At 39.0% G+C, this 112,478-nt stretch overlaps 2 protein-coding genes across 6 annotated transcripts; one reads left to right on the top strand and one right to left on the bottom strand.

The window, feature by feature from the left end:
- The first annotated feature begins 34,865 nt into the window (after positions 1–34,865).
- ZRANB3 (zinc finger RANBP2-type containing 3) lies at positions 34,866–83,346 on the top strand. Of its 2 annotated transcripts, XM_086615337.1 has the most exons (21): positions 34,866–34,892; positions 41,572–41,730; positions 54,228–54,246; positions 56,910–57,088; positions 60,182–60,413; positions 62,510–62,595; positions 65,003–65,174; positions 65,562–65,690; positions 67,118–67,237; positions 67,961–68,080; positions 68,599–68,778; positions 70,288–70,440; positions 71,068–71,536; positions 72,514–72,717; positions 73,379–73,470; positions 74,983–75,084; positions 77,695–77,837; positions 79,263–79,406; positions 80,287–80,680; positions 81,940–82,071; positions 82,689–83,346. In XM_086615337.1, the coding sequence occupies exons 2-21, from the start codon at positions 41,579–41,581 to the stop codon at positions 82,785–82,787; spliced, it is 3,321 nt and encodes a 1,106-aa protein (XP_086471463.1). In that variant the 5' UTR covers positions 34,866–34,892; positions 41,572–41,578; the 3' UTR covers positions 82,788–83,346. The 2 variants fall into 2 exon arrangements, with proteins under 2 accessions (XP_086471463.1, XP_009991049.2); XM_009992747.2 differs by lacking the exon at positions 34,866–34,892 and having other exon boundaries at positions 41,435–41,730.
- Positions 83,347–84,707: 1,361 nt separating this feature from the next.
- Positions 84,708–109,578, bottom strand: RAB3GAP1 (RAB3 GTPase activating protein catalytic subunit 1). Of its 4 annotated transcripts, XM_086615553.1 has the most exons (25): positions 109,550–109,578; positions 109,367–109,422; positions 108,525–108,600; positions 107,097–107,229; positions 106,788–106,866; positions 105,977–106,096; positions 105,209–105,374; positions 104,335–104,434; positions 101,835–101,916; positions 101,021–101,089; positions 100,223–100,296; positions 99,424–99,516; positions 97,415–97,584; positions 96,990–97,088; positions 96,481–96,653; positions 95,167–95,221; positions 94,532–94,888; positions 93,309–93,446; positions 91,322–91,549; positions 90,702–90,798; positions 90,509–90,612; positions 90,287–90,402; positions 88,873–88,975; positions 87,335–87,355; positions 84,708–86,000 (listed from the first exon to the last, which is right to left on the bottom strand). In XM_086615553.1, exons 1-25 carry the CDS (start codon positions 109,565–109,567, stop codon positions 85,758–85,760), a joined length of 2,970 nt encoding a protein of 989 aa, XP_086471679.1. In that variant the 5' UTR covers positions 109,568–109,578; the 3' UTR covers positions 84,708–85,757. The 4 variants fall into 4 exon arrangements, with proteins under 4 accessions (XP_086471679.1, XP_086471678.1, XP_086471680.1 ...); XM_086615552.1 differs by lacking the exon at positions 87,335–87,355; XM_086615554.1 differs by lacking the exons at positions 87,335–87,355; positions 88,873–88,975 and having other exon boundaries at positions 85,931–86,000.
- Between the last annotated feature and the right edge of the window lie 2,900 nt (positions 109,579–112,478).

The raw sequence follows: 112,478 nt of genomic DNA, 5'->3' as shown, positions 1-112,478 counted from the left end.
ACAGTTTTAATGTTTTGCCAATGTAATAATTCAACAAAGAGTTTAATATAAAATTAACAGAAAACTAGCTAACTATAACACTGACTGTACACAAGAGAAAAGGCATATCCTGTTTCAAGAAAAACCTGCAGAACTGAAGATGGGAAGTAGGACTTAAAACGAAACAGAAAACAAATACTTTATATTCTTTACATTCCACAACAGTATCATCAGCTTGTGTTCAAATTGTTTTGTATACACATAAAGATACTGCAATCTCTTGATCATTTCCTGGAAAACAACTACTGTAAAAACAGCAGAAAGCAACACTTCAGAAGATACATGCACATAGAGGATGAAGACTAATGTACCTCCCCCTCTCTCCTAAAGAAACTCTGCAAAAGAGATTTAGGTAAGAATAATTTTAAATTATCATTTAAACAGCATGGAGCATTTAACATGTCCTCCTTAAGTGCTAAGATACCTTCATTCATCATAAATAGCCACAAACCAGAGGAGAACACCTCATCATGCTGAACTACTCTGGGTACAACTGAGAAGATTGCAATGGCGTGAAACAGCGCCACAGTGGCCCACAGACTTCCAGGTGGGATGAAAGTCTGGCTCTAATCACTTTTTTAGAGTTGAAGAAACATACAGTTTGATAAGAGATATGAGACGCTATAGACATTTTCACTTACTAAATCTGACTGCAAAGAAGTACGGAAAAGAAAGATAAAAAGATGGGCTGTGATTCAGGCCTGTAACAGAACCTACTCACTGAAATCCAATGGCGGGGAAAGGATCACAGAGGAAAGAAGAAATCGGAAACAAAAAGGTGCAGAAATGCAGCAAAGGATATGCAGTACTATTTCGTTGTTAAGTTTTTCCCAGACAATCCAGATGGCGATTAGACTCACGAAGCAGCTCAGATTAACAACCTTTACAGTAAACAAGACTTGAAGAAACGCTGTTTGTTTTTGTTGACTGGCATATGATTTGTACTGTATTTAGAGAAATGTTAAAAAATATTACAGGCTGAAGACAGGAAAAATAGCATTTATATCTATTTGCAAATATAATCTTGGAAATTCAGTGTAATTTAATTGCTACTCCCTACAGAAGTCATAAATGTAGTAACTGTAATCAATATCTTGAAGTTTTTTCTTTAATTCCACCAAATTCACTAAGAGCTCCTGACCCTTTGCAACACCATTTTTAAAAAACGGATATCAGCATAATCAGTTAGCAAAACTCATGCTGCAAACATATTTGCTTGCCTATGCCATTTCAGAAAACTGATGAACAAGAAAAAAGTCCTTATACTTTCTAGAACTTAACTGAAAATCAGCTTATAACTTGTCATGAACAGATTTTTCACCTGAAGATAGATTAAAGCCTGAAGATTTTGTGCTACATAACCTACAGTAAAAGGGACAGAATCAAGGAAAAGCTGTGTAGTTCCAATTCACACAAAAAATATCTATTTTTTGGTTTCATAGAACGTAGCTATTTTGAGTCAAGCGGAATCACTACATGCACACCCACAGGTAAATGACAAACCCTGTGCTTCAGATTAACAGCAAAACACACATAATAGAAAGCAAAAATGAATTTTTGCTTACCTAAAAAAAAAATTTTTTTTTAAGTAGTAACAGCCATAGATTCATTGAAATTGGTAACGCAAACTTGTCTTTGTGAGCCACAATAGTGAGTTACTAGTACTTGGATAACATTCCATCCCTTAAGTTTCCTTTAATTCAGACAATTTTTATAGCTGAGATAACTCGGTTCTAGTTTCTAAACTCGCACAGATTGGAAAAAGAGACTTAATTTTATGTGCTGCAGACGGAGGGTGGGGACAGATCAGTCCATCCTTACGCATCCCACCTCCTTCACCTGCCCATATATTTGGATGCTAATTTCTTGTGTCCCATGCAGGACAGGAAAAAGAACAATGAAAGAAGGCAAACCTTAGGAGTCGTTCTACTGTTTAGAGAGAAAACAGGTTCTAGTAAGCAAACTGATTAAGCTGATTTACACCAAATCCCAACAGTGGAGTGGCCACAGACTGGACGGCAACACAGGCCAATAGACATGAACAGATTTTAATAAAAGAGACATGATACCTCTGCCCTAAAATTTTCCTAACAGGTGAAAGGACTGAGTAGTAGGGGTAGAACATCACCTGGTTTTGCACTTAAAAATTCTAACAGCTAGCAACAGGTCTCATGGAAAAACTCTTCCAACTTTAGTTTCTTTTATAGGTGACAACAGTAGGCCCTTACTTTAATAGGCAGGAAGTACAAGGACTTGTATGTAAGAGTGGAGGATAACGTGGCATATTTACCTTCTTTAACCTTCAGGATGTCTGTCCCCATCTAAACAGCTACTGTTGAAACGTATGCTCTTCCCCTTCATCATACTGGTAACACTATACCACCACCATTCATCCTAAATTCTATTAATTTTCTTCCTGAAAAGTGCCACTCACTTTGTCTAGGCAACTATTCTGAATGTCTTGCTTTTTAGAGCGAAAATTGTTACTACCAGCTGCAAGATAGAAGTCTAGTACTACACAGGCATATGCTTTTCAGTCAGATGATCACAAAAACTCCCAATGCTGCACTCTCATGGCTTTCTTTTGCATAACCTAGAGGACAACTGATAAAAAAGGAAGGCATCAAGCAAAGCCATTGCTGAGTGTTATGACAGAAGCCTCCTGAATCGTGATACATGGAAAACCACTGGGTTCTTTGTTTCAGGTTCTGACTTGAAAATCATCATATGCAAACCTGCTGAATTGACTTGTAATGAGTGAGGATATTTCTGGGAACAGGATCTACTCAACTTAATCCAATTTCTCTAATAGGCATCGTCTCCTTCTTGCTAGCAATGTGGATGGAGGTAGGAAGCTTTGCTCTGCCCGTGTCAAAAGAAATTAAATCTTTTGCTTTTATAAAGAAGGTAAAAGAGAGGTGGTGATTTTTTTTTCACTTGTTTGTTAAGGCTACTATTGATATCATTGCTGTTAAAAAGACCCCAGGAATAGCTGTCAAAATAACTAGTGTCAATCAAATTCAGGGCAGGCAATTGGATTAGAAGGTAGACATGTGAAAAATCTACCTTCAACACACAAAGCGGACACACTGCCAGGGGAAAGGAAAACGAAAATTCCTCTCTTGAACAGGCTTCTGTTCACCAGATATTTCAGCAGAGTCCTTGCACAGGTCTAAAGAGTATCCCTTGTTGTGGACAACATCCACCTACCTCATTTTTACTATGATTGTAAGTAGTTTACTCCCTGACGGTCACAATCAGTCAGTGCTAAACTCCCAGAAAGGCTCGTTGCAAGCCATTCAGAAATCTCCACTGTATGCAGCACCATGTCTTAGCTCTCAATATGTGTTCTAGGTACACGTAAAGCTGTACTTCTCTACAGAAAGCCATACTTTCTGTACTGTTTATCTATGGTAGATCTTAAAGAAAAGAAAGCAAAACCAATCGATGTATTAAAATTTTAAGGGGGAAGCAGCAGTAGTTGAGTTGTCCATCCCAGCACCAGAAGGCCAGCAACCACAGGAAAGACAGGTGAGGTACAGGACCAAGAAGCAGTTGGAGCAGGGGGAAATAAATATTAAGGCACAGAGACAAGTAGTAAGAAAGCCTGGTATTTGCTCCAGCTTTTTACATGCATCTAAAAAATTTGTGGGTTTTTTTTTTTTTTTTTGGTTTTTTTTTTTTTGTTTTTTTTTTTTTTTTTTTTTTTTTTTTACACATTTGTTATATAATTTCCATATGCTAAATGCGAGAAGAGATACAGACAGAAACTGATTCTCTCTAGTACCTCTACATGTCCTGGAAGCATTTCCAAAACGCTCTGTACTTCCAAAGTCTTTCATGCGTTTCAGAAAATCAGTCCTAGGGAAGGTGAACACAGAGTGTAATAGAGAAGATTTCTGACCAGCAATCAGGAATCCTCCATTCACATCTATGAGAACCATCTTCATGATCAAATTAAGTGAAGAGGCTGGGAATGTGCTCAAAAAAAAAGAGGTAGATTAATGTAGTCTGTTCTCAACTCTAATAAATATCTACAATTACATATTTTTGCTATTTGTTTGCTGTTGCTACATTTTATTTCTTAATTCTCCTAGCTTGGAGTCACAGAGGTGGTATTCCCCACCTTAAAAGAAAGATCTCTTTATGCATGTACACATGCCCAAAATAATCACAATGGTAGGTTATTTTCTACACTATTTATACTGTATTCCATTAAACTGAGAAGAATCAATATTGAGTTTACTTACTTCTCTTTGAAGCAGGATTATAAGGATAATCTTCCCTAGAGAGGAAGTATCAGGAAGGGGGAAAAAGGCATAAAAGATACTTTGCACTAAATAATTGCCTTTACTACAAAAAGTCTAGACTAGCATTGTCCTCATCAGAAGCTGTACTGTCTACTAAGAGGACTCTACAAATTCACCTGTTTCTCCTTTGGGAGACCTGAGCTTTGTATAGGATCCCTGTTATTTCAAAGCTCTGTCGTAGAAGTAGATGCACGAGATGAAAACCCCCCCAACAAATACTGGCCTCTTACCATAACTTACATAGCACCTTTGTGCATATTGGTGACACAAGGCTCCCTTGGATGTGGAAGCATCTTTTTCTGTTTCGTGGTGGTTGGTTTTTTTTTTTTTTTTTGGGGGGGGGGGGGGGGGGGGGAAGGGGTGTTGTTTGTTTGTTTTGTTGTTGTTTTTTTTTTGTGGGTTTTTTTGTGGGTTTTTTTTTGTTTGGTTTGGGTTTTTTTGAGAAAGGTCAGGACGTTCCCTAGGGAAAAAAAAAAAAAAGAAATTCAAGACTCTTGTATACAAGCCTTGCCACAACGACAGCTTTCCCAGCTATTTTTCACCTCAATTATTTTAGGTAACATTTAAACAGATAAGTGTATTTACATTAGCATCATAACCTCAGGGTTCCTGTGATTAGAACAAACACTGACCCTCCCAACCAACCAAAAACACTCACAAAAAGTTACATACATTTCTTTGTTAGGATGAAAGAGGAAAACGTTTATACCTCAAGAAGAAAAATATCCATCAAAACCATCTCGTTCTTACATTAACAAAAACTATGAGTATAACTAAAAGAGAACTACTGCATCCAGCTACTGCTTAGCTCTTCAAGACCACTATCTATATACACACAGTTGTCAGAAACAATTAATTTTGGCAAGTTTGACCGATGCCTCAGACAGCTAGATCAACAGAGGACTCGCTGCTGTCAAAAAAGGGAGGTCTTGCTGTTGCTTCTCCCTGCAGCCTCTGCCCTATGCTCTTCAAGTGTGGTCCCACCTGCACCTTCTCATCAGCTCTGGCATTTGCTGACCTCTTCCATGGTGTGAATCAAGAAGAAGCGACGGAGCACCACAAAGCTCTTTTGCTAGGGTAGATTTTGCTGGGCTATTGAGGTACGGTGGTGCACAGAAGTTTGTACGAGCGCTAGCCAGCGTGAAGTAAGCAACACGAGGGACAGAAACAGCTGTACCTCCCTCCTTCTACAGTGGTGACTTTCACATCAGCTCTGCCCCTGTAGTTAATTAAGGACACTCTTAACAGCACCAGCCTAATTAAAATAAAGCTAAGTGAAGGTGCAGATTAATACTTTTTTTTTGGGGAAAAAAATAAGTATCTATTAACTGAAAGCCTGTAGATGAATCCTGAGACAAAAGACGGACAAGCCAACAGGCACATATATTTGCAACAGATTAATCCCTTCTGGGAAACTTTCCTTAGAGGAGGTGCGGGAAAAGGACTGGAGAAAACTGCCTCAGGTGATAAAGGAGACGGAAAAGCAAAAACCTCACACAACCTTAAAAATCCTGACTTGAAGAGTGAGAGAGGATTCCAGAGGGAGCAACAATTCTGCCCACAAACGGACCAAGCTACACTCACAGATGCTCTGAGAGCCATAAGCCAGGGTCTGCAACCAAAGCTTCACTCTCCCTCTCTCAATTAGTGCTTTCCTTAGCTCTGTGGCCCAGGGATTCAAAGAATTTTAAAATCTACCACACAGCTTTTATAAAAAAGTAACAACTGATCTTAATATCACCGTTCATTTAAAAGAAAATTCAAAGCAGCATGTACAATTATAAGGCAGAAACTGGAATTATGCAGAGGCAACTGTTGCCTTTTTCCAAAAAAGCCAACACACATGTAACACTGTGCACGTGCTTTCTGCATGTCGTCTTTTGTCTGAAGTTTGAGATCCATTAAACAATTAACAAACAGCAAGGAATCCTGGCCTCCCTACTGAACTATGATATTGTGCAGGTCTGACTTATTAATAACATAGCATCTAAATAAGAAATTTGTCCCTTTTTTGAAGCATGAATCAAAAAATTCCCTAATCTTCTTTACATTTATGTAGTGGAAAATGTTGTACAAATGAATCCATGCTGTATCGACTTAAATACACTTAAAGATTTATGGTTTTCTCAATACCACCATCTACACAGGTTTTAAAATTATACGTTAATCAGTTAACAAGTGAACACTATTTACTGCATTAGCATCAGAAGACACTTTTTGATTCAATTTAGCAAGCTCTTTAGTAATCAGATTTTCAAAGAAAGAGTGTGATGATAAATCTGAATACAAAAACACAATGTGCAGTTGCTCTACCTTTTCTAAAATTAATCAAGGACTGGATGCATCCCACTGTCTACGCAAGTTATGTCTTACTACCTACTGAGTGTAGACATCACTAAAAAAAAAATAATAATCAACTCGACAGAAATAGCTCCAAATTTACCACAAAACATTTTCAGAGTTTCTTGAGAAAACTACCTTCAAAGGAAATTCAGCAGACAAGGAAAATCCCACAACTGTGAACCCAATAAAAGGCCCTCATAGGTATGCTCTAGTTCACCCTGCTGCACTGGCAATAAAAAGTAATCTGTTCTCTTTATTTGTCTGTCCTGTTGCTCTATCAGAGGTACTACTATGACAGCAGAACTTGGCAGAAGGGAACGTGTTTACACCTTAAACACTCCAGCATGGCCTGGTGTCTAAGCTCACAGACCCTCGCTGACTGCATACACCAAAGTATGGGGTCACTTGTGAGACCAAGGCACCACCATACCACCTTCCCATCCACTGACTCGGGTGCAAAGTCAACAGCTTTGAGAGAGGAAGGAAAGACAGAAACAGACACTGCACGGCAGCAAAATTTACCAGAACATATCTGTGAAACATCTACTTCAAATCTATACACACTTTGGAGAGGTACAGGTTACCAGCCCTGTATTATTTGCACGACAATAATGCTGCATATCAGAAACAAAAACTGAAACTTGCCCTCAGTCTTTAGTTCACTATACTTAAAGATCTCTTTTTCTTTACTGATAAGTTTTGCATACTACAATCTCTCAAACAATTTTAAAAAACAATATAGTGCCCCTCTTTGTCACAGTCAGGCTATAAGCTAGGACACTACCATTGTTCATAAGACAGTTGACAGGCTTTTAAAGAGGACACCTCTTACAGTAATAGGCATGTGAGAACCCAAGACATCATTAGTAACTATCCCTTCTCCTTTCTTTGTATTTTAAATTCTGAGGCGTAATCTAAGGCTTTTTAACCCTTCCTCACTTTCTCTTGTGAGTCCACTACTGAATGCAATAGAAACGCTTAGCTGACAGTGACAAAAAATAACAAGATAACTCCTTTGGGAACATAGCTGCATATATGAGAATAAGAAATTTAAGAACCAGCAAGACTAGAGCAATCTTTATTCTACATATTGATAGGAAACTACAGTATTAAAGTACTTCTGGAGATCAGCAGGAGTTTGTTGTTGGCATTTGTTATCTATAAACTCAAAAATTCTGTCCTAGAAAACTTTAAATGTACATTGATAGGCTGAAAAAACACGGGCACTATACACTGCTGCTTCACAGTAATCTGGAGCGCTGGCTCTTCAGGAGGGTTTGCCTTTCCATTCTCCACAGAGCAGTGACACTCTCTTAGTAGTTCCCTTCTTGAACTTGACTTTGGACTTTTAGGTTACAAACAATCAGAGCAAAGTACACCAAAGGAAGCAAACAACTTTGGTTTCCTCATGGCAAATGAAACAGTCCTCAGGATGTAGTCCCTGCTATGATGTAACATAACCAAGCGGTTCTGCTAAGGTGTTTCCAGCTTAGTATTAAATCTAGCAGGCTTCAGGTCCTTTTCCATGGTGCCAAAAAAAATATGAACTTATAATTAAAAAAAAAAAAGCAGAAAATTTAACCATTTTAGGAAACAGAAAGGGTTGGTGTACTAGGATACTGCCTAAGAGAAAAAAAACCACAAAGACTACAATCCATGTTTTGACTAGGGGAACTACACAACATGAACAACAATGGAAGCCCTCTTGACAGACCAGGAACATTCAATTCACGTTTCAACGGATGATGCAGGGTTTCTGATGATAGTTCTAGCATTGAACAGTCTGAGTTGGATGAAAACTGACTTGGCCAGCATATGCATATTGTTAGAAAACACAACTCTGTGGCTAGTCCATTCTCATTAAGGTAACTAAAATAATCTTACATGGTTTATACACTATTTGAAGTTGTAGCTCCATAAGGATGTGTTCTCACCTTTTTTTTTTTTTAGCTGAAGAGGGACAGAAAAGAGAAAGAAAATAATTTCTAAAAGAGACTTCAAGACAGTTAACTAAAACCTATTTTTTATATCGTCTCACTGGCAAGCATCTGTACAGGGTAATGCACATTGGCAGACAAAAGCCATTTTAGCCTGAACACTATCATAGCACTAACCTTTCAAAAATGACACACCTCAGAAATAGCAAAGCATTAGGTTTGTGGAAGATACCCATGTTGAATGGCTAAGCCCCTCCTCCCTCAAAGAACATGCCTGCCTAAAGGCATGAGGAAACAACTATTTAGAAATGCTTACGAAATACAACATGACGTATCTTTAGCTTTTGCTAGCATAGTTCTGTTAGCTTGGGAAGTGAAAAATGAATACCCTTCTCACACAACATTGCTGCACCAGCAAAAGCTCTGTAGAAACAACTATGCTGACAGAAGGTTTTGTTGGCTTAGCTTATATCATTCAGAGAAACCCAACCGACAGCAGAAAAACTCCTCCTGCCTCTTAAGCCGTTTCTACTCTGGGAGCTCTACAGCAGATGCACGTACAGTTCTGTACTCATGTCCCCACGCCAGCACCCTCCCCCAGCTTCACGCCATTTCATTTTCCAAGCAATCCCCAACTCTTCCCTTTCTATCCTTATTTTGTTGACATTGCACGTTCACCCATCATCCTTTTGTCATCTCGCATTATTTTTTTCCATAAAATTTTCACTCTTTTTCAACTACATATTTAGAAAGTCTCCGACAATTCCATGAAACACACTCTGTAATACCACACAGCACAATACGCAGCATCACTGTATAATACTGTTGTGCATCTATTTAATACCTTCAAGTCATAAAGTCACTCAGATCAAGGATCCAAAACTGAAGCATCTACTCTTTTAAACTATCCAATAGAAATATTCGGTTGCCTTGTTAAAAACATCACTTAAAAACTGAAGAAGAATCACCTGTTATTAAATAATTCCCTGAAGTTAGATTTCTTGTGTTAAGACCATAAAATGGAATAGAGTCACAATATGTTTTTCTGTGTCCATGGGAAATAAAACAATTAGTTTGTGAAAAAAATAACTGGTTTTCACTTTATGCTGTTATCAATGCTTACTAAAGGTCATAGAGGTTTTATAGCACAATAGAAGTATAAGTATAGCCTGAGTTGTTTAAAGTTGCTTTAAACAAAAGCAAACAAACAAAACCCTGAAGAACTTGTTTTATATTATCAAATATAAAAGGTAAAGATACCAAGGGTATCTTTGAGAGGCTTTTCAGCTCAGCATTAGTTAGTATATTAGAAACAAGACAGAAGTAAGTACATAAATATTTTCAGGTCAGATGAGGCAAAAAAATCATCTTGCTACTCAAAACACTTAACAGAAAATAAGTAACAAATAAAGCACACGCAGAAAACATGTAATGTCAAATAAAGTGCACAGCCTCAGATGTTGCAGTAACAAACTAAAACCTCAAAATAGTCAGATTGATACCCCCCCCATATTTTAAGTAAATAAACTGAAGCGTTGACTGTGACTATTTTCAGTGGATATCCTTCAAACAGAAGCTTTCTTAAAAGACACAAATCTTCATTTCATCTAGAAAACAGCTGTCCAGAACTGCACATAGCAACTAACAAATTTTTATGCAGAATTCAGGTTTTATTCTTAGAATATGTAAGTTTACATTTTTCCTTCAGTATTTCTATTGAAAAGAACAGGGAAAAAAAGTCTTTAAAACAGGCACACAAATTTCAACAGCAGGTGGTAGGAACAGACTCCTAGAGTTACAAGGCCAGATTAAAGATTCCATTTAGGGGCCTAGATACTAAAGATTATGAAATGGGCTTGGTTATCAAAAAAATACAAACACAATAGGCACTTTCTTCCCCCAAAAAAAGAATAACTAACTTGGCAAATTACCATACCGTTATAGTTTCTCCTTGCATCTAGTAAAATTCAGATAAAAAACATCAAAGCAAACAAGAGAAACACACCGAAACTTTCCATGGGCCATTATCAATACTCTCATCTATGCATTGTTTCCATAGCTTCACGAAATACTACATCACATGAACAAGATACACACATACATATCATCTGGTAGTTTAAAAATCTGGTGATTATAAACATTGTGTAACAACACATCAGAATTTTAAAGCTATCTACCTAGCAAACATTAACCTTATAGCAGTTTCTTTTTGCGCAGTCTATAACAAAGCCATAGCACTTCTGATGTCTGCTTTGATAATGCAGAAACTTGACAAAAATTTAAGTGACCACTGAGTCATTATTTTTAACAGCCACTCAAAACTACTTATTATCTCAACAAAAGGAGATTTGGTTCACAATACGAAAGAGTCATCAACATCCTGCATAGGAAAAAAATATTTTTACGTAGCCTACAGTAAATACTCTTCCTACCTTGATTTGAAATCTATATTTCAGTTCAAAACGTATCTTTATAAAAAAAAAGTTTAATCTTAATTATAGTTCCTCATTAGAATGGAGATAACAGTAACATTTAAAAAAAATTTAAAAATATAGATCTCACCCGTTTTCACCACCGAGGGAAATCGTCTTGTTTTAGCAGAGATATTTATAACAGTTTTCCAATCCTAGCACAAGTAGAATATCCAGCAAATAAAAATTAGCAAGGATGCCATTATTAAATGAGATTATATAAGAAAAAGCCTTTTTGAAGTCAATGTTTAAAGAAAGACGAGATTTAGGGATGCTAATGATCTCTGTTAATTCATTAGGCCTAAAATGGCTTTCGTGGTGAAAAAGGAAAACCAAAATGCAAACTGCAATTTGCCGACAGACATTTTATTCTTCTCCTCTCAGACAGCATTTGAATACCCTGTTTCGGAACTCACGTACCTGCATCATCTCGGCATTTTGCTTCATTACGCAGCTAGCGGAGACGTGCTTTCCACAACATCTCACACGAGGCTCCGTGTGAGCCTGCGGAGAACACACTGCACGGACACGCTTAGCTGATGGCTCGACATTCGCAGGTCCCCGCGGAACAGCCTGCGGAGGCACTTGCCGAAGCCTCGGAGACAATGGAAAAACCAACAGCTGGGCGCCGTGCTGCCAGTGACACCAGCCAGCCCCCAGCACGGCTGCCCAAAGGCGCAGAGCCTCCACTGAGCTCCTTGTCAGCAATCCGCAAGCAACTGATGCAAAAGCCTTCCGAAGCTGTGAACGTGCCATAAAATGGCTGTACAGATTTTAATCACTTTCACCATTAACAGCCAGACTACTCTCAAAATGAAAGTTTCTACTGCAGTAAAAGACATTTTGATGTGACACAAAAGTAGGACGAAATGTTTGTAGTGTAAAGATACTAATTTCCTTTCTAATTTTTATTCATCTAATTTCCTTTAATTTTTATTTCTTCAGTTTAGCATTGTGAACACAACTCAAAAAAACACCAGTAAGCTAGTTCACAGTGCCAGCAGATAAAAGCCGTTGTCATAGACAGTATGAATGTCATGATAATTTTCTGGACTGGCACATAACCGCTATCAGAATCCAAAGAAGGAAGAAAAACATTTTCTAAACAGAGAGGTAGAAAAAAAGCCAGTTATTATGATATGCTAATTATCACATCTCCAAAAATCAGTATCCAGACCAAGGGTCTATAATTTTCTCACTTGTGAGAAACTACTATCCCTACCCCATCTGTAGCATCACCACAGTGCTCAGCAGCACTACGGCAGAATGATAGTCCCCCCTTCTGCACTTCCCAGCAAGTGTTCTGAAGAATCCTGTACACCAAATAGGGCTGGAAGGCAAACGGAGCCGTATTTTTCATTTGGGGGCTCCAGAGAGGGGAGGTGGGATCTTGGGAGGCTATCATTCCTGACCAACAGGAGATCAGGACCTTAAATTTTTAAGTTACAAGGTTATAAATATATCTATATATAAATACATATATATGCAAATGTATATGTACATACACAAACATGCATTTCCATAACAAAACAAGCATAGGAAATAATAAATAACAAACAACAAGCACAGACCTGTTGCAGACTGTAGCAGTCTCAGTACCAACAGATCTTTTTATAACTGTATATAAACAAAAAGTATATAAAAACATCTTTTGGTACTGAGATTGCTACGGTCTGTGACAGGTCTAAACCTAAATCTCATGCTTGTTGTTCCCCTCTTCTACTACCTCTTTGCTCCACCTTTAAAGCTCCACTCTTACTGGCTGCAGATGGCAGTGGTGGATGCACGCTCTACACATCGGCTGTCATCCCTGACCAGCAGGATCATAGGGATAGGAAAAAAAAAGTCTTTTTCCTTTAGCTGAAGATGGCAGCTTCTGGAATACCTGTTTTCTTCTTGTGTATGGCTGGTTCAGCGTAACTGCTGGCTCTTTTTTCTACTCAACAGTTAGTTACCTCTTTACATTAGTACACAAGCCAGCTATTCCTGTCATTCTACCCCAGGCTATGGCTTCACAGTCCTTTTGATCTAGATAACACCGCTGCACCACCTCACACGTGTTGCCCCATCAACACACCCAATTAGCTTCCAAAAGACAAGTCTGTATTAACACTAAGAAAATAAATACAAAAGGCATAATTCTGGGAGGCCCTTGATATTTTCACTGAGGTTTCACCTCTTCTCTTTCACGTGGTCTGCAACCACGTCTGGAGCATTATTCTTCATGGCAAAGACTTCTTTGGCAGGATGTTAGAGAAGAAAATTCCTTTTTTTTTTTTAAATCTTATAATGAATTCCATATAGGCGAACACCTATGTGCACAATACATTCATTGCAGGGTCTGTACTTTAAATGCTACTAGAGAATAGCTTTTAATTTCTGGACTTACGATACAGATCACATTAATGTCAGAATAATCTTTTAAGTAGACTCCTTGCACAACACTAGGAAAACAGGTCTGTGTGCACGTGTGTATCTAACTACTGTCATAGCTGGATTTGGCATTCATGTACATTACTGCAGAGAAGCTAGCCATAATTTTTTTAATCATTAAGATCAGCAACAAGCTGCAGCCAACCCTGAACAGGAAATAAAGCCATACCCAAGGGAAAAATGAGAACTGGGCAATGAACTACTGTTACACTTGCACTGTCCCTTAGAAAATTGTTAGTTTTCCTAAAACTCACATATCCATACATTATAAAGATTCATGAACATGTTAAACACTTCTTTTTGGCTTTTATTAGCTTCGGTAACTCCTATCCTGGAGACTGCCATCGTACAGGAGATGGTAGACTGGTCTGGGTTTACTTTCCCGTAAGCAAAGCAAATCCTTTCTCCCTCCTATATGAATTTATTGGTTTGCTCTAACTGATGGATTAAAAGTGGGAATAGCAGTCATTATGTCTTCCCCCTCATAACTAGAAGCTTACCCTTCAGCAAGAGCCTAAAAAAGAGTCTCCAGTGAATTCCATGAGGCACTTCCACACAATCCCCACCTTCTCGTTGTCCAGATTCTATTAGGTAACACTCCTTTCCAGGAGTTCACTGTTTCTCATTATCTCCAGTAGAAGAGAATCTCTAATACCTTTCCCTCCTCGAAAAGGTTAGACCATGTATCTAACTAGAGAGCAGAAGAGAATGCTAAAAAAAAAAAGGAAAAAAAAAGAAAAAGGGAAGTTATAAGTCGAGAACAAAGCAGGCTGGCATACTCTATATGCACCAGTACTACAGGCTCCTCTCATGACTTCAAATGTGTGTCGAAATTAAGGAATAAACTTCATCTTAACACTTCAGAGTTTCCATTCCTGCAATAGGGCTCTAAAAAGTATAATCTTGTTGAGAACAACTGATAATTAAAAACCAACTCTTAAAAAAAGTCAAACAACCAATCCACAAATAAGATACCTGTGATGTGTACCAACAGCCAATTAAATCTGTTAACTACCATCATTATCAGATGCCCTTTTGAATAAAGCATAGAAAGGCAAGCCATATGGTCAGGTGAATGCTAGGAATCAACACAATAGAATTGTCTGCATCTTTAAAACTGCAGAATTTTAAGCAAAAATGAAAATGTTATCCTAAAGACATACTGCGAAGCTATCAGTAAAATTTGACAATTAGTACAGTAATCAATGAAACTTTCTGCAGTAAGTTTTTATTAACAGCACTCTGTTAAAAAGTGCCTCTTTTGCAGATTATGTTATGAATGCAAACTAATACAAAAAGGAAAGATAACCACATTTTGTTTCTATAACTTTAAAATGGATGGATAGAGGTGTTTACACCTACATTAAGTGCAAAATATAAAGATTCAGGATCTTTTCTCGGTACAGCTGTAGCAAGAGTGGATTTTAATAACTTCTACTGAAGTTTGTACAATCTGTTGTGCTTCACTCTACTTTCCTTCCCATCAGGTTATCTTACTTTCAGTTGCTGCTGTTCCTTATAGACTGTGCAAGAAGGTGTGGATTTTAGTGGTGGATTTCATTAAAGTGGGAAACGGCAAAAGACTGCTGAAGTGAGGGGAAGTAAAAACAAAATAAAGGCAATCTAAGGTGGAAAATCCCAAAACACAGGTCTAGTTATTAGAATTTAAATCCATATGCAGGGAGGCTTCTTTACAACCACTACATTGAAACTAAAAAAAAAAAACCAACCAATGGCTACTACAACCAAAATTTTCCTTAAGAGATGAGAAATAATTTTTAGCTTAATATTAAAATAGTCTTCAGGGCTTCTGTGCTTAACATTAAGAAGTAAAAGAGGATTTTGATTGGAAACAATAGTTACACGAAGTATTCCTGCCTAGGAAATGTACTGTATAAACGCTTGTTTGATATTGTGTCTACAGCTCTGTGAACACCTTTATACAGAGATTATGCCAAATGCAACTATGTGTAAATGAATATAGAAATAGCTCATTAATGTGTGTGAAATAGGAAAATAATCTGAACTGAATATTGTAAAAATAATGCCTTAATGTTCCTCTTCACTGAGACAAGACACAGAATCAATACGCTTAAGATAAATAACAACTTATATCCTGGAAACAGGAGGTGAAGCACTCAGGGCTAGTTTGCAATTGCATTAGCCACCCTGACTTAGTCAATCTTCAACTCAGAACATGCGTAAATTCTCTCTTATCAAAACACACACAATTACATTTGCTGCAATAGTATCTAACAGAATAGCCACTATAAGCTCAGAAACAGATACACCAATATAAAGTTTCAATTCAATTTAAATTTCAAAGCAATACCACATATCAAGCACACAGGACAAACAGTCAAGAGATAAATGAAAAACAGTCTAGAAAGCAATCAGATGCTTCCTAAAGAAGGAAAGATTCTCCAGACTTGCTAGAGAAAAAAAAAGTGAAGATATCCAACACAGCCATAACCACTTCAAAACCATTTTCCTGACAAAACAATACTCTGTATGATAGTTGTGCTGAAACTAAAATACAAGTGATTGTGAAAATTCCTGTCTTCACTTTTTTTTTTTTAAACTCATAACAAAATTACGCAACTCAGTAAACTGCCAAGTGCACCATCAAGCGTCCCCAAACCAGTATCTGACTCAGTAGAGGAGACTTGACTGCCCTGAACGAAATTGTCTTTGAAACTCCAACAGGAGTATCAACGCAGACAGAAACCTGAACTGATTAAAAAAGCAAAGAAATAGCATGCTGTGTTACATAGGATATCCTTGGGAAACAGGTGTTACTGGCTTTGGAATATCCAATCACTTGAGACACAAGGGCCCCATATCATCCCAAACAACTCCCAGTAAAATTTACAGGCCTGTACGTTTTCCAGACACAAAAGGCAGAACATAAACTCCTGGAGGCTCCACTTCAGCTAACAAACTGAAGTGTTCTAACTAACAACAGCCTTTCCTTTCAGAAGAATGAACAAAGGAAGAGCTCAATATGAGCCGGCAATGTGCTCTTGCGGCCCAGAAGGCCAACCGCATCCTGGGCTGCATCAAGAGGAGCGTGGCCAGCAGGTCGAGGGAGGTGATTCTCCCCCTCTACTCTGCCCTCGTGAGACTGCACCTGGAGTACTGCGTCCAGTTCTGGAGCCCCCAACACAAGAAGGACATGGACCAGTTGGAGAGGGTCCAGAGGAGGGCCACGAAGATGATAAGAGGGCTGGAGCACCTTTCCTATGAGGACAGGCTGAAAGAGTTGGGGCTGTTCAGCCTGGAGAAGAGGAGGCTCCGGGGTGACCTTATAGCGGTCTTCCAGTACCTCAAGGGGGCCTACAAGAAAGATGGGGAGAGGCTGTTCAGGAGGGCCTGTTGTGATAGGACAAGGGGTAATGGTTTTAAAATAGAGGGAGGTAGATTCAGATTGGATATTAGGAAAAAATTTTTTACCATGAGAGTTGTAGAACACTGGAACAGGTTGCCCAGAGAGGTGGTGGATGCTCCATCCCTGGAGACATTCAAGGCCAGGTTGGACGAGGCCCTGAGCAACCTGATCTAGCTGGAGATATCCCTGTTCCTTGCAGGGGGGTTGGACTAGATGACCTCTGAAGGTCTCTTCCAGCCCTAATCATTCTATGATTCTATGAAGAGAAAGAAAACTAGTTCTTTGAAGACTCAAACAAGCTAAAAAGCAAGCTTCTGACCAACCAGAAGACATCTAAGAAAAAACTTAAAAAATAAAACGCTTAAAAAGACTATAACGGGATACTTTGCTAAGTAAATTACTTACTACAATTCCACAGTGAAGTTTATCTATAAACCTAAAGGCAATACAGCAGCTTTTCTCAGTTACCTGAGGAAGGGACACACTTAACAGGGTAAGTGACATTTGGCTTATCTACATGAGCTTAACAGTAAGTGCCATATGAAGACATCTTCTGACCACATCGAGTTTCATCTCCCTGACTGACTTTGTCTCTTCTGAACTGCCAATAAGTCTTAAACATTCGACTGAACAGAAATACTTTTATCTCTACCCCTCGAGAAACTACATGACTCCAGACTGGTTATGAATGCCTATTCTATATTTAGTTCATACAGTCTCCCATTAAAAACCTTTCACTTCCAAGAAAGCACAAACTCTCAAGCACTGCAGTTTCATTTCTTCACACCATAAGCACAGTTTAGACAACATAGTGATGAAGCTAAAATACACATCTTTCTCCAGTGGTTTATTTTTGTTCCAAGAAGTGAGACATATCCTCATTCTTACTAGTATAAATGAAACGATTTCATTGCTAGCAAACCAATCTGGTCATCCATCAGGTACGGTTACTAGATACTGGAAAAGCATTGTCCAAGTCTAAATACAGCAGACCTTAAGCTAAAGCCCTAAATTTAAACAATCTCTTTAAAACAGACTGTGCAAAAGTCTTAAAGACTAAACGCAATTATGCTTCAAATGCCTTCTGGACAACGGATACCAAATGAGCTGATGGAAGACTAACTTACTGTTAACTAAAAAGTTTAGAGTAACAGTATAAAAACAAGCTGAAAAAATACTTCTATCATTCACAGAATTCAACATTAAGAATCTCTTTACAAAAACTTCAGTTTAAGCAAACCACTGAGAAATGTCTCATGCTAAACAAAGGAGATACATGTTTAATCACTGTATTCTCTGTCCTTCCACCCCCATTCGTTCCTATTATTGAACATTCTCATTCATTATTACCTCTAAAAACCAGGCAAGATCACCACATTTTCTCCACAAACAACTTATCTAACCCACTTCTCTGTTGCTAAAAATAAAAGAAAAAAATTGAAAGAATGGTAAATTTAGTCTCAAGATGATAGATTCAGGCAATCCTAATAAATACACTACGTCTAGTTTTGCATTCATATCTTGGTATTAGCTTTTTCCTGAACTGCGGTTTAAATTCAGACTGTTCTAGAAATTTTGCTTTTATACAGTCTCACCCAAATGCCAGGCATTAGCTAAACAGAAAACTAAGAAAAGTAACATCTCTCATAAATTTATAGAATCATAAAATGGTTAGGGTTGGAAGGGACCTTAAAGATCATTTAGTTCCAACTCCCCTGCCATGGGCAGGGACACCCTCCACTACACCAGGTTGCCTTGAACACTTCCAGGGATGGGGCATCTACAGCTTCTCTAGGCAACCTGCTCCAGTGCCTCACCACCCTCAGAATGACAAATTTCTTCCTTAGATCTAATCTAAATCTGCCCTCTTTCAGTTTAAAGCCATTGGCCCTTGTCCTATCACTACACACCCTTGTAAAAAGTCTCTCTTCAGCTTTCCTGTAGGCCCCCCCCTTTGAGTACTGGAAGGCTGCTATAAGATCATCCCAGAGCCTTCTCTTCTCCAGGCTGAACGGCCCCAACTGTCTCAGCCTGTCTTCATAGCAGAGGTGCTCCAGCCCTCGGATCATCTTCATGGCCCTCCTCATGGAGCTCCAGCAGCTCCATGTCCTTCTTGTGTTGGCGACTCCAGAGCTGAACGCAGTATTCCAGGCGGGGTCTCACAAGAGCAGAGCAGAGGGGCAGAATCACCTCCCTCGACCTGCTGGCCACGTTGCTTTGGATGCAGCCCAGGATATGGCTGGCTTTCTGGGCTGCAAGTGAACATTGCCGGCTCATGTTGAGCTTCTCATCCACCAGCACTCCCAAGTCCTTTTCCTCAGGGCTGCTCTCAATCCATTCTCCGCCCAGCCTGTACTTGTGCTTGGGGTTGCCCCGACCCATGTGCAGGACCTTGCACTTGGCCTTGTTGAACTTCATTAGGTTCTCAAATTTCCTCTGGGCTTCCCCATAAGTGACTCAGTAAGTGGACTGACATAGTGGGCCAGGCATAGGAAGGTCCCAGATGCTGAACAGAAATTTTTAAAATCACAATATCTGCTTTTAACACCACCAGTCAGAACAAACTTGTGTTGTGTCACTGGATATGTTTTTCCATTTTTTCTCCATTTTTTTTCATAACAAAACCTGGTCTCCATAAGGTACATGATATGCAAATAATCATTCTTTAGAATGCAGTGATTTTGAAGCCATGCTGTCCAAAACCCATGACCAATACACACAGAACTGTCACACTAGGCAAGGGAAGGGAATGCTGAAGAGGTGCAAAATAAACTTTTTTTTGGTAAAGACACTATCAAGCAACCAATATAGCTGTTTTTGTCTATTACAACAAAAAGTCACAGTGATCAGTAGCTTTGTGAACACAGAAATGAGAATAGAGAACTGTAAGAAACTGTTTTATTTTAAACCAGTGTTATTTTCTGTAAAAGGACAGCTGAAATAGAAGCTCCCCAAAAATAACACCTATTGCCCCAAATAATAAACCTTCTCATGTTCGTAAAATTCTACATTTGGATGGCACAACAAATTGTGTTATCATCCCAAAGAATTCTAAACAACTATGAACGTGGGAACAGTGCTTCAGTGCCAGGTGCTTAAAGCAAGAGAAGAGGAAAAGCAGAGCCTTCAGCTAGAATCACGATAAGCAATTCAGTTGGAATCCCACATTTCTCACTTACTTCAGTTGTTCCTTGTCCTTTCCCACAACTTCACATTCATTACGTCACTAGTTATCAGGTGCCTAAATTAAACACCCTTAAGATCATAACAAGCCAAAAATAGACAGTTCTTGAAAATAACAATATTACTCCAGCCTCCTGGAAAGCCTGAAATTTGTCACAAGCCCCTCTTTCCCTCTGTGTTCGCTCTCTGTAGTTCCATATACTCTTAAAACATTGCAAACTGGTAGCAATGACTGCCAGCAGACTTTCACGTCATGAAGCAGGCACGAACAAAATCCCTAAGAAATCACAAAACGCATTGATTCTAATCCTCATGTGTTTCAGAGGCAAAAGACTAAGGAATGCATTAGTTTAAACCAAGGGAGATGTGAAGAGTCATGACAAATTAGTGTTTTTCTAGAGTGAAGTTTGACTACAGCTTGCTAAATTAGCAGAAGTCTTTATTACTCTCCAGAACTCAGAATCTGAAAATCAACAAGTCAGAGAAGAGTGACAAGTTTCCTCAGAGCAGGTAAGTGTAACCTTCCACCCATACTGAAAGGAATGAGAGGAATGGTAGGATTGCATCAAACAAATGACAATACAACATGGAAGGGGGATCTCAAGCACATATATAGGAGGAGCTAGGGAAAGGGTTGCAGCTCTGCTCTTGCTTCGTGACAATGGAGAGGATTTGGGAAGTTGTATTGTTTTTATTGTTTTCAATTTGTTTTTCTCTCTTTGAAAAAATAAAATCCTGAATATCAGCTTTGCTCCTTGATTTTGTTCTAAAAGTAAACGGCGTTGGTATATCTTGTGAGATAAGTATGCTCAACCTAAAAGAGTGAGAGCTGACGTTGTGGGGGACTTCTGTTAGCTGTGGCATTAGCAGTTTCAAGGACTTTGTTAACACCAACCCTCCTCCCACCCTGAATTCGGCTAATGTCAACTTCATCAGCACAAAGAAAGATCTTTTTAAATCCCAGGGTGTTTAAGGTTAAACAAGACCTGACTTCTCATGTAGAAGTCAACAGGGAGAGGGAGAAAGGAGGGAGAAGAGGGATGGGCAGGAGAGACAGAGAGGGACCCTAAGAACACCAGGAGTCAACACGTGATTTTTACTTTCTTGCATATCTGTACAGTCAAGCATCTCTACACAAATGAGAGAATATAATAACATTATCAGACCCTAAAGAGATTTTAAGCTAAATCAGCAGCATATTTAATATCTATGGCCAGTTTAAAAAAAACAAAGCAATTTTCAATTAACATCACATAAAAGGAGATTATTATTTTTTAAACAACTAAGGCTAGGACCTGGAACAGCCACTTGAGATGCCTCCTGCAGTAATACAGATTGGATAGTGGGCTTTGCTAGATAAACAAAAGCTTTTTCATAGATGCGACACTAATTTTCAGAATGTTGCTAGGGCAACAGCAGACTGTAACAAGAATTTCAGAATAATGAGCAGGTGGCAATATACGAAGATTTTAGACTCCTGACTGAATTATTCATATGTACTCTTGAATAGTGAGATTTATAAAAGCAATAGCCTTATTCTAACACCCCAAATGGAAATACTATATACCCTGTCTAGAACATTTATTAGAGTTCGAAACATGCATCTCTCTATTGCTTTAACATGATATGTAAGGCAAGATCACTAGACTGAACAAAAAAAGGCTCATGGGTCTAGTGTAAAGAGACATAAGCGGTTATTTTGCATAAAATACTGCTACACAATCTAAAAGAACGGTTTTCTAAGCCACAGCTCAATCTAATTTTCTGTCTAAGATTGTCGTTGTACTAATTCAACAACAGTTCCAAAGGGACAGGAACAAATCTTGGCAATTACGGAGTAAGGACCAGACTAACTGAGAAGAACTAGACTCCCTTTATCCATCACGCACATCCATAGCAGGAATTTTGCCACAACAAATGCTGTGGGGAAGCATTATGTACAGTCTGAAGATAGTCTATTATTGCACTCAAAAAGCAATGGCAGCAAGACTTGGCAAGATTTTTGTTAACTTAAAACTTTTAACTCTGGTAAGTCAATACACTTCTAAAACTTCAGAACTAATATAAATTCCTCCATTTAGCTTTCCAACAAAGTCTCTGATTAGCTGGTCAGCAACGATTTGAGTATCTGGACAAGGCCAGTTGTAAAATTCTTCTTTTGCTGAATAACTATTTTAATTTATTCTAGGACTGAACTGTTCCTCCCTGTGAGTTCACTGAGAAGCTGTAATGAGATATCCAAAAAACCCACCTGCCTCACATCTTTTTGGGCTTTTTCTCACAGATCTCTCTTTTAAACACTAATAAAAGAGTAAGATTTGTAGTTATTTTAAGCAAAGTTCCCAATTTCTGGAGATTAACATAGTCTATGTACTGAGATATAAATTCATATGCCCCAAGATGACAGTATATTAAATGTTTGCAAATACAAATTACAAAGCTGACGTTACCAAAAAAAGTTGCAAAAACACAGTAAAAGGTGGATAATCTAATTATTTGATATCGTTTTGATAAATACTCTTCAATTCTCCATGAAGTATCTCTATTTACTAAGTACAATTGTTTCAGTTTAGCTGATTTTCAATTAACATGCCTTCATTTCAGGACAAGCCCTGGAACAAGCTACACATTAAATTGTCTTGTCAACATGTGTGACAGCTGTACAGCTCTAAATACCTCACAGAGAGCTAGAACTAGTTTTTAAACTGAACCTCATCCAGTGAAATCTAACAATAAGTTGACACCTGGTCAAGTTTCACTAGCAAAGCCTTCCATGTCAGCAAAGCTTCTTGAATTAGGTCATAGCTAAAGCAGTTTTCCGTGGAATTCACAATTCAAGAAGCGTGTTCAGTGGAGACAATCTAACTCGACGAAGATTAAAGTATCTGATTCTTACAGCTACTCTTCCTGCATTGTTTATCAATGAGCTCCTGTCCCCTGCAGCAGCAGCAGCCTCAAGAGGCTGAAGATCCAGCACTGAGCAGTGCCCTGCATTGCAGGTGAATCTTATAAACTCCTTTGTTCAACTTTCTGGGCAGACCCAGGTCAGAAGACAATTGCCTCACTAATACGATGGCCTCATCCAGCAGCTGTTTAAGCATAATTTTGCATCTCTAAACCGAAAATCCTGGTAACAAAGGAGAGTAAAATCAGCATCTTGCTACTTCCTAATGAACGCTTCTGAAAGCATATCATCAGAGCAGCAGCTTAGTTGTCTAGACTCAAGCAAAAGAGAGATTGAAAGCTGATCCTTCCTTTCCTCAACTGAAAAAAAACATGGAACATCGTTTTCTGCCACCTTGATACTCATACCTTTCAAAGATATTTCATCTTCTTAAGAAACAGAGGGTTCAGTCAAGGAAGCAATACTAACTTTTGCACAAAGTACCAACTTATTTCTGATGGCGTATCCTTCTCTTTCATGATAAAATCATCAAAACAAGAGGCTATGCGTTAAAGAAACTTACCAGGATCAAACACAGTATCTCTCTTTAGAGGGGCGGGAGGACGGAAAAGTAAACTTGATGATTTTATAGCATGACAGATGTTTTTTTTTAATTAAGAAAGTATGAACATAGGACAAATATTGCCACCAGTAAGTCTAAATTCTGAAGGATCTCTAACTGTTACACTTTGAAGTTTAGATAAGAAACTAACACAGTGCATTAGAATTTAGTGAATTTATTTGAAAACTTTTCTGGAAAACTAGTTTAGAGACAAGTATAAAGGCATGAGGGAAAATGAAAAATAAGCACCATTGTTTCCTTCAAAAATACCTCAAAAATTGCATGACCAAGCCATTGCAAATTTGACAGGAGAAAAAAACCCACCTCAAAATGCAATACAAGTGCACCCTTCCCTAGCTGAACACAGGCATACACACCTGAGTTTGGGGGCAGAAAGATTCTGAAAACTTAAAAGAAGAGGAAAGAAAATCTTGCTGGAAATCAGATTTTGCACATTTTAAAGGTGTTTATTTACAACCTGTATTATGCTTTGCCTAAAGTACTCAGGAAAAGTGACCAGTCCAGAAGGTCAATGGTACAGTCATTCTCTGTGATACCAAACATGGGATAAGGAAAGAAGATGTTTTACAGAGACAGCAAACTTTAACATTGCTCTGCCATGGAATAAGTCAATCCTTAAGAATCATATTCATATAGTCAGAATATTCATGCAAAGTATTATTAATAATTAATAGAATAGCTATTAGTAATTATTAGAACCCTGCATTTCTCTGACCAAGAGCTTACTCTATGGGCATTCCAGGACAGGGACTTTGATACAGCCACAGGCTACAACAGTCCAGCGATTGAGGATAATCAGGGTGTCCTTGATGTACCATTCCTTATATAGATATGCATTATACAGTTATAATAGCATATATGAAAAGATATTGATGAATTTTATGTAGTATTTAACAATGTTATGTGTGCAGATACCTATGGAATTTGCTCTCACTACAGGTTCCCTAAGGCAGAGGGAGAAGGGGCTGTGAAGGGATACCCTTTAAAAGGAACAACTGAAAATTTAGCTGGATGAATAAATGCAGAGAAAACAAAAACCACAAACAAACAAGCTACCCACAAAAAAAAACAACACACAAAAACCACCTCAAAACAGACTGACCAAACAAAAGGTAAGCCTTGGAAGTCAGAAACACAAGTTACCAATCTGCCAGAACTTGCTAACAAAAAGTCACTATCCATATAAATAGAAAAAGAACAAGAACACAAGGAAACTACTATAGCACATCTGAAATTGAATTTTAAAGAGTACATTCAAAGGAAAAACAAGATTCACAACATAAATGTTGAAGATAGCATATGTACTAACTACAGAAAATTAGAAGAACTATCTCATCGGATCAGAAGTTCCAAACCAGAGATTATTCTGCAACAGTACGAAATACACGATAGTATCATTTGATGTAAGAATGACAAACACAGAACTAAACATAAGGAAAAAAATAACTGTAGCCCTGGCTTTTGAACAAATTTTAAAGGAAAGAATGAATCAAAGGCACCAAAGTCATGGAAAATGAGTTGACAGAAAAACATGCGTAACAGACATTGTGCCAAACAGCTCTATTTAATAAAGTAACATTGCTTAAAAAAAATAAATAAAGTAAGCCTAATCTATTTGAATTATATGTGGTATTACACAGGAAATTTCTAAAGTAGAGACAATGGAGATAAAAATTATTTTAGTGATTTCAAGGCTTACTAACAAAAGTTATTGTAACATGGAGTAGGTTAAAAGGGACAAATGGGTAAAGCAGTGAGAGGAAAATGAGAAAGGAGTTAGCAATGGAGCTTTGTTTCATTTCAGTCCTACTACATGAGACTCAAACTAACATCTTTGGATAACAAATGTGTAAGTACCACCAGCTGAGACAAAAAGCTGATCTTAAGGATACTGATAACAGTACTCTTACCAATGACACAAATTCTTAACCCAAGTAGTCATCTAATAGAAACAAGATGGAAGATAAATAGTTAACTAGTCCTAAGATAGAGTATTGATTCTGTAACTAAACTCACAATGCAATGCAGCCTCGAAAATGGTGAATGCAATAAGGTGTACCTACCATTCAAGTTACTCTCAGAAAAGCTACAGAAGCACAAACACCATTCTAATAAAGCCCCGGTAAGACCTTACACGGAAGATGGTATTTGCACCGGTGAAAGTCTGTATGGAAAGCATAATTTCATCCTAAAAACAAGGTAGCTGAAGAAGAGACTGAAAAAGACCATCTAGCTTACTCAAAACACAGACTGAACAGGACAGGTCTGTATCAGACAGCCCATGTGGCTGTAGTAGATAACAGGTGGGTAGAAGAGCTACTTAAACTAGAGGAAAACCTTGCCACAAAACTATGTGCTGGTATGTTTGCCACAGTCAGGCAGGCTGGAGGCCAGGAGATACCACAGAACCATGTTTTACAACTGCTATTCAGCAGGAAAGAAGACAACTAGCAATTTAATCACAACTAAGATAAAGTTTGACACAGTTATGAAAGGATTATTTCCTGTAATAAGAAGGGACTGGACTAAATGACCCCATAGTCTCTCTCCTTTCAGCCTTCAGGCACATTCATGCTGCACACAGTGCATTAAGTTGCATACTTGTCCACAAGCATTTCATTATTTTACTGATAATTACTGCTGTTTAATACCAGAGTACCTGCATGGCCTAGATTCAGTGGAAACCAACTGAAAATTTTTTGTTCATCCGACTTTACTTTCAACTAGCCTGGTAAGAAGCCTTCTTAGGATCAGCAAGAATCTTTCCTTAAAATTAAAAGAAACTGGAGAAAGTCCACTTACTTGTACTTTATACCTAAAAATTTCAAAGAACAGTTTAAAATTAATTTTATGTCCTCCAGCATTTTCTATGGAGTCTATCTTATAACATCAAACATGTGAGAGAATCCATCTTCCTTACAGTAGTCATGCCTACATTTAACCTATATATAGTACATAGGCATTATGAATTCAAACATAGTTTCAAAGTTCTACCATGCAACTGCAGCACACACAGACATGAATAAAATACAGATACAGAAAACAATTACTGATACTGCAAACATAAGAGTCCCAAGGTTAGTAAGTTATGAGTAGTATTAAAGCTGAATGCCTGTTAACTTCATTCATGAGTACTTTCTTGCTTGTCACATCGGGAGTTAGTCAGCTGCCCAGATGCAAACATCTAGCACAGACAGGACACAGACCTACAGGAGACTGCTGTCTCTCTAGAGCAGCATGGGGAGACAAGATATTTAGCCAGACAGCTAAGAAACCCATCAGATCACTCCAATCTCAGTCAAGCAACAGGCTTTAGAATTGTCAGCACTGATCTAAAACATGCCTGAATTCACATGTCTGATCAGAGCTGAAAAATCTATTCAAGGTCTCCCACTCCCAACAGTTTTCTGCTTGAATTAGTCTATACTTTGTTGCATATTGGAAGACAGAACAAGAAGAAGAGATACTGAGATCGTACATACACATTTACACTTCTTCATCTTTACGGAACATTATCATGTTAAGCCTTCACACTGCTATGGACCAAGGAAGACAGATAACACAAATCCAGTTTTTGACATCGTCCAATATTTCAATAGAAAAGGCCAGATAAAAAGGTGACTGTATTCTGAGCTGGGACTGCTTTCACTATTTTGATACAGAAGTCTTAATAAGGACTACCGCTCTTTGTGCTTTGCAAATTAAACTTTACAGTGTCAGTAAAGGCAAGATTAAGGAGCAACTAATGGGATGTCACCATGCCTAATGATGAACAGCCAACTGTTGGAATATCATACATTGCGCTAACCAGGTAAGCCCACTACATTATTTATTCTGTTCATATTACTGCGTTAAGAGTTTAGTCTAAAGGTACCACTCACAGCTCAGAAATCTTAGTCAAAACATGGTATTACTTATTACACTGGATGAAGGCTCTCCTGTATTTAAATCATTACTAGCTAAGCTCAGTCTGGACTGAGTTGCTCCTCCCAGTAACAACAATGTCCACATAAATACAGGTGTTCCTCTCCAGAAGCCATTATTTGAAAACAGAGGGGGAAACAGGACCTGGGTAGTGTTGACACACAAAGCGTTAGGATGAAAATCATAACGTTTCTATAAATTAACACAACAGTTCGTGTGAAGATTCATATCCATTTACTAGATCACAAGTCTAACCAGACAGTATCAGTATTCCTACAGCAGCCCCCATAAAGTCACTTAATAGCTTTGCATGTCCTCTTCCCAATCCATACCACAAGGACAACACTGGTACTAGCTTGTGGCACAGCTTTAAACCCTTGGAAGAGTAGTTTATTTTTCCATTACAATAATGCCACATGCAACAAAACACGTGTCTAGAATCCTTTCTAGAGATTATTTGCAATGAAAATACATTAAAGATCACTTTGATGTGCTTAAAACAAAAAAGAAACCACAACACCTGAACTAGGAGACTAATAATTTGTAATCTTCATTGCAAGCAAAAATGAAAGACCTGTTATTTCAATTTTAACAGTAGAACTATCATCAGCAGATACTACAAGTATCCAGTTATCCGTTTTACCACATTTTCTTCCATTGAAGTATATGCAATACAACAAAATTAGTCAGATTCATTTGTTTTTCCCTTGAAAAGCCGTTAGGCATTAGCTCTTGTTCAGGAACTCGAGTGAAAGAAGGATAAGGATGCATCAACGCAAAAAGACAAGCCAAGTTTTATTTTGAGTTAAAGTACTGCCATCCTATGTACTGATGATAACCAATCAAGCTACTTTCACAGGAGGACAGAAATTGGCAAGCGTTCAGCTCTTGCTTTAAGTTATGGAATAGATTCAACAGATGATAAAAGAAAGGGAGAAACAGAATCTAATCCTGTCAGCAAGTTTTACTCTTTAAACAACTACAGAGCACACTGAACCCGAAATGTAGCTCTTCATCCAAGAGAGGAATTTACAATGCTTTGAAGGAAACAGGATTTTTACTGTACCTTCTGTTTAAATGCTCCAAATCATACTGTGATAACATGGACAAGAATTCTCCACAAACTGATGTACTAATTTTGCTACTGCAGCATTTGGGTGTAAAAACTGAACATTTGCTCAAAACCTAAGTTATAAAGGTCAACAATTTTCCAATGCCTCTCAAAACTCCTATTGTATCTCCACAAGAACATATTGAATTCTTCCGAGCTCACTTAGAACATGGAAACAGATGGAAGTGTTGTGGATCCAGCATGCTGGTCAATGATGCAACTGCTCCCAGCCACTAACCACCAACAGGAGGTTTTTATGCCCAAAGCTCTGACATCAAAAAGGACTGTGAGAACACTCCTCAATCTGCTGTTGGCAGAAGCACTCAAATTAGTTCAAACTTCACTCACCAGCTGCACACCAACAGCCTTTTCTAGATTCAGCTGCGCTAAAGTCGTCACTGATCTCACTTCCAGTCACCATTTCCTCCATCTGCCAGTTAAACTGCTCTTGTGAGCCTCCCTGTACATGTTTCAATTCGATAGAATAAGAGATCTACATCTTACACAGCTCAAAGTGAAATGTTCAGAAACTCCTCACAATAACAGCCCATTTAACAGATCAGAGAGGGTGAAAGAGGATATGAACAGAAAGCTAAGGCTACATCAACATGATGGCCTCCTTCACAAAGGCAGATACTTGCAAGGCATACAAGTATTTTTGTCCTGCTTCACCATAACCTAAAGTAAAATGGTTCAGTTGGACACTAACAGAAAGCTATTACACCTCACTTAGCTGCCAACATACTTCTTCAAAACAACAGGCTACCTGCTAGCCAATCATACAAAACATTTTTTAGAAAAAGACAAAAACCAGCACCGGATCTTTGCTAAGAATGGTCAGCTAAACCAAAACCACCTTCTACATTTATGCCTTTTAGCGGTTATTTTTTGACCCTGTAATGCAAGTTATCCGAAAGTATGCTTTCAAAATGAAGGAGCAACCATGCTAGGCTATTTAGCCATAGATTTAGTGATATTTAAGATGTTTGTCCTGACAAGCTCCAGCCTTCAGACCATTCTATACATGCAACTGCACAAAAACCTTGCATAAACGGCAGTACAAACTTGCCAACAAATAAATCTGGAGAGGGGGCAGAGGAGAGAGTTGAAAGTGTTACATAGACAAATTTGTGAGTTATAGATTAAAGAATAACAAGAACTGATGTTCAGAAGGAGATAAAAGAACAGAAAAACTTAGCAGCAGATGGACAAAGCCAGGTGAACAATGCAATATATAAATGTTTATGCAGAAACCAATGGTTGCAGAGATAATGCCCCGTTCCCTTCTAGAGATCCAAGAAAAAAATAGGAAAGAAACTCTTGAATAAGGATCCCACAGCCATGCTCTTCAAATCTACAGTTTGCTTCAGCAGCCTGGATACAAACATACAATAACCAAATACAATATTCTTGGAAACTTAATTCTATATATTGGAGAAGAGTTCATATCATAAAATAACATGTTGACAGGATTCTCATAACACATACATTAAACTGCAGGAGACTAACTTATGCAGAAGAGCAGCAGTGGAGGCTGTTCTGTAATTAAGGTGGCTGAGCTTCCATAAATCTGGTTTCAGACATTATTTCCTCTCAAGCACTCCTTCAAAAAGTTCTGAAATAAAAATAAGATTACAGGCAGACTGAAAGTATTTCCCAACAATATTTAATCATAATCTGTTGCTGAGTTATGACCTCCTAGAAAGAGAGCTTTCCAATACAGCTTTCAAAAATCTCTTAACATTGTTATACAGCACATCATCCACCACCTCAAAGAAAAGCCAGCAAAGAAACACATAAAGCCTGCTTTAATGGGCTTGCATAGATGCTACCTATCATCCAGAGTAAGCACCATATTAAGGCATTCACATGGTTCCTTTTGCCTAAAGAGTACAGTGTGAATGACCTTATTATTCAGGTCTTGCATTGCAAAACGACTCATCTTTCCATTACTAAAAGACTCAATTTGGAATGCAGCCTTTAACAAAAGCTCCCAGGTCATTCCTATCTAGCCATTATCAGGTGGAAAGTACATGGGAAAACTGCCACTAAAAACTTAACTGGGCTCCCAAACCCCAACACTCCTGCAGTCCTTCCCATGTAGAGGTGTCAGGATGACTTAATACCAATTTTATGAAAGCTCCTTAGATGTCACACTCATGAATTACATAATTTTGTATATACTGGCTATTGCTTAACTCTCTTTGTATCTATGAAGTAAGAAGAATTAGAGTGTGCTGGAAAATTTCAGAATCTATCCACTTTTAAAATAAATTTATTAGCTTGGCTATCACTAATAAGGACATCCAAAGTCGTTATTTTTATGCAGGTAGTAAAAGTTATAGCTTAGAGTTGTCTATCTCACCAAAACTGAGCAACGCTGTCAATACACAGTAGAAGGTTTTAAAAAATGGAATGTATGCTACATGGCAGCCAATTCGAAGTTTGTATTGCTCCACTAACGTTATCTGACAACCCACTCTTTATGAACATGAAGTCAAAAGTCCCATTTTTCCCAAAGAGTCCGAAAAATGCAACTGTATCAACTACTTTTAAAAGCTTAGACTACAGCAACTTGAAACTTTGAATATATCGCTGTATTTTAAAAGATCGTGGCACTACGTTTCTTAGTCAGATTAACTCTGGCGAGAAGTAAATGTGTGCAAATAATGATACAAAGATACACAAACAAATTAACCTAGGCTACTGGAGCAAACAAACACCACCTTGCAACTAAATAAAACACAAAATCATGGTATTTGTCTTTCACTCCCAGACCTGTACCTACAGCACTTCACCCAGAACATCCAACCAGTTCGACAGTTTCACAGACAGACTTTAAACAAGTAGTATAAAATAAGTAAGACTACGGTGTAAGGCAAATATACTAAAATATGAGAAGAAATGGAAAACAAGAACCTAATATAAGTTAAAGGAAGACAAAAAAAGCATAGACAGACTTTATGCTTAAGACAAGAAAGAGGAAAGTAGTGGCATCTACCTCCTTAAGTTTTCCTTCTTTATTCCTCCATATACACACACAAAACTAAAATATAATCAGAAGACCACTGCAACAGATTTGATTAATTCATCCTTCTCAAATCTTTAACAAATAGTTTCTGGAAAACTGCTAACAAACCTAACACAGTACTCGGCACACCCCTTAAAACTACTGGTATTTAGTCAAACACATTTTTACCTCCTGAGGAAAGCAGGAGTTGATTGTGATAGCAATTTACAGTTCTGCAAAATAGAAAGTTACCTAGCAATGCAGTTACAAGTACCACATTTTTGACCTTCCAAGATTTAAAAGACATGAGAAGTCTATATATTATCTTTATCATTGAGGCTTTTCCCTTTTTTTAAGGAGTACAAGCTAGAAATCACAGATTTTCTAAAAAATACTCAAACCCTCTACATCACAGTATTTACTGTAAAAAAAAAAAAAACACAGACAAACAAAAAAAACCCTTGACATTAGCTGCCTGCCAATAATATTTGTGACAAATGGAAGACTGTCGAAGAAAACATGTTTCCATGGTCATTTTTTTCTCCTGAATAACAAATTGTTTGAATAAAGTCTTTTGAAAAATAACTTCCTTTTTGTTGCTTCCACTCAAACAATAAGTGAGTATTCCTAATCTAACATTCATGAGAAATACTGCACTGTAAGATTACTGCGATCATGTCTTCTGTTTCATATTCAACCAAAAAGCAAGTCTCAAGCACTATATTCCCTGTAGAAGACATGACATGAGAAAATAAACCCGTTGAAAATCAAAAGTTAACGCCTCAATGCAAAAAGGCTATAGTCTCAGACTCTCTGTAAGAGGAAAAAAAAAAGCCAATACATCCCCTATTCTGCATTAGGCGCCCAAGATCTCCCTAATTTCAGGGCTAATGGAAAAAGGGCATCAATATTAAAAAAGAAAAAAAAAAAAAGAAAAAATCTATTAAAAAGCCACTCCAAAACACCACATACTTGTGTGGATTATAGTATCCGAGAATGCGCTCTGAACAAAGTATCCATCACTCGTTTTGGGTTTTTTCCATCACCTTCCTAATCCAGCTTTCTACAGAGATCACACAAATCCACCAACGTGTATCTTGCACTACAGGCTTAATTATGAAAAATAGAATTTGTGTGAATTATCTGAATTCTTTTTAGACTCGGTGTAAGAAACAGCTATGCCTCACTTATTTTCCTGTCTCATTACGCCTCGCTCATAAAGTGAAACCCTTCTTCAGCGCTGAAAATTCATTTTAAAATGTTATTAAAAGAGACTGTAAAAACCAGGCTGTGACACAGCTCGCTCTCGTTTTTACTCACACTTTGGATTATAGCATGCTAGATATATCCACATCCAGAATTGTCCAACACGTAATAAAACAGCCCTCTTCCAACACCATCACAGGCAGCATGAATATAACATTTTCCCCCCCAGACAACATAAGGGGAGGTCTGACTAGGAACCCGCGACAGCCGATACAAGCGCAGCACACTCTCTGGCAACTACTGCTAAAACCGAAAAACCCACCCTGCAGCACTGGGCACCCCCCGAGCCCACTGCCCGGCGGGCTCGGGGGGCTCTGCGGGCCCCCGACCGGCCCCTGCCCCCGCCTCCCAGCGACCAACATCCTGCAGCAGGTCACCGCGGCCGGGACAGCCCAGAGCCGCGCTAGGCCGAGGGCGCAGCCCCGGGGCCGACCGGAGGCCCCGGGGCGGGGCGGCGCGGCGCAGCCCAGCTCCATGCCGCCGCGCCGTGCCCCGCTCCACCGGCGGCGGCCGGCCCTGCCTATATTAGGCAAGAGAAACAGGGCCGGCCGCTCCCCGCCGGACCGGGACCCCCACGGCCCGCAGGTGCAGCCAGCCCCTGCCGCCAGCCGGTCCCGGCGGCCCAGCATGCGCCCCTCCCCCGGCGCGGGCCCGCCCGCTCCGCCGGCGCGGCCGCCCGCCCTCCCTCCGCCGCTGCCCCCCGCTCTCCGCACTGCGGGCGCGGCCGGCCGCTTCCCCCCTCCCCCCGCTCTCCTCAGCGGAGCACGCGGCCCCGCCGGGGCGCCTTCCCGAGCGGGGCGGCGGGCTCCTTACCGCGGCAGCGCGGCCGGCGGGCCGGGGCCGGCGCGGCGGCAGCGGGCTCACGCACGAGGGGCGCTGAACCCCATCACCAGCCCCGAGAGCCGCCGGGGTTCCTCCTGCTGCTGCCGCCGCGGGGAGAAAGACCCGCCCCGCCGCGCCACCGCCGCCAATAGCCACGCAAAAAGCTAATGATTAACGGCTGCGCGGGCCAATTAGCGGCGCGGCGCCCTCCCTCGGCGCTGCCGGTGAGCGGCGCCTCTCAGCGCTTACGCGCTCGCAAGCCCGCCCAGCAGACAGCGACGAATCGCAGCGCGCCGCTGCGTTGACAGACGGACGTGAGCACCAATGAGAACGCCGCTTTAGCACGGAGACCGGCACCGCAACGCCCGCCCACTGTGGACGGCCGACGGCCACTCGCCGCGCGGCGGCGCGCAGACGGACTGCTGCCGCGGCTAATGACAGCCGCCCCCTGCCATGTCCCCTCTCCCTCGGCCCCCCTCCCCCGGGCCGTACCAACCCTCCCTTGACCGTGGTTCGCCCAAGCATGGCCGCTGCCGCCTGGGAAGTGGTCTAGCCCAAGCAGCGGCTGCCCAGCCCCGCTGGGAGCCCCTCACGGGCCCTCCTGGCAGCCGCACGAAGATCCCGCACCCCAGACCGGGCCGGCGCAGGGCCGGCTGGGAGCTGTAGTCGCGGCTTCGCCGCGCAGCCACTCGCCCCCCAGGCCTCTCGCCCTGGCTCCAGCCCTCAGCCGGTCTTTCCACCAGTCTCCACATCCGGCGGCACCGCTCGGGTCGCCCCGTCCTGCGCGGCCCTCGCTTAGCCCGGCCGTTAACGCCATCCTGCGCCTGCCGCCCTCTCCGCCCGTCCAGCCCATCTCCCGCGGGGCGGCCTGTCGGGAAGTAACCGGGCCGCTTTCCTGCCCCCTTCCCGCCCCGCTCTGGCTCCTTCAGCCCTCCCTCTGTCCCCCGCGCACCATCCGAGCGAAGCAGCGGCCGGTACGAGGCAGCGCCGGGCAGGAACATGCCGTTTAACACACATACACACACACATAAAGAGAAAACGATCGCGGGAAGAAGCGCGGGTGCGCGCGCTCCCTCCGGCGGTGCGTCATTTCCGGGCGGCGGCGGTTTGAGCTCGGGGCCCGCGAAGGTGCGGCGCGGCGGCGGTCGGGGCCGTGAGTGGCGTGGTGGGGCCCGGCGTGGCGGCCCCCGCCCGTGAGCGGCCCCTCAGGGTCGCAGGGAGCTGGAGGGGCCGGTTCCAGCCCGTTCCGTTCCCCGCGGTGCGATGCGCAGTGACATGGCGGCGGCGGCGGCGGGTTGTGAGGGGGCGGCCGAGGCTCTGCCTCGCGGGCGGAGGCCGGGCCGGCAGCGCGGCCCGACCCCGCGGAGCAGCGAGGTGTAACGCCCCGAGAGACCGAGCGCTGAGCAGCGTCGGGGGGTGCCCCGGGTGGGGCCGGCTCGTTGTGAAGGGACGAGCTTCCAGGCGACTCTCGTTCCTTCTCAGCCCGTGTTTGTGCCAGAAGGTATCGCTAGTTCTGTTCGCCCTGGCTGCCGCCACTGGGTTGTCGCAGCGTGTGATCAGGTAGTTCTGCTATTGCAGGGAATTGCGTAAGTAAAAAACAAAAAAGAAAGAAGAAAAAATGGCCCTAGGTAGGTATTAAGGTGTCTGTTTTCTTCAAGCCCAGTACACGGACCTGTGGAAAAACCGTTGTGTGATACAGAGCTTTGCGATGTCCTTTCTTCTGTCTGATTGCTTTTTTGTTGTAACACTTTTTAAAATGCCGTATTCTAAGAATTTAGGTGGTTTTTCAATTCTTTATTGTTGCACCGCTGGAAAAATGGTTGATAAATCAATTAGCTAAAGGCCCATGGTTTTCTTAGAGCCTTAAATTCACTGTTAAGTTTAATTGAACATACAGTCGTGGAGTGGTTGGAGCCATCAATAAGCAATTTATGATGGAAATACTCGTTTGTTTTAGGCATCTACTACTGAGCTGCATTAAAAGACTATACTTAGTGGCCTGTAAAAACAAATAGTGGGTTTATATTGTGATATCAGTTTGTGTTGACAAACAGCTGTTGCAAAACTTAAATAGTCCTTCTTGAAGTTCTTGTCAGTCTTGCACCCAGCCTTCCAATAAAGAAACACATCACTTAGGGCATTGTCCTCAACAAGTTGGGTCTCAGTGCATGCTTCCGGGAGGGTAAGTGCCTACAATGAAATGCAGTGTGGCAGCCACAGTGACAGAAAGAATTCCAGATTATTTTTCTTTTAATTTCTACTTTATTTTACTAGTATTTACACTGACCTTATCCCTTGGTGGTTACTTACTTTTCCAGATGATTTATTAATTCATTGAACATAATAGAAGTTGGAGCAGGTTCCTCTGAAATATTGTTGATGTTGTTTCTCTCATGTATGAACAATCTACTTGCTTGTATTAAAAAAAAAAAAGTTTCACTGCATTTTTTCCATGACAGCTCAATTTTGTTAAAAGTTTGAGAGACTTTCTCAAAAGTTTTCCTGGAAACTATAATCACTGTACAAATATGTTTATACAACTTACTCTGTTTTAATTAATTTTGAAAAATAGTAGAAACTGGACTGCATCAGCCATTTTATATGTACGTTGTTGTAGATCATCTTCAAAAAAACTTCAGTAGACTTGAAAGAAAAGACTCACCTTTACAAAAGGTGCATTGACTCACACTAAATAGATGCATTTATCTTGGTGTTTGCAAGTTTTGGACTTCATAAGTTTCACTGATTTTTATGCCCTACAAATGAATCATGCCATAGTTCCATGACTCTTCCCCATACCTGCTTTTAAAAGTTGGGATTGTGTTTGACTAGCTGATCCTGAGATACTAAAGCAATTTTAAATACAAAGTTGCTGGGTTTAGTAATTCAGCTCTTTAATCCTTGTTTTCCTTAAAAACACTTGAGAAAATACCATGTGATTTTTCTTTTTATTTTTTACTCATAAAACTTCTGTAGCTGAACAAACTCTCTGAGTGAAAAGTTAGGTCTCCACACCAAACCTTTTAGGTCTGTTTTGTCCGAAACACTTCAGAAAGTTGAGGTTCCGGAGCTTGTGTTCTAGAGATGTGGGAAGGTTGATGAGATGTGCATTATAACAAATTAAGGGCACAGAAACAAATGAAGAATTGTAGGTAGAGAAAACATGCACTAATCTTTCTCTCTCTTCTTAGAGCTTCCAAATCTGCAATGGGTAGAACAACAGACACAAACTGGTCTTCTGCTACACTGACTTTTTTTTTTTAAAAAAAAAAGGGCCATTTTTATTTTTTGACATTACTACACTGGTATACGTAATTGATCTGTCTCAAAATAAAATATAAATGACCACCACTGCCAAAGTCATTACACATAAGTAAGGCATCGATTCTCAATATAATTATTACTTTAGCAAATCAATAAAAGGCGATTTGGTGGAATTCATTTCTTTCTCTGTCTTGTTTGATCACTCTTTGTTCTTATTGCAGCCTTCCAGTACTTAAAGGGGGCCTACAGGAAAGCTGGAGAGGGACTTTTTACAAGGGCGTGTAGTGATAGGACAAGGGGCAATGGATTTAAACAGAAAGAGGGGAGATTTAGATTAGATCTAAGGAAGAAATTTTTCACTCAGAGGGTGGTGAGGCATTGGAACAGGTTGCCCAGAGAAGTTGTAGATGCCCCATCCCTGGAAGTGTTCAAGGCCAGGTTGGATGAGACTTTGGGCAACCTGGTGTAGTGGAGGGTTTCCCTGCTGTTTCCCTGCCCATGGCAGGGGAACTGGAACTAGATGATCTTTGATTCTATGATTCATTTTCTGTGCATCCAAAATGAATCCTTCACAGGGTCAATATACCTTGCGTAGTGCCTTCTGTACTTTGGATATCATAAAGTAGTGCTGCAGGTATGAGTACAGCCTGAATATGGATTTTCATTACTGCCATTTGTTCAGAAACCACGACAGAGTTCTTTGAATCTTCAGAGCATGATTCTTTGTATGATCATTATCAGTGCATGTTTACAGTGGTTGAATTCAACTTAAAAGGTTTGGAAAGGAAGGTGCCTTTAAAAAAATGTGCATTTTAGTAATCTGAGTTCTTAAAACATCATTCTGAAGTGCATATTCTCAGGCAATCGTATCTCAAGCATCAAATATTTTGCCTGAGGTATTTTTTACTTGTCATGAACTCCACAGTAAACAACCATGAGAGCGGTAGGTTATATATGCACAGCCGATGGCAAAGTCCATCTTTGGAAGCTTGTAGTTCAAGTTTAAATAATAGTGTAGGTAAGGTGAACGCAAAGGACTGGCGCATAAAGTTGATAACTAGAGGAACATTGGGGTGATGTGATCATGCACACTACTTTGCCTTTCCAAAGAGCAATACAATGGAAGCTTTAGTAATGCACAATTCATATTGCTGTCTTGTCTTGTGCTCACGCTAGTCAGTGTGTATGTTTTTATAATAGTCATTGTTCACAGCATGTGGACTTTAATTATTCATCTCTTCTGTAATTGCTCACTATTCATTTCTTTAATCATTCACCTAGAGAAAAAAAAACCCAGAACTTGTACATCTCTGATAGTTAGTGCTTTCTGTGTTGCTGTTGCTGCTTTTTAAGATGGATCTTCAAAGTCAGCTTTAACCTTGTTAGTGACTGATCCAGAAACATTTTTTGTGGTAGTATTGCTATGTACTGATGAATCATATGTGCCTTCTCTAATTCAGATTCATGCTTCTGAAACTGCGTGGTTTTTATTCAGTGTTTCAGTGAAAGAATCTTGTCATAATCTAGTTCAACAGAAAGTTAGTTATGTTAACATTTCATTGTCGTATTGTCACTCACAACAAGCTATGCAGCAAGCTGATCAGAAGTATATAATTTTCTCTGCTTTTATAGACCAGAAAATAATCACAGAAAATGAGTCAGAAATTCTCTTCAGGGGTGAATCACAGAACTGGATGTTGAACAGGTTCGTTGGGTCCACTGCTCCTGCAGCTTACTTGTTTAAGGTTGGCTCTACAGAAATATTTAGTGTTTGTTTTTGCCAGCTGTCTTGAATTACCTTAATCAACTTTTAAAGAAAAATAAATACTCCGTGGAAAATATTGTGATAGAACTATTGAAGTGACTATGATTGCTTTCCCAACAGTTAGAGCTGAGATGTTTCTGTTTGCCTAACTGAGAGATGAAGTGGATATTTATTTTATTTATGGTTTCTTTTCTGCGAAATGCATCTCTTGGATATACAGGGTAAGCCAGAGGCTTTCCTTTTTCTGTTAAGCAAAGTTCAGTGATGGGCATGCATCAAAGAGCCTTGATATTGACAGTAGTACTTTTATCTGCTGCTGAATGTTCCAGAGGCCCGAGATACAAGATTATTGTTCTTTAAAGATATGAGAGATATTTCACTTAAAAAACGGCCAGGGCAGGGAGAAGCGCAATCACAAATAACACGGAATGTCTGGTTTGCAAAACAAATCCAGATTTCCTTTCTCTGTAACTGGCTGTTTCATTGGCATTCAAAGGTATCCCTCTTTATCCGTGGACAGATTCTGTTCTAGAAGGTCTGTAGTCAGAAGTCTGTTATCAGGAGGAGGTTTAGCAGCACTGGGCTTGTTCCTTTAGCATCTCGAGTGCATGACCTAATAGGAATCTAGGGAGAAAAGATCCTGTCTTTCTGCTGGTACCAGACTTACTTGAGAACTGGTCATGTTGTACCTTGGGCGTGCTATTGGAAGCACAACAGCAGCCTCCCTCCCTCCAGCCATGGAGTTCTTAATGCTGGGTGAACCACTTGCACTCATCCAGTCGGTGACATCAGTTACATGTTTCTGAGACCAGGGTTGAAACGGTGTTTATGCAGAAGTCCTTAAGTGTGTGTTTTACCTCCTCAATCTGTTTTACCTCCTCACCTGTACTCCATGACATTAGAAGGAATGCACACACGTATCTACGATGTCAGTTCGGATTGTTGTTTTCATACGTGTGCAGGATAACTCTTCAAGAATATTCTTCTTAAAATAAGTCCCCTAGCAGCTAAGTAATTTGATACAAACCAGAACAGAATCCATAGCGATGGTAACGACAGCCCTGAGGACCGGGCGGTGTGAGAGGTGCCCAGCAGAGGCTCAGCGAATCCCCGTCCCACAGCTCCACTCCACCCTGTGCGGCACCGCGGCCGGGGGCTCCGTGTGCCGCGACCACCGCTGGGGTGAGCACCATGGAGAGGGGTCTCAGGGCGTGGCACTTGCGACCGCCTTGGAACGCTTCCAGTAGGAACCCCTTCTCCCATCCCAAGGGAAAGGTTCTGCGGTTGTAGTCTAACATAGACCTGTGGAAGATGGAGTGTTAGAAGATGTTTGTATAGTTGTGCTGGAACAAAAGCCTAGGCTCTTTCAACTTGAGATAGACAGAGAGGGAGATAGACAGACAGACAGACACTGCAGTTACAGCTAGATTCTCTTCACTGAAGAGAACATGACTTCAGCTGGAAGACCATACGTCAAGTTTAGTAGCTAGAATTTCATAAGTGGAATTATTTAGGAATACAGATGTGCTGTTCTTTCACTGTGGCATATAATTTCGTCTGAATCAGTCTGTTTTACCTCCTCACCTGTACTCCATGACATTAGGAGGAAACTGTTACAAACTCTGTTTTGCCTGATCATGCTTTATTGTGTTGATTACTTTAACCATTTGCATTGTCTGCAGGTCTGTCTCACGTTATGTCCAGTCAGGTACTTAGTGCTGCAGACGCCTGAAGTGAATGACCGTTTAGCTCAGCACATTTCTTCTTGTGAATGTAATGGTTCGTCTCACCAAATCAGATCTGACTTCTTCTGAGTTGCTTCAGAAATACATGTATCAAAAAGTCTGACTGCCACATGCTCAGAGTTTTGCTGTCAAACCTACTGGTACAATATCTACTGTTAACAATACAGGAAGCATATTTGGCTGATATTCTTTGATCCTATGATCGTTAAGGTAATCCTGCTCCTCACGCAGGCCACAAATCCAAAATATTTAGGTAATGCTTTGACGTAAAGATTTGTTGCTTTCCTCATGTTTAGTTAGCATACTACTGCTGAGCTTTTTACCCATTTGTTTTTTTGTTTAAAGTCTATTGAAGTTATAAGAGACCAGAAGCTAGTATTTCTTCTCTGACTCTGTCCCCTTGGACAAAAATGAATGGAGAATCCACATTTTTAGTCTGAAGCACAGTATGAGAGTTTTCACTGATTAATTCTGTGGTTTAAGATTACTTCTTTCTGAGGAAAGTAAAATTCTGTATTTTTTTTTTCCCCCCTCCCCCTTTCCCCCAAACTGGGCATATTTTACCCTTTATTCCTGATTTGATTCTTAGGATTAAAAATTTTAGCGGACTGTTACTTCCATCATCAGAAGGTTAGATAACCTTTTTTCGGTAACTTTTCTAAAAATATTTACTAAAAGAGTTGTATTTCACTGTCTATAAGTAAGCTCTGTTTGAATGGCCAATAACTTCAATCCATGAATGGGGAACTTTTTTAAAAAACTGTTTCATAGCATTGAGGAAGTGATACAGGCTGACCTCTTCGTACTGGAATAGTTAGAATATTTTGTTGACACTGAGGTGGTGGGCTCTTCTGCCACCATCTGCATTATTTTATGCTTTCTGGGGAGATTTCTCAAGACTTGAGAATAGTTGTGTAGATATTGAATATTTCAAGATGGAGGGATTATTGTTGTTCCATGAAGCTTTATTCTGTAATGCATTGCAGACCTGTCTCTTAAGCAAGACATCTTTTTTTGGTTTTGTGTCCCTTAGGTTCAACATGGCTAGTGCATTCCAGGAAGCACCTACACTTGAATCTTCTTATTCAGAAAATGTTGATGCTAAGCTGTCCTTTCTACCTGAAAGACTGAGAAAGAAACTACTTCCTTTTCAGGAGAAAGGCATCATATTTGCACTTCAGCGAAGTGGCAGGTAAAATCCTTATTGTATCATATGCTAAAAAGAATGATTTTAGATAAACGTAAATTAATTTTTACAAAGGCTATGCAGTATCAGCAGGTATTAGATGAGTTATATTACAGAATTTTTTTGTAAACTATAAGATAACATAGTTTAAAATGAAGGGTTGTTTTGTTTTTTCCCCAGAGGATGAAGAAAAGTTTAATAATGCGAAAAGAGGATTGTAGTATCAAAGATCTCCTCACGTAAGAGGAGGCTAATGTCAGTAGGACCATCCTTTTTGTCATGTTAATAGAGAATTCTTAAAATAAGTTAATTCACATTTGTTTCTTTAGTTCTTAATGGCGTGGTAGAGCTGTTAAGAGAATGACTAACAGATCTTGGTGCATCTGTGTGGTATTCTATTTTAAACTTGGTACAATTCTGGCATGTAGTCAGGGTGTTCTGGAACTCGCTGAGCTGCAACAGCAGAGCAGAAGCCTTGCAGAGTGCTCAGTTAGCAAGTACAGCAACTGATAGAGCCGGCATTAAACAATTAAGTACCTGATAAATCAGAAAAATAGTTTATGCAGTAGAGGCTGGAAATATTTTGCTGAGTAAGAGCCTCTTACTGAATTACAGGGGCAAAAATGAGAGAAGGGAAATGCTATTTTCGCATTTATAAGTTTTAGAAAATGAAGGCAAATGCAACCTAAAGCCATGAAACTACTGTATGTTGTTCTTTCGGAAGGTAATGACATGACAATGGCACAAATGAAATTATTTTAACTTTGGTTTTAAAGAAGGGTGAAGTTAGTTTCGGATCATTTCATCATCTTGCTCAGAACAAGAGGCTTAGGGTCTAAGCAGGTTGCTTGCTAAAGTTTGTGATTTTTTCAGGAGGAAGAAAATTGTGCATCTCTTTCTCTAAAGGTGAAAAATGGGAAAGGAAATGTTTATCATCAGTTCTTGCAATTTTATGGAACTTTTGATCAATTCATATTTCCTCTGAAGTTTTCACTTCAATTCTATTCATTTGGCCAAAAACTTTCAGCAATTAGAAGATTGCTGTCTTCACGGAAAGAAGCAAGCCATCTATTTTATGCTGCCAGAATAGGTAGCAGAGTAGGAAGATGAGCCCAGCCATTAATGTGCAAGGCTGAACTTTAAAAACCTTTATGCTGTGTTGCCATTAACTTCTCTGTGACCACTGGCCATGTTTGGCACTTCGCTGCTGCACAGTGTGACTGTGAGAATGAATGCACACAGTTTTAACGGATCACTAAGACTTTGACAGAGCAGACAGCAGAGTCAACATTAGAGTTGATTTTAATAAATCCAAATACCATCTATCAGTTGATTGGGTTCTAATAAGGGCAGGTGAAGTTTGTGTAGTATGCAACTGAGGTGTGGCTTGATATGTAAATAGTGAAATAGCAGAAGACATTAAATGTGTGTAGTTTCTTTAATGTTACTTAGTGCAGGCTAGTGGATGTATATGAAAGTAGCATAATCTTTTGCAGTCTCTTATATAATATAGAGGTTCTTCGGGAAGCAGCTTAACTGTAGGACTAGATAAATTCTAATCAGATATTTCTTCTTTTTGTTTGAGAAGTAACAATTGCCTGCAACAAGTATGTAAAAAGGTTTGAAATACCTAGGCTAATTCTGTCAAGGAGGAAATCATATTATTTTCATTAAGGTTATGGACTTCATGTTGTTTTCTTTTCTTGAAACCTTTGACTAACAAAAGACTGTTGAATAATATGGCACTGATGGTTTTACTGTGACAGGCATATGAAAGTATTTTCATCATGATTGCAAGAAATCCCGTTCCTTGGTGTAGCAAATTCTAAATGTTAGTTGGGTCAAATTGAGGAATTGTGTGTGCACTCTCAGCCGGCCTCTATATAAAGTAAAATGTATTAAGCTAAACTTTCCTGAGGATTATTTTTTTTTTTAAATCTGCCCCTTTTTCAGGCAGACCTATTTTTCTTTCTGTCCCAAAACAGAGAACAAGGCTCTGCTGCTTGTAGCTGAATTTTCATATTAGTTTGTCAGCCCATGGCTCATCCAAGTCTTTGTTTTGCATACTCCTTAATAATTTAAGCCTTCTTTCAGTACTCCCAGTGGTATACTGTAGTAGGGTCTGTTACTTTTTCGTAAAAGTACCTTTTCTAGTTTCAAAAATATATGAACATAGGACTTGAAGTAAGCAGTATGTTCCTCTCAGTTCTTCTTTCTTCTCTGTCTCAGGATATGCACTCCCTTTGCAGTCATCACTTAATCCATCCTTTCCTGTAGTGGCAGGAAACTGGTGTAGAGAAAGTGTTCTATTGTTAGCTGAAGAGATTTAATTAAAATTATCTTAGGTTAGACAAGCACCCAGCGTGAAAAGGGACTTATTATTAGAACAGACTTTTTCTTGCATGAAAGTGGCTGGGACTAACCTATTAATTCCGTTGTCTTTTCCCTGAGTGTAAAATAAATATGCTGTTGTGATTTGTGCTTTTGATTCATTAGTAAATGAATCAAAGGCTTTTTCAGTAGATGCTCTGCAGGCATCATCTAGACTGCCTGACACTTTTCTAAGAAATAGTAATTCTAGAGCCTATATAATTCAGTGTGTGGTTTGCAAACATCATTATTTAGCATTGCTTGGTGACGATATCTGAAAAAGTTGCCTTCAGACACACAGATATCTTATTTTCTAGGAATGCTGGCAGAACAATTTGTTTAACCTGTCTTGCTTGTGGATGTGAAAGAGGACTTAGAGATATTTACCACTCATGAAATAAGCTTTTCCATTAAAACTGTATGCTCAAACAATTTAATCTAGTTTCTTGTTGTGTTTTCTTCTCGCTTTCTTACGTAAGGTTCAAGTGCATTAACATTGTAACTTCTATTTTCTGGAAAAAAAAGAATATAAAGGTATCTAAATATTGAAATACTTATTGATACATTTACCAGGATCTGTATTTTTTTCCAATGTTGATTTATAGCTAATTTTTACTTTTTAATGGTACGTTTAAGTTTTAGAGGTAATACATTTTGGAACAGGCTGCCTAGGGAAGTGGTGGAGTCCCCATGCCTGGAGGTGTTTAAAAACCATGTGGATTTGGTGTTGAGCAACATGGTTTAGGGACCCTGACAGTGCTGGGTGAATGGTTGGACTCGATGATCTTGAAGGTCTCTTCCAACCAGATGATTCTATGATTAATTTATATGTTCTGGAGAATGTGATTTTTAGTTTCGCATAAATGCTGGCTTAATGTTATTTATTGAGTATAGACACAGTAAAGAAGCAGTAAATGACAAAATCCTGCATCATAAGAGATGAGCAGTTCTTTCCAGTCTTAGAAAACAAAGCTGAAAAGTAATCCTAGGGGAAAAAGGATGGAATGGCTATTTAATGAATATGTAGAGGATCAAACAGTTAATTTAATACGTTTCAGCAATTAAATATGGAGTAGCTCTGTGAGTACTGTGTTCTTAAAGAAAGGTTTCTTTTTTTAAAGACATTGGTTTGTAATGTTCCAGAATACATTTCACATCTGAGAAGTGCCAAAGGAGAGAGAGAGATGATTAAATGAAGATGCTAGCTCACAGAACGAGGTTCAGATGCAGGAAGTATGAATGAGAGATTGAGCCAAGTTCTGCAGAGCTTTCATGGCCAGGGAGGCTTGTTTGGAAGTGGTGCTGGAGGAACTGGGAAGCAATTCAAATGGAACAAAAAATGCATTGTCAGTAAGTGAATGTAGAATGTCATTCAGGAGAGGAACTGTGTGGGGTTAAAAAAAAAAGATTTAAGAACAGAAAAAAGCAATGGTAGTAATCTGAGAAATTACCTAGGCTTAAATGTGGACTTTTAGCAGCAGGAATAGAGAAGAAAATACAGATTTTTTTTTTTTTTTTTAAATGCAGGGCACAATTTCTTAGAATTGAAGAGAAGAACTGAGTGAGATAAAGACTACAAGTGTAGGTAATAGATTGTCAACAGTGATAGAGAGAGGGGAAATGAGTTTAGTGTTAGCTGTGTGCAATGGAAGTTTGCAGCGGGAGAATCCACAATGAAAAATTGATGTGTTTAACTATAGGCACCAGGGAGAGAGCAGAATGAAAGTGATCAGTTTTGAGTATGTAAGACAAGCTGGTTTAATGTGAGCGAGAAAAAGTAAGGTCTTAAAGAACTATGAGTCAAACTCTGACTGACTTAATGGAAGTTGGAAGGAGAGGAAGGACATGGGCAGAAGAGAACACTACCCCAAAGGTAGCTGGGTAAACAATTTAAATCCACATGCCTTGTGATGTCTTTGTATTTGAAGGGGGGGATAAGTAGAGTAGAGGAGATAAAGCAAAGTAGAAAAGATCAGCAGAATTGCTTAGTTCAGTGATATATGTCAGAAAGAAGTGGGATAGTCTGTCAATAGCTGAATGGATGGTTGGTTTTGAAGTGTTTGGATGGTACAAAAAGTATTTTGAAGTATTGATATGGAGACGGAACCAAGTGTAGGGGAAAACTAAACACTAGTTTTGAGACCTTGGGATACTGGAGGGAAAAGACATTGAATCTAGGAACTATTGAAAATGGAGAGACTAGTGGTGAGAGACTTTTCTAGGTGATTCTTTTCCCTGTTGCCTGATTCGTCTACCTTTAAAGGAGGAAGACATGAAGAGGGTAGCTCTTCTGCAGCTCTTGCAGTGCAGCTCACTGCAGGGGAAGAGTCACATGGGAAAGCAGAGTTTATTGGAAAAGTAATAAGAAGTACCTAAATTTCATTGAAAGTCATTAGGCTACATCCTAAGGAAGGGAGACTGTTGATCACAAGTATTTCAGTCATGCCAGCTAATACTGAGTTTAAGGTTTGTAGCCTAGATTGTCAGTAGTTGAAATTAGTTGATGTTATTCCAACTGTTCTGATTAACTGAAGTAAATTTTTCTTGCATTGAATCAGCTGGTGAACCAATTTGTCTCTGAAGCCAGTGACTGACTAGGTAAAGAGGTTTCACTGTCACTGTTAATTGATAAAAATTCTAGTCAAGATGACACTGAACAGTTCAATTAATATATTCTAAAAACCTATTGAAGTGTCTGAGCTTAACCTTTGACTTGACCACTCTGATACATGTTGTTCCACGCGTCTCTGTCAAAGCTAAAATACTAGGTATGTTGTCAAATGTGGTCTCATAGCTTTCAAATCTTAATAAAGCATTTTAGGTGGTATTTTCAGTTACTTGTTGAGTGTTGGAGAAAAGCATAAGACAGCAGAGCTCCTCTACGCTCCTTTAGAGAATCATTGACACAGCAGATGTGGCAATTTAGTAAATCTTACATTAGATTGAGGGTTGTTTTTTTAATTATTTAGATTTTTTTTTAAATACCTAATGTAGTTCAAGAGCAAGAGTATCATATAGTTTAAATCTTCTGGGGCTCTATTTTTGGTGAAACAACCTTGATTATTTTTGCAGGGAAGTCAGCTCTCTTTGTTCTAGTTTTAGGACTGCGTGCTGTGATTACTGACACACAAATGTAATGGCTGCTTGCGCAGTTTTATATAAAAATGTACCAAGTTCAAATTCCTTAAATAACCCTTGGTTAAGATGTTAGTGCTAAAGTGTTGGCTTGTGAGTAGGAGGTAAATTATATGTTGTAGTGTTATATAAAACTGACTCACATGAGTAGGTGAGAATCCCAAGAATATCAAGACACCCACACTAGCGAAAGAAAGATGCGAGCTTCCTCTGTACAACATGTTCCAAAGACTGCATTAACAAAAACAGCTTTAATTTGTTTGAGTAGTAACAAAATTTTTCAGTGTCTTAAGGAATGGAGTGCTACTGCTTCGATTGCCTTGGAAAATGTCTTTAAAAGTGAAGGAGTTTGTGCTGAAAAAGTTACCTGTGGTTCTAATAATTTTTTCTGAATCAATAGCTGTTGAAAATTAATCGAAACATTAAGTTATCCCCACAAGCAAGCAAGCAATAGTTGCATTGGATTGCTATACCCCTTTAGCTTTTCATCCTCCATGTAAGGAAGCAGATCTGTCTGGTTTAGAGGAGATTGTTGCAAAATATTTCTGTAGTTACAGGAAACCTCTAGCACTGACTATATGACTTAGTAGGATTCTCGGTTGTATAGACCTTAGATACATGCCAGTGTGTTGTTAATCGGTGTTCTTTCAAGAGCGAAGTTCATAATTAGATTCTTTGTCTTGCAAAGATACCTTGCTGAAGGAGCCAGAATTAATATAAGAAACTTTATTATTTGCTTGGTTAATATTGCTCACATTTCAGAAAGGGTGACCCGAATGTGACCCAGACACACAGAATCAGAAAAGATTTTAATTTAAACATTTTTTCCTTCCCGGAAACTCACTTTATGAAACTGTGTTAGTATTAACTTCTTTCTGATGCAGACTATTTTTGTGAGGCTATGACATATGCCACATGAGCTTAGCCTCAGTTTCCTTCTGCTTCTCCAATCAACTCATCTGCATAAAATTTTAAAGATCTGCTTCTCCTTCTGCTTTGCGAAGTTGATTCCAATCTTCTTGACATCAACACAACCAGGAGCTCTTTCTGTGCTCTTTGAGTTTTGAAAAATTATGCTTTCTGACTTTGCAGAGGCAGAACTTTCCTGACGAGAGCTTTCGTAGGGCTAGGTTTTGGGTTTCTTCCTTAGTTCCTTCTTCTGTTTTTTGCTAAATTCTGGTTTCTCTCCGAGGTTTGCTCTAGTAAGAATGTGTAAGTGCACCTTTGCTCGGTGCTTGATACCTTTACAAGACTGTTGTGATAGTGCGTGCTAACTCATGAATATCTGTGATTCTTTCCATATAGAGGAAAGCTTCACACACAGTGATGGGTTTTGTGTATAACCTCAGGTGCTTGTACTTGTTCTCTTTTGGGTGGGGATCAACAGTAAGGCTTTGGACCTACGTGCACCTGAGGTGAAACAACACAGTAGACTTCTTGCTCTCTTCTCTGCATGCATATTCACTTACCAGAGTACATTCTCACACAAAGCTTCCTGTTTTGGTCTTTGTGTTTGCGTTTTAATGGAAAATGTAGTTTTATTTTAAAGCTGATACATCTCAAAATGAAAGGGTTGTTAAATCCTAGTGAAGATCAGACTATGCCATTCCCTTCTGTTTTTGAAAGATACTACTGTGTCTGAAGCCCATTGCTACCCCTACAACTACAAAAGGGTAATGAATAGTAGGAAGATTGTAGCAGCATGTGCAATGCATCCGAATGAGATTCTGATGTTTTCTGTCAGGAAAAAATAGCAGATTTCCTTGATAAATGGACAGAGATTCAAATGCTAATCACAGGTTTCACTGTGAAGAAGGGAAACATTTAAAAATTAAGTGAGAAAGAACCTGAAAAAATTTGCCATTGACTCTGGTGCTTTTTGCACAGTTGGACTTGCTGCTGAGAGTAAGTGTAACCAAGGCATCTAAAATGATTTTTTTCCCTGCTCTTCTGAAACTTTTGACCATGTGGGCTGAGCTTATAACAGGATATGAAACTGCGTATCATCGCTCTGATTTATATTCTTGGATAGAGCTATTATTAAGGTGTCATATGAACAGATGGGATATGAATGATGAAGCTCAGATTGGGTAACTACCAGTTGAGAGGAAATGACTAATTGAACTTCAGAGAACAAGAAGTCTGTCTTCTTGCAGTCAAAATACGTGAAACAAAAATACATATTTGTCCCTTCAATGTAGCTGAAGATCTGTTTCTTCTGCTTTGACAGCATGGAACCTTTATGTTCATGTTGGCAGCTTGTCTGACTGCAATAATATAGAACATACTGAAGTTTGTTTTAAATAGAGGCTGCATATTTTTAAGATTATATAAAGCAAAATGTAAAGTATTGCTTTTTAACAGCTTAATGCAACTATTGGATATCTTATGAGTTCCGTGTGATCTGGGCCATAATGATGGGGAAGTTCTTTACATTTCAAATCTAATTGTTGTGATTATAAACTGGGAACACTTGATGATTTTCCTCTCAGTAACATAGGCTATTTTTCATAGCCCTGGAGTCTACTGAAAAAATTTTGGACTTCTCGTATTTTGTAACTGCATTAAACAGGCATCTTTAAGGTTCTTATTCTAAAACTGTGAAAACTACAGAGAAAAAAAACCACACTGCATTTTTAATGCTTTAAAATGCATTAACTCATAAAATAATTTTAATATTCTCAATTTCTACTTCCCTTCATTTTATTAACTTCTACCTCTATCATAAACTGATCTTGTGTGTCATGACAAAACTTTTATCGAGTGTAAGCATCAATAGTGTTAAGCAATTGGCATATATCAGCAATTTTGAAACTGTAGCACTTTTTAGTATGAACCGTGTAGATCAAAGCAGTGATTCATATTGTTAACTGTATCATAACAGAGGACTTAACATATTCAGATACTCTTAACTGGAGCTTTAAAAAACAATTTTTTGCATGCAATTCATATCAATCTGTGATGTGTCTAGTCAAATGTTTAAATGACTAAAATAAAATGTATGGGTTGCAAGTACAGGAAGAAAATCCAAACTACTTATGACAAAGCTATTTCATCATTGTGTGAGAGAAAAGAATGAATGCTTAACAAAATAGCAAAATATCACTATAGATATGTAACTTTTAAGTATATGGGTGTTTCTGTGGAATCTCTATTTGTATTGGAACTGCAGAAACAAGGAACATAAAACTGTGTTGATCACTTTATCCTCATTATCTTTTAAGAGTGGTTGTGATATGAATAAAATGATGGTAGTTACTTTGTGCTTCCATTCATTTACCAGCAACAAATAGATGAGTTTCTGTAAATATTTAAAAGCTGGCAACTTTGTCGCTGCTACTTAAGAAGTTTCACTTCAGACGTATTAAGTGGAAGTTAATAGACATGAAAAAAGAAGATACTCTATAGCAGCAAAGATTCTGTGATCACAGTCTGAAAATGCGTGCAAAAGAAAAACAACAAGTTCTTGTTCTTCAGCAGATAATTCATTAGCGCTAAGCTGAAAAAAAATCTCGTTTTATGGAAAAAACGTCTATTCCTGTGGTTGACATATTTTTAAGGCTTTTTATTTTAATTTCTGTTCGGTTTCTAATTTGTCAGAGCAATTTGTAAATCACTCTGAATTTCTTCATTTTAGCTTTTTATCCTGAAAGAAAGAATGAGAGTCCAAATAGTTAGTTCACATACGCCGAGGAACAGTGCAGTAGGATCTTATGCATTCTCACTTTGATTTTTGTGTGTCTGACATAATTAACATCTCATCGTTTATGCAATTCTACTGAAATCTAAGTTGATATGCTGAGAAATACTGTATTTGTCAGCACAAGTTGGCAAGGAATGTTTGTGTTCCTGTCGTCTTTACCACATTTCCTTTACTACCAGATGCTACTTGGATGCAATGTACTCTCAGTTATTGCTATATTTGTGCATTTGCTCTGACATCCTTGTATTAAATGTATTATATTGTTGAAGAAGGTCTTTGGTTTATTCTTGAGATGCCTCTGCTCTGTAGCTCATTGCTGTAGTCTTACTTACTTTCTGCATCTGTGTGAGGAGTTTAAAACCCCTGCAACTCTATGTTGTAGTGCATTCCAATTGATTTCAGGCTTCAAACTGTTTTTAAAAAATGTGATTAATGTACTGAAAGTAGTTGGCCTTTGAAAGCATCTGCAAAAAGAAAGATGTTTTGTAAACTTCAGTTCAAGCAATTAACAATGAGTATTAAATGAAAAAAAAATCAGTCTTTGAAGTGAGCAAAAACTGACATTATTTTAAAATTAGAATTGTGTGTTAGTTGTCTGCAAATAAATGTCTTTGCCCAGCTGCAAATCACAGATGTCAAGGCCCCACAGTCATGAGTTGCCACTAAAAATAATTCTCTTCCTGCCTTTTTTCCTTTGTAAATCTGTGTAGACTTGGGGGGATTTCTTTTATTATGTTTCCTTCCTTTGTTTTCATCGCTTCATCCCTAACAACTTGGGAGGGGAGTGTGGTTTCAAAGCTATTGCAAGTAGATCATTTGTTACTTATAAAAAATTAAGTTATGTACAATATATTTTTAATTCTTTTTCTGTGTTAGTTGAAAGACATGGATGAAATTGGTAGATGTTGAAATTTACACTGGCAGATGGAGTGAGCAAACAGCAGTATACCATGTTTCTCAGAATATCAAACATTTATGTCACACATCAGGTCTGAAAAGTGCCACTTTGTTTTCTACTGAGATGTCTGTTTTGACCGCAGAAAGGTCCATTTTGACTCCAAAGCAAGATGCATGTTGTTAGACATAATGACAGCTCTAAGCTGACGGTGCGGCTACAAGCGTTAGTCCTTAGTGTAAAGTGGCTGGTTTTTGTGCAGAAAAGAAGACTTCTGTGGGTAGCTACACTAACTTCAGGATACCTACCACTAAAAAAGCAGCTCTGTGTTACTTTAAAGGATTTTCGGTATCAAAATACAGAACGTTTATGTCTTGGTGTGTTAAATTTTGTTATAGACGTAAAGACCTGGAAGGTCTTTTCAATTTTTTCGTGGGAGGAACATTGCATTTGAGATATATGGTGCAGTGGGTGCATATCTAGTTATGTGGCATAGAAGCAGGGGAAGTTTCAGTTTCCTTAGAAGATGCAGTAGCTGGGAGCAGACCATGATGAAGAATTCATCCAGAGCAATTCATCAAGACTATTTTATGTCTGTGACTGAAAGCTACTGGGAATAACTGAAAAGCACAGAGCAGAAGGATACTTGAATCAGGGGGAAGACAAGCAGAGTGGCCTGTGAAGTTTATTCCCTTCCAGAGCTTGAAATATTTCATCATTTCTGAGACTTGGCACTTTTTTCTGTCAGTAAACATTTATAAATCCTCAAGCAAAGTGATGGACGGCCTAGAGCTGTCAGTCTATTGCTGTCACTTCGTTCAGCCAACAGCACTCACTGCTGTATTTCTCCATCAGTGGTTTGACTAAGCCCATCTCTTTGTGTGGCACTATGGTACTGACTGGTGGGAGTTATTTTTTCCAGTTTGCTTTTTGTGACAATTTAGAAAATTATACAATGCTTGAAAAACTTCCCAGATTATTTAGCAGCTGGAGAATTCATCTAATTGCCAGTTACTTAACTGCAGCCCAAGCAGGTATTGCTATTGAACTCTGACAATTCTTATGGAGTTGCAGAAATTCACGCTTTGTGCCTGTTTCAGATCTTGCCTTGGAATTCCTGGCATTGATTCTGGTCAGAAGATAGTAAATCTGTATCTTTATGCAGTCCAAGGTTGCTATAGGAGGAAAGGGAGCTTTCAGTCATCAGCTTGCTATAAGACTTAAAGGGAGCAGGTTGTCTCCTTGCCTCTTTCTTGTCTTCCCAGTTTTTGCTTGGGCTCATGCCTTCTTCTGAATTTGTTAGTGTATATGAAGTTAACATATGTATTTTGTCTACTAATTACTAGAGGTAGAACAAGCTCTTGTAATTCCTTAGACAAAGCTTTTGAATTGGATAGACTTGTTGGTTAAGTTTGGAGTCTTTATTTGTTTTCTGTGTTTTTTTCCAACTTGGAAAAGTTTGTAAAGGAGTGGAGGTAAAAGTTTGGGAAATAGCTGAGAGCTGACTTTGTAAAGTAGTTGAGGGTACACATGTGGAAAGATGCTGCATCATCCATTTAATGACTTAACTAAATGTCCATCAGATAATTTCCTTTGTCCTTCATCCAGTCTCAAAGAGTTGATGAAGAAGCTTTCATAGGCTAGAAACATTTAAGTTTCCTAGACCCTACTTAAGTTAAGAATGTACGTACTAAATAACTGAAATAAACTAAATTACTTGAAATATCTGTAAGAAATTCATAACAAAGACGGCATTTAATATTTAGAAAATGTAAATATGCTGAACAGAATTTACTAGTTTTGACTGGGGACAACTGGGAGTTGTCATTGTCTTTACATGGAGCAGCGTTAACTAAGTGACTCCAAAATGGGAAAAAAAATCAAGTTCATTTTCTAATAGTTCAGCTAGTACAATTTGTGAGGGAAAGGGAGTGTCTGTTTCTATTTCAAAATGAACGTGACAGCTCTGGAAAGCCGCTCTTTAAAATCAGTCTGACATATAAATAATCCTTAATCATGAAGTAGCAAAAACGTTGCTGTTTCTGAAAAATAAAAAAAAAAATTGAAGATGCACTTCTTTCCTTGAAAATGTCTCTTAAGATTACAATAAATATAGCACTAGACCAAAGCAGCAATTAAATTTTACAGTGCAAGTTCTTCAGTAATGCTAACAAATGGAATATACGTTTTTAGAGCAATTGGCACGCTTACTTTCAAGTTCCTACCAAATTTACTTTTTGTAGTTGGTGTCTGTAGGAGTGAAGTCTACCTTTGTTTCTTGCATTGATTCAGGAAATCTATAACTTAAATTTGTAATAAACAATTTGTAAGTATTGGTTTATCTGTTATATTTACTATTAATTTCTGGTTTTGTCCCTTCTCTTCTTGTTTCTTATTTAGGTGTATGATTGCTGATGAGGTAAGTGATGTTCCTGTTCCTCTAACGCCATTTTTCTTTTTTTAATGTACTTCATGCACATGTGACTTTTTTTTTTATTTGAGAAATGTGGGCAAAAAGGTTGGTCATGAAAGAAGCCTAATTCCTGTGATATTCAGCAGATACTCTGAAAATATCTAAGTGGGGGAAAAAAATGAATCCTGACGTAAGCTTAAAAGAATCTTTGAGAAAACTTAGAAGGTTACTTTTAATTGTATTTAGGTAGGTTAAATCTCCTGTATTGTCAAATCTTAAAATATTAACTCAGTTGACTTTTTTATTTTTTAAAATTTTTTTTAGCACTTTATAATTGCATAGCTAGCTATTTTTAATGAATTCAGAGACATTCCTGGCCCAAAGAGGAGGATTTTGAACAGATATGCCTTCCAACAATGAATTTTCTTAAATGCATTGATCAAGTAGTAATAGTGAAATTCATTACTTCCATACATTTGAAAATTTTTATTTTATTCTGTATTAGGTTTGAGTCCAGTATTTCTTCCCACAGATAAAACATTTTGTAATAGAATATAATGTTCTTGTTGTGTTTTCAGTATAAAACCTTACTGAAAAAGAGGTAATGTTTGAGAATTGATATAGACTCCTGATTTTAATTTGGGTTTTCTTGAAACACTGGGCAGTAGAGAGAGAAAGATATGGATTACTGGGTTTAAAGCATTTCCTTATAGTATAAAAATGTCATTGCAACTGGAGATAAACTATTCTGGCATAGCATGTGAAATTTCTGGAAACTGTGGAGAATACAAAACCATTCAGGGGAGGAGAAAAGAGAAGCTTGGGAAAAATCAAAATATCAGCAGTAGCTATTTGTTTATTAAAACAAAGTTTCTGATTTCCTTCCTTGAATGAGAAAATAAGCTATGTATAATTATGTTAGCAATAAAAAGTACTGCAAGATATATTTATTCTGAAGTAAATAATGTGTGTTTCATAATGACAATAGGTTTGGCACTGGAGGAAGTATTGTGCAGTGGTGTGTATCTTGTGCTTGTTGACATATCTCTAAAATAAGAAGAAAATGTTGGTAAAAGAAAACATGAGTGTTGTGAACTTGGATACAAAAAAGTTATGTATGAAAACAAGAGAACATCTAATTACTGTACATATACCTGGATTATGTAATTATGTAAGGATTAAAGTACAATAATAATATTTTTGAAAGATTTCTTGGAGTGGGGACAGGTGTTTTTCAAAAAAAAACCTAGACTGGTGATCAGCTATATGGGATCTAAATTCAGGTATGGGTGCAGTACTGACAAGAGACCTGCCTTGTATTCCCTCCTCATTTCAACTCAGTTGCCTGGATCATCACCAGTTTACCAGTGACTGGGCAGTCTGAGTTAGGGAGACAACTGTGTCAATGAACTAAAAATGAATTTTTTAATTTTTTTTTTTTACTTGAATTTGTTTTCAGCTGGCTCAAGCACTACTGGTGACACAAGGGGCACTTGCAGGAAAATTTTAATGGAAACTTGGCAGTTTTTAATGAAAACTTAGTATCACTGTAGTTCTCTGATTATTTTTCTTTGTAGTAATAGTAGAAATATTCATTATGTTTTTTTCTATACTGGGAAAATCTCATGATATCATTACATCCATCCGTTTAAACTCGATCCTGAGGATATAAATAAGTTGTTCTTTTATGTCTGTACCGTGACATAACTGTGACCATTAGATAGCAGCAAATCAACTCAAATATCCACTGACCTCTGTGGAAAACCGGAACAGAATATTTTAACGCCAGTCTCTGCTTTAGTGCTTAGCAGGGGGCTGGAACTATCTCTTGCTGTATGAACAAGTAGAGAAAATAGCTGCATTCTTTGATAAATTCTTGGAGGTTTTTTTTTTTATACAAAACCCTGATATCTGGATCGTATATTCATCTGTTGCTATATATATTCATAACTCAGTCATAGATGGGAGTGCTCCTACCTCAACAATATGAAACAAGTGCTTTCTTGTTAAATATGTGTCCATGTATTGTATCTTTGCCCTTCACCTTGTCGGTAAATACGAATTCTCCAGTAGAAGTGAACTTCCTGTTCTGTAATAAAGAGAATTTTTAGAATTCTCTTAAAAAGAATTAAAATGAATAAAGAGAACCTGTCAGCTATGGTGAATGAAAACAACAGTTTCCTTTCATTGACTGGGTCAAAAGCAGAGTTCTTCATATAGATCTTCCTTTGTTCTTCAGTTACCTGTGCAACTTAGGACTTAGTTACCGTTTTTATGTGAAGAAGACATCCCATATTTTTCTTTCCTTTGCATAGCCTTTTTAACATATTTTTGGTAGCTTAACAAGTTAAAGAGTTTGATCTTTATAGTCTACGCTACTAAGACCCTGAACAGAAAATCTTCCAAAATGAATGAAAATGTGTCTTTTGGCTTCAATGAGCTGACCAGAAATAACGTATGTATTAATCCATTTAAAGAGAAGTATCTCCTTTAATAAAAGATGATCTGTGTTAACAAATTGACAATGAAATAGATCCTATGTAGCTAGCTCTTTGGCTTTGTTTCCTTTATCTGGTTCTGTCTTCGCAAAATATTTTTGGCTGTTCTGAATGGAATATGCTTTCTGAGCAGAGACTTCTATTTTTAATTCTTTTCTTTTCTTTTCCCAGATGGGGCTAGGTAAAACAATTCAAGCAATTGCCATTTCCTATTACTATAAGAACGAATGGCCTCTCCTAATTGTAGTGCCCTCGTCTCTGAGATACCCTTGGGTTGATGAGATGGAGAAGTGGATTCCAGAACTCTCTCCAGATGATATTAGCATAATTCAGAACAAAACTGATACTGGGTGAGTAAAGTTTATTATACTTCTGTAGAAAGGCTTGTTCAATGCCCCCTGCTCAAACAGAGCCGCCTAGAGCCGTTTGCCCAGGACTACGTCCAGGTGTTTTTGTAACATCTCTGAGGATGGAGACCCCACAACCTCTGTGGGCAACCTGTCTCAGTCAACCCTGCAGTAAAAAAAAGTGTTTCCTGATGTTCAGAGGAAACCTCCTATTTTTCAGTTTGCGCCCATTGCCTCTGGTCCTGTCACTGGGCACGACAGAAAGGAGCCTGGCTCCATCCTCTTTGCACCCTCCCTTCCAGGTATTTATAGATGTTGATCCCCCTTGAGTCTTCTCATCACTAGACTAAACAGTCCTAGTCAGCCTTTCCTCACAGGAGAGGTGCTCCAGTCCCTTAACCATCTTCCTGACCCTTTGTTGTACTCTTTCCAGTACATCCATGTCTCCCTTGTGCTGAGGAGCCCAGAACTGGACACAGCACTCTAGGTGTGGCCTCGCCAGTGCTGAGTACAGGGGAAGGATCACCTCCCTCAACCTGCTGGCAATACTTTGTCTAATGCAGCTGAGGATACCATTCACCATCTTTGCTGCAAAAGCAATGCTGGCTCCTGTTCAACTTGGTGTCCACCAAGACCCCCCAGGTCCTTTTCTGCTTTCCAGCTGGGTGGCCCCTGGCGTATATTGGTGCACGGGGTTGTTCCTCCCCAGGTGCAGGACTGGGCTTCTTGTTGAACTGAATGAAGTTCCTATCAGCCCGTTACTCCAGCCTGTTGAGGTCCCCCTGGATGGCAGCATGACCCTCTGGTGTATCAGCCACTCCTCCCAGTTTTGTGTTATTATGTTATGGTAGTTATTCATCTCCTTTGAAATTGAGAGGTCTGGGTTTTGCAAAGTAGCAAGTGCTTGTTGCTGAAAGTTAGATTACTTCAGTATGTCTCAAATTGAGCATATAGAGTTATTTCTCAACTCTGATGAATTAGCTCGTATTCATTAGCCTCTGTAAAACATTTTGAACATGCTTTTGGAGAACTTCTGGTATACATTACAAAATAAGGAAGCAATTACTGTTAACATTCTATTTAGTGCACTGAGGAAATTTGTGAGTTAGAGTAAGTATTCTCTAAATTACTGAAAAGGTCATCATGACCTAGACTTTCTATCTTTAGACTTAATATGAATTCATCAAAGAAAAGCTACAAGTCTTGTGTGTTATTAGAATAAGTGTCCTCTTACACTGAATTACAAGGGTGTTTTTTAGTCTGCTTTACTGTAAATGATTTGGTTAACTTCATGGTAACATCTAGATATTGTTCTAAAACTTCTGGTTAAGGGAGGCTGATCTTCATGTTGTCTGGGAAGTGTCAGAAAGTGTCTTGACTGCCAAGATGTGCAGATTGAGACAGTAGCTTGGAACTTTTCAGGTGGTAACCAGACAAATCCAACTGAAAATGCATTTTAAAAGCTTAATCAAGCGATTGTTGTTAAGGGAAATGATGGCAAAAGCAAATGGCAAACAGAATTCTGTTCAATTTATCTTTTAAGATTTTTTAAACTAGTAGACCTTAACCATTATTACTTAATTTTATTCAACAACAAGGGAAGAGGAAAACTTGGGTTTCTGCTTGTTTAACTCCCAGGAAGCTTCCTAGCTATAAGTGAGTAGCTGTTAAACTAATTAATATTTTAACATTAAAAAGTGTTTTATGCATTTGCAAGAAAATGCATATGCAAAAATACAACTGTTGAACTTGATTTAGCATTTTCTTAAATTCTGCTTCCATATGTTCAGCTTTGATTTCTCTCAGTTCAATACTTTACTTTTCTTCAAAACTTCAGTAATGAAATTTACTGCTTGAATGTTGATTAACTTCTTGATTGAGACAGATAAAAATATATATAGGCATTGATTTAGGTTCTTATAATTTCTAACTAAATTTGAAATTGGATGTTTCTTCAATACATTTTTTCCACTAAGAATAAATAATTTCATTTGTAATTTTTTTAGTCCACTCTTCACAAAGTGGTAGGGGAATTTCTTATTTTCCTGGTTGCTACATTTCTCTCTACAGTAACAGGCAGAGTCTGTAGTGCATTGACCACAACAGTGCCAGTGCTCCAACTACTGCCTCTTCTTCCATATCCAGAAGCTCGAATGTGCACATGCATGTACTTTCTTCCTCTTGAATACTCAAGGAAACTTCAGCTTAGCTGTTTTTTTGATCTGTTGCTACTGGAGAACAAATAAAAGTTGGGCGAGCAGAGAGGTAGTATCTGACAGATGGGTAGACCAGCTCTGACTCTCATTCTGGTGACTTGTTTGTCTAACAGCTTTAAGAGCTCCTGACCTGCTCAAAGGCTCCTGACGGTCCGCAGTGCTCTCTAGTGATTTAAAAATCAATCCGTGCATTGGGCCTATATATGTCTTTAAATTTATTGGAAGAAATTCCTTTCCAACTAAATACTAATTTTTAATCTTGTGCCTTGTTGATTCTCTGCTTTCAGTTTTTTGTTTTCATACTCTGAGCAAAAGAGCTGGATACAGCTCTGATTTGAGTGTTTTTTTCAGGTGGTGAGGTTCAGCCCAGACTGTACTTTTATAGTATCCAAACAGTCAGAGACAGTCTAGTTAGTCATCTTAGGCTGCTGGTAAGTATTTGCTGCTCTGCTACCCGGAGCAGTAGGTAGCTGGCAGAGACAAGATTACTTCAGGTGTTTGGGTACTGTTCACCTAGTGTGCTCATAATGATCTGACTTGTGTGTGTCACTTTTTATTCGGAAGTGGATTTGCCCCATGCGATACTCCTGGAAAGGAGTACAGGTTGAAGCAATGCAACATGATAGATGAGTTTCCTTTTAAATGCAATGTGTGTCTTCTGAAAATGATTTTGAAATGTGTGTGATTTATAAGTGTGAGATGCTAGAATGTTTTAAATACCAAAAGCTGTTATTATTAGCCTGACAGTCCATTAATTAATCAATTCAGAAGGTGTCATACAGTCCTTAAAAAAAAAAAATAGTGTGGCATAATTCCTTTGCTATATTAATTTTCCTACAATGAAAATTGACTAAGAAAGCTTCTGGATTTTGTCTTTTAGGAGAATATCAACCAGCAAAGTAACGATTCTGGGGTATGGCCTGTTAACTTCTGATGCACAGACTTTGATAGACACTTTGTACAGGCAGAACTTTAAGGTAGTTGTGATTGATGAATCGCACTATATGAAATCCAGAAATGCCACTCGCAGCAAGATTTTGTTGCCAATTGTGCAGAAAGCTCTTAGAGCTATTCTTCTTACTGGAACTCCTGCTCTAGGAAGACCTGAAGAGGTACTTGACATATTGTGTTTTGTTTTGTTTTGTTTTAAGGATGGTATCAGTAATAAATGAACAATTTTGTAGTTTTCTTGAATATATACAATTACAAGCATTATGACATCAAACAGCGCACTAGCTGCGTTGCGAAGCACAACTGTAGAAACTGAAACAATGTCTTCTAGTTTGAGTTGATTATGTTGATGTTTTACGAACTCGTTTCAAGCTGATGTGCAGGTGACTTGAGACATTAATTAATCTCCCACGTAACAGACTGTTGGGTGAAACACAACATAAGGAGCCTACCTAGAGAACTATTTGTTTCTACTAGGTGGGAGAGTCCTTGGCAGACAAGAACTTGTATTAAATCTTCTACTTCGTCATCTGATATAGGAAGTCCTTTTTTTGTCATTGGTCTTTTGAATATTCCTCTTGTTCACTTGTATTGCATCAGTGGAAAAAATATATCCTGAGCTTGTTGCAGTCCAGAAAGACAAATTTTCCTTCAAAGGAAGTGCAACTTAGGGAATTGAGGAGGAGCAGAGAAGAAACCAAAAACTACTTGAGTTTTATTCTGAACCCAAGAAAACTGCCTTTACTTATCAAATGTAGAAAGAAATGGAATATAAGGGCTGATTTGTATTCAGGGAACTTAAAAGGGTTGTGTAAATAATACTTTACACTTCAGAGTTTCTTGTTGTGTAAATAGAACTTATGCCAAGATCCTTTAATAATTTAATTTGTTCAGAGAGGTTATAACTTGAGAAGTATCTCAACTGTATGAAAAAGGGCTTAATGTAATTGGAATGTTGCTTAAAACTTTAAAACAAATATTTATATCTGAGTGTGGATAACTATGAAACTTCCTGCACATGTACTAAAGACATTGCAGCCAGTTCTGGAAGAAGAACTGAAGTTAGAAAATGTTACACTTTTATACAGTGCATTAATAATACCAAGACCAGTAAGCAACATTGCTAAAGGTCTTAAAAGGAAATTCCATACAAGCTGTCCTTGATCACAGTAATGGGGTCAAAATTCATGACCAAATAGAAAACAATTTGAGACATTTTTGTAGTGATACCAAAGTTCTGCCATGGCTTATAAGGCAGAGTGTAGAAAGCATTATGTCTCTTTGATTAGTTTTGTGTCATAGACGGATTCCTTCTATGAAGTCTTTAATTGGAATATGTATAGACAATGAAAAACATTATTAATTTATATTTGTCATTTATAGCAAGTAATTACAGGCAGTTTCTTGTTTGGCCTAGATCTATGTCAAAATAGCAGCATTTCACTTGGGCAAATTTTTGTTGTTTTGTTTTTCTTAATATTGCTTTTCAGTTCTCTGTCTTGAAAGAAGCCTGTGAAGAACAAAATTAGGCTGTAGCAATTTTATTTTTGGGACAGGTCACTACTATGTGATTAGGTAATTTGAAAGCTTAAATGGCAGAAGTGGTGTACAGTAGACTTAAGAGGATAGCAGGGAAAGGCATTTAGGGGAGAGCCTGTTGTCTCTATGCTCCCTCTGCTACCCCTCAACAGTGTGTCTTGGATCTAACAGTGATCTCTGAATCCAGAAAGCTTTGACGGTAAAACAGCTTGTGAAGTAGGGTTCATTCTGGCTAAGGTTGTCTAAACTGATATTTACTTCTTGTTGCTCAACTGGGAAGAAAGGCATGAAATTTCTGGTCTGTATTGACATTGCCTATATTTTGAAGTAAAACTTAAGAATAAGTAGGTTTTTCCTGTATTTGAAGAAGCAGACTGTTCATGGAATACCTGCACTAGAGCTTTGCAGAGTCCCATGTACCTGGCAAATGACAGAAATTGTATTTTTAGGAATAACGTCTTCTCATCCGTGTTTTCTTGTTCAGTATAAGTCTTTTCCAAGTCATGTGCACTGTGTTAAGGTGTTCAGAGTGCTCTGTTCTTTGAGGGCTTCCTATAGCTGTCTTGTCTCAAGACGCATGCATGTCTTTTGCGTGTGTGCCAAGCTGTGTAGTTTTTGTGTAACTGTTGAATGTTAACATAACGCAATAATTGTGATAATTATTTCTCGCTAGTCTTACATTTTCAGGCAATTTTTCACTATCACTGTTTTTATACAGCTTTTCATGCAAATTGAGGCACTGTTTCCAAGAAGATTTGGAACTTGGAGTGAATATGCCAAAAAATACTGCAATGCCCGTGTCAGGTATTACTGTACTTGCTCATTTATTTTCCTATGAGTGTCTTTGATTTTCTTGTCATGTGAAGCGAGAGAATCGGTAAGTAGTACCTCTCTTGCTAGCTGTATCATGCCATCTTGCGTGGAAACCCAGGGTCAGAAGCCACCTCCTCCATCAAACAGGATTGAGAAAAGGATTAAATTGATAGGAGACTTTATTCGAGGACAAAATTGGAAGCTATTAAAGTTTGAAATAAAGTTGTAAGTGCCAGCGTTCTGTTAAGTGAAACGATTTACAAATTTACTGTTGTTAGAATGAAGTGTATAGGTTTTACCTTTAGGGCTGGAGTTTCAGCTGCAACTGAAATTTAGGAGTTTCAGACTCTCAGTCTAATGCTCATATCATGTAATAATTTACACCTCTCCCTATTGTGGGATCCAGTCTTTTTGCTATCCTACCATACTTGAGTGGAAAAAAAGTGCAATGCTTGTCTCCCTATTTGACAGCTGGAGTAAAAGCGAAGGTATAAAACTCCCAAAAGCACAGTAGTGTGTTTGAAATTCTGTTTGAGGGATTGAAAGTAGGCATTGTAAGTCCTTGTCCATCACCTTGCCTCCAGTTTCTGGGTAACATGGTTCATTACATGTTTTTCACACATGTGCCTAATGAATTTTAACCCATTTTTGTCCCTTGCATCTTTCATGAATTTTGACATTTCATGTACTTTAAGCTACTAACTTAAGGAGGATTCCAGCTTGTTTCTCTAGCTTTAGTTTAATGATCAATTTCTCTAGCTACATTCTAAAATAGAAGGGATAGAAGAAGCTGTGATTCAAAATGCTTAGTTTTACCCGTCTGAATCTGTGTTATGATCTGGAACGAAAGATATGAGAAGGGAAGAACCTTGAAAAAATTTTTGTATCTACAACTTTGCGTATATTCAAAACAATAGATGTCAGCTAAATTGGCTAGCATTTAGATTTAATTTTACAGTAATAATTACATGATTTCATTTTCATGTAACATGTTTTTCTCCCTCCTTCATATGCATTTTATGAGCATTTAGCTTCAAATAACATGGAAGAGTGCTGTCTAATTTTCAGACAGAGAAATGCTATTTTTTCCGTGGTGTTTTGATGGAATGCATCTGTAATTTTCACACCACAAGTGTGTGTGGGTACAGCATGGTTAGCTACTCAATCATAGATGATTATCTTATTTTTGGAATACCATAAATGTAATAAAAATCCAGTTCAGGGTTTGGCAAGCTTTCAATAAATAACTTTGCCTTCGTGACTTGGCTGAAATAAAATATCCTGTGGTAATAAACTTGATAGAATTATTTTATGCCACACTTTCTGTGAAAATGTTGTGGGTTTTTTTTCCATAGGTGTTCATAGGCACCTGTTTCTAAAGATGAGGTCCAAAGTATTTCTGTGAGGTTTTGCCTACTACTTCTTTTATATCCCCAATGCTCAAGCTGGAGGGAGGAAACCTTTCTAAGGACAGCTGTATAAATAGACCAAAGAAGGGATATGAGCAAAAGATGTTGCCGTCTTCCATCTGTGTAGCATTCTGAGTGTATTAGGCCAATACAAGTGAGTCCCTCAGCCTCTTTTTCAAATGTTTATAGGCAACCAAGTAGAACACAGTTGATAAGCTCAGTAAGGCTTAAAATCCTCTAAATGAGAAAAAAAAAATTACCAGTAAAATTACATGCTTGCAACATACTCTCCTGGCCTTGGAAAATGGTACCTGGGCTTTTTCCAAAGGCACCAAAATCTGTCATGCTCGTTATTTTGTTATCTCTTGGCAATGTCGACAGAGAAAAGGTGCTGTTCCTGCTGCAACACTTCTTTGCTTTGTTGGTTTTAAGGAACAAGGAACACTAAGTTAATAAATTCGTTCTCTTTTCAACCTTTAGCTTTTTAACCTTAAACCTACTTCCTCTATTTAACCATGCTCATTGAATAGTATTACATTTAAAGATGGTACCTGAAGCTTTAAATCCTGTCTCTGACTGTAACTAGGAGGGAATTCTCAGGGAGAGAAACAGAGGAATATTAATGGTGACGTTTGCAGCTTTCATGATAGTTTCCCTGTCAGTTGTTCTCCTTTGTAATATAACAAAGAGGATTCTGACGGTGGTATGTTCTTCTCATCAGTCCATTGAAACAAGAGTTACAAAATTATACCTTAAACTTCTGCTTCCTGTGGAAAGGGAAGTGTAGCTGGGATGATGCAGAAGACTGCATGCATCTGATGGGTAGTAATGCCTACGGGCAGCAGTATCTGCCGAGAAGTTGAAACAGCTCTGACTTTAGCCTTCAGAGGAATCGCACAGAAAGCAATCTGGTGTAAACAGCAACACCAAGTTTCTGTTGAATTTGGAAGAGCTAGTTTTTACCCTCGGTGTTGATTTCTCATTTTCAGGTTTTTTGGTAAAAGAACTCACTGGGACTGTAGAGGAGCTTCAAATTTAGAAGAACTACATCAACTTTTAAGTGAAATAATGATCAGAAGGCTAAAGAATGATGTTCTAACTCAGTTGCCTCCCAAAGTTAGGCAACGTATTCCATTTGACCTCCCCCAAGCTGCAGCTAAGGTATATTTTCCACTTTTGCTAAAAACATACTTGTTAGTAAATGGTAATATCTATGTATTCATATGTATTTGTATGTATGCATGTGTGTTGTATGCAGTTACAAAGAATATGTGTATATATAGCATAGCATCTCTTTTTTTTTTTTAAATATAACATGAAGAACATGAATATAGCAATTTTTTGGCATCAGATAATGATAAAATTTGCTCTATTTTTAGTATGATCTTCGTTTCCCTTAGATTTTGAATCCTACAGTTACTTTTAGCCAAATTTAATAGAGTTCTCAAAAGTACTCGCTTCCTAAACATTTCATGTTTCAAGTGTACATATTGAGTTAGAACATGCTTTCTACTGTATATCTAACCACTGATCTCTTCTGCCAATTAGAACTTGAATACCACTTTTGCAGAGTGGGAGAAATTAATGAGAAATCTGAATTCAGATTCCACCGAAAGCCACTTTTCTCAAGTCATGAATCTGATCACACGCATGTATAAAGAAACAGCCATTGCCAAGGTAAGCGTGGAAGTCTTTTCTTAATATATTTTAAACACCCAGTGTGTTTTTAACTTAATAGAATTAGTTGTATTGTCCGAAATACTAGATGAGGCTTTTATAATAGCAATGTGGAGAAACACTCGCTTTTTCCCTGGATGTTTAGGGAATAGGCTGAACCCCATTGTAATGAGCTGAGCTGAGTGTTAAAACTGTTACTGATTAGATCCACTCAGCTGGCTGAGACTGTCCAGATGTAGTCTCCCTGCAGCACTAAATGTGTTTCACAGACTTAGGGAAATACTGAAGGTGGTTCTGATGCAGCCCTTATGCAGACTGCTTTCTGTCAGTACTGGTGCTCCCTGTGGATCAATGTGGAAGAACAGTTCCCTCTAGCTGATCTCTTTCTGTTTTATCAAAAGAGACCCCATGTTCTGTATTTCCTCCTATAGTACTTAAGACAGCGTATGTAGCTATAAGCTATATATAGCTTAAGATGTAACAAAAACCAAGTTAATAACCAAAATCTTTCACATGCCTACTTTTTACCCTGCTATCAGGCTTCATTATGCTGACCTATTTTTAGGAAAGGATAGGGAAAAAAAAAGTTCCGCAGGCTGCTGGAGCACCGAGAGTTGAGAATCTGACCAACTCCTTCAGATTTTTTTCTCCTTATGTTAAAAATATCACTGTGGTTCTGTTACTGTTTCTTTGCCACTTTTCTAGTCTGTGTCCTCTGGTAATCCATTTTCAAATAGGAAGTTGAAAGAAGAAAAAGAGAGAAAGAAAGAAAGATGAGGACTGCTACAGTGGGTATTGCATTAACCATTGATCACTGATAAATTTTATTATTAACTGTCATCATTACTATCATAGCTTTTGTAAAAGATATTGAAAATTATATTTGACACGAAAGAATTCTATGAATGTTTAGAGCAATATTTTATGATTACGGTATCATGAAAGCATCAGAATTATTCTTTCAGTTTTGATATATGGCATTTTATGGTGCAGATACAGAAGTTCTGATTAAACAATACCTTGTCCATTTGAAATATGCTTGGGCAGAAATCAGGTTTGGTTTTTTTTGTTAAATATGGCTTAAAACATCAAATAATGATGTTGTAACTAAAAGGGGTTTTATCTACATCTTAATCTGGAAGAAGTGCCCTATAACTGAAATCTTTTGAAGATAAATGACTTTTTTTCTCTGGAGGAATGATATAGGCTTCTTGAAGACATAAAGTTGTGGTACCTTTTTGAACAAAATTAATTTGAATAATTTTATACTTAACAATGTTAGTGTTTGATAAAGTCTTAAATGGATAACAAAACGTATGGAAATTTACCTTTTCGTATTACAAGAAATTGAAAGGTGTTAAAATAAAAACTGTCTGTTTGAACATTTTTTTATGTCTGACTAATGGAAACTTACTCTCTTACTCCAGGCAGGAGCAGTAAAGGACTATATCAAAATGATGCTTGAAAACGACAAACTGAAGTTTCTGGTTTTTGCTCACCACTTAAGCATGCTTCAAGCCTGTACAGAGGCAGTTATAGAAAATAAGGTAATGATGTGACAAACGAGCACACAAATTTAACTGCAGACTTTACGAATACGTGTGAGCTGTGTTTGAATTCAGTAGAACTACCCGTGTGTGCAGGAATTTAAACGTTATAAGTATATACAGATCCGTGCCACTGGATTAAAAGAGATCGTGTGGTTTTGAAGAACTGTTTTGAATTAAAGATAATGTAGGCACTCATATCTAGTATGATACTTTATTATTATTGAATCGATGTGTAGGCAGTGGTTTCTCAAGTTTTTTAACCAATGTGCTTCTGTCTTTTTTTTTTTTTTTTTACGGAACACTATCATCTCACCTGAACGTTTAATTCAAAGCAGTAAAAATGTTTGCAAACAACCTTTATGTTACTTTGATCATAGACTCTCAACCATTGCTAGGGGATGGTGGCTAACTTTATTATTTTATATTATTATTTTGCAGATGCTTAGAATTTTAATAAATTATGTCAGGGAAATTACAGATTCACCTGTGGAGTATTCCATTTTAAGATCCCATGTTTGTTCTCTCTTCCCTTTTCATAAACAGAATACTACGCTTCTCTAGATAGAGACTTAATTGTAAGTCAAAGAGCAAAAGATTACTGATGCATCTCTATCCCCATGACAGGAATAAAACAGATGTTTTTGTTGGGGGACAGAGGATGATTGAGCCTATAAGTGGACACTGGTGATGTAATTTTGTCTCTGTTGTGACATGTTATAGGTTCGCTACATACGGATAGATGGAAGTGTTCCTTCTGCAGAAAGAATACATCTTGTTAATCAGTTTCAGAAGGATCCTGATACCCGGGTGGCTATTTTGAGTATTCAGGCAGCTGGTCAGGTAGGACAAAGAAGAAAATATGTGAAATAAGAAACTAGAAGAATGTAGGTACTGAAGTCGTTGGTGACTGAAGTGATTTACTGAAGGCAATTTATCTTCATGCAATATGTCTTTTGTAGACTCATGTATTCATTTTTTTTCACTTATCATGTTAACTGTTTTAAGCCTCTATTGAAATTAGTTGAGCAAAATCAAGATAGGCAGCAGCATCTCGTTCTTGAATAAGTCGTAAAAACTCCATTTCTCTAAAAGTACCAGATTGATAAGAAATAAATGTTACTTCCATAATGAAAAGCAGTATACAGTTTTTGCACAATGTTGAAGTATTGTTTGAATCTTACTTACATCTATCTAAGGCCCAAGGAAGAAATCAGGAATAGGCCCAACTGCTGTCAAGGTGGTCCCTCTTATTTCCGTATAAAAATGTCCTGTAAACATTTAGTTTTCTTTCACTTGAGATATTCAGTTGTTTGTGTGTGGAATCTTTTTTCTAAAATGCATCTACTTATTTTTTTTAGGGTTTAACTTTCACTGCTGCTACTCATGTTGTGTTTGCTGAATTATATTGGGATCCAGGCCACATTAAGCAAGCAGAAGACAGAGCACACCGCATTGGGCAGTGCAGTTCTGTGAATATTCACTTCCTTATTGCAAAAGGAACAATGGATACTCTCATGTGGGCAATGCTGAATCGCAAGGTATGTGTGAAATAGAACCAAATAATGAAGAACTCACTAAGGTTAAGGTAGCATTTGAGTGTACGTGCTTATCTTGAGCACTCTCCTAATATCAGACAAATTGATACACCTAGAACTGCTAACCATTAAAATGCCCATGTCTGTTCCCAATTAGTCATTGCTAGCCTTTTGCCCTCCGTTTAAGATCCAAAGACTAATCATGTAACTCTTTGCCAAGATGAATGGGATAGTTCTCATCTACAGGAGACTGTTGCTTTATCTTCCTTCTAGCATTTTATTGCTCTAGTTGTTCAATTTACCGTTTTAAGGTTTTTTGCACAATAAAAACAGCTAGAGTTTGTTGGCTTTACGTTTTTTGGTTTGGTTTGGTTTTTTGTTGTGGGGTTGTTTTTTTCTTTTAGTTGGACGAATGTTGTGCCTTACTAAACTTCATTTCTGAGAAGCAGAAGCATTCTCAAATAATTCTTCATCAGACCCAAGTTTACAGTAATCTTATCTTCTGTTGCCATTTTCCCCAAGTATTACCCAGTCCTTGTTAGGAGGAGTAATTCCGTCCTGCTTTCGTTCTTTACTTGGAAGATCTTCTAGAGTTTACAGGACTAAGAAAAATAATTTGTCTGTTTTGCTTTTGTGACCGTTTTGTAGCCTTTGATACCATTCATTTAATGTCTTGTTTTGGTAGCTGAGGTGTGTTTATGTTCCATCAGCTCTTGTTTTCTGACATTTCCAGAAGCGCCAACACAGAAAGAACTGCCTTTCAGACTCTAGTTGTCAGAATTGTTTGAGGTTGTGGTTACACAGAGTTTCTTCTGATGCAGATGCTGACTTATGGTGGTTGTTCCTGCGTTTGGCTGCCCCGGTGTTGTAGTGGTGCGACTGTGTCCATACAGTTAGGAGAGAAACTGAACCATTATCTTTGCCCATATATTCTTCTCCTGCTGAAAAGTAACCACAGCTTAAAGAATCTAGGTACTTCAAACTCTATTTGACATTCAGTTGGGGATTGAAACTCTGTATTCTAATTCCTGTAGGTACCTCTGAAAAAATCTCAGTCAGACCGGTACGTTGAGAGTCTCCTTAAACATGACGCAGATAGATGGGTCTCAGTAGTTCTCCAGCCATTTACCGTACAGAGTTCTGTCACTAAACTGCATCTTTCCATCAATTCTGCCTTTGTTTCCGTGTGCCAGGCAAGATGTGTAAAGACTGTAAGAGATGTACACAATGTATATGTTCTCTTTTAGCTTCAATAAATACTGGTATTTCATATACATCTTTTCACAAGTTGTAGTGTGTTAAATGTGCAACTTACTGTTATTCTTGCAGAAATGACTGCTGAAAGAGGAATAGTTTTTAATCACTTTAGTTATTTTGAATTACTACAGAGTTTCATACCTTGCAAATGCTGAATTAAGTTTGCAAGGGAAGCGAATCGAGTGAATATAGGTAAATAAATTTGTTCCAATGTGTGAATTCCTTGGAAACTTTATGCAAGTCTTCTTCCTGCAGGCCAAAGTTACAGGCAGCACCTTGAATGGCAAGAAAGAGAAAATGCAGGCTGAAGAAAGTGATAAGGAGAAATGGGATTTTTTGAGTTTTGCTGAGACCTGGACCCCAAATGAAAGTCTAGAAGATCCCAAGAATGAACTTTTATTTACACATGTAAGACTCGAAACTTACGTTTTTCTGTTTTCTTTCATTTAAAAAAATTATAAGCTATTGTTCACTTAAGCTTTCTGTGCACTGCAGACTTTACTAATGGAGAAACACTAAGTAAGTGGGAAAAAGTAATATAAATTCCATTTTAAAAATTAGATGAAGTTGGGGAAAGTGCTCTGCTGGGTATAAATGTCATCAAATGGATGCTTATGTTATGTTTAGGTGACTGACCCACCCTCAGGGTCAGAGAAGACCAAGTAATTTCTCTTTAAATTGCACCTTTATTAGCTGTCCTAAATTTAACAGGCTGTTATATTAAAAACAATGTTTAAAAGCCTTTCCTTGTAATAGGCATCACCAAAAACGGCACATAGCATACCGGTTCTGTGTATTTGTTTTCTGATAGTGCTATTTCAGAATTTTAGTGAAAATATTGAAAAAACAAAAGAGGAACGTTGAATTGTTCTTTCTGCTAGATGTTTGTTCTTAAAGGAAGATACCTTTTGTTTCCATCTCCAAACTAAAAATAGCTTCTTAGAGAGTAGTATTAATGGAGAAAAATCATCATTTGAACAGCTTCTGATGCAGTAATTACAAGTGGAGTTTACATATTTCTTTTCTCTTTCCTAGTTTGAAAAGGAAAGACAGCATGACATACGTTCTTTCTTTTCCCCAAAATCCTCCACTGAGAAGAAACGCAAAATATTTTCTGGTAATGAATCCTTACATGATTATTCAGAACCTTCAGAAGTCACAAAAGAGGAGGATGCAGAGAAAAACAATGAAAACTTGGATTTCACAAGAATAAGTGATGTGGATACAATTTGTCCTGAAAGTACCTGTGAACGTGAAGCTAAAAGAGCACGAAGCCTAAGTGAATCTACTCCAGTCAGCTCCAGCAAGAAAAAGAAGAAATCTTTGACTGGAAGAAAGCCCTCTTTGTTTTCAGAAAAAAACAATGAAGTCTTTCCTTGTGGCTTAAATACTTCCAGCAAAAGTATGGCTTTAAATAAAGTTTGGCACTGTAACGTTTGCACTTACAGCAATAATGGATTGCTCCCTTACTGTGAAATGTGCAATTGCCCTCAAAGAAGTAATGGTAAGTAATAGAAATATGTGCTGCAGAGCTAAATACACATTTTTTGTTTCAGTTGTGATTAGTTTCAGAAAATACAGTATTTTTGAATATATGAGTGTACACAAATCCAGACAAAATGTGTCTTTATGTGAACAGATACCTGTTAAGTGATCCTTCTTAGTTTTGCTTTCCCCAAAGATCTTTTAAATCATTCTGATTCAAAACAAATGAAAAATTTAGATAAAGATAAATGTTAACGGGGTGTAAATTAAGTGATGAAGACTATATGCTCAGTTTTCTTTGCAGCAAATGTAGCTTTCCTTTTCCTTGAGGTTTATGATTATTCTGAATCCAATTGAATGGCAAACTTTTTCTCTACCTGTTAAAACTAAATGATGTGTTATAGATGTTCTATTAACTTAGGTATTGTATATTTGTCGTGAGAGGTATTACCTGGAAAATATGGCATTTCGTGCTCCAACAGGTCGGAGTAGATGTCTTTTATTGAATTTATTTCATCTATTTGGAAATTTAATAAAGCGTTTTTATTACTCTATCCCCATATTTTTCATTTCAATTGCAAAGGAAGGAGTAAAGTTCTTTTCCTTTCTTTTTTCAATTTTATTGAAGTCTCTGTGTTTGTCCAAGTAAGGATGACTTCTGAATTTCACAGATATAGATTAGTGCCTGGAAAACTACTTTGTGTGATTATGGTATACGATAACTGTATATACTATAGAGTTGCTAACTGCATTTTATTGCATATATTTTGACATTAAACTAGGTGTATTAAATTGCATAAATGGAAAACTTTGTTCCATGTGTTTATTCTCCTAATACTAAAGGTAGCTCTAGTTTCCTAAGTGGTTGCACAATTAGAGAATAAAATGCAATTTGTTTGTATTTCAGTTACATAGTCCTGTCTCCAGATGTGTATTGATTAGGTTCCTGTTTGTATGGGTAGCGTAAATAAGCATTTCTTGTTTCTTCATCTACAGTTGAGAGAAATTGTGAAGCTCCCACTGGCCAGACTGAGGAACATGCGTCAAAGGACTCCAGAAGAGATGAAGAGAGCACAGTGTGCAATGCTGAAGACAGAAGAGAAGATTTTGGGGAAATGGTGACCCAGCAATCTGTTGAAATAAGCAAACAGGAAACCATTGAAATTGAAAATAAAGAAAATGAAAAGAGTTGTAGAGAAGGTAAAGTGGGAAAGATTATATCCCATTGCAAAACTGTGTTAAATGCCTCTGGCATGAAAAATAACTTTAAATAAAAACCTACACGTTTGAAATATAGACAGAAGTACATACACTAGCACATGACTTTCTCATTTTAACGTGGGATGTTTATTGAATTTCGATGATGGATAAACTCAGCCTTTCCATACAACTCCTGAAGCAATACAGGGTTTCTGGCTGACACAAGAACTATGTCAAATTGGCAACTGTGACCCTGTATGGTTTTATTGAAACTTATGATGGCATCTACTTGCGTTCAGGACATCCATAGACAAAACAGATGATAGGTAATTCAGAAGAAACAGGAAAATAAAATACATGAATATCTTAATAGCTTGCTGCTTAACTGTATATCTCATTGTGTTGTTCTGGAATGAGATACAGAATGCTCACGTGGTATATATTCCCCTGGGTTTTGTTCCGCAATTGCTGGACGTTTGAAGAAAAAATAAAAAAATATTTACAATGTTCATACAAAACTGTGTTTGCATGTGCACCAAATTGGGAGATTTCACAAATAACTTCTTAAAAACATGTATAGTATGATTTTTAATGTCTGAGTAGGCAATGAAATGAATGAAGAAAATAAACCTTTTAATGTCAACACTGTTTCTCTTTATAGAAGATGTGGATAAATCAGACGCATTTTCGATATATGACGGTCTCATGTTTTGTGCAAGCAGGAATACTGATAGAATTCACCTCTATACAAAGGTAAACTTGAAATATGCATGTTTATTATCATTTTAAAATTATGAAGTAAAACATTGTCCTATTAAATGTGTATGTATACTTTCATTTTTTATTCTTTATATAAAAAGACCAGTGTTTTTGTATTAGCTGAAGTGCACAAAAGTTAGGTAGTTTATCATTCTAGTTCTTTTTCTGAGTGGAATTAAGTAATAATTTCCTAGGTATATAACTTCTAACTCTTCTCTTAGGTTATGAAATGGGGCTAATACATTAGGTGTATGCTCAGGTCATTTGTTAGAAATGCAAGTGATAGTTGTTTAAGATTCCTTTGTTTTCATTATAGTGTCTTATCACAAAATATTTTCTTAGAAGAACATTCAAAATTAAAATAAAAATGACAGTGAATCTTGACAGACTATGTAAGTAAATAAAATATTGTCACCACGTTTTCAGACAGCTAGACATTGGTGCTATGTAAAAGTCAGTAACTTCATGAATAAAACACATCATCATTAATCTGCAATGGTAATGGGAGTACAGAAACTAGCAGTTGGTAATTTTCCAGGTCATTTTTCAAGGGGGAATCAGGACGTTCCAATTCCTTCTTTCAAGGGATAGGAAAGTTGACTGAGAAGATTTCTTCAAAGCTGCTGAATGTGTCAGTGCATTCAGGAGCAAAAAGCAAAACATCACAAATGACTGAGAGCAAGTCTTTGAGATAATACATTTTTGTTAGGCTAACTGATACAGCTGGCAAAAAGCCAAAAAGTGTCCTCTGGTATCTGAAAACTTGTTTAATATGTTTAAAATACACAGTGCTTCCTAGCTTCACGCATTCTACTCTAAGACAAAGATGCAGTCTGGATGGTATTTGGGCAACTGTGTATTGGCCTGGGAGTTTTTGGCTTGGATCAGAATTTCATTATGTCAGATACTGCACAAAATCTTTCTGCTGAACCATGAGGCGCTGGGGAATTCTGCTTTGATTCCTTCTCTTGAATGTTTGTGAATCATCAATAAGTTCCTGGGTCATATGTTCCCACTGGGACAACTTATTCCTTAAGAATTAAGTGGAGTAGGACTTGTTCAGACATTTATAAAACAAATAAAATCAAGTATAATAAACAATGCTCTAACAACAATCTAATGTTCAGATTTTAAATTGCAATGAAGTGACATTCTTCAGTCTACAGTCATTCATTTGCCGTGGAGATTCAGTCAAGAGGATTATCATTTCAGTTTCTTAATTTAAGGCAGTTTGCGTGTCGGAAATATTTGCTAAGGAAAAAAAAATAGATATTTTCAAAGTTAAAATTTTCACTCTGTTTATTTTTAGATATATTAATGTGAATCATGTTTCTTGCATCTGTGGTATTATCATACATCTGTGGCTTCCCTCACCCCAGAAAAATCTTACCTTGAGGGACTAAATTCAGTAGGAAGGGAAGATAATTCACTTGAAACAGATAATTTTATTTTTTTTCTAAATTGTGCTACGTTGCATCTGTAAACAAAACTGTTATGCTTGTCTAGGATGGTGAACCACTGAATCATAATTTCATTCCATTGGACATACAGCTGGATAACTGGGAGGATTTACCGGAGATTTTCCAGCATAAACGAAATCGTTCATTGGTAAGAACCGATTCTACTGGCACAGTAATATTATGTTTAATATGGAGTGCTTTGACTTATTTTTTTTAAATAAATGCAGAATACTTCCAGACCTTGGGACCTAGGCAGTTTCATTAATGCAAGCAGATCTTATAAATGTTGATGTGAATATTAATTATGCAGTCTGTGACTTTGGCAAATTATCATGCCTCCTGTTAACATTTCGGCATCATTTAATTTCTCGTTTACAGGATTAGTAACCAACATTCATAAGTCAACAAAATAGCATTTTAAAGGTTATGAATTAAACAAGACACGTTATGAATAAGAATGTGCTAGGTTTTATCAGAGCAGCAGTTCTGAGCAGGCCTCCACTCTCACTTCTTCCTTCGGTCTGCTAACAATGTTCAAAGCAGTGCAGGGCACAGCTCCACCGAGACGTGTAGCTTCAATTGAGTCAGTAAAAGATCACGTTCATAGTGGTGTCTGGAGAACACTGACACTGTGAACCCAAGAGCTCGAGTAAGGAAATACAGAATTTAAATTGGATGTGCAATATTATCTGCTTAACAGTTTTCTTAACTGTTTTCTCCATTCAAAGAGAAATGTAATTTGGAAAATCAGATTCTGTCGTGTAGGAACAAAACTGATTCTTTTTGGTCAGTTCTGCAGCAAGATTGGAACTTAAATTCGTAAGACCTGACTGATTGAACCAACAGTTTCCTGAAGCAGCTCGTGAGCGGGTAACACAAATGTTGCCAAAGGATTTCAAAGCTATTTCATAGACTGAAAAGGCCAGTTAAGAATCCCATGTTCACGGGCAGGGGTGGCACTGCCTTATGGAATTTCCTGTTCCTCAGCCTTCTCCGCTAGATTAGAATATCCGTAGTAGTAAATGCTCCCAAAAAGAATCAAGGAAATACCTTCTTTTTTCTGTTTCCATTATGTGCTTCCATTTCATTGACTTCTTTCTTGCTGCTCCGACTCTGAGGAAGTGAGACTCGTCTGTACACTTTTACATTTGCCGTATGAAAGTACTCTGAGGAGAAAATCATTGCTGCCGTAATCTTGAAGTATGGAAGTTGTTCCTGGACAAAGCTGAAGTCACAATTAAGTCCTTTCTGCACAGTGTATTTATTCTCCCCATAGTCCATGTTCAGAAACAGTGTGATACTCACTGCTGTAGGTAGTTGCAAGTTAGTGGGGAAAAGAGTGGAAAAACGGAACGGAGGGAAAAAATAATGCCAAGCCACTTGTTCAGTTGTCGTATTGTTACTCCCATTTATTTTCTGTTGTAGAAATGAGGATGGGATGAAATAATTTTCCTCTATGCACATCCTAAAGCAAGCAGCCATGTTATAAATTCTAAATTCCTATGCATTTTTTTCCCTCTCTTCCTCACTGTTCTGTGGTTATAAAGTCCACTAATCATACTGGTGCTGTCAGCTTCAAAGTTGTTTGATTTTTTATTTTTGTGGGTTCACAGCATGTAAAATCTATTAGATTCAGTACCAGAAATTAAATTCCTCTGAGCCTCTTTATTTTATTACACTTTCAAATTCTAAATACAAAATAAGTCTAAATTCTAAATGCAAAATGTGCTATCGCTGCCATTTCCTTTCTGAAATATTTCGTTAAGCAATTCATCACTTTTCCCTGATGATCCTCTCAGGTTGTGTCAGTTTGAGACTACTCTGAAAGAAGACGAAAGGCAGGTTAAACTGCTCAAAACTGTTGTCCTTGACTGTTTTGATGGTAAAGCATGTCTCTACTTGCTAGTCAGATCTTTGTGTGCTGTGCTGAAATGCCACAGCAAAGAGGATAGCAGTATTGCCACAAAAACAGATGCATTATTAAGTTAATTGGGTGATCTGATTTCTCATGTCATTAATTGCTAATTTACTATAATAACTTTTATTACATATGTTTTTCTGACACTGCATTATTATAAAGGAATTTAATAAGTTCAAAGAAAGAACATCAGTGATTCCATTAAAATTTTACAAGTTGGAAAACATTTGTTGAGAAATGGACTAACACCTAGTTGGATTGAACAGCTCTTCCAGTTTACCTGTAGCGAGACCTTTCACACGGGCGTTAGGGGCTGTACACGACAGTTCGTTAATCCAGAGTTAAGCATGTATCAGAAGGTTAGAGGAAAGAAGAAAGGTTGTCCATAAACCCAGTTATAAATGCTGTTCAAGCAACGGGAGTGAGCTTAACTTTTCTGAGACCAGCTGCAACAGGAGAATGGCTGCTGTAAGAAAACTCCTTTGCACGTCAGTTTTTCCCAGCAGCCAAGACTTGCTTGCACAAGAAATGTTTACCTGAGGCTTTATCAAGAGGCCTTTCTCGTGTCGCTGTACTTTAGATGAGGAAAGGCCTTTTCTGGCCTTATTTTCTGCCTTCTGGATCAACAGACATAGCAAAACCATTCTGGCAGTCAATGCCAAAGCTGTCAGAGTTCTTCAGCTGATGAGGATGGGGGTTGCAGCTTGTAGGAGAAATTACTTGAAGGGACCACCTCTGATCATCCAGTTTTGAATGTATTAATTCATAGCACTCTTTCATGATAATTAAATAGTTCTGTGCAGTGTCTGTCATGCTGCTGACAGTAGCATTCTCTACCAGATACTGAGGTTTGTGAAAGAATGGAGTCATCTAACAGCAATGAAACAGAAGATTGTCAGAAAAAGCGGTCAGATATTTTGTAGTCCTATTCATGCTGCAGAGGAGTTGTCTAAAAAGCAGTCAGCGGTCAGCAGCACAAAAAGGTACGTGGTTTTTCATTTTTTTCCTGTTGCTAATCGCTGCAGGAAGCTTGATATATTTAACTGTCAGTGGAATGATTCCGAGACTAAACTGATGGTTCCACGATTGCTTGTTGCACGGTGACAAACGGAGGCAACTGAGCGTGTCAGTAACTCTGCTGGAATGGAAGTGTCTGCTTCCCTGTCTGTGCACTGCATCCAGCAGCTGTTCTGGCTTTGCTACACTGCATGTTTAAACATCTGGAACTTGCCAGAGATTTTTGAGGAAAAATCCTGACCTCAGGGACTCAACAGAAAAGTAAGGTTAAAGAATCTTGTTGGTTTTCCCACTTAGAAGCAGAAATAAATCATTAGTTGCCACCAATGATATAATGTTTTATTCATAGTTCACAGCCTACCCCAACCCTTCCTGATGCTCGTTTTTCCTTTGAGCAATTCTGTTCTGTGGATGGCGTTTCTCAAAACTGTTGTTTTCCTCACTGGGTGTCACCGAAAAGGGATAATGTTTAATACTTGTTAAAATCTAAATTTACCTTCTTTCCACTTTCTTTCCTTTTTCCGATGCTGTCTTCCCTGACAGACATTTGCACCTTCAGGGTTGTCATTGCTCTCCACGAAACCTCTCATGCACACAGGTTAACTCACAAAGGTGCCTCTGCAAACTATCTAAAACCTTTTTATTCCTCTCAGTCCCTCCTGTTAAATTCTCCAGGGTGACTCTGTTTTGACTGTAGGTAAGAATTCAAGTCAGTCGTTTGTCATTCCAGTAATATAAGGAGAACCAGCAGGTAGCAAGTGTTTCCTAACCTGTTGCCAGATTGTTTTCTTCTGTAAAATGTAGGAAAGATCTAACTGTGAACGGTGTTAGAAACTGTAACCCACAGCAGCCTTGTAAGGTACTGTGTAGGATTTGTACAGAGAGGTATACTTGTAAGAAGTTGTCTGAATAGTGGTCTTCAGAAGAACGATCAGAGTGAAGGGATTTTAAGAGTTTTACTTAAGAGCAGTGATGTTTTATATGTTAAAATAAAGAAGTGAGTTCAAACATACCAAGGGAGCAAGGAGTCCTTTAGAGCTTGTAAAGCTTCCTGTATTAGCTAGAGTATCAGTGAGATTTCACCTAACTGAAACAAAATGGCTTTTGGATTTCATTGTCAGGCAATATCAAATTTCTTTCATTTTTGTACTGTTATATACATAACAACTTGTCTGTTTGATGGTTATCGCTGAGTCTGGTTTTACAAACAGATACGTAACATGGAAGTATTATGGTGAAGTATGTCATCCCAACCTTTTTTCATTTCTCATCTGGGAAATGAGGGATGTTTTAGGAGAATATGCTATACCAATCTTGCTGCAGCCAGAAGTGAATATTGCTTGAGGGAGATCGTTCCTGTTAAATATTGATAGAATTTTGGATTATTTTAGGTACGTGACCAAGGAGGATGTAGCAGCCGCCTCCCTTAGCAAAGCTAGCAGCAGCGGGGGCAGCGTTCGCCTCGTCTCGAAAGAAAGTGGGGTTTGTCTGAAGAATGAAAATGCTTCTGTTGAACAATCGGATCATTCCACAAAGTAAGTTTATTAATGCAATAAGGTGATTAAGCTGTTGCTCTCTAGATTTTTTTTTCAAGTGGCAAAATTATTTGCTATGAGCGTTTACCTTGCTGAAGTACAGTGTTTAGACAGGAAACTTGCTGTAGTGCTAATGAGCTGTGGTTTATTCGTATAACAATTTAGATTACATCTCTTGTCTACTGATGCAGCTGCTAATTAACTAAGTCTGGTTAAAATGAGACAAGAAAACAGTTACATGATTCAGTTAAGGAAAAAAGAATGTTAGCTCAGGCCTACTTGTGAGGTTAACAGCAAATTGGTAACACCAAGTTTTCTTCTATTCTGCCTCAACACTTAGAAAAAGGGAGAAAAGAACATGAAAATTCTAGACAGAAAATGTCCTTTTAAAAACTTTCCTTAAACAAGCAGTGTGTGTCCTGCCTGGAGGTAAACCTTGGTTAGAGCAGGAAACTGCTAGGTCTCTGTGAAAGTTGCATAGAGAAAACAGGATCTTTCCTTTGACTTTTTACTTCTGTTACAGAGGGGGCTGACACATTTTACAGTTGTATGTGTACATAGTTGATAGGAGCCACCATTTCTTTATAAATAGAGCATCATTTCAGCTAATAATTCAGTGTACATGTGTAAATGTAGTAAGAGGTGCAAAAGAAAAATCTGTCTGTTACATTGTCAAATTTTGTTTAAATAGAAACATAAACCAAGTAGAGGATTGCATTGTGCAGGCATCAACCTGAGCAAGATAAGGGGGTATTTCAACTGAAATTGGTATATAGAGCATAAGAGAGATCTAATGGAAACACACGGTGCATAAAAACCTACTGAATTGTTTGCTGAGCGCCTCCTTTATTAACAGCTGTACTTCGTTCTCTGCAAACAGGTTGCTTTCGGAGCATGGAAAGGTCCAGCCAGCTCTTTGTTCAGATCAGACTGAAGCTGAAGGCTCCTCCCTCTCCAAAGGCTATTTGCAAGCCTTGGACAGCCAAGGGAACCCACTGTGTCTCAGCTGTCAACAGCCAACAGCTCGGCTTGACCCAGGCTGCCAGGCCCGCGCGTGGGACACGCGATTCTGCTCTCATGCCTGCCAGGAGGACTTCTCAATTCGCTCTAGTCAGAGCTACCTCAGGACTAAAGTGTTTGAAATTGAGCACGGTGTCTGCCAGTTTTGTAATCGAAACGCCCAGGAGCTTTACCTCAGCATCAGAGATGCTCCCAAGAGTCAGCGGAAGAAACTGCTGGAGAGTTCTTGGATGTCGCACCTTCCGCTTGGGCAGGTAATAACACCGATTTTTAAGCAGTAACAGCTAATCTGCGTGCTCCTGTAGGAGACAGTTGAGAGAAATCAGAAGTGTTCTTACAGGTTGAAGATGGAAGGTTAAGCTAGCACCCATAACAGAATAGAAGAAACAGGATCTTAAAACACAAAAAAACCCCAATGTCTTCCAATGCATTTTTCATTGCTGAAAGGCACAGGCATTAGAATTCAGATTCCTTTGGGATGTGAATGTGGCAGCCAGGTTTACTTGGAATGCACTTATTAACAAACTTTGTGGTTATGAAACAATTTAATAATGGATGTAGTCTAGTAGTATTATGTTATCCTACTTGCAGGATGTTTGGTAGGTGCTTAACAAAAGCCAGTTGTCACAGCTCCTCTCCGTATCACCTCAATGTGTTACAAACTACCACCATTTTTCCACGGTTGCGATGATTGCTTCTCCACTGACTTGCAGGCGGTGGAGCAGGGAGGGAGAACATTCCTACGTAAAGTAGTATTTTTATTCGGAAACTCAAATGCTATTTAATTTTCTGCTGCGAAGTTGAAATTCTGCTTCAGAAGTTACTGGTTCTAAATGGTTTAAATTCCGTAGACACCCACTGAAACTTGCAAAAGAAGTAATTTACTGTTGCTTGTCAGATGCAGAGATCAGCCTTGTTGCTTGTGGCTTTTTAATACAAGGTGGTGCAGATCCACGGGACTGAGGTGAGAAGTCTCGTGGAGTGAGGGTTTCCTGCAGCCTGCCAAGTGAGCAGAACACGTGTTGTGTTTGTTACTTGTTGAAGCCGACACAGGGCTTCATCACCCAAGGCCTGTCAGTGCTCCTCATTACAATTCCCACTGTCTCGATCAAAACCTTACATGACCAACACAAATCCAGAGTCCGTTTCTTCATGCTGTTGCGCATTTTCACTTGTGGATATTGTTTTCAGTATCAGCGCTTGATGATAAAATGGTGTTGGAGACAACTTACTGGACCAGTCCAGAAAACTGACCCTTTCGTTCTGTTTTCCCTTGATCCACTGCGACGTGCTTCAGTCCACCACGGACTAGGTGAAAACATGCCACCTAATTACAGTTGTTTGCTTGTCCAGTGGGAGTAACAAAAAATGCCAAGGCTTCCTTTCCTTCTCTGGATGGAAACTGTAATGAGCTACTTTGCCCAATTATTTTTCTTGTTCTTATGGCAGAAGATACACGTAGTTCAGAAGGAATATCTAACGCTTCCAGTGCCATGTCCTTTGTTTACTGCAGTTGAATGACATTCTGACAAACCCGACAGAAGGCCAGTTCTGGCAGGTAGACCACATCAAGCCCGTTTATAGTGGAGGAGGACAGTGCTCCCTGGAAAACCTTCAAACGCTGTGTACGCCCTGCCACAGAGAGGTCAGTATGGTACAGCCAGCAATCCTCACAGAGATGTTGTGGTGTGTGCACCGGGGGGAAGTATTTTGGGCACAAGGACCCCTGGAGATGCTGTAGCCTGACCCCAGGCTCAGAGCAGGGCTAGTGTCAGAGTCGGAGCGGGCTGCTCTGCACCGCCCTGTGCAGTCCTGCCCAGTCAGTGCCTGCCCACCCTCAGGGTGAAACCTCCTCCTGTGTCCCATGGGGATGTCGTGTCCGTCCGCCCCACCCCAGCAGGGCTCTGGCAGTGCTGCCCTGTGCCCCTGGGGAGGGCCTGGCTCCCATACCTCCTGCTCCTCTTTCCAGCAGAAGACTGTAATTAGGTTCCTCCTCAGCCCTGTTGTTTCCAGCTGAACAAGCCCTGTGTGCTTCCAGCCTCTCCATCCCATACAGTGAGGATGAAAGGAAGCATTAAACTGTTACAACACAACAGTTTCCTCAGGATTTGGGAAAACGTCACCTTAACAAACATTTCCATTTTATTATGTTGTCCACTGCAAAACTAGAGCGAAGTGTAACCGTGGGCTAATGCTTTCCCTGGAGCAGGCTGTTGCCAAGTAACAATCCTCACTGAACAGCCCTCTCTTTCTCTTCCGCAGAGAACTGCAAAACAGGCCAAGGAGAGAAGCCAGATGAAGAGACGTTCTGCAGCTACAAAGTACGGCTGTGATATCACCAAATTTTTTGTGAAGATGTAAAATGCAAAAGATATTTGGTTCCATTCTAACTCAGAAACCAGTATAGTTACATAGTCTTCCCCATGCACTGATTTAAAAAAACAAACAGAAACAAACCTTTGTAGTCTATCATGCTGTTGGTAGAGGGAAGAGAATACAGAATTAAAACCAAGAAATCATTTGTAACACCGATTGTCAGAGGGCCTTGGGTGAGTGCATCCAAGGTACGTGATCATGGTTATATTTTTATGGCCCTGTGGTTTAAAGCTAAATTTCTGTGTGTAACTTTGATGCAGTTTTGAAGCATTACTGGTTTTCTATTGCAGAGTAGTTCTAGCTGCAAGAATTCGAGGAAGTTCTGTTGAAACTTTTGTTGGTTTTACAGAGTTCAGTTGTATTTGGGATATTATGGACCAAGAAGATATCTTAGCTTAAATTATGTTTGTTCACACATCAAAATTACTGGAGAAAACGCAGGCTCTGATCTCTATTATGACAAAAAATAGTACGAGTGAGTGACTCCTCTTCTAAAACTGCCTCGTACCTACCAACCATACTGACAGCAGCCTGGGGAATGCTCACGCTGGCCAGGAAGGCCCACTGTTGGCACCGCGCCTGCCCCACGGGACGTCAGTGTTTAGAATTAATGTCTGTTGAAATCTGTTTTTACTTAAACCAGCTGGTATTAAATACTTACTCATGACAGGGAACAACAAATAGTACGAATTTTCAAAGGTAGTTTCTGGCAAATGCTACAGTTGCATTCTCTTCAACAGGATTGCAGACATGCTGGTTCTTCTGGGCTGTTTCTGTGGCTTTCTTTACGGTTACTTCAAATAAACACATTTCCCTCTGTCCTGGTGATGTTTCTAATGCTTTATCAGCCTCTCTCCCACCCCTTGAATGCCGTAAGGCAGTAGTAAGCTTATAAAGCGCATCCGTACACTACACATCTCTCTCTGGAAGTACATGACTGCAATTTCAACTACATCTAGCTGAATTTTCCCTGGATGTGTTTAAGAAAAGGGTGGATGAACTACTTAGGGATATGGTTTAATGGGAGATTAGGGACGGTTGGACTGGATGATCTCTAAGGTCTTTTCCAACCTAGAAAATCTATGAAATAAGCTGAGAAAAGTGTCCTATGTTATCCTTACGAGAAAAACTATTAATATTTTAAACATTCTTTTCCTCTGTTAAAGTTAAGAGACAGTAGTGTTGTAAATACACCATTTTCTGTAGAGTGAAACTAACTGGACTTTTCCAGTGAAGAGAGAAACATCTTTAGGGAAGTGCCTGAAAAAAGGTGTTACATGATGTTTGTGTTCTCTGAGCATGATTAAAGGAATTGTCTCTTCAGCAGTTTAAAAGACCAAGTCATAACAGCCTGAAAACTGAGGGATTTTTCAAGTTTATACAGCCTTTACAAGAGGACACATTTTAATGTAAAATTTCCTGAAGACAGCCTGTCAGGAGAGGAAGACACCAAGTATCAGGGAGGAAGCTTAAGTTAAAGATTACTTATTCAGTAATTAGCCTAGTGCAATGTCTTTTACTAGGTAGTAAACAACAGCTAAACTGGTCTTAGTCTCCCTCATCCCTTTTAGCAGAGGAATTTGCCTCAGGTAAACACAAGAAGCCTGGAGAACAGAGAAAATCTTGACAAAGAATTTGAAGAACATTAACTCTTCTTGTCCTGAAAAATGTGTTTCTACTTGATACAGCTTTACCTGAGGGGAGCACTCTAGCCTCTGACCCCCGTTCCCCTCAAGTAAGTTTTAGGGGGACCTATATAGCTGGGGGACGTAATAGCTGGGACCCTACAGAGCTTAACTTTACTTACAGTAGTGACAGCCACGAACAATGCTGTCCTAGGTCAAATCATGCAAGGATGACATTTGACAAGTTTTTTGGCAAAACCATTGCTAGTACCCGAAGAAGTCTGAGGGCCAAGAGTAAGTTCAGATTTATTGAATAACGTCAACAACAATACCATAGCTGTTTTTACACTGTGGCTTGTAAAGTAAAGCAGATCTTTTGCTGATTCTCATTAAAACACACGCAGATCACTGTAAAACAACGCTGCACAGACACATCATGGTGTCTGCATGATACCCCGTGGGGTTAGTTCCCAGAGGTGATTGATCTGATACCATGAAACAATTCTAGGACACAGTATGCATTCAGATGGTCTCTGTAAACACCAGCAAGTTGCTTACAGTGAAACACCTCCGTACGTGTCATTTACACACAGCTTTGGCCCTTGCATGCGGGGAAGGATGGAAAGTATCCAAAACCATCAGTGATCCACGTTAGGCCATCAGGCTTACTGTCCAGTTACAGCCCCAATTGTATTGATTCCTGTTTGGGAGGAGTGTCCAAGAGAAGGTCTGTTTGGACAAGTGCTGCAATGCTTGGAGAGCTTAGCATGAACTAGAATGTACTGTATACTTGGAATACATTTAAGGATGTTTTAGAAGTATCTGCAACGTAATGATTAACCAAAAAATACTGGGCTCAATATTTATAATTAGCAATAAATACAAATTATTTAGTGTTTGCACATTAATTTAAGTAGACTAAAGTCACTTGCCAAAGCCTGATTAAGAACTGTAAAGCAGCATGTTCTGCATGAATTTCAACATGAAGTATTTGCACACAGCCCATTCGTGTCCATGAGTAAACAAGCGAATGCAAAAAAGAAAAATAATATGCTCCCTTTGCACAGAGAGATGGCGGCTAAACTTTCTTCCCCAAAGATCAAATTAAAACTACTGGTGAAGCCACTCCAAACCTCCAAGCTAGAGGTGGCACAGGCATCCTTCCCACTGCCAGTTCAGCTCCATCCTTGGGAACGTGACCCTCCGTCGCTGCTGACACCCACAGTGTCTCCTCACCACAAGCCAGTTGATCGGAAAGCATGAACTTCCCCAAAGGAAAACGACCAGCGTCCTACTTGTGAAGAGACATGAGGTAACACTGCTGGTTCCATCAGAAGAAGGTCGTGTCTGCTGAAAAGGCGCCTGCAAGTCGAAAATCCTCCTTGGTCAGCACGCTGTACATGCGCTGGGGCAGCGGTTTGGAGTATGGGGCGGGCCGGGGGACAGTCGTGCGCAAGATGACCTCGCGCCCCGTGGGCGGTGGGAAATCCGGCACGGTGACCGCGTTGGGTCGTCGCTCCTCTGATGAGCCCGATCTCCTCAGTTCTTCATCCAGTGGAGGCACTGCAGAAACCTTGAATGAGAGCAGAGGTATAATTACAGGGCAAGCTGTTTCCTAACGTTAGGATTCAGAAAACATTTCGTAAGAGGAACAGAGGAACATCAGAAATGGTCAACACATCAAAAGGCTTTATGCGTACACAGAGCAAGACACTAATGGGATGTCAGGAAATAAACTGCGCACGATCAAATGGAGGAACCTTCATATGTGGATGGTGAAGCTCAGCCTAGGTTAAGCTCCTGACTTTCTGACAGTGTGAAGCCAGGGTTCGGACCAGACGAAACGCTCTTCTCAAGCAGGGCTCTCTCCTCAGCTCTTTGTGGCTACGTGAGGCCAAGCCAGCCTCTTCTTAAAAATAACCAGCACCAATACTGGAGTCTTGACAAAAAGCCACCTGCCTTTTCGAACTCAACACGCTACTTCAAGGCTTGTCAAAACGGCACTGCAGAGCAAGCGAGATGCTGGGCAGTCTCCATTGCCACCCATTGCTTCGGAGCCAGTAAGCAGCAACACTCAAGTCTGAACACTGGAAGAGCTGGCATGCTCCAAACAGCCCAATAAGCATTCCCTAATTCCTTATATATACACCCCCCAATACCCTATAGGGCCCTAATTTAAGTGTACACAACTCAAGGTTATCCATGTCATTGAGGCATGGCACAACCCACCGGACAACCCTCGTGGCCCCTCTCGGCTGCCCCACTGCACTTCTGCTCCCACCCCTCTCCTCCACACCCTCCCCAGGAGCAGACACCCAGCACCACGCGGCTCTGCGGTCTCTGCCGCAGGAGAAGGCATCAGGGACAGGTGCCACTTGTTCCCACAAGAGCAGTTGTAGGAAACAGAGAGAGAGGATGTTCCCCGTGCTACACTCCTGCACGCCGTTACCCCAGCGCTTCCCCAAACCTCTCTATCTCTGCCCAAGCTCAGCAGTGTCAGGAAGTGCTGGTATCTGGGATTGCGGCAGTCAAGTACTGTCCATCTCTGCCCGAGCCCCCAGGCACCTGGCTGCTCAATAGACACAACACTGATGGTGGCAGAGAAGAATACAAAGGCAAGGCCACATATTTCAGCATCAGAAAATGTTCATATTCACTTGAAAAGATGTTTTTGGTTTGGTTTTGGTGGGGTTTTTTTTACCATTTCTCTCTCTTCACTACCTGTTAGGCTCTAAAAATAAAGTCTGTGAATGAGGACAAACCATTCTGGAAACACAAAATTATTTTTATGCTTAATATGTGAACAACAGTACAAACTAAATCAGGCTGCTGTACTCTATCTACCAAAAGGTTCGGCTCTATGCAGCTGGGGAAAATGAGTGGGAAACGAGGGACAAAGTTGGTTACCTCGTCAGAAGATTCAGTCAGCTTGGAAAGGGATGAGAAAAGAACCAGTGATGAAAGATAGAAACAAAGGCAAGTCAGAGGTGACTTACAAGAGGTTAGAAGGAGGTTGTAGGTTTGAGAGATATCATGCACTCTACTTCCAAGAACATGCATTTGGTATCATAATTTTCCTGAGAAAATTTGAGAATACAACAACGCATTTTACACAACTCAGAGGAGTCCAGGTGCAAAAGGTACTGAACAAGGAAGTCACTCAACTTCTGTTTGCCAAACGGCGCTCTGCTGGCATAATTAACGGCAGGTTAAACACGAGGGGTTCCTGGTAGCAAAGCAGCTCCTGTCCCACTACGAAGCTGTACTTAACAGTGACCAGCTTCCAGCGGGAAGTACTGATGTCTCAAAGGAAACAAACCCCTAGAAACGATTGTACGTACGTCTTTATCGAACATTAACGCTAGAAACGCTCACTCAGCTTTATAAAGGTCATGCCTCAACGCTCCAAAGGCAACTCACACGGCACCATCTTAGGCTTGACAGGGAAGTCCCTGCATAAGGCTGGTTGACATGTTGAGATTTGCAACCAGGTTTTCCCTAGAGACTAGAAAGACACCATAAATGTTCTGATTTTCATTTCCCAGAATAACCATGGTCTGTTTTCAGAATGGTCCTTTATATGCCGAGTTGCAAAATATGGATTATTATAACAGCATCCATATCTTAAAAGTGTTTAGTACCCAATCATAAGGTTTCTACAGCAATGACTTCCAAACACGATTTCAGGCCGTAAGATGTCTGCGATACTCTGCTACCTTCTTATTACCACTGTAGTTAAGCTTTAGTTAGCTAATCTGATGCTATGAACAGGTGTAATTCTGACAGAAACTGAAGGCTGACTGCCTTCAAGTTTGGAAATCAATACTTTAAGCAGTCTTCGTAATAATTAGCCTTAAGAGAAAAAGGGCGTGTTTATAGCAATCCAGGCTGGGGAAGGGTTTCCAGAAAACAGATGCAACACTTGCAATAAGTAAACTGAATGCAGAGCTGTACTGGAAAAGAACTGAAACTTTTCCTAAGCACGCCAGTTTCCACAGAACAAGTCTCAAGTACTCCAAGCATAAGCCTGTCAAAAACGTTACTCCTTCTAAAATATCAATGTTATGACATGCTTCTCTATGTGACACAATCAATCAGCAGACTTGATTATTCTTGCGGTGATATTGCAAAACTTGAATAAAGCAGAAATTTGTGCCGCAATGGCATTGCTGATGTTACCATTCGAAGTAAATCAAACATTAATGACACCTCTGTCTACCCAGATGGCTTTAACTGTTTCACATCCCAGGTCATCTACCCTCCTTTTGCCTTGCAAGGTTGTGTTTTGCCAAAATCATGTTGAACATCACAAAAAACCTCTCAAGCACATTTATGACAATACATGCATATAGGCGGACAAAATAAACTGGCATCACATGGTAAGTCCTCGCCTCCTACTGCTTGAATTCGAGGTGTCTGCAAAGCAATCAAGAACTCTCCCTTACCCTTTGAGCATTCACAAATAGCTTGTGAATAATGCTACCAGCAGGTCCTCTTCCTGCACCAACAACTGACACTTCTGGCTGCTCCAGGAGACAGTTTACGAATCTGGTGGTACAAATTATGAAAAAGGAAAAAGGAACGTTTAATACTCTACTGTATCCAGTTTGCTTATCTAAAACCAGAATTGTTTCCTGTGAGGAGGTATCCACTTCGCACTATTTGCAGAGAGTGAGAACTGGCAGACGCTCTCAAGAGTTCTCCATTCTAAAAGTTTAAGGAAAAAAACCTGACGTTTCTCAGCATCCCACTCAAACACTATCATCACTTTTTCATCCCTTTACTCCTTTCCCTCTACCCCAAAGACTAAACTCCTCTTAGCCTTCAGCTGTTCCCTCCTACCCTGTTGCTCTTTCTTTCATGCTAGTACAAGCAGCTGTTCTTTCACAGATAATGTAGGTCAAAGCTAAGCTGAGCACAGCAGCCTCCCACATAAGGTCAGGGAAGGCAGGATTATAGAGCTGTTTGCGCAGTAATTCCAGCAGCAGGGCCAACTAACACCGAGGCTGCAATTCAGCCTCTGGAAGGACCCACTTCTCTCAATTAACTATAAATGGAACCCCGGCTTCTAATGCAGATGTACAAATTCAACGTGAAAAGCCTTCACGGTGTCAGCCACACAGAAGTAGCAGCAACATGACAGTTTTCTTGAGCACAAAGATACTTGCCTTGGTCAGACATCACTCCTCTGAACTCCTACATGCACCACAAAAATGTCATCTCTCCCTCTCAGCACAGCAACAAGAAGTTAACATTTGGGGTTTTTTAACATTACGTACTAGTCATCTTAAGCAATGAGTAAATCATCTGACAGCAGGTAGTGAAGCAATGAAACATGGCTTGTCACTTTTCATTCACGTAGTTCCTCAGTGATACGGTTCAAAATAGTAAGGAGACTAGAATAAGAAAACGTAACTTTGGGGGGGTATTTCATGCCATATTAATTCTAGAAAATACTAAATTCCTACTCCTTTTAGTTTTAATTTTATTGTAATAAAGTTCATCAAATGTACCTTTTACATACACGAAAAAATAAATGAAATCTCCACTACTGTCAAGATAAAAAAAATGCCATTAAAATAATTTGTATCACATGATTTCAAAGAGATCTTAGAAGAGCATTTAGGGTGCCCACATATAACATCTCTAGGTAGCCTGGGGACAGCGACACCTAATGTTTATAGCTACTGGAAATGATTTCTTAGTGTTTCTATATTATCATCACTTCCATCTGTCCCAAATTTTGAAACTAAAAAAAAAAAAAAAAAAGGCATCAGAAGAAAAACAAAACAACATGGGGGTGGGGCAGGACAGGAAGGAGGAAACAAGAAAAAATAAACAAATAAAATCATCAGTCACCTTTGTAGATCTTCTTTTTCCTCCTCGTTTTCACACTTGTCTACCCCAAATTTTGCTTTCAGAGACCTGGCCCTAGCAATGATAGCTTCCACACTCATAATCTGAGCAATGATTTCCTGCAGGAGTTCAATAAAAATGAAAATTAAAAAGATGTTCTTTTAGCACTCCTGTGAACAGTGTAAAAAGTCTATTAAGTTTTTTACTCCAGTGTAAAAGCCTTACTTCCAATTTCTTGTCCTCTGTAGTGGGGAATCGTAGAACTTTACTGGAATGAGATATTATCTGCTTAATAATCTTCTTAACTGAAGATATATCTTCTAGTGCTTCTATTAGGAGGAAAAGAAATTAAGAAGTTGTAATCATTGCATCAGTGTTCACCCTAAAATATCTTAATAATTTATTAAAGGTTATTTACCTTCTTCCTTTACCTTGAGTACAGCTGCATGGATGACGCAAGGCAAGAGATGCCTTGCAAGGTCAGCTGGTTTCTGAATTGCAAGGTAATGAAGCACCTGTAACATCAGAAAATTTAGTATGAGTGATCAAACTACTTCCTAAAGATAAGGCTAACTGCGAAAGACGAGCACCTACGTTGCAGAACTCACAAGAAGGGAGCACCATGGTAAGACAGGACACAATAGGTAGTTGTTACATGAATCCTCAGAGACTGCTTACAGTCCCAACTGGATTAGAGTGAAACTGAAAATAATTGTTTCGGGAACACTTTAGTTTCCTAACACACACATGCAGATAAAAGTATGTTTTATTTACTAGTCATTCAAAGCAGCACTTAATACAGCTGATGAAGTTACATTCCACACATTATTTATTTTAGATATTTCAAACACGTTGTTGCACGGCACCAAGGATTTCTGATTAATCCTAAGCCATGTACAAAAAACAGTTTAATAACTCCAAAAATACGGAGCAACAACGTGCTAATGTTTACATCCTGCAGGAGGAAGAAAAAAGGGCTGCCACAAGTCTTGTACAAGCATTACAGAGCAGACTTTCACTAGTCACAGAACTTTTCACCTTCTCTGCCTCTCTGGTGTCATCGAACAGTCTCTTCTGCCTCCGAGCTGGGACCGGTTTTGCTGTCTCCCAGGCCTCTACCCACATGTTGCTGGGAATCTTCATTCGGGCACTCAGCTCGCCTTTAATTACGATGTTCCCCTTTTCATCAACCACTTCCTCTTCGATGTAATCCCGAGGGGAGTACCACCTCACAAAATCCTCCAGACAACAGCCAGGGTTAGCCGCCTGGAATGAAAAGGAGATAAAATTTGTGCCTTGAAAAGTCCTATAAAAACATGATAACCTGGGCAGGAAGGCAATGTGGTTTAGTGGGCAAAGCACAGGCTAGGAGCCGAAACTCAGGGAATTCAGTTCACAGTCACCAAACCGTACACTAGGAAAGAGACCTGGGAGGGTGAGGGAATGAAGCATAAACAAGACAATGGCAAGGGGTAAAACCCACACCCTCAACAAAATAAACGAACTTTCTTCTTATTGACCCAAAATAGTACATTCATCAGCTATTTCAGGCAAGCTCAAAATTGTACTGTTAAGTCAAGCTTCTATCTGGTACCTGATACATGCAATAAATAGGAATTTTCACCATTTTTTTAACGTATAAGCTTATACTATTAAAGATGAAAAACAGCCCAAGCCTAAAAGAATCACTGGGCTGCATAAATATGCTTTCAGCACTGATTTTCCATATTTTAACACTCCAGTAACAAAATTCACCTTTTCTTCCTTTAAAAAGGAACTTAAAAAAAAAAATCTCCCCTAAACCAAAAAAACCTTCACTTTTCATAGATGCAATGTCAACACAAATGCATCTGTAGGTCTAGAACATAAAAGGAAAGCCCACTTTCTATTAGATGTACCTACTGAGAGTGCCCTTCCACTTCAAATTGTGGTTCTGTATTCTTACTTCAACTTTTTAGATCACTTGCACCATAGAAATAAAAGTGCTACATATATCTGACACGAATCTCTGCTAATAAACTGATATTAATGTTACAAATACTCTTATTCTACAGTACATCCTACAGTATCCTTTTACTACAAACTAACATGGCAATAATTAAAAAAAATAAAAATAGCTATTTCATGACAGAATGGCCAGTCTTTTTAGAGTTTTGAGATCCTTTGATGACAGCAGTATACGTGCTCTTAGCTCCCTCTGCAGAGCTCAGAAAAGCAATGGAACAAATTACCCAAAACCACAGCTAGTCCAGTCCCAGTTTGATGAACAGCTGTACAGGACTTTAAATAGTGATAACTTATCCTTCCTACTAGCGAACAAAACATCTTCAACTACACATGAAAATCATGTTCTCCTCCCCAAAGTCCAAATACAGAATTGCGAATATGTTAATAGATTTTTTTTTTCTTTACACCACCCTTACTTACATTTTATCCATTTGGGATCTGTGCATTTCACAAAATGAGACACAGTGGAAAGCACAGGCAAGAGAGACACTAAATCACAGAATCACAATGTCAGGGATTGGAAGGGACCTCAAAGGATCATCTAGTCCAATCCCCCTGCCGGAGCAGGACCACCTAGATCAGATCACACAAGAACGCATCCAGGCGGGTTTTGAACATCTCCAGAGAAGGAGACTCAAAAGCTACAAGGTGGTGGGAGGGAGAGACATGTAACTGATTCAGGACTTTGATGCTCAGTTTTCTTCTGATACCATTTCACATGACCTTGTCTGAGTTTTAATTCTCAATTTATCAACAGCATGTTTTGGGTTTTTTTTCCCCTCCCACAAACATTGTGTAAACTTACTGGAACGTTACAGCATAATAGACTCGATAGTCATAGATGTCAAAACGTTCAAAGAGTTTTATCAATAGGCTTTTATTTTCAACTTTAAACTATTTTGCAACTGGTTTGTAGAGAAAAAAAAACAACTCATCACAAAAACCTTCAAAATTGTTCAACACAAGCAACAGGGACAGCTTATTTAAGAAGAAGGCAGTCTCACACAAGTAGTACTACCTTAAAAGACTCCATGTCTGAGAGCAAGCAGGCACTCTGCATGCGTGCCCGAAGATGAGCACCTTCTGCTGACGTCCCTAGTTTTGCCAGTACCTCAGACTGTTCTTCCAGCAAATCTTCAGTCATGGGTGCTGGTTCCTGCAACACGGAAAAAGACAAGTTTACAAACAGCCTCTCCCAGATTTAGCCCTTAAGGAAGGAGGAGTGGAAAGCTCCCTGTGACCAACAGTTCATTCTACTTTATTTGTACTCAAAGGAAATAATCATAACTTTCTCCTGCTAAAACTGTTTAGCCTAAAGCTGTGCAACTGAAGAAGACACTAACAAGAAGAAACTGAAAAGGAAATAACCTGAGAACGAAGTAACAATACAAAGATATATTGTTAAAATGCCAAAATGCAGAAGTAGTCCAGGAAGCGTTTGACTGATATTATTTTGTTGAGATGGATGGAAATCCACCTAAAGCAATGTAGAGTTTTTGCTGTTGATACTGTCAGCACATAATTCACTGACATTCTGCCTGACTATACCTTTTACCCATGCAAAGCAACATTCATTAAAATTAATTTCTCAAGTGAATAAAAATACTGTATTCTTCGTGCGTGGCTGATTTCAAACTACCTCCTCTGACATCACTGCTTCTTATTTCATCCCTAGGCACTCTGCAAGAAAGTCTGTGTCAGATAACATTTCTAGTTGTTTGATAGTTAACCTGCTTTAGATAACGGCACCAAAAACTCATGACTACGGCCTTTGAGATATGAGTTCAGAAATATTTTTTTAAAAAAAGAAAAAAAAAGTAGTAGCAAAACTGATCCAGTACTCTGGTCAGTCAGCTAGAAATCTTCAAAGACCATGGCAGTTCCTACTTTCCAGGAAAGAAACTAAAGAGGGGATGGAAGATGTCTCAAGATCTGGAAATGAAAAGAAACCCAAATTTAAGGTAGGCAAGACAGCTTAATTCTTGTTTAAAAAAAATTGGTTTGAGTGAAATTTGGAAAGGAGACCCATTCTCAAATAAAACCTAGAGCATGTGAGATTTCGGTTTAAAGAGCCTCATCAAGTATTAAAATGAAAAATAAGGTCTTAGGCCAAAAACATTTAGCAATTTTAACAACAGATAAGGCTATAACCTGCAAACTATACACAATTTCACAATTCCAGTATGAGCCATATTGCACGAGAGCTGTATTGCACATCTGGCTCAGCTCTTGCTACCTAACCTGTGTTATTGGAATGTAGAGAGGCTCTCCTGGATGCAGCAGCGTCAGCTTTCCGTGGGGATGTAGACGACCTTCTGGTTTTAAGTTTACAGGATCTTTGTTGCTTTCTTTTGCTCCTCCTTTTTTTCCATTTTCCTGCCCATTTCCTTTAAGATCTTCTGTGTCACTTAGACACTCAAAAAATTCCTCTTCACTGTCACTCCATGATTCCCAAGACTTGCCAACTTCTTTTTCCTTATCAGGGTTATCCCCAGAGTGGTCTGTTCCTTTTCCAGCATCACCAGGTGAACGATCAGACACGTTCCCCCTTTTCCCTTCATCTCTTGCTTTCTTTCTTTCTATGCAACAATTTAACATCTAACAAGTTAAAGGAAAAAAAGAATTGTTTAGCAACTACTTCTCGTATCGAAACAATGTCAGAGAAAAACTTGCAAAGTCACCAAAAACCTCTTACAATTCTAAAAGCTACAAATTCCATTGAACTTGTTGCTATAACAAAGATTTTCCCAAGAAATGAAGTCCAGATCCAAAAATACAAGCATAGCTAAATTACAACAATAGAGTTAGCTAATAGTTGCTGTAATTTTGACAGTTTCCTTAGGAGAAAAAAACATTCCTAAATTTGAGATATTTACCTGAAGTTTCTGATGCAGTAAACAGCACCTCAGATCCGGAGGGCCACTCGCTAATCTAACAAAGGCAGAAGTGTAACCATTAGCAATTATAAAGTTGAATCTTTCACACACGTGTGGTCTTAAATCATATGAAACCCAAAAGAGGGGCAAATATCCACATCGAACCCACCCCCACCATTTCAAGTATGCAGCTCTTCTACGTCTCAGAAGACGAGCTAGTGACTGCATAAGCCCAGAAGTTAAACTACATTTGTTTCTTCAAGGTCATTCCTGAAGCTCAGAGATCATTCACATGAGTATGAAACAGACACGCCCTGCCTCTCCTGGTCAGTTTTCCATCTGGGAGTTAGAAGGGTAACTGTTTTCAAACAATAACTAAGCACCTTTGACTTTACTTTTAAAACTGCAATGATACAGTAGGGTGATCTCTATATATTTCAACTTCTATTTTATCTGTTAGTGGAACCATTTGAAAGTACAGACTAGTGAATAAATGGCCAGTTCGGCCCATTTCAAAAAAAGAGAATATTTTTTCGTCTACATCAATACCTCATCTTGACAGAACCCTTCATTTGGCTGCAACAAGCTCTACTGCAGCAGACGTAGCCTAGAAGGGCTAGAATACTTGAGACAGCGTTAGCTGCCTGAGAAGGCTACTGCACCAGCAGGGACTTGGATATAAGCTGGAACATAGGAGGTTCCGCTTAAACATGAGGAAGAACTTCTTCCCAGTAAGGGTAACAGAACACTGGAACAGGCTGCTCAGAGAGGTTGTGAAGTCTCCTTCTGTGGAGATGTTAAAAACCCACCTGGACACGTTCTTATGTGATCTGATCTAGGTGGTCCTGCTCCAGCAGGGGGATTGGACTAGATGACCCTTTGAGGTCCCTTCCAATCCCTAAAATTCTGTGATTCTGTGAACTTGGAACAGCTCCCTTAGAAAGTGGTGAAACTAAACCACAAAGCACGGGTGTTTCTCCCTATGTCAGCTCCTTCATTTTACCTAACCATCAACTGGAAGCCAAGCATTCACACAAGCTTTTTTCTCCCCCCTCCCACCCACATTCGCACAGCAGAGTGCTCTTTAACTTGAGCTTCCCCAGGCATCTTAAGGTTTTCAAAGGAGGGCACAGACGCTTTTCCCAACTCTCTATCCTTTTGTGCTTTGAGGAAGCAGAGTAATAAAAACAGAGGACAGCATTTGCAATTTAAAAAAACAAAACAGTGTGTTTCAAAGTCATAGTGAACTCACTCTGTCTCTGAAACAAAGAACATTTTATTTGACAAAGCGACAATTAAAAAAAAAAATCTTACCCTGGAATAAGGTAGTTGTTCTCCCATCTGTAGCGCATTTCTAACACAAACTCTTGCCAAAGATGTGCCACTCCTTTTACTCCTCCATGGTAGAAGTTTATCATACAAAGACATAAAGCTAGTTTGTATGTCAGACTATCAGAAGGAGCAGATTTGAATTGACTGAAGAGATTCTACGTAAGAAACAAAAGAAAGCAGGAAATAGAGGAACAATGGCATTTTTTCCAAAACCGTATCATCTCTTTCCTGTTTGTCAATACAAGTGGCTAACTAACATTTTAAGCCTGTAAGTAAGCATAAGCTACCAAAAAACTGGTCTTTGGAAGGAAAAAAAAAGTAATTAGAAAAAATAAATTAAAATATCATTATTTCTACCTAGAGATTCCACAAAGGTAAGTTTCTCTTTCTGAAAATTCTCTTACAAGACATCGGGCAACCACAGCGAAGTCTGTACGAACATACTCAAAATTTCTTTCCCTCTCTCATAAGTGCCAGTCAGCAAAACTTACATAATCTTCATTCTCTGGAGGAGGATTGTTTCCTGCTGAAGTGCTACTTCTGCTTTCAAATCCATCTGCGAGTTTGTCAGCAGCATCAGGAAATAAGAACTTGAAGAAACAAAAAAAATCCAAACTGCCATCAGTATGTTTTTCCTGCTTTTCCCACTTTCTCCATAAAGCTACTGCTGGTTACGTAACAGCAATCCCTATAATTAAAACTGTTAGCAGAGTTCAGAGTTCATTTTCAGTCTGCTTATACTGCAGAGACTTGTAACAACTTAGGCTCTTTCAAGAAGTTGATAAATGCAATTCAAATAATGCAACCGACATCAGACACTTATTTATAATTCTGCTATAAAATACAAACCAAATGCATCAGTGGAAGCATGAAACACGTTTTATACGAATTTAATGTGCATGGACAGCTCACTTACCAGAAGAATAGTGTTCAGAACTTCATTGTTTAAAGGTGATTCATCTACACCTCTGTGTTTGCGAATTTTTTTCTTTGCACTGTGAACCATATTTGTGACTGATAATTTATGGATTGGGACTGGTGCTGGCTCCGTGAGCTTCGACAAAGCATGGGTAATATCAGCAACCTCTATATAATAAAATAAAAATAATCAGAACAAAATCACAAGATCATCTCTCTTTAAAAGTTCATCTGCCGTATTCAGTCTATCGATCTTGTATGGATTTTTAACACTCTGTTAACCAGAGCTACACCTCTGTCCTCTCAGGTTCCACACCTGGTATTCACTGCTCTTAGCCACAAAGACAGGCAGCAGAATGAGGTCACAAAGGAGTCACAGACTGTCCTTGATTTAATTTACTGCACGAAGTCTGGACTGAGCTGGCTGCAGATACTGCCTGCCACCTACTGTAGTAGTACTGCACACTTGCAGTTACTGAGAGAGTATCAGCAAAAGGCTGCTGAAGAGCCAGGGTTTAAACTTTGTTTATACACAACACCAACAAACAAAGACTAGGCAAGCTATGCTAAAGCTTTAGATAAGGCTTAAATAAATCCAGTATTAATCACTATATGTATATATATATATATGACCTTACATGCTATAAGCATAGTTCTGTTTCAGAGGCCTCAGGTAAACTCAAATCAAAAGATTTTTTTCCACGGTTGCTGCTGGTAAACTTTAGAACCTTTCTTACAATAAAATAAATTAACATGGAACATTGTTAAAAAGAAGGCAGATAAATTTAAGTGAATAATTACCAGCAGCCTGAAAAACCTCATCTTGGTAAACATTTCAACAAAATTAGAGATAAGGAGGTTTAAAGAGACTTTATGTCAAGCACTAGGGTGTTATACATACCCTACTCGGTCTAACACCTTTTTAAGCTAACTAGCGAGCTCCTTCAAAACCAAAACCAAGTATAATCAAAGAAAATACACTGATACAGGCCATATTTGGAGGGAAGAAAAAGGTGACAAGAGGCAGGAAGGGAGGGAATGTTCACGATATACAGCAAAACAAGTGAAAGAAAGGGACAGAGACATCAAAAAGATGTCAGTATTTATAGTGTCGGGATAAAGTCTGAACTGTTGGTCAGAAAATTTTGGTTTGGTTGGTTGGTTTTTTTTGTTTTTTCCTTAAAATTGCTTAAAATGGAGAGGATGACAGCAAAGCCTTTCAAACGGATTAAAAACTTTTTAAACTGGCTGTTAAAACACGCACTACATAGTAATTCAAAAAGCAGAAAAGAAAAGAAAAAATACAAAAACACGTAAAACAACACAGATAAATCTGTTTATTGTGTGCTCAGAATCAACTCTTGTACATACCAGTCAAATTTTAAACTCTTGTTTAAAAAAAATACAACTATAACAAAGTTATAGTTCCAGTACCTCAAGGGGGCCTACAGGAAAGATGGGGAGAGGCTGTTCAGGAGGGCCAGTTATGATAGGACAAGGGGTAATGGTTTGAAAATAGAGGGAGGTAGGTTCAGGTTGGAAATTAGGAAAAAATTTTTTACTATGAGAGTGGTAGAACACTGGAACAGGTTGCCCAGAGAGGTGGTGGATGCTCCATCCCTGGAGACGTTCAAGGCCAGGTTGGACAAGGCCCTGAGCAACCTGATCTAGTTGGAGATATCCCTGTTCCTTGCAGGGGGGTTGGACTAGATGACCTTTGAAGGTCCCTTCCAGCCCTAACCATTCTATGATTCTATGATTCTATGATTCAAAGACAATTGTCCTCTGGGACTTTGAAAGCTAAGCTTGCCTAGAATTCATGAGAAATTATATCATGTAGCACTGACCACAAAATTCCTAGAGGGATTACAGAAAATGCCTCTAAGAGTCACAAGAGTAAATACTGATCGATCTGAAGTCAGGAAAATGGGATAAGGTAAAATAACATGAAACAATTAAAACCAAATTAAAACCAAATAACACAAATCAACAAGATTTTAGTTTTACCTTTTCCTTCCTCCTCAAACGCAGACCTTCCAAGTATCTCATCAGTGGACTCCTTGCGACGGCAAAGCTTGAAGAATTCAGTAAGAAAGTCACCTGCAAGAGAAACAAAGTTTCTGAACAACTACTCAATTAAAATCTCATTGAACAATAAGCTAACTCTCAAAACGATGCCCAAGGGATGGTAAATTTCATCTTTCCATCTGAAAGAACATGATAATTTGTTCTGAACCACAAATATTTTTAAACCAAATAATAAAGGTTAGGAAAACACACACCGAGACAGCTATCGGCTACCTCTCCAGAGCACAGTTCTACATGCAGCTTAGTCTACTTCTTCACACAAAGCAAGATGAAATTTCTGCAGCATGTTCATTTTTGTTTAGTTTTGAAGCTCTTTTCCCCCACAAGATAAAAGGCAAGGATGGACAATAGTACACCTCTCCAGGTGTACCAATTCTGCCTGACAGTTTGATTCAACTAAGGCAATGGATACATGCAGAAGGCACTTAGTAAAATTTAAAGATTCTAGGAAATCTAAATTTTCACAGAACACACAGAATAATGCTTATTCTCTGGTGAAGTAAGAACAGCAATGAAGTTCATGGCACACAAATGCAGAATAACCTGCACCAGAAACTTGTTTTTGCAAGGCTTGTGTTCTTGAAGAAGCAGCCCAAAATACTGTCCACTCAAAAAAAATATGAGGAGTGAGGAAACCGGTAATCAACAACTCAACCCGAACTTCACAACTTAATAGCTTAAAAGCCATAAGAGAAGACAGGGAATTCTGATGTCTTACCCAACAGACACTGAGGGTTATCTGCTTTTCTGACTCTCACGGACCACTGGGGTGCTTGAATAGGATCCAGGTCACTTCAAAAAAAAAAACAACACAAACAAAACACATGTCATGCTGTCAGCGTAAGTACGCAGGAGAGAAGTACCGATTTCTCAGTAAACGTGACATCACAGCCAGTTAGGCCATGGAAGCCGTAACAGACACCACGTTACGGAGGAGAGCATGGCAAACACTCTAAAATGCAAGCAAGAGTCCTTGTTCTCATGTGCACACGTAACATGAACGAGACACTCATGAGAACAATTCCGTTACAACTAAATTGTCTTCTTTTAAAGTGTGTTAATGTTGAAAACTCATTTCTGCACTTATGAAAACAATGAACCACTTCTTTTATTTCTTTCTTAAGTATCAGCACACACTGTTCTTCCTCTTCAGGAGGCTTAGCAGAAAACCTGGATGATTGTTTTTGCGAGGGTGATGTCAAGCAGTTAATTCTTTTTGCTTCCCACTACCATCTTTTCCAAGAAATATGCAATACACAGAACTTTTGAATCTAGCATGAGAACACACCCAAAAATTGAGGTGTACGTTCTGTTGCAAATACAATACAGTATTTTCTCACACAGAAACACATTTCAAAAGAAGGTGTTTTCCCATATCAACTAACCTTAGCATTCCTCAAAATGGGTTCTCTTTCACACACAGAGCCATGTGCAACATTTTTAGATGTCAATAAAATGCAGTAGTTAACAAACAAAATACACTTCTAGATATGTGCAATTCAGACAAAATACTTACGAATAAACATCATTGTCAACAATTATACCTTCCGTTAGGTGAGGCCATGTCGTAGCTAAATGAAGCTCACTGAAAAGAAACAAGATTTAAATCTTTCAGTGCTAGTAGGAAGTGTTCCCTCCATCACAGCTAAGAAAGGTATTTATGAGTTTTCTCGTCGCATACATTCTGTTGGTTATTCTACAGCACGTCACCCAGTATTGCACTAAACTTTACTAGTACCTGGCATACAGGATTCTTTCACAGCTCCTCTCTGCAAAAGGAGACATTGTGCATTGTATTCTAGGCATCCAGGTACAGGGGAAAGAAAACTTTCATGAACTGTCTACAGCATCAAACACCAATGCATTAAAACGATTTCTAGATTTGCTGAGTGGTGATGGGATATTCAGAAGAGGACACAGAGAGATTGTAATTACTCAGTTTAAAGACCTTCTCCATTTAAGTCTTCTACAAATGTCAAAGTAAAAGATGACAGCGAGTCCAACTCTTGAATGAAGGTACCCCATTTTTAAAGTTTATCTCCAGTTAAGGTATATTTCAAAATAATAGTTTCAGAGATAGAGTACTCAGAAGTTTATGGCTAAAGATTCATGAGCTAGAACTCTGAATATCTTTAGACAATTTTGCAAATGGTCTTATTTGCTACTAGACCATTACGTTTCACAGATGTTTCTTATGTACTTGAACAATTAAATCATTTGTTAGGGACATGCTAAGTGACAGGCAGGCAAAGCTAAGATTTGAAATATCATACCTTTAAGTACTCCATTAAGGAAGTTATAAAACACAGGTTTCCGAACTCTTGTCTTACCTAATAGGATCCTCACAGGCACCAAATGGTAACTTCCCAAACTCAAGGCCTCCAACTTCTCCCCCAACTAGAGCATCTATATCTGAAGACAGATCAACACATTTTCCATACACAATTTATGGAATATTTTAAGATGCATATCATCTTAATTTCACAGCAAAAAGACTGTAGCAAGTAGGATGGCCAAAGAATAGCCAAACAGCTAAGGTGACAGCGCTACAAAAATGTAATACTAGCATATAGTCAAAGTAATTGTTTCCAGCAGAAACTGGGAAGTAATCGTGCAACTGGACACCCAAAAAAGACAGATAAAATTCTTGTATCCGTGGTGAGGGAAGATTATTCCCTTCATACAGGCAAAGATGATAGCTATAAAGGCATCCTTAAAGAGTCAATGTTGATGCAAGAACAAATAGACACAAATTTGCCATAAAAATATTTAGGCAAGAAATCAGCTCCGAGTGGAAAAAGGGAGACTCCAGAAGAGCAACTCTGCAGAGTGAAAAACCAACTACTTTTAAAAGTTTGATAATTTTATGAAAAGAGTGGTATGTAACGTCTCCTGCAGTCAAATCATTAACACAAAAATAGACGGCCTTCATTGACAAAAAATTCAAATGGGTAATAATGTACTGTAATTCCATTATAATAATGCTATTACAACGTCTAATCCTTTATTCTAAATGCATCTGGCAAATGGTTTACTTACAAAACAAATGAGGCATTTGAACAGATAAAGTATTTGGATAACTTAATCGCGTAATTTCTCCACCTTTCTTCTTCAGAGAAGATGAAAGACATATTTAAATCCTTTGGTTTCACTTCAGAAGAGCTAATTGAGGGAGGGTAATGAAGTACAGGTCTAGCTCTTCTTTTACAATGAACATAAAACCACAACCGCAGGTACCAACAGCAGTAAAAACAATGCTGTCCCTCTCCAGTTTCTGCGATACGCTATACCACTCGCTCCCTCAACCAGAGTCTTCTAAAAGAGTAAAATTTATTCAAACTGCTCAAATCAAGGGATATTATCAGAGTGGTACAACTCTTTCATCACAAACCAGGGATTCTGACTTAATGAATAACTACAGCAAGGCAGAGAGAGACTACAGAAAACATTGACTTCCGTGTCTGCAGAAATAATAAAAAATAAAATCTATAGAACTAGCTTCCCAGGTTCTTTAGATGAACTTGGTTTACCTACAAAGATAAACTATCACTTAAAAAAGCACTGATTTTCTCTGACCCTAAAGAACAGGATTCTCTTTAAAGGCATTTTCAACAGCCCTTGCATACAAAGCACACAGGATCAACTTCACTACAGGCTTCTTCAAAACATACCTTTGATTAGTCCAAGAATTATTTTTTCTTTTAAGCACAGGAAAGCCAAACAACTAGGTAACCCAACCAAAGTCACACAGGATCCGTCCCTCTAAGTGTGCCCTAAATACTTTAACCTTGTTACATAAAACTACTCCCAAGCCAAGAATAGAACTTGGGAATTTTAGTTGTTCCACCACCTTCTGCCTAAAATAAATCACTAGTAAAAACGTTAGTTAAGAAGGAATTCACACCTACTTTTTTCCTATAGATTTGTCTAACTTTGAGCCAGGAGAAGTTTACAATTTATTTTCTGATGCTGCCTATATATAAATAGGTCTGTTAAAAAAAAAAAAAAAAAACACACACATATCCTGGACACCCCAGGAAGAAAGTGTTACCACCAAGCATGCATATGAGAGTCCATTGTGAGATTACCAAGTGAGCCAACTCACTCCATTTTTCTAAATAGCATCACTATGGCATAAATCCATCACATCTGGTGTACGTAGTTTAGATTTAAGACTATACATTACTTTCCCCTTTTTTCCCCTCAGACAAGGCTACAACAATAAAAGGCTTGATTAGAAATCTTTCCTACATGAAAAAAATACATCAATCAACAACTTGGCTTGTTTAGCACTGTGTAAACAGAGAAAAATCCCAAATTTTACCTCAAGTGAACGCCATATAGTATTTTATCATTTTCCCATTGTTAATACACTTCAATAGTGAAGTATTAAAATGAGTTGCTTTACGGAAATAATTGGCAAATACTCCTGTGAAGTATTAGCACCTGCTAGAACCTAAATCTGAAAGTTTCCCTACGGCATTCAGGTGGAACTCTTCACAGATCCACGGCCCGTCTTCCTTTTCTCTCCAAACAGATACCACCATTTCAGAAGTGTCACTATGTCTCTAAACACTAATCAAAAAAAGCATATTTCTAGGCACAGTCCTCACCAAAACACCTGTCACAACCATAAGCCACAGACACGATTTCAGAGTAGCTTTAAGCTTGCTAGCCTATCTAGGGAGCAGCATGGTAGTCAGTTGTCACTGAAGCCTCTCCCAGTAATGCAGAAAATGTTTTAATTCTTCTGGCAAGACACACAAACATTTTCTTTAGCATTGACTGTTTCTGTTAAAGCAAGTTATTCTGAGGACATAAAACTCCCACCTGGTGGCTGCTGCGGCCAGAAATACTGCTGCCAGTCTTGAAGCACATATGTAAGCCGAATAGCCATGCTGATGGGAGGCAGTGGTGTTAAGGGGCATCCCTTGAAAACAGTAAGAGAAAAAATTCCATGTGAAGAGTACATCCTCTCAAACACCCCAGGCCTTGAACATAACTTAGTTATGATAGCTTCTGTTAGAGCTAATTTCAACAGAACTGCAACACCCCAAGAATTACTAGCAAAGCCACTGCTCAACAAGACACAGGTAACAGTAAGCACATAACCTTCCTAAAATCTATGAGATATTCACACATTCCATTTAAAAAGTAACTCTGACCCAGAATGCGCTAGGTTTTCATTAAGGATTTTTTTTTGCCCCTCAGGATTTCCATAAGATTGCTGACTACCAATATTAGTGGTGAAGTGTTGCAGTCAGCCACACCACTCCATAAAAAAGCAGCCCACTCCTCAGCTTTCATCACGTTGCTCTTCACACTTAACTTAGCTACGGGGAGCTACAAAGTATCAGAATAAAACCCCAACCTGAGCCTACCTGCCACATTTAAACGGCAAAACAGAGTTTGCTCTGGGGAGGGGGAAGAGAGGGTTGTTACAAGGAGATTTACTGTAAAACAGTGCACCAGTGGAAAAAAAAAAAGTAAGATGATGACACTCGAGGAGCAAAACCCATACCAATTTTCACTCTTTATTGCTGGACACTGATGATATCTGGAAAAAGACTTTGTTGGTATCGGTAGTGTGGGCCTCATCCTTAAAAAAGAAAAAAATCCCTAGAAGATGGAAGTAAATCTACAAGCAGTCACGTAACAAAATAATTGTTCTTAATATCAGTTACATACGTTCCGATAAACTTACAATCTTGGATTTGAAGACATCCAGCAATCCCGATAAATGAGTGTACTGGTTTGGCACTCTGCGAAGATGAACCATTTCGAAGTCAGTTCGAACTCCTGGACCCTGACATTCTCCAACGTACATTCGTCGCCATTTATGATGGATTTGCACAAACAGTGGTACCTGGCTACAAAAGATGAATATTTCAAATGATTCAAAATGTCATGCTGTCTTGTAGTCTTTAAAACTAGCTAAATATTTTTAACATAATTTCAACATAATTTCACATTCTTCAGAATACATTTCTCTTAGTGGAACACAGTTCGAAATGCTTAATAGCAATCACAGAAAAAAACCTGTTAGCTTCACCATTAAATAAAACACCTAACAAATTGTGATGTCATAAGCAAAGTCCTATCCATGACTTCTGTTACCTAACTTTCAGTCTAAATATTTTTGAAGAATATTAGAAAGTTCCTGTTAATACACACAGGGAAGAACTCCTCTTCCAAAAGTTGTACTTTATACACCACTTATTTCAACAACTTCTAGCAGCTTTTAAAAGCCTTCGAGGTTTTTAAACAACAAGGAATATAAACAACACACTGAATCAATCTTTTTAAAATTTCCATGGGAAATTTTTTTTTTAATTCTTCTGTAACAATATTATAGCGCAAATACAACCAACTCTGGATGTATTTTGCTAACAATTTAATACTTTTTTTCCTCACAATAGCAGCATGCTAGAGTTCTGACCGGACACGTAAAAAGGTTTGTGCCTTCACCTACCAGCCAGTGTTCCCCAATGCAATGGAAATGGAACTCAGCAAGAGGTTACATTTGGATTCACTAAGAACTGCATCGTTATTCGCAGCCGGAGCGATAACCACAAACTCACGTAAGCCATACCTTAAGAGACAGGACAAAGAAAAAAAGAGTATATGTCTGGGTTTTAGTAAATCAGCTGAAACACAGAAATTGTAGAAATATTATACCCTGCATACCCTAATTGTCACCAAAAGACTGCGGAATCTGTTATTTTGACACGAGAACCTCTTTCAGAAAGGTCAAGAACTGAGTGGGCATGGAGCACTGCAGATTCTCAAGTCACAAACTACTGGAGCTTAACAGTATTCAAACACATTACTCAAAATAATACGAGGACTTCCAGGTCTATCAGTCCCGAGGTTTTTACTTTATGTTAATAACAACTGTAACTATTTATACACAAGAACAACCTCTCCAGACCAATGCTATAATGTGCTAAAGATCTGCATTATTAAGAATTTGGTTATCATTGTTTCTTAAGGCGCTGCAGCTTTCCTTTTTAAAAATCCAACTAAATATCACATATACAAAAGCCTGGTTAGTCTATGAAATTCAGAAAGAATATTTGAGGGGAAAAAACAACAAAAAAAGGAAAGACAGGCCCACTATGGTGGGCTTTTTTTGCACTCCTTTCCCATGTCCAGTACAAAAAAATCATTTTACTTAACCTTTAACTCTTGATCGAAAAAAATTTACAAGTGATTGTGCCACCATCAAAGTTTTTTCAATTTCTATGCTTATTTGTATTAAAAACAAGAAGCAGCATACGTACCATCTTACCAGACAGTGAGCTCTAGGAGGGAAGTCATTGTTCATGCACAGCAAGTCCTGCATAGGCAGAGGAAGGGCATCTGTGGAAAAAAATTGATACACAAGAAGAGCATCAGCATCTGTTCATCTGACTTACAATTTACTCATACTAGCGATTTGTTGAATGCAAAGCATACCAAAAGCAGAAATTTCAGATCACACCCATCAGAGCCCAGAAAATTTCACACAGAAGTAAGTCAATGCGCTATGAATTCCACATTCTGAAATTGTCTTCTGTCATATCTGTAAGGGTAAGGGAACTATCAGCTACCTTCTACCAGTTCTTCTCTCCCATCTTTGTCACTGGGTTCTTGTACAAGATAATGATGAGTAATGGAGAACACGAAGTCTGCAAATGAGATTTCATCTGATTTCTCTTCCCATGCTCCTGTGGTATATATACCCTGCATATAAAAAAAGATATTATTTGATCACATAAATTTAGGTTAACATTCATAAGCCTTAAAAAGTATAGTACCTACACAATCTATAACATTTATTCATCTTTTCCTACTGCTAAATATTTATTCTAAAATAGCCAAGCATAGTTTAATTTCAAAAAAACAATTCTCAAAGCACTTCGTTATAAAGGCAGCCGAATGCTAAAATCCATGTTGCCAATATCACATTCATTTCAAAGACCACATATCCCCCTGAGAAGTCTTCAGAACTACATAGCAACAAAGAGGCAGATGCATCATCTCATATGCAACTATGCATCTCAAGCGTATGCACCCTCAACTCTGCGCAAAGACAGAAGCTTCCTGGATTTTATCTCTATTTATACCACCCCACGCAAACACTACTTTTATATTTATTCTGAATATGCTTTCATTGATAAACAATTTTGTATCTATAATTTGCAAAACTTCTTTGTGTCAGGATAATTAATTTTTAAACAAAAACACAACATAGGAAAGTTTCTAGGAAAAAATCAACATCACTGTGCAGAATTGTATGCTGCTACTAAAACAAAGCAAGTTGGACAATCCTTTGATCTGTAAAGCGTGTCTTCTCACTAGAAATCAAGAGGAGGTCTGTTCAAGAAAAGAAGACATGTAGGAATATAATGACAGATAAGGTTGAAAACTAGTTCATTAGACAATGTAAGTTTTAATTCTGAATACTCTACACTCTGACTAAAATTAAGCCATAACACTCCTCTGGAAACACAGCAGCCATACAATCCAGAACAGCTGAATTTATCTGCACTAGTATGCAGAAGAGCTCAGCAATTTCCTCTGCATTTTACAGGACTGAGAAAGCACTGCACAGGCTCTAATTAGACTTTGAAAAAAACCTCTCCGATCTACGAAACATACTGAGTCACAAGTAACACTACACAAACCTCAACCATAAGTATGTGAGGTGTGACAAAGGCACAAGGGAGGGCAAAAAAACTCCTTAACAATTCTGAACAGCTTCAACCATGTTTCCAGATACGAAACTGGGAATAATAAAAAAAAAAAGTCACTAGGTCCTACACAAAAATCCAACTTTAGCAGGGAAACAGCCTGTTTGGCAGAGAGCCAACCAATAAAGTGACAGCAACTGTTTGTCCAGTTCCTGCTTTTACAAGCGAAATTCCCCAATACAAATCACTATGTGCCACACTTAGGAAAATGGCAATGCATGTAAACATATACATCCGTATTACTAGTTAGTAATTCTAAAAGGAAATTCAGAAGCAGTAACTGACCTTTTCTAGAGGTTTGCCTGAAGAAATTCCAATAAGTTTCCAGTCATTCAACGCTTCTTCTATTTTTGAAATAAATCTATTAGGAAGGGGAAAAGGCATTAATATTTGCCGAACACGAAGCTTGTACTATAATTCAGCTCCCTAAAAGCAGCCAATATGCTGTCCTACTACAGAATTCCTTAAGAAAAAAAAACCCAAAACCAAATAAACAACAAGTTTCACAATAAAAACAGAACAATTGCTTCCTTGTACAAATAAAACGGCCCTCCTATGTTTACATTTCAGATGCTAATTACTTTTAGCAGCTGCTAAGAGCATTGTTCACAGATAAGCACTCGACACAAAATTATACATTAAATTAATATTTAAAACGCAGCACTTAGAACCTTTGTCTCCTTCTGTCAAAGAAATCGTCACTGGAAGAAAAAAAAACAAACCACAAACCCACACATTAAGAATGCAAGAGCATTCTTCATCTCAAGTTTTCTTCTACACCGTTCTACCGACTCTTAAAGGCTTCAGCTACAACTGTTTTAGTAACCACGCAGCTGCTCGAGGACCACGTAAGCCTGCTAGGTGTTCACCGCAATCCCCTTGCAAACAGACATGACACCAGACCCTTCGCTGCGCTCACAGACAGCCTGGCCAGATCCTCTCAACCAACTCCTCAGCTGCGGCCCGACCCTCGGCCGCAGGGGCACGCCGGCACAGCCGGGAAGAGGCTCCGGGTGCCGGCGGCGGCGCTGAGGCCCGGTTCTCCTCGGCGGGAGCGGCCCGGGGCGCGCAGAGCCCCGCGATCCCCCCGCGGGGAGCGGAGCGGGACCGGCGGCAGCGCGACCTACCTCTCCCACTCGGAGGCGGTGGTGAAGTCCGTGAGCTCGAACACCTCCGACTCGGGCTGCGGGGAGAGAGCGGGAGAAGCAGTGAGCGGGGAGAGCGCGGGAGAAGCGGGGAGAGCGCGGGAGAAGCGGTGAGCGGGGAGAGCGCGGCGCGGAGCGCAGGGGAGGAGAGGGGGAAGCACTCACTTCACTGTCCGCCGCCATCTCGCGCCGCCGCCGGGCCGCCCCCTGCCGGCGCAGAGGCTCACGGGAAAGCGGCCGCGGGCGGCGGGAGCCTTCCCTCCCGGCACCGGGCGTCGCCGCGTCGCGGAGTGTCCCGGGCGGAGCGCCTCACAGCCCGGCTCCCCGCCCTGTGCCGCAGCCCCGCGCGGGAGGGGACACCCGGGCAGCCCTCTGGCGCGGGCGGCGGGCCGCAGTGCCCCCCGGGCGCTGCCGAGGAGGCGCCCGCTGAGGCGATCACCTCACGGCGGTGCGAGGCTGAGGCATGCGGAGCTCCCAGAGACTTTCCGGCTCCGCCAGGGTCAGCCCGAGAGGGTAAAATCAGTGCCTTCCCGGCTGAGTCGGGGCGCTGGGGCGTGACTGGCGCCGCAGCTTGTCGCCATCAGGCCGGTTGTGCCACGTACCAGCAAACATACCAGTAATACGGCCCTTCTCGGTCAGCCGGGAGCCGAGGTGTCCCCCAGGCCTCGTGTTCCTGCTCCGGCCTAAAATAAAGCAGGTTGCACGTTCCACCTCCAGTTTGTGCTATCCGACGCCGTGTCCCGGCGGACGGCGTCCCAGTCCGGGCATCCGGCAAACCAGTTCCCTTCAAAACCCTTCCAACTTGGCTTGAGTCCGACTGTACCTCTCTTACCCTTTCGTCCCCCTTAGCGCAGCCTGCTACTTCAAACCAACCAACCAACCAAACAAAAAAAACCCAAAAAACAAACCAAAGCGTCCTTGAAGTTTGCAGTTTAAGGCTGCCAGAAAAGAGATAAAAAACTACTCATGAGTAATGAGGAGTGTTTAGACGACGAGACTGAACGCAAAGTTAAAATGAGGTAGAACTAGGTAAGGTAGAACAAGCATAAATGGAGGCGAACGGAAGAGAGAACTGTGCTTTGCGTTTGGGTGCTGGAAGGACTGTTCTGTGATCAGAGCTTGCAATGCTACTGTTCAGTTCAGCTGTGTTTGCTTTCTTAGGTCACTAATGCTCTTGGAATTAAACTCCTCCATGGAAAATGCCCCCCCCCCCCGGTGGGGGGGAGTTGCCTCGGCAACATCGTGTAAACTCAACCGCCTCCTGTAGCAGGAGCTGCCCAGAGGATGTGCCTACAGAAGAGTCGGCCTCAGTAATAAATACTGCGTGCTCCACAGTCAGTAAAACATGCCAGAAATAAAATCAAAGTATATGTAATTGCTGTTCGAATTCCTTGCTGTCCAGCAACGGAAGACAGCTGTGAGCTGAAAATGCTCTGTAACTTCTCTTTGGGTTGCTGTGCCTCTTTCACACTTGGCTACTGAAACACCAGGTAAGATACTGTTTATGCCTTTTTATAGAACCTTTTCATTTATTATTTTGAAGGGGGTTTTGTGTATCCAGAAAAATGCAAAGTTTGGAGAAGTTCACCATCTAATAAGGCTCTTAACAAACTGAGATAATGGGATAAACATTTTAATGAATTAACTGGTGTTTAGCATAAGGATGAGAAATCAAGAGTGCTGATTTCTATAGCTAGTTTTGTACAGTTCATAGGATGACCCTGGTCATCAGCTGTAAGTTATTCCAAGGTAGCTGTAGGTCATTCAGCTTTTCACTCTCTGTTTCCTCTTCTGCAAACCAAGATTAATAGTGTTGTCTGATGTCAGGCTGTTACATAGCTAAGTATTAGTAGTTTGTAAAATAGCGTACGTTCCTCAGATAAAAAGTGTCATATAAAATTGTTGTAAAAAGTTAATTTAATCTAGCATAAATGCATGAGTCTCTTGGGAAGGCTGCTGCATGCTTTCAAGTAATTATACTTTTTGCTCTGAGAATCAGAAACAAAAGCCTAATTCTTTTCCTGACTAGCAGTATTGAGTGGTAAAATGCTACTGAATCCAACAAAAGCCACACAGGCCCTTCATTTTCACTGACCTCTGTAGTGACTTTGAAATGGAGCAGTTCCTTACAGACAGACAGGAACATTGACTGTTGCTTTCCATCTGTTGTTGGTAGTACTTAGACATTAGGCAGTTTTTCTGTATACGTTAGTAGTACTACTGAGAGCCCTGAGCTCAGCTGCAAAGGAAAAAAAATAGCTGTTTATGAGGGAACTCAAAAAAGGAGAAAAAGAAAAAAAGGTTGCTAGGGGTAGTACCCAAGATTGTTGTTAGGAATAACTTGTAATAAAATCTATAATAAATGTTGGAAATGTTTTGTACTACTAGGTGTGGAAGATATATAAAATATTTTATTCAGTTAAGTGGTGTAAGGACAAGCAATGAAGAAAAACGCACATGTGAGGAAAAGAGCAGAGAGAAAATGAAATTTTGTAAATAAATTAGCAACATAAGAGTCACTAGGTGCCCTGTTTTTTATATTTCTACCTATCTACTGATATAATAAACATAAATATAACTTTATAAGAAACATACTTTTCTTTCTTTTCATACCAATTAACTTCTAAACTGGCTTAATTTGGTAGCATCTGTATGATGGTTACGCAATATTTTTGTGTGAGGAGAGAATGTATTGCAGCAAATTAAATTGAAGATGCCAATGCAAGAAAATAGAAACATTTTTGTGAAAGATAATTGTTTTAAATGGACCTAACACGTGTTTCTTAAAACTATTAGATAGGAGACCCGACTGTCACGTTATATCAGTTATGTCAGTACGACAGAATGTTTCACATAACCCAGAAAGGAGTAAGATGTTTATGCTATGTAAAAAGTTAGGCTCTGTTGAATAATATTAGCAAGAACATACATATATAAAAGGTATAAATTGTCATATCACATACTTCTTGATTAACTAGTAGGAAAAAAATTCCTTATAGGCATATTATTATCATAATATTGCCCAAAGAGGTGGTGGATGCTCCATCCCTGGAGACGTTCAAGGCCAGGTTGGACGAGGCCCTGAGCAACCTGA

This window comes from Tauraco erythrolophus, chromosome 8, assembly GCF_009769465.1.
Source record: "Tauraco erythrolophus isolate bTauEry1 chromosome 8, bTauEry1.pri, whole genome shotgun sequence".
NCBI classification, from domain to species: domain Eukaryota; kingdom Metazoa; phylum Chordata; class Aves; order Musophagiformes; family Musophagidae; genus Tauraco; species Tauraco erythrolophus.
Note: the sequence above shows the minus strand (reverse complement) of the source record. Positions and strands in the feature narration are given on the sequence as shown.

Bases quoted from the DNA above. Each gene is read 5' to 3' on its own strand.
- ZRANB3 (XM_009992747.2), top strand. From the start codon at position 41,474: ATGGAGGGATTATTGTTGTTCCATGAAGCTTTATTCTGTAATGCATTG. The intron at 60,414-62,509 runs GTACTTGACATA...GTTTTTATACAG, and splicing joins CTCTAGGAAGACCTGAAGAG to CTTTTCATGCAAATTGAGGC. The intron at 65,691-67,117 runs GTAAGCGTGGAA...CTCTTACTCCAG, and splicing joins AAGAAACAGCCATTGCCAAG to GCAGGAGCAGTAAAGGACTA.
- RAB3GAP1 (XM_086615553.1), bottom strand. The intron at 107,230-108,524 runs GTCAGTTACTGC...TTTTATATGCAG, and splicing joins CAGGCAAACCTCTAGAAAAG to GGTATATATACCACAGGAGC. The intron at 100,297-101,020 runs GTAAGTATTTTG...TTTTTTTTGAAG, and splicing joins GTTGACAATGATGTTTATTC to TGACCTGGATCCTATTCAAG.